The sequence below is a fragment of the Pseudorca crassidens genome, chromosome 1 (genome assembly GCF_039906515.1).
Source record: "Pseudorca crassidens isolate mPseCra1 chromosome 1, mPseCra1.hap1, whole genome shotgun sequence".
Classification (NCBI taxonomy): domain Eukaryota; kingdom Metazoa; phylum Chordata; class Mammalia; order Artiodactyla; family Delphinidae; genus Pseudorca; species Pseudorca crassidens.
In genome coordinates this window covers 8,714,061-8,858,239 of record NC_090296.1, presented here as the reverse complement: position 1 = coordinate 8,858,239, position 144,179 = coordinate 8,714,061, and the positions used below count along the sequence as shown (strand labels likewise).

At 40.8% G+C, this 144,179-nt stretch overlaps 1 protein-coding gene across 7 annotated transcripts; it reads left to right on the top strand.

The window, feature by feature from the left end:
• Window positions 1-30,693: 30,693 nt before the first annotated feature.
• On the top strand, window positions 30,694-108,858 carry VRK1 (VRK serine/threonine kinase 1). 7 transcript variants are annotated; one of them, XM_067726241.1, is made up of 15 exons: window positions 30,694-30,828; window positions 56,434-56,550; window positions 57,806-57,976; window positions 63,434-63,598; window positions 68,371-68,426; window positions 76,393-76,462; window positions 77,391-77,478; window positions 82,186-82,294; window positions 82,414-82,506; window positions 84,951-85,083; window positions 85,877-85,997; window positions 86,293-86,351; window positions 90,115-90,293; window positions 103,237-103,327; window positions 108,424-108,858. In XM_067726241.1, the coding sequence occupies exons 4-15, from the start codon at window positions 63,439-63,441 to the stop codon at window positions 108,453-108,455; spliced, it is 1,191 nt and encodes a 396-aa protein (XP_067582342.1). In that variant the 5' UTR covers window positions 30,694-30,828; window positions 56,434-56,550; window positions 57,806-57,976; window positions 63,434-63,438; the 3' UTR covers window positions 108,456-108,858. The 7 variants fall into 7 exon arrangements, with proteins under 7 accessions (XP_067582342.1, XP_067582331.1, XP_067582362.1 ...); XM_067726230.1 differs by lacking the exon at window positions 57,806-57,976; XM_067726261.1 differs by lacking the exons at window positions 56,434-56,550; window positions 57,806-57,976 and having other exon boundaries at window positions 30,705-30,828; window positions 103,240-103,327.
• Window positions 108,859-144,179: the final 35,321 nt, after the last annotated feature.

The following is a 144,179-nucleotide window of genomic DNA, read 5'->3' as shown; positions in this document are numbered from 1 at the left end:
TGCCTGAGGTTATATTTTAGTTGAGTATGCCCCCTTTGGGCAAGATTATTACGTTGAAACTCAGATGAAGCACTAGCCAACTTGGTCCTTCAAAACAGCACCACTCTTTAGAATGAAAATTTGATTTATATAAGCCATGGCTGTTCTTAACATGTGTAATAGTTCTGCCTACTAACACCAGCTTGAAAACAATGTCTGTGTGTTTATCATGAGTTCATTCATTCAATAGTAATTTATTGAGTCCTTCCTACGTGCCAGGTACCATGCTAAACATTGACAGCATTGGGTTCTAGGTTCCATGTTCTAGATCTGCGGTATCCAACATGGTAGCCACAAGCCACATGTGGCTGTTGAGTACTTGAATGGCGACTAATCTGAAGTGAGATGTGGGGCACACATTAAATTCACATCAAATTTCAAAGACAGTATGGAAAGGAAAGCAAAATATCTTTTAAATAATATATATTTATTATGCATTAGAAATATATAAAAGTAGAGTTAAAAGTTAATGTTGGTAACGTGTTGAAATAATCGTGTTTTGGATATATTATTTTAAATAAAATTTATGATTAGAGTGAATTCCACCTGCTTTTTTTCACGTTTTGTTTCAATGGGGCTATTGGAAACTTTTAGATTACATATGAGGCTCACATTCTATTTTTGTTGGGCAGCAGGGGTCTAGATGGTTCACAGGTATGTAATTGTTTAATTATGACACAACAGAAGGAGTGTTATAATTTTCCAGATCCCCCTACTCCTGGAGCCTGATTTGGAGAGGACTTCCCAAAGGCAGGATGGAAGGGTCAGCAAAGGCTCTGAAGCTGGGATCAGGAGTCTGGAGTTAGATCCAGGGAACTGAGAGTGAGCACAAACATACTGGGATCAAATGGTGGTTTCAGGGTGTATCTGTCAGCTCTTGCTGTGTAACAAACAATCACAAAACCACAGAGACTACAACAATATACATTTTTGACTCACACCTCTGCAGACTGGCTGGGGTGCAGCTGACCTAGGCTGGGCTTGGCTTCTCCCTGAGGATTGGGCTCAGGTCTGCTCCAAGGGCATTCATGCCAGAGCCCAGGCTGAAGGGGCAGCAGCTACCTGGGAAAAACTCTCATGTGACAGTATAGGTGCAAGAGGCAAACCCCACTTGTGCAAATGATTTATAACCCTCAACTCAGTCACGTCGAATAACATCCCCTGAGGCAAAACACGTCACATGGCTAGGACCAAAATTCAGCAGCAGGGAAGTACAGCCTACCCGTTTGTACCATGAGGTTAAGGAGAGTCATAACGACCAAGCCCTACACCTACTGGACAGAGAAAAATACTCCCATGGAGGTGGGGGTGAGGAGGCAGTGAATTTTGTTGAACAGTAATCTAAACTATCAATGGGGTGGGAGACATGATTAGAAGTAGAGTAAGGTTCTGAATGGTTATTATGAAGGGAACAGAAAACTCATGGTCCATGGGCAGGGTGACCATATAATTTGCCATCCACACTGAATACTTCTGAGAGTGAAGGGATCCTGTTCATCATTACACTGGGACAATAGGGATAAACTAGGATTGTCTCAGGGAAACCAGGACATATGGTCACCCTAGCTACAAACCAAATCCCTAATGCTGATGTGTTTTGTTTTACTGTCATAGCGTTTCATTTCAGCTTTCTTTTCTTTTTAAAATTAATTGGAATGTTCTTCGGAGAGGCGTATGTTCTCATGCACAACACAAGCCCAGGCACTGTCTTTGGTCTCACATGTAATCAGGCTCCTGGAAATACACGTGCAGCTTGCTTTTAGCCGTCAGATCCTTCACGGGTGGGACATTAGATTCCTAGGGCTGCTGTAGCAATTGTAGCCCATTTGGTAGCTTAAAACAACAGAAATTCACTGTCTCCCAGTTCTGGAGGCCAGAAGTTCGAAATCAAGGTGTCAGCATGTTTGGTTGTCATTGAAGGCCCTGAGTGAGAATCTGTCCCAGGCCTGTCTCCTGGCTTCCAGCGGCTGCCCCCAGTCCTCAGTGTTCCTTGACCTGCAGCTGCATCACTGCAGTCTCTGCCTCCACCTTCACGTGGATTTCTCCCTGCGTCTTCCTGTGTCTGGTTGTCAAATCTCCCTCTCCTTTCTCTTGTAAGGACATGAGTCCTAAATCCAGGATGATCTCATCTCGAGATCGACTTATGACCTCTGCAAAGACCCTGTTTCTAAATACAGTCACATTTGCAGGTCCTGGGGTTAGGACTTGGGCATATCTTTTCTGGGGGCACAGTTCAACCCAGTACAAGTGATTTCCAGGTGGGCAATGGAGAGCAGAGTGAGTGTGGGTGGGTGCAAGGCGTGTGATGGCAGAGATAGTGGGTTGGTTTCTCTCCTGGGAGTGGGGGCTGGTGAGAGCTCTGCTGGGGAGGAGCCTCTGAGGTGACTCTAAAGGCTGAATGGAGTTTGGGGGAGGGGAGAGAAGGCAGGACAGCAGGTGCGGGCCTGGCCAGGCAGGGGCTCAAGTGGTCCAGAGGAGGTGGTCTTCAGCACCCCTAATCCTGCCTCTCTGGGGTCAGGTGAGCTGGCCTGATAAGGTTGAGTCCCCAGCGACTGGCCAGGGCAGGCACCCTTCCTAAGGAGGTATAAAGTAGAAAGAGGAGGGTGGGAATCCCAGCCAGAAGCCCTTAGATGGTGTCCAGTGTCCTCGGGGGTGAGAGCAAAGATTAGGAGCTTAGCGTGGGTCGGGGGCAGGATGGGGTCATGAGAAGGTCGAGCCAGGGCTGAGTATGGAAAGCAGGGCCACGGGAGGTCTCTACTTACTGTCCCCGAGGGTGGGTGTGAGGCAAGAGGATGTGAGGTGTCCTAACAGCACAGGATTGAAAGCATGTGAAGCACTTTGGGGGCAACAGGTGTCATTCATTCATTCGCCCATTCATTTATTCATCCTGCACGCCTTTCCTCGACACCCTGTGTGCCTGACCCCGACCCAGGGAGAGAGCCTGACACACACGGGCTCTGCCTTTGAGATGCTCCCAACCCAGCCTGGAGGCTCCCAGGCCGGTGTATCTATGTCAAAGCAGAGTGTGCCCACTGCTCCGACAGGGAGGAGATGGGGTAGAGGAGGGTCCCGATGGCATCTTTCCAGAAACCCGAGGCAGGGTGGTTCTGATCAGACCCTGCCGCACCCCAGGATGACTCCCAGGGTGCTCACCAGCCGTAGGACTCTGCTTTTCTCATTTACCAGTGAAAGCCTCCTTTGTCCCCCCTCCTTGGGGAAGGACCATGCCCTGGTCTGGTCCTTTGTGTTCAGGGACCAGCAGGCTCTTGGCAGATGTTAAATGAAATAATACCCACTTACTTTAGCAACCTCTGCTTTGGTGCCCACTGGTAACTCAAGGAGACACGTGTGAGCACACACACACACACACACACACACACACACACACACACACAGCCCATGGGGTCTGGCAGATGCAATTAGCCTCTGGGTCCCTCAGAATGAGATGCAGGTGGCTAATTGTCCATGCCAGGAGGCAACTGTGGGCACAATTAGTCATGTCTCCTTCCCCACTCGGGGCTAATAATGGGTGGGGGGTCTCGGGGAGGGGAGGAAACCGGATGAGGCTTGGCCTCTCCCTGCGCCCTGGGCTGTGACTGGCAGCTTTGGGGGCAGTGCTCATCCTTTGGGCCTGGGGAGGGGTGCAGGGTAGGCGAGGGGGAGGCTGGTATCTCTTGCGAGGATCAGGGCCCTCTTGGGTTCTTGCCCTCCTCTCCCTGCCCCACCAGCTCACTAGAGTCTGCGCATCCCAGTCTATTAACGGTGCCAGCCCCTTGCTTTTGTGTAGCTTGTTAGGGTTTTCAAAGTCCTTTTGTACACACGATTGCATCCAACAGCCACACGATTGGGAGTGTATCTCCCATAGAGATAAGGAAATGGAGGTTTGCCGGGCAATTGGCAGAACCTCTGTTAGAAGCCAGCCCTGGGATGCCAAGCCCAGGGGCTGCCTTTTACGTCCTCAAGCTGCCTTTTGTCCCTCCTTGCCTTCCTTCCTTGGAGGGCGGCAGGAGCAGAGGGGTGGCTCCTCAGGGACCAGACGGCAGATTAAAGCAGAGTCGGCCAGGGACATTCCTGGTGTAAGAGTTGCCTCAGTAAATTTTCAACAATGCTTGTTTAAGCATTGAAGGTCTTCCCTGTCCAAGACCTGTTCAAGGAGCCATGGGACGATGGAGATGGAAGGTGTGGTCTCTGCTTCTAAGGTGTTTGCCATCCAGGAGAGCGAATAAGATGCCTACACAGTATCCATTCTACCAGCACGGGCTCTAAACATTTCCCTAATCAGCCCCCTAACTTGCGGTGTGACTTTGGTAGCTACTCATGACCTCTCTGGGCCTGTTTCCAGAGCTGCTGAAGCAGGGAGCTGAGACTCAGTGGTGTCTCAGGCTCTGTCCAGTTCCTCCAACTGATTTCCAACCATGCAGTATAGCCAAGAGAAGGCAATTACTTCTGATTGGGGAGGAGAAATTGGAGGGGGGCGGGGGGGTAGAAGTTGGGGGAGGGGCACACCAAGAAGCGTGTTGGGTTTGGGCTTATCTGGTAGGATCGCAACAGGCAGAGGAGAGCAGGCCTACATCCTAATCCAGGCTCTGCTTAAACTTGCTTTTGGGGTTGTGGGTGAAGGAAACATCATCTCAGTGCATCTAACTCTAACCTGTCCTGGAGCTCGTCTCTAAGACGGCCTCCTGGTGAATCCTGCCTCCTGGTATCCATGCCTTATTGAGGTGCGTCGCCTTGAGTCTGGGTTGACCCTGAAACTCATCTGTAACCAACAGAAGTGGCAGAAACGATGCTGCCCGACTTCGGAGGCTGAAGCGTTGCAGCTCCACCTTCTCTTGGGACATTCACCGTAAAGAAAAGCCATACATTATGTAAGAAGTCTAGCTGTCATGAGACCAAGCGAGTCATATGGAGAAGTTGCATGGAAAGAGATGCCCAGCCAGCTCCCAGGTGGTCCAGCTACGCTAACCCAGTCAACGGACACATTATTGAAGATGCCACCTTACACATCCAGCTTGGTTGACATCTGAATAAAAGTGAGGCCCACCCAACTGAGCCCATCAACCCAGAGGACCAAGAAGATCATAAGAAATGACTGCTTTAGGCCACTGAATTTTGAGATGGTTTTTTGTGCAGCAATAGATAACCAGAACACATACATAATGCAAAAGTCCAGGGAGGTCTAGTTTCAGGCATGGCTGGATCCAGGGGCTCAAATAATTCTCTGGGTCCAGTTTTTCTCCCTTTCTCATGTTTTGCTCTCTTCTGTGCTGCTTCTTTTCTAAACCACCTCTTTCCAGTGATATTCCTCAGAACTTCCAGACTTGTATCACCCCTGCTTCCAGCAATACCAGTGGACAGACCCGCTTTTTCTCAGCCCTTACAAAATTCCTGGAAATACATCCCATTGGCCAAGTAACATGATCTTCCTTAAACCTTTCCTGATGTGGCTGGAGGGAAGTGATGCAGAAGGGACATTCTTTACCTCTAGAAGCAGGACTAGGCATCAGCCCTGCCCAAACCATGGCTTGAGCATGGGGAATGTCACTTCCCAAGAGGATATTTAAGGGACTATTGCCAAAGAAGGGAAAATGGACCCCTAATAGACACAAATAGATGTTCATTCCTGTGACCTTGTGGAAGACACTTAACTTCCCTAAAGCTTTGTTTCCTCTTATTTTAGAAAAACTCAAGATACAACTCTTGTCCTGTCTAATCTACTGTGAGGCTTAGGAGGAGGAACGCTGTGGCAGGAAGCCTGGGAGAGCTGTCCCCAGGGTCCGTTTTGAAGAGCTGGCCATCAGCACTGGTAGCAACCTACAGGCAGCTTCAAAGCTGAGCAAAGCAGGACAAGCTGTGGCTCCCCAAACCCAAATCCTGTCCACGGCGAGGAAAGGAACCGAACACAAGTCTTCCAGATCCGGAAGCAGGAGGTTAGGTCCCCAGACACTCCGCCCACAGAGACCTTTGCCCTGCGTTTCCCAGGTCATGTATTTCTGTGCCTTTGCAGAGTTTGGGTCAGCTAAGGAGTCCCTGAAATCGAGGTCTCTGCTTGAAGTAAGTGGGAAGAGACTTTCTCAAAGACAGAAACGCACCCTGCTGCTGCAAGGCTGAGGTGCCTTTGCTGGAAGGAGGGTTTTTTCCCCCGAACCCTCTGAGAGATCAGAGACACCGCACAGGGGACCCTAATCCAGGATGATCCCTTTTACTTGGGGGCAGATAGATTGTTTTTTCTCTAGCCATTGCTCTCAAAAGGCCCTGAACACACCTAAAGAAAAGGTATTTTATGTTTTAATTATATTGTATTTTACAATATATATTTTTTAAAAGGCAAAATCCTGGAGGTGAGAATGCCAGCACTCTTACCATGATGGAAGCAGCTCGGCTCTGGAGCTTCTACTTCTTAGAAGTCTGGTGTGCAGTCAGAATGGCCATCATTAAAAAGTCTACAAATAGCAAACGCTGGAGAGTGTGTGGAGAAAGGGGAGCCCTCCTACACTGTTGGTGGGAACGTAAGTTGGTGCAGCCGCTATGGAAAACAGTATAGAGGTTCCTCAAAACACTAAAAATAGAGCTGCCATATGATTCAGCAATCCCACTCCTGGGCATATATCCAGACAAAACTATAATTCGAAATGATACATGGACCCCTATGCTCATAGTAGCACTATCCACAGTAGCCAAGACATGGAAATAACCTAAATGTCCATCGACAGATGAATGGATAAAGAAGATGTGGTACATATATACACAGTGGAATACTACTCAGCCATAAAAAAGAATGAAATAAGCCATTTACAGCAACACGGATGGACGTAGAGATGATCACGCTAAGTGAAGTAAGTCAGACAGAGCAAGACAAATACCATATGATATCACTTATTTGTGGAATGTAAAATATGACACAAATGAACTTATCTACGAAAAAGAAACAGATTCACAGACATAGAGAACAGACTTGTGGTTGTCAAGGGGGAGGAGGGTTGGGGGAGGGATGGAATGGGAATTTGGGATTAGCAGATGCACACTATTACATATAGAATGGATAAACAACAGGGTCTTACTGTAGAGCACAGGGAACTAGATTCAATATCCTGTGAGTAGTCATAATGGAAAAGAATATGAAAAAGAATGTAAATATGTGTGTAACTGAATCACTTTGCTGTACAGCAGAAATTAACACAACATTTCATACTTCAATAATATATATATAATATTTTTAAAAGACTGGTGTGCATTAAAGAGGTATGCATTCATTGATCCACACGATGATGCGTTCTTTGATTCATTCATTCATTCACCTACCTATCTACACATTGCTCTGTTTACTCAGTCAACTATCCATCTGGTTATACCCATATCAGCCTCAGTCAGAGAAAAGCTCCAATGCGTGGCAGAGGCCTAGAGAGAAATCCTCAGATCAGGGAAATGGTTAAAATAAGTCAAAAGAAAATCGGAGCTGGCTGTGGTGCTTATTCTCAATGACTCACAGGAAACTATAAACCAGCCATGCTACCTAATTGACCACTGAGGATTTTTCGCTCTCAGTCAGTTTGAGATGTACCGAATCCAATATGGTATCAGTGATTTGATTTGTTAATAATCAAATTGCAAATACCTTTTCATTTGGCTTCAAAAAGCAAACAGCCATTCGGAATAATTTTTATGGGTCTTGGAATGCAATATAAACTTAAAATATTGTGTTTGCGAGTCCTATTGGCATGACCATATTATAATTTATATTGGTCTATTTTGATGTACAGTAGCATAATGAAACTTTAAAAAATATATTCTGCAGAGCTGCATCTAAAGCCAAGCCGGCAGCACAGATTAATGTAAGAACGTCATGGGGATTCTCTGCATATTTTCTTAAGGAGAATTCTAGAGAGTAACTATCCTACTCATCAGAACTTTAACTTCAGCGGGGATTGCAGAGCTTTGCAGAGTTTCGCCTCCTGTCCCCTTTCTGGGCCCACTGTCTGACGCTCTTCCCCCGGCCCACTCTCCTCCCTACCATGCACCCTTCCCACGCCCCACTATTTGCAATCTTCTGAGCATACCGTGTATGTACCTTTCTGTAATCAGTTTTCTGTTCCCTCTGTCTGTAATGTCTTTTCTCTCTTCTTTGCTTAGGAAATATCTCTTAGACATTCTTCAGCTTCTGAATAAAATGCCATCCCTGCTGGGAACTTTCTCTGATACCCCCAGAAGTTATTATTTCCATTCTCCCACAGCAATTTAAAGAGGAGTCTAGGGACTTCCCTGGTGGCACAGCGGTTAAAAATCCGTCTGCCAATGCAGGGGACACAGGTTCGAGCCCTGTTCCGGGAAGATTCCACATGCCGCGGAGCAACTAAGCCCATGTGCTACAACTACTGAGCCTGCGCTCTACAGCCCGCGAGCCACAACTACTGAGCCCACGTGCTGCAACTACCAAAGCCCGTGCACCTAGAGCCTGTGCTCCACAACAAGAGAAGCCACCACAGTGAGAAGCCCGTGCACCGCAATGAAGAGTAGCCCCCCGCTTGCTGCAACTAGAGAAAGCCCGTGCACAGCATTGAAGACCCAACGCAGCCAAAAATAAATAAATAAATAAAATTGATTCTTTAAAAAAATAATAATAAATAAATAAAGAGGAGTCTATGATAGCACTTGTCACAGTGTGTTAATTGTCATCTGTTTACACACACTAGACTCTTGAGTTCCTTGACAGCCCAACTGTGGTATGTTCAGTTCAAAAGCTCCAGTGTCTACCACCATGCCTGGTCCATAATACTTGCTCAGTAAGTGTTTGTGGAATGTACTGTGGATGGATGGACGGATGGATGGATGGGTTGGTGGATGGAAGAGCAGATCCTCCTAGAGGATGATGCTTTCTCTGGCATTCGAAGCATTCAAGAGAGACTTCAGGACCTAGATAGGTTGTTGAACAAACTAATCTGTTAGGTTTCTTCCAATCAGAAGGCCCCTATTCCATTATTTTCCTGTAAAGCTTTGCCTCAGCACAGAAATGCAATGTGCCTTATGAAAGAAATCTTTCCTTCTCTTGTAATAGATAGATGCATGAAACTCCCAATTATAGCTGAATGAAGCAGAAGGGAAGAAATGTATTTACTGAATGACAACTATATGCCACGCACGGTGCTATGCATTTTCCAATTATTTTCTTGTTTTATCTTCATGATAATCCTATGATTATCTTCATGATAATCCCCATTTTGTAAACAAGGAGTTGAAGCTCAGAAAGCCTTAATAAATGGTGGAACAGACACTTAAACTGATGTCTTTGTGGCTCAGATGTCCAAATCCTGTCCACTGAAACATGGTCTCCAGTGAAAGAAGTAACTGCCGATAAAGGGGCCTGTGTTTCAAATGTCAGGTTCAGGAATGTTGCATGGACAGCCTTGAAGATACCCAATAGTTATTTCAAAGAATTCATTTGGTGTACAGAAAATATAACTGGTTGTATTTAGCATCTGATGCTTCTTACCTATCCTATTACAGGTTTTGCAGGAAGGGTGTGGCATCTCAGCTTTTTCATTAACACTGCTGTTCAAGTTGATATTCTGGGGAGGCATTGTGGAACAGGGAAAACTCCTTGGACTAAGAATCCAGGGACCTGGAGTTTTGTCCCAGATCCCACGTGGATTAGCTGTGAAATCACGTGCAAGTGAAGTATTTGTCCAGGGGTGCTAAACTAGCAAGTACAATTTTTAAATCTCCATCCGTGCCCTCTCACTACCACTACCCTCCCCAGATAACCATCTGTTCAATTTCCCACTTACCTCTCTGGCCCTTTTTACAATTATTTATAAACGTATACAATACACGTAAAAATATTTAAAATTTCTAAAAACATAAATGGGACCATATTCGTGTATGATTCTGTGACCCCGTTTTTGCATCTTTCTTGAAAATCTGCTCTGTGAGCAACTCCAGTTTATCTTATTCTTTTCACCCTCTACATACTATTCCAATAGTACAGAGCTACAGTCATTTACCCTCCTGTGTTGACAGACAGGCAGGCTGTTTCCAGTGCTACTGTGGACATGCTTATGAAGTATGTTTCTGTGCACATGCGCACCTATTTCTCTAGGATGGAGTGCTAGAAGTGGAACTGCTTAGTTAAAGGCTATGTACGTGAGAGTTTTGGTAGATACGTCCACAGGGGTCCTCTATTAGTCTTACCACTGATGCTCCAGCTAACAGGAGACAAGAATGCCTCTTCTTGTTCCCTCATCGACACAAAATACACACAAAAAGTTTAATCTTAAAAAAAAGTGTTTAAGCTTTTAGGTGAAAAATGATGTTCCATTGTTGTTTTACTTTTTATTAGTTATATAATAGTAATGTGTATCTTTCATATATTTATTGATCATTTCTATTTCTTTGGTGACTTGCCTTTGACAATTCACACACTTTGTCTATTTTCTGTCAGGGTTTCTTCTTTCTTTTATAGTAAGTATTTTATATATTCATTTGTTTGCCAAATATTACTTGAGTAGCTACTACGGGTCCACGACTGCTAGACTCGTAAACAGAAGACGCAAAGTCCTTGCCCTCAAGATTACATTTTATGGGAGGAGGGGCTAGACAGGCAAGGAGCAGATAAATAAGCAAATGATACAGTGTGTCAGCATGGTGAACGTTATCCTAGAGAAAAATAAAGCAGGAAGCAGAATAAAGCAGAAGGGAAGAGAAGGGGGGGCAGTGTGGGGGGCAGGTGTTGCTATATTTTAAAAAGCGTAGTCAGGAAAGCCCTCATCACTAAGATAACACTTAAACTGAGACCTGAAGGAAGAACATCCCAGACAGAAGGAACAGCCAGTGCTAAGCCCCTGAGGTGGACGCAGCTGGGAGAACCAAGTGGCTGGAGCCCAGGCAGGAGAGGGAGAGGTCACGTCGCATAAAGATTGTACTGGTTCCCTAGGACTGCTGTGGTAACACAGCACTACAGATGGAGAGACTTAAATGACATGCATTCTTCCACAGTTCTAGAGGCTAGAAGTCTGAGGTCAGGGTGTGGGCCCGAGGGGAGGTTTGCCGGTGCCCTGCCCTTGCTGAAAAGGGTTCAAGTCCCAGGGTGGGTGGTCAGTGCTGTGTGAAAATATTTGAGATCTTCTTGCTTGGGAGCCATACTGCTGACCCCCTGAACCTCTGTCCTAGACCCCCAGGATTTGCTTTTAAGCTATTTCACACCCCCTTTGGTTGGTCAAACACACCCAATGTATGTTCTTAAGGAAGGATGCTTCTAATAAAGAGGTCTGAGTGAGAACGCGCTCTCCTAAGACCTGAATGTCCTTCTTTTCTCCCATCTTCAGTGCTTTAGCCAAGTGCATCAGGTTCCCTCTCCTGAAGGAACAGAACTCTGTATGCAAAAAAAAAGTCCTTCTTTTAACAATTTGTCTGCCAATTTGTCCAGAGCTTCTAACACTCATTGTTGGGAATAAAGGCAAGGCTCTACCTTGAAAAGACAAGACCCAAAAGGTGGGCAAGGGGGAAGGGGGTCATATGAGCGAATTACCTGGAAAAGTCGCAGGTTCAAAGTTTACAGTTTCTAGTGCTCGTGTTTTATCTGTTGAGAGTAGTGGATGCGGATAAACTGATCTACAGCAAGGAACTAATAAGTAAAATGAGGCAAATTAACATAAAACAGAGAGTCATAATAGGCCTCCATTTCACAATACCAGACTGTACTGATGCAAAAAGGCCCCTGGTTTGAGCACTCGTTTGAATTTGTTACTCAATGAGAATCACACGTGTGAGGCTTGAATAACTGAAAATTCCCAATTACAGTTCCGACGAGTGAGGTTTTCTAGCCTCTTGTGAGTGACGAGCTAGACAGGTACACTCAACCCAGTCCTGGCGGCAGAGGGAGATGCTAGCCAGCCTACCTTTCTTCCTTGAAGAAAAGCAGTGATGGCTTTGTCAGGCCCCATTTGGAAACACAATATCAATCTTGCCTTATCCATGTTATTGATGGGTTGTGGGTATTCTACTGTAATTATGTTAAAAATGAAAGATTTCAAAATGTGATTGGCAGGCTGATTAAAATAATGCATGTGATTAAACTCAGGGCCTGCTTGGGAAACTAAAGGGAGAATGTCAGTGGCAATTAACTGTATTTTCTTTAAAGTTTGCCAAGATTTCTCTTGGTTTTCGTTGTGTTATTATCAAATAACCCACCAAGGCACCTGGTGGTAGGCATTCTTCATAGTCTTCCTTAGAGGAGCCAATGGGATTGGAGGTAGAGATAAAAGGAATCCCCATCTCCTGTCTCTTACAGGTGAACTTTGCCAGCCTCAGGGGCTAGTACCAAGGACAGAGACCATTTAAATTCTCTCTCCATCTCTCTTTCTCTTTCTGTCTCACTCTCTGTCTCAGGCTCTCTTGGTGTCCACCTGTCTCTCTTTCATCATCTCTTTTCCCCATCTTTCAATTCAAAACCCTTGGAGGGAAGAATTTATTAGCTCACCTTGGGTCAGACATCCAATCAGATGCCCAATTGGCTGCCGTTTTGTATGATGCGACTTCCTTCCTTTCACCTCCTACCCATGGCATTGGCCACAGAGGTGTGGACTTGATGAGTAGGTCCACTGCCAGATGTGAAGGAGCAGGTGGTCACAGCTGTCAGTGTGACCCCAGGCATGGGCTGGGCTGGGGTATAGTCCCGTCTCCTTTCCATTCAATGAGCACTTTCAGGGAACCTACCAGGTGCCAGGCTCTTATCTGGACCCTGCTGGGTTTGGAGTCCATGAAATTACAAACCTTCCCTGCCCCATGGAATTCATACAGAATTGTGAAGACACAGGAAGCCCTCACTGACTTTCTCCAATGGTTTTAGCTGTTCTTATGCTAACAAGAACCCCCATGTGGAAAAAGGATTCTTATCTTGGCCACATCCAGCCGTTTGGGGTTTTATCTTAAGTGGAGAGAAGGAGTCAAGTGCCCAAATCCTCCGGGTGAGACACAACCGTGGCCCTTATCAAATGGGAACCTGGTCCCTCACAGCCCCGGGGATCACCCAAATCTTAGATGTCACTTCTTCTCAGAAGCCTTCCCTGATTCCCTGGACTGGGTTAGGAGCCTCTTCTCTGCACTGTTGCACTGCCATTGTTTTGAACTTAGCACATTGCTTTGTAATGAGTTTTTCTCTCAAGAAGGCTCTTGAGTGCAAGGAAAGACTGTGTCTTACTCACCTCTGTGCATAAGGCCCAGGATATAGAAGGATCTTGATGGATGCATGTTTGTTAAACAAATGACCTCTTGTCTTACCTTCCTACAGCTGCCGTAGCAAAGTACCACAAACTGGGTGGTTTACAACAGAAAGTTGTTGTCACGGTTCTGGAGGCCAGAAGTCTGGAGTCAAGGTGTCAGAAGGGCCGTGCTCTCTCTGAAGCCTCTAGGGAAGTATAGGTTCCAAGCTTCTCTCCCGGCTGCTGGTTGTTCCTTGGCTGTGGTCACAGAACTCCACTCTTCACATGATGTTCTCCCTATGTGCATGTTTGTGTCCAAATTTCCCCATTTTTTTTTTTTTTTTTTTTTTTTTTAGCGGTACACGGGCCTCTCACTGTTGTGGCCTCTCCCATTGTGGAGCACAGGCTCCGGACACGCAGGCTCAGCGGCCATGGCTCACGGGCCCAGCCGCTCCTTGGCATGTGGGATCTTCCCGGACCGGGGCACGAACCTATGTCCCCTGCATCGGCAGGCGGACTCTCAACCACTGCACCACCAGGGAAGCCCCAAATTTCCCCTTTTTATAAGGACACCAGTCACACTGGAGCAGAGGCCCACCCTGCTCCAGTAGGACCTCATCTTAACTTAAATTCCGTCTACAATGAGCCCATTTCCAAATACGGCCATCTTTCCAGGTACGGGGAGTTAGGACTTAAACATGAATTTTGGGGAGACCCAATTCAACCCATAGCAACTGTTTAGAAAGCTGGTCTCAAGGTTCCTTCTCCCAGACCTAACAGACTAGTTTGCAAGGTCACTATGACCCCACACCCACCCTGAGACAGATAGCCACACGTTGCAGAGACTCTTAGATTCAGAACCAGGATCTGAGTGCCAGTCTCCCCTCCCCGAGCAGGGCCCGGGCCTCTCCAGGAGTGGCCTGGTGAGGATGTTCACACTAGGCCTCCAGGACTCTCTTTCTCCGTCTGGGGAATGGGCTCCCCTCCCCAAGGCCTCTCAGCCCTGGCACATCCAGTCAGAAAGTGAAGGGGAGGCCAAGCTTCACCTTTAGCTGTACCAGGCAGACTCTGAGCCCTGGGAGATGAATGGCTTGAAATTCCCCGAATGCCTTCCTCAAAGGGAGGTTTTTGCTGGCTTTGCCGTGAGGTCTTGGATTTAACTCAGGAACATAAAGACTTGCCACAGAGATGATCTTGCCATGGGAACGAAAGACCAACTGACATGGCGTTATTGCTTGGCTCCTGGAGTTGCATGAAGTTTCATTAATTAACGAAACCCACCTGTTCTTCATATTTATGCTGTGTTCTTCCTCAAATGGGCCACTGTTCCTGTGACTTCAGAATTGTGGCTAAATGAAGTGACACCTGCTGGGGCAGGAGACAGGGTGAGAATGAACTGTGAACCAGGAGACGAGCCTGAAAAGTGTGTGTGTGTGTGTGTACGTGTGTGTACACGTGTGTGCGCACACACTGCTTCCTATCTTTTCACAGGTTATTTTTTTACTCCATCTGACGCTCTGAGCTTGTCCAGTGTTCTGTGTATCGCTTGCTGGGCACTAAACCACCCCAAAATTTAGTGGCATAAGACAACAGCCGTTTCATTATATGCACAATTTTGTGAGTTTAGGAAGGGGGGCAGGAATGTGAGACACCTCTGCTGCACGATGCGTTGGCCTCAGCTCAGATGACTTGAACAATCAGAGGTCACTGAGCCGCTCCACCAAGTCTGCATCTCTGGGGGCTTGGTCCCGGCTGCTGGCTGTGTTCCCTGATGCTTCTCCACCTTGTGTTTGCTAGGACTGTATTATCCAAGAGGGCATTTGCACTCACGTGTCTGATGACTAGGCTGGGATGACTAGAACAGCTGGGGCTGCCTGGCTAGGCATCTTGCTCTCAGTACATACCTCCAAGTGGCTAGCTTGGGCTTCCTTACGGCATGGTGGTCCTAGGTGAATTGAACAGCTGGCCCCCTTCCAGAGTGAATATTCCAGGGCTAGGCGGAAACTCCAAGGGTTCTTATTACCTAGACTTGGAATTCACAGTATCCCTTCTCCCACACTGTATTGGCCGAGCAAGTCTCTAAGGCCAGTCCTGATTGAAGAGGAAGGGAAACAAACTCCACCTCTCTGTCGGAAGATTGACAGAATTTGCAGCCACATTTAAGCTTTAAAACTCATCCTGCCTGTCAGCCGTTGACCAAAGCTCCAGGTGGTCTCTGCAAGCCCTTCTCCTCGGGGTCTCAGAACTACCTTTCTTAACCACAGATCTAACCACGTCATTCTCCTGCCCCTTGCACACACCCACGCACACATGCACACACACGCACACACACACTCACAAATACGGAGCTCCTCAATCGCCTCTGAAGGATACCTAAGCTCTTGGCACTCATGGCTCTGTAAGTTCTGCATGACCTGGTTTCTACTTACCTTTCTACTCCTCTCCCTCAACCCCTGTTCTCCATCCTGATTTAATTACACTGGTCCTTCCATATCCACAGGGGGAATTGGTCCTAGGCCCCCACGCTCACTGTGAATACCAAATCCTCATGTGCTCAAGGCCCTTTTATATAATGGCCTAGTGCAGTCGGCCCTCCATATCCATGGGTTCTAGATCCACGAATTCAATCATCTTGGAACCTGCAGATACAAAGGGCCAAGTGTACTTGTAATTCCAGAAATCCCCTTGTCTTCCTTCAGGGCCTTTGCATGTGCTGCCTCCGTACCATGCCTGCTCCTCGGTCGATTTCCTCTGGCAGCAGCTCATCTTTCAGACGAAGCTTCTCTGACATCCGCCCCACCCCATCCCACCCTACAAGGTGCACCTTTTTCTTATGCACCTTGTCACTCTGCATGGTAACCATCTGTTCAGGCGTCCTTCCTCCCTTTTAGACGATGAGCTCCTTGCAATCAGGAGCCGTATTTCTGAGGGGGTTGTCTTTGCCTGGGAGAGGACCTGGAAGCAGTGTGCATTCTGTGAATGTGGAATGGGTGTAGGAATTAATGCTTTGAGAACAGGTGGATGGTGTGGCCTGAGGAATGGCTTCATGTTAGAAGTTCAGAGTGATAGCATATGAAGCATCAGAGCTAAGAAATAGCTGAAAAGTCTGTTTCAGCCTCTGGAATCTTGGAGCTCTGCTTTCCAGGTGTGTTCTGCCTCCCACTAGTGGCGTGGAATGAGGATAGATGCTGCTTGTGGGAAAGATGTTCAGTGGTGGAATAAGTTTGGGAAGCCCAAGATTGAATAAAATGCACTGATGGGCATTGAAAACCTCCTAACAGAAAGTACAGGATGCCATGTTTCCCAAACTTACTTTACTCTGGAACCGTACTAGGACCACTGGTCCATGGTACACACTCTGGGAAGTTTGTTTTATTATCCCAGCTTCCCATTGATGCTCTGCCACAGCCCTTTTCAGGGGATACTCCTGCATTTAGCTCCTGACCACCCGGCAGGGGACCAAATGTCCCAGGACCCAGCTATTGGCAATTGTCAGTTACCAAGAGGTGCCCATGATATGCTCTTTTCCACGGCAGGTGACTGAGCTGCGAGGTCACATGGAATTGGGGATGGAGACAATCATATGGGTTCAAGCACAACATAAGTGACCATGACAGTTCTTTTTTTCCCCTGTTTTAAAAAATTGAGGTATAGTGATGAACTATATTACATAAGTTAGAGGTGTACAATATAGTGGTTCATAATTTTTAAAGGTTATACTTCATTTATGGTTATTATAAAATATTGGCTATAGTCCCCATGCTGTTCAATATATCCTTGTAGCTTATTTTATACACAATAGTTTGTACTTCTTAATCCCCTACCTCTGTACTCTTCCTCCCCCCTCCCCACTGGTAACCACTGGTTTGTTCTCTATGTCTGTAAGTCGTCTTCTTTTTTTGTTATGTTCACTAGTTTGTTGTATTTTCTAGATTCCACATATAAGTGATATACAGTATTTGTCTTTCTCTTGTCTGACTTATGTCTCTTAGCATAATACTCTCTAAGTCCATTCATGTTGCTGTAAATGGCAACATTTTCTTCTTTTTATGGCTGAGTAGTATTCCATTATGTATATAGACCACTTCTTCTTTATCCATTCATCTGTTGATGGACACTTAGGTTGCTTACATATCTTGGCAATTGTAAATAATGTTGCTATGAATATTGGGGTGCAGGTATCTCTTCAAATTCGTTTTTTCAGATATATACCCAGGAGTGGGATTGCTGGATCATTTGGTAATTCTATTTTTAGTTTTTTGAGCAACCTCCATACTGTTCTCCATAGTGGCTGCACCAACTTACATTCCCACCAATGGTGTAGGAGGGTTCCTCTTTCTCCACAACCTCACCAATATTCGTTATTTGTGTTCTTTTTGAGGATAGCCATTCTGACAAGTGTGAGGTAATATCTCATTGTGGTTTTGATCTGCATTTCCCCGATGCGTAGCGATGTTGAGCATCTTACCATGACAGTTCTGTGACGTATTCAAATGTCCCTTTACAATGAGGAAGTGGAGAGTTCAAGAAGTGAATGGCTTGCCCAGGGTAAAGCCGAGAGATCAGTGGTCTCTGTGCTCTAAGTGTGGGCTTCTTCCACTGCTCCACTGCTCTCAGTGGGACCCAAATCCCTCAGTTATTGAAGAATCTGGTCAACCAGGGACAGGGAACCTGTGTTCACCGAGCACCTCCATGTATCAGGCTTCTTGGCAACTGTAATAAGTCAGCCGCTCTCAAGAACACTGGGAACTAATATTATGGAACTTATGTCACAGATGAAGTACAACCAAGGTTGTACTTTGTTGAAGTACAACAAGGACACACACTGGGAGTAACAAAGGGAGTTAGAATTAAGCTCCTTGGGCTTAATTCTAAATCTGGATGGCTTGGATGTCTTTGCTTGAGTCACATGCCTGAAGAGGCTTGTTGTAGTCCAACCAGAAGTGGTTTCAATATCTGCAAATGGGTGTATGGAAAGTGCAGCCCTCTGAAACATGTCTTACTCACTAGCTGGAGGTCCAGCCCCACCGTGGGATTAGCTGTTGCCTGGGCTGCTTCCAGAGAAGCCTTCTGGGGAAAAGGATCAATGGCAAAATCGGTAGATCCAGCAAGGCTTTTGCAATAAAAGCTTTTTATGCCTCTTGTTCAAAGCATTTAAGTGCCTTTTAGATCACAGATTGAACCATCGACATTATAAAGTGGAACCTTTTAATACCAAAATACACTTCCAGAGTAAAATTCCATTATGGGAAAAAGCATTTCACGGCACCAGGCTAGATAATTATTCTCTCACGTGTAATAGGATGTGTGAAATGTTTGATGATAAACAGAGTTTCTCAGCACTGCAGTAAGACAACTCACACTGCTCTGTGTGTGTATGTGTTGTATACACATAAGAAGTTCCATCTCATTTTGGACACCAGTTTCCTTACCCGTAAATAGTAAGAATTGGACTTGATGGGCTCCAAGGTGCTTCCTGCTGTCAGATTACATGGAAAAGCCATTTTCCCACCCTTGGTTTCCATTCCCTCATCCTTAAAATGAGGGCTTTTGAATCAATCAGGAAACTTTTAGTTGCAAGTGATAACTCAAAGTGGCTTAAGCAAAAAAAAAAAAAAAAAAAGTGACTGTTTTGGTTCACGTCACTACGAATCTCAGGAGTGTTCTAGGTTCAGGCATGGGTGTATCCAGCAATGTTACCAGGACTTGGCTCCCCTCTGTCTCTTGACATTGGGGTCAGTCATACTCCCTCCCTTTGCCCCAGGTTCACATTCTGGCGGCTTGGCCAAGTCAGTAGGAGGAGAACTTCTTTCTCCCAGAATTTCCAACCAAAGCCCCTGGATTGAATCTCATTAGGCTAGGATTGGATCACGTGTCTATTCCTGAGCCAATCACAGTTTTCAGGTACAGCTACACTAATTGACCAGGCCTGGGTTACATGACAACCTAGAGCAGAAGCAGGGAGTGGTGTCAGCGCCTTCCAACTGTGAAGTAAAAGTTATAGAGGATGGTTCCCTTTGGAATTGTGGGAAGCTGCTGATAGAGGAAGGGGGAGAGGATGTGGGGCAGAGGAAACAACAGATATCCGTTTGGGGTTAGAACTAGTTCTAGCTGGCCCTGAGGCTTGCTCAAACTCTAGAAGCTTATGAATAATAAATGCTTCGTGCCAGAGGTACTTTTGTGATGATTAAATCCAATGTTTTTCCTTCAAGTTAAAGTGACGGAGGCTCAGAGGGGAGAAGTGACTTACTCAAGGTCTCTCGAGTCTTCAGTAGCAGGCCTACCACAAAAATTCAGGTCTCTTACCCTCAGCTCCATGCTCTTGAACTCTCCTCTTTGAACTATGCAGCTAGGGAGGCCTCCTGGGAAGGGTTGACCCAAGGGAGCCTCTTCTCAATGTCTGGTTAGGGCTTTGCTGTTTATACTTGCTTCCGCTGACAGCAACCCTTTGGCCCAGCCAATTTAGGATATTTCAGGGTGACTGATACCTTCCAAGTTTCCTTATGCAGAGTCAGGAACCTCAGGTGTGATTTCTGATTATGCTACTGATTTGCTGTGTACTCTTGGTCAGATCACTTAACCTCTCTGGGCACTGATTTCTCAATGTGTGAATTTACCCTGATATCAAGTTCCTCCTTATTGCTTCTCTCCCCATAGATACCCCTGGGATCTCTTGTGTTCTAGAAGGTCATCTAATACATTCCTCCAAAATCAGGGTTTCCGTGAAGGCTTGGCTAACCCCCCTCAGGAAGAGTTTGTATTTTAACAAAGGAGTTGAAAGAGTACAGTGGCTCTCTAATAATGGGAGTGTTTCAGGCAGTGTGGGATGGCCACATGTCTGGCTCTGGAGAAGACACACCTGGGTTCAGATCTTGACTCCTCCGTGTGTGTGACCTTGAGCAGCTGGTCTAATGTTTTCAGCCTCTGTTTCCATCTCTGGAGAGTGGGGATCGTTCAGAGTGGCTGTGCTTGGGCCAGAGCAGGCTCCAATTTGGGAGGGCACGTGACAGCAGGGGACATGCCCAGCAACACCTGGGGTCAGTGGGAAATTGTCGGCACAGCCCCCTCTCTGTATCATATCAGAGGAAATTACAACAGTGACGTTGCTATCTCTGGTGTTGTGGGCTGAATCCTGTCCCCAACAAGATATGTCCAAGTCCTAACCCCCATACCTGCGAATGTAACATTATTTGGAAATAGGGTCTTTGCAGCTGTAATCCAGTTGAAGATTTTGAGATGAGATCATTTAGGGTGGGGCCTAAATCCAATGACTGGTGTCCTTAAAAGAGAAAGGAGAGGGAAACTTGATGCACACAAAGAAGGCCATGTGAAGACAGAGGCAGAGATTAGAGTGATGCTGCCACAAGCCAAGGAGCACCAAGAAGTGCCTGGAGGGCTTCCCTGGTGGCGTAGTGGTTGAGAGTCCGCCTGCCGATGCAGGGGACGCGGGTTCATGCCCCAGTCCGGGAAGATCCCACATGCCGCAGAGCGGCTGGGGCCGTGAGCCATGGCCGCTGAGCCTGTGCGTCCGGAGCCTGTGCTCTGCAACGGGAGAGGCCACAACAGTGAGAGGTCCACGTACCGCAAAACAAAACAAAACAAACAAAAAAAAGAAATGCCTGGAGCCACCAGAAGCTGGAAGAGGCAAGGAAAGATTCTCCCCTAGTTTCTGACCCTGCTGACACTTCGATTTTGGACTTCTGGTCTTCAGACCTATGAGCGAATACATTTCTGTTCTTTTAAGTCACAATTTGTGGCAATTTGTTGTGGCAGCCACAGGAAACTAATACAGCTACCAACCAAAGTTTATGAGAAAACAGAAACTTTGTAAGTCCTGTGGTGTTGACTCAAACTGCCTTTCTTTTTTTTTTTCTTTTTGCGGTACACGGGCCTCTCACTGTTGCGGCCTCTCCCGTTGCGGAGCACAGGCTCCGGACACGCAGGCTCAGCGGCCATGACTCACGGGCCCAGCCGCTCCGCGGCATGTGGGATCTTCCCGGACCGGGGCACGAACCCGCGTCCCCTGCATCGGCAGGCAGACTCTCAACCACCGCACCACCAGGGAAGCCCAAAACTGCCTTTCTGACTATAAGAAAATTCTCATCTCTGTCTTTCTCTCTCTCTGTCTTTCCCCTCCCCTCTATTCATTCTCAGCATGTGCCCTATCTTTATGTTCAGTCTGATTAACCATGGAAATTTCCCCTACTGAGCTGATTAATCAAAATACTGAGTCATTCATATTACACTTAGAAATTCCTAATCGTGCTTAAAAACAGTCAGTAACAGATATGTACAAATAAACCCAACTACAAACTGGAGTGATTATTGGTGATTTAATTCCATCCAGGATAACAGGGGGTGAAGTTATATGGCAGGAACGCATATTTAATGATATACGTTTACTAATAGAAAATATATTAATAAATTATACACGCACAGGCTTTGGTGAGTCAGCCATCCCAAATGATTCATTTGTTCATTCAACAAATTTTTATTGGACTGTGTACCAGGCACTGTGCAAGCCCTCTGCTCTTAGGAATCTTTCTAGTGCGGGAGACAAACAGCTGAATGTGCAATGACGTTGGTTGTTGACTTTGGTGGTGAGTGCTTTAAACGAAGGATGCAGGGTGCTGAGAGAGGTGAATTTGAATGCAGTGGTTGAGGGCATGGGCTCTGGAGGCAGAGCCCTTGGATTTGAATCCCAGCACTGCCACTCATTACCTGTATGCCTAAAATAAGCTACTGACATTGTTGGGTCTCCCTTTCTTAGTTCCCTAATCCTTAGACATAGCCCTCTTCTTCAGGCCTGGTACATTTTGGGTTTCATTGGACAGCCTGAAATTAACTAGAAATTAACCAACCTCCTCTGACTTGGTAGGGCTCAGACTCCAAACTCCCTTGCAGTGGTTAGCAGCTGAAATCTCCGCCTGCTCTTCTAACCTTCCAATTATTGTTTCCCTTTTGGGCAGCCTTGGAGTTTTGCTCGTGCAGGTGCGATCCATTGATCAGCCAAAGATTTTAGGGGTGTTTATATAGAAGCTTTAGGGCTGCCCTGTGGCTCTCTCCATTCTGAGATCCTCGGCCCCTCCCCAATTTCCAGTTTGTTCAGACTCCACCCTCTGACTCTTCAGGCTAAAAGGACTGTGGCTTTCTTTTTGAGTTCTAGCCACCCTGTGGCCTGTGGACTGGGGAGTGTCCTCAGTGGAAAAGTCAGATAAACATGGATCTCCTGCAGGGTGGCTTCTTGTTTTCAAGGGTCAAATCCCCTTCAGTTTCTGCCTGCTGTTGGCTACTGTCCTGTGGGAGGTGAGTATGAATAAGCAATTCCACCATCACCACCAGAATGCTCTGATTTCTTTTTTTAGTCCACACTTGGTCCTTGGGTTAGTTCATCTGTCTCTTGGATAATCCATTCTCATTTCTAACAACAAGCTGACTATATGCTGATGATTCCCGAGCTTTTCTCTCCACCCTCTGAAATCTGTGTAGATGTGAACATAAAGGTAGAGAAAAGGGCCTTGAAGACCTAGAAGTTGGAGCCAAAGAAGAAGTGCTGGCAGGAAGCACCGCAAAGGAGCATTCAGAAAAGGAAAGACAACCTTGGGCAGAATAGTGTTATAGAGGCCAGGAGGAGAAAGTGCTTTAAGGAGAGAGAATGGGCAACGGTGGAACAGAAATCTTGTCTTGTTTATTCCTATCCTGAGAACCTAGCGCAGCGCCCGGGCCTTAGTAGGTGTTCAGTAAACCTTTGTTAAACAGTAAATGAATAAACTTCAGTTTAAACTAGCGGATGCCTCGAAGGGCTCTGCACTAGGTCCTGAATCCTCTCAAAGCTGCTCAACAGATTTTTTAAACACCTGAGGCCTTATCTCTATGCTAAGCTAAGACCAATGACAGTCAGGGGAAAGAATGATCAAGTTCACAAATTGTCCTGTGGCTTACATTTTAATTCTCAAAGATAAATGTTACCTCAGGTCATGCTTTCTGCCTCTGCTGCAGGTGTTAGCTTATGAAAATATTGGCTGAGCTCAGCTCCCTGGTGTGAAATGCAAATCCTGGGAAATTACAACCTGGGTTTCTTTTATTAATGGTCACTAATGGTTTGCAATCAAGACACACCTGTTAGAGGCAAAACAATTGACTTATTTGCTTGACGTGCGTATAATTTATCAACAGCCTGATTATTCATTCTCTCTCAAGGTATTCACCAGAGACAAATAGGCAGAAAAGAGGGTAAAAAACGTCCACTGATCTAGTTTTAGGAGGCAGTGTGGAGTTTTCATGGCTTTGGAGTCAGACAGTCCTGGGTATAAAACCGCATTCTGTCACTAACGAGTCACCACCACAGTTAAAGCTCCTGTTCTCACCTGTTAGGTAATGATAATCAGACCTGCCTTTCCGGGTTGATAATGAGGATTAAATAAGTCACTGTCCTCTCAAGCCTTCCCATAATAGATTTGCTTTTTCATTCCAGTCCCCTTTTGCTATTTTCTAGGAATTCTGTTAATCTACACTTGAGCTCGACACTTATCTCATGATCAGATCCCAGATTTCTGAAGATCTGGGGCCATGTGCATTCTTCATTGTGTAACATCCCACATTCCTTTTGACATCAAGGAAGCCCATAATCATTGACATCATAGAGCTGAGTTCAAATCCTGCCTCCACCACTTACTGGCTGTATGATTTTGGGCAAGTTGCCTAAGTTCCCTAAGACTTAATTTCCTCACCTGTAAAATGAGCTAATGATGGTACCTACCTCATAGAGCGGCCGGGAAAACCAAAGGAGATTCTAGATGTAAAGTACTTGGGACCATGTCTGGCCCATGGTAACTGCCAAAATATGTTGGTTGCTATTATTTTAAAATATTTGCCTATAGACTAATTGATAGGCTATGGGTTTAGTTAAAGCAAGGAGTTAGTGATGGTGAGGATGTGTGGAATAAAGGAAAAATGCATCTTCCACACAGTGACTATATTTGGCAACAATTCTCTCCAATTCTCTTGTGATAAAAGGATTCTGTTTTGCTCAGAGCCCCTTTGAGTCTCATAATAATGCTTATATATAGTGCCTTTTGTCCCAGAATCTTGGAGCAGCCCTGAAATCAAAACATAACACGAGTTGGATGGTTGCAAAGATAAAAGCAACAATTTGCTTTTGTTTTTGGAAAAGCTCTCCTTCTTTTCGTAGTTTACAACCTGGCAGCTGGTTGTGAACACGTATGTGTTTATATTTGACCTGGGTCTATGGCAAACCACTGACAATACATGATGACAGCTGCTTGTAGCTTGGCTCCTGGAGACGGAGTGACATGAGAAGTGGACCTCATGGTGTTTGGAAGGAGGAAAATAAGAGAGGTATGAACGGAAGGGGGAGGCAAAAACTTTACTGAGTGCCTACCAGGGGCCAGGAATTTCACACATGCTATCTCATTCAATCCCAACAACTGCTAGCCTTTACTGATGAGGGCAGAAGCTCAGTGAGGTTAATAATTTAACCAAGGTCACACAGCAATTAAATGGCAGAGGGAGGTTCCAGACTCAGGTCTGTCTCCTATCACATTACCACACTGCTTCCCTCTTTCTCTAAGGACGTTTGTCTTCACTTTCAAAAAGTGTGGAGTGGGAAAAAGGAGGAAGGCTCCACATCCTTGGGTGTTTGAGAGGGTCAGATCCAGTGTGCAATGTGGGGAGCGGAATGAAGGGGAGAGATGATCCAGAGAGAAGTTCTGAGGAAGCAAGCACCAGGTATCCTAGAATTTAATAAATTCTAAGACTCCATCAGTTGTAAGATGCCCCATTATTTTATGTGCTACTAATAAAGAAAAAATAAAATCACCAATTACAACTGGCATTGGTTGTAAGACATACTCTGATTTCAGAGACACTAAAATGTGAAAAAGCTTGCATGTTCGAATTGCTATGTCATTTAGCAAGGCCAGGTCCTCTCCTGTATTAGCTGAAGTTTAATGCAGGACACAATGACCGTTCTAGCTATTTTAAGTACAAAGGGATTTAATATAGGGAGTTAGGTACTTGTAAAGTCACTGAAGGGCTAGACTAGCAGGGACTAGTGAGAGCAACACAGAACTGCCTTACCTAGGAAGCCACTAGCTCTGCCACCATCAAAAGGGGGAAGAAATGAGGAGACTGCCGTTGGGACTAGAGAGGTTAGGAATTCTCGTCACTTGCACAGTCAGAGGGAACACAGACCACCACTCTCACTTCTGACACCAATTGCAGATTTAGTAGAGGGTTCCCCAAACCACCCTCAGTTTTGACAACTTGCTAGAAGAACTCACAGAACTCACTGAAAGCTGTTATACCCACGGATATATTTTATTATGGGGAAAGGATGCAGATTAAAATTGCAAGGGCAGAAGCAGAGGCCAGGAGGGTTTAGGATGTGGAGCTCCGCTGCCCATGGAGTTAGGACAGTGCTACCTTCCCAGCATCAGTCTGTGATAATACATGTGGAGTAATTGCCAACCAGTCACTTAAGCCTCAGTGTCTAGCGTTTTTACTGGGACTCCACTGCAAAAGTATGATTCATCGCCCACATGCTGATCTCAGTCTCCAGTCCCTGTGGAGTTTGACTTATACTGTGTGACCCAAAGCACCGATCATAAATTGCATTGTTGGTCCTTCCAGCACGGCCAGCGTCTACCCTGTGTCATATTGTTGGAAACAAAGACACTCCTATCTGACATTCCAAGGTCTTGGAGATCACCTTGCTGAGAACGAAGACCAGAGCCCTTCTTGGGCAAGGTTAAATTCTTTACTACACAAACTCACAACTGTACGTGCCACCCAGGGATCAGGAAGCTCCTGCTGCCACCAACACAACTGCTTTCTGACACTGATGGCATTAGACAAATGGCACTGGAACACTGCTGCAGAAAAATCCCAAGCCTTCATTACTGTGTTGACACCTCACTTTGCCTCCAAATCTTCCTTGAGGAATCTCACTGGTGGAACCTAATTTGCATCCAGAGTCCTAAGCATTAGGGTGCCTGGCAAATGCAGGTTTTAGCTTTGTAGCCTCTGCAGCAGGAAATGACAATAGAAGGCAGTAGAAATGTGTGTGAGTGTCAGTAGACCGTATCTGCCACTCCTCTCGACAAGTGGGCAGAAAGCAACCCATCCGCTGGCAGCTCACATCCTCCTCAGCTCAGGGAGTTTCACCAGTACACTGTGAAACATTTCAGTCATTCTTGGAGGCTCGCACATTAAATTTTTCTGTACCATTAATCTCTCAAATCTTGGGGAAGACAAATAACGATGGCATCCTGAAAACATGCTCAGGAGATATAAACACATGAAATGAATGGTTGGTGCACTGCATGGAGAGTGGTTAAGTGTTTGGTCTTCTGAATTAGCCTAAACCTTGACTTAAAGCCCAAATGTATCACTTAGTAGCTATGTGACTTGGATCAGTTACTTACCTTCTCTGAGCTTCAATTTCCTTATCTCTGTAGTCAGGAGAGGGATAATATCAAATGCCAAGGGTTATTGTGAAGATTTCTTGAAATGTTGTTTGCAAATTATTAGTAAATTCCTGAAAAGTGCTTAAAACTTAATAAATGAAAGCTGTCATCATCACCATCATCATCATCATCATCAGGACAAAGAAAAGGACAAGCAGGAAACATTTGCCTAGGACTTTAAAACCTCTTTCATCCACTTCTGACCTCAGAACAATCTATAATCATTAATTATTGTATCATTAAATCCAAAAGAACCTATCTCTACTATTGTGGAAGTCACTAGATAAGTTCAGCAGAGTAACTAGGTCAGTGTTACCTTGTCTATGAGGCCTGGCAGAACAATTTGTTCTGCTTCCTGCATTCTCACTGCACGGAGTCTAAGTGCTACCATATTATCTCATTACATTTTCCAAGAGTCAGCAGCTGTGATTGATATCAGGATGGGTTTGGAGTCAGCCAGCTCCATCGGCCACCACTAGCAGTACGACCTTGAGCAAATCATTTCACTTCTCTGGGATTTTATATCCTCATCTGGACACTGGGGATTATATTACCCACCTCTCAGGGTTACATGAAATGGTTTTCCCAACACATAATAAATAAATGCTCATAAAAATCATAGTTACTAGAATTTGTGAACACGTCTGGCTCTCCCACTGGATTATGAATCCGTTAAGGACACTGTGACTGGCACATAATAAGTGCTCAAAAGCCCTTGCTAAAATGGAAATAGGGGCTCTGGGCCCCTGGAATGAGATGAGACATCAAAAGGGAATGGATGAGTAGGAACCAGGATCAGTGTACTCGGAAGACTTCTGAACATATTCTGTTCCTCATTCCTCTCTCTCTCCCCTCCTCCCAAGAGGTAATAATTCCTTGGGTTGTTGTTACGATGCGTACACTGAGCAACGACACCCTAGCAGCTTTGTTCCAGGAGGATCAAAGCCCTTCTCGGACACGACCTCATCTACCTCCCCCATCAGCCTTGGGAGGCGCAGAACTTGTTGGTCCAGGATGACTGCGCCCATTCTACAGATGAAAAGGACAAGGACTCATGAACTGACTCACTGGTAGATCCAGCGTCTGCTGAAGACTGCCTGGGCAGTGTCGCTTCCTAGTGACTATCGTGCTTGTTTGAATTTCCCAGACTGAGTTTCTGCCATGGTCTAGCTACTACCAACCTCCTCTCCCTTTTCCAAAGTGCCCTGCATTACGGTTCCCATTCTGTGCCTTTATACTCGGGTTGGAGAGTTCCTGGAAGTAAAAGAGGACACTCCGGGGCCTATGTGGCAGATCAATACAGATCCCACGCATAGATCCTCAGCTGGTCTGCCCTTGATGGGCAGCAGGAACAATATTTATTAATTGGGCTGAACCCAGTCATGGTCCACACTGCTTTATCCATGATAGTCCTTTGTCACAGAATCCCTTTACCTGACTATGCCAGAATCTTGCACAAATCTCTATCACAGTATTGACATTATTACGCTCTAAGTATCCTCACGTACTGAGGCTGTGCATAGCGAGCCAGTAAAAACAACATTTGGAAGTAGATTTGAGGGCCTGGAATCATTTAAACTTTTTGAATTTTTTTCCTGTTTAAGAACTGAGATATCGTATGTGAAAAAGCACAGTGTGTAATACATAGCAAGGCCTCTTTAAACATTCGTTAAACCAGAACCCCCAGATTTCCCAGAGGTTAGCCCAATCCCTGGCTCACAGTAAGTGCTCAGTAAACATTTGTTTGGACTGTATAGATATTTTTGAATATATGGCAGGACTATACTCGTGAATATTTCCTCCCAAGTTCAATTCTTAAATTCTAAAGCCCAGCCCCAGCAAGTCCTCACGGGTCAATCTTCTGCAGAATCCTGATGTTGATACCAAGCTATCAACTCATAAACATTCATCGAGGGCCTCCTGTGTCCCAGCGCTGTATCCCCACCTACAGCACCTCAGATACACAGTCTCTGTGACAGCAGCTTGGAATAACGTCCTGCCATGCTCTGCACTGGTAGGACATCTCAGCACGTGTGCATGGTGCCAGAGAAGTTGGCAATTGCCTTGGGACATGGTTGCATTTAAGCATCGTTTAACAGTAAGTCATCTGAGTTAGGATGAGGGAGCCATGAGTTCCAGAATCAATACATTCCATTCTCACCTTGGAAAACTCCAGACACTGTTGCTGATTTAAGTGTCTTTCAAAGCCAGCCAATTGTCAACCCAGTGTGGAGTCAGGGACATTTCTTCTGCACGTGTATGGTGAAGTTAGGGGAACATGGTCACTATGCGACAGATAAGTCTTGTTCCAAGTCTTCTTAGTGTGTGTGTGTGTGTGTGTGTGTGAAGAATATCTTTCTCTCAATGGATTCTGGCCACAGATTCTTGCTGGGGAATCCACACCTGTGAGATGTGTGAACCTTGAGACCTCTTTGCCGACAATTAATCATCAGGTGCTCACCTTGTGCATGTGTTTCCATCAGGGTCTCAACAAGAAGCAGACGACATGTTTGAAACAGGGTTTATTTGAAGAGAGTTTATTTGTAATGAGAGTATTGCCAAAGTGTGAGGGTGGGAACCACGGGAATGGGGCAGTAACCTTATCTCAGCAGCAGCTATGGTGTTATCAGTTGCAGGTCTGAGGCACGAAGGGAGGGAGCTGTCATTGCAAGCTGGAGGGGAGGGCCAGGCAGCAGTGGCCTTCAGCCGAGGGCCCCAGCCAACGGGAGGTGACCTTGCCAACAAGGATCCAGGAAAATCCTTACCTTCAGCAACTACTCTCTTCCCTTCCGCTTCTCTGTGGGGTTCTCTACTGGCCAAATCCACCAGAAGCCAGGGGCACAGGAACCTGGAAGTGGTTTGTACAGCTCAGCCTCCTGGGGTTGAGGGCAGGCTGGAGGAGCATCTGGAGCACGTGGGGGTATCTGGAGGTGCAAATGTGGGTTATCAGGCACAATACTGCACTGTCCAATGGACAGAGTTCACACAATTTTGGGGTCCACTCAAAGAAAATCATACAAAAATATCTTACCTTGGCAAATAAAAAAACCCCAAAGCTATTAACAGAAGGCTTTGGAAGAGACCTGTGCTTAAACTTCATTACTGTAGTTTCATTGTAAATCTCCCTCTGCCTATGGCTTTGGTGATTCTGACCTAGAACAGCATCCCAGCCCTCAATAAGCTTACAGTCTCGTGGGTAATGGAGGCGTGGACAACTGATTAGAATTACAAAGCAAACTGTGACATAAGAGAATTACAGATGGAATACTACAGAAGGTTAGGTAGGCATTGACATAGGCTTTGACAGACAGGTAGGATTTAGACTCATGGCTGTGAATGGACAGAATAATATTAATACTCTACGATTTATTTAGCATCTACTACATACAAAGCACTGTCTCTACGTACAAGGCACTCATTTAATCACGACAGAAACAGGAAAATGAGACTCACAGAGGTTAAGTCATTTAGGTCACAAAGCTACAGAGTGGAAGAGCTAGTATCTGATCGCGAGCTGTTTGCTTCCAGAGCCAGGCCACAGCATACTGAACCAAGCTGCTGTGGGATGAGCTTCAGGGTGTGGACCAGAAGGTGGGAAAACGCAAGCGCCTGTAGGCAGAGGGGACACTCGGCCAAAGGAGAACGTAGGACTTCTTTTACATCCAACTCTTTGTCAACACACTTATTATTATAATTTAATAAATAAAGCTACTGCGAACACTGGCAACAATTATTTCAATTCCTACAGCTTTGCCGGGTACAGCATCTGACCAGAAGGACGGACTCCGAGGCTGTAGACCACATTTCCCAGAAGCCCACGGGGGCAGAGGGACCGGGATCTCGCTTTGCCAGTAAAAGACTCCATTTCCCAGCATGCAGTGGTAGCGCCGGCCCGCGGCTCCAGGCGTTTCTGGGGAGGGGGCGGGGCCATCTCGGGCTCCGCCCCACTCCGCGCGTTCCCGCTCGCCCCGCCTCTCACGCTCGTCTGAGCCAATGGGAAGGCCGCATACTGCGGGGTGTGAAGGGGCCGGAGCAGCTGAAGAGTTGCGAGTCGGCGAAACCGGCGGGAAGTTCGTATTGAGCGGAAGGCGACGGGTCTGCAGCTCGGGGTAGGGCGGCCATGCGCCGAGCGGTCCGAGAGCGCCAGCGCCGAGAGGGCGCCGTGGAGGGGGAGGCCGGGGACTGGGCCGGCGCGGGGCGGCCGTGACCTTGGGCGGCGCAGTGGGCTGCGGACGGCGCGCCGCTGGCGTCCTCTCCCGCCGGGGCTCCCTCAGGCCCCGCTGCGGCCCTGGGCTGCCTGCACCGGCCAGGCTGGTCCCCCAGGTTCAGTTCCCGGTTCTGGACGGCATGTAGGCTGGTCATACTTGCACCGCCTCCTGGTTGCTCGGGCTGGGTCTGGGAGATGACCTCTGTAGGCCAGCCTAGACCGCCGGGCTCCCTACGCCGTCTTGGAGCTCACCCTTTTCAGAGGAAACTGAATGGAAGCAAATATGACATTTTGCAGATGCTGAAAAGCTCCCTTAAAATGAGGACAGGCGACTGTGGGCCACAGTGGTGGGATTGAGGGAGGGCATCTCAGGAGAGGTGACGTTGGTCTTGAGATCCGAGTTGGGGGAAGGAGCCCGCTCCCCGGAGGATAGCGTTCCAGGCCTTTCTAACCTGGCAGAATCCGACTGAGGCCGGGTGAGAGCTTGCACTTAACCGCAGGGTTCAAGGCGGTGGAGCTCCGTGGGGAGTTATACGAGGGATTTTCGCATCCTTCTGACGGTTGTCCTTTGTTGTCTCTCCGTAGCTGCAGGCTGGCTCCCTTTGCTGATGCAGCTGTATTCAAGGGCAGCAAATAGTTTTTCCTTCTGTCGAAATAATTTTTGGCTCCGGTCTTAAAACTCATAGGTGATTTATTTAAATTCGACGAACAGCACCAGCGTCGCTGGGTTGAGAGAGAGAGGAAGGGGAAGCAGCCACTGGGTTCCTACTGAGGCCACCCATTTTTCTAACTTGTTTTCTATCAAGTCACCCATTTTTCCCCCCGATGCTTTGTATTGACTCTTCCTTTCCCTCCCCCGTCTCGCCTTCTTGGAACAACTTGGAAATACCAGTTTTGCTCTTGGGAGGGTGGCGGTTTCAGGGAACTGTCAAAGAGTCTCATTAATTATTATTTTTTCTTTTCTTTTTTTTAAACTGCAGTTGCCCATCTGTGGAGTCTGAAATTTGCAAGAGTTTTAAAAAAATGTAGGGCAGCATTTGTTTTTAAGAGTTAAGAATAAAGGCCCCTTATTTTCCATGACATGCTGAGTGTGTTACTTCTGGGGAGAATTTAATCTACAATTTTAAAGTAGTTTCAGAGGGGGGGCAGGGGTTCTTTATATAATCATCTTATTCAAATTATGTTTGTGCTGTTCAAAATGGCCTGTAGCAATTGGAATTAAATTTCTGGGTGGGTAAGGTGATGTTGATCAGCTACCTGTGGAAGGGAATGCAACTTAAGTTGTCACTTAACGCTAGCTTCTGCCGAAGCTGCCACAGGTGCTATTCTCTGTGCATCTCATCATTGCTGATCAGATTCTGAGTTAATATGGTAACACAACTTGAATCCAATGACAGTAAACTTGTGTTAAGCATTACTGTCCGTTTAGTACTAGTATCTAGTGCAAATATCAGGTTTAGAGTGTAATGGCTTCTTAATGTTCAGCGCTGCAAAAAACGCGAGAGGATATTTGTTAAACAAATGAGAAAATGGAGGAATGTGTCAAGCACAGAACCTGGCATATAGTAAGTTAGTTAGTGCCCAGGAAATGGTTATATGGAAAGCTTATGCTAAGTTTTATTCCAGGATGCAAGTGTATATTTTAAAAATAACAGTAGTGCATTCAAAATGTTGACAGATCCTAAAATTAAATTTCTTAAATAAGCCAGCTTTTTTTTTTAAATTTGAGAACTAATGTGAAATAATAATAAATACATAAGTGAATGTCCCAGATGTCTAGGAAAGAAAAACAAGATTTTTATTTTGACAGCTATGTTTTTTTCCCCTTAAAACCATCCCTAAGAAGATATAATGTGCTATGAATAGAATTTTGATTTAAAAAATGAAACTTTGAAAGTATTTTTGATTTGATAAATAAAACTTACTGGAAATGAGGCAAAGCTTAAAAATTTACCTTATATCAAATGAAGAAGAAGGATGACTCCTGAATTTATGCAAGTGTGCAAATGTTGATATCTCCATGTATCAGGCACTGAACCTAATGGAAAGTAAATGCTGCCTCTGTGTGTGAGTGAGGCTTTCATGGAAATTGGTCTTGATGGGTTTTAAGAATGATGGGTAACTGAATAGGCCTGGAGAATATTTTTCAGACTGGTAGGACGTTTTACATGTTTGCCAAGGTTATTTTTCAGAGTAAGCAGAGGTGGACTCATTTATTCACCAGATGTCATGTGGCTACTGTATGTCAGGAATTGTGCTGGGTGCAGAGTCTCTTCTTGCTATCGTGTTTTGTCGAAGCAAGTGTTCTTTTAGATTAATAGAGGTCATTCTTTTTGACTTCGGTTGTCTAGCCACCACCACACAAGGAGTCAAATGTGTATGGCACGTTTGGAAAACTATACTCTTAGTGATAAAATGTAGAAAATATGGAATAAGGGTGTAGTATTAATTTAGAAAGGTGATAGAATCCTGACAAAGCATTTAGCTAGGTGGTGTAACCAAGATGTCTTTATACTCTAGGGCATGTTTGGCCCTTTTGATCCGAATTCCTGTGAATATGTTCGTACGTGCCATTATAAAGCTATAAAGAGGGCTGTGCCCTTTAATATCTTGTCCCCTTAGCTTCTGAATGATATTTAAGTACCTAACATTTTGAGGTGGTTGTTTGGAAATAATTTCATGCACTTGCCCAATTATTCCTGCTCCATCTCTCCCAATGTCATCTTAAATCTTTGCACTCAAACTCAAGCACATTCTGCTCTTCTTTTCTGGATGACATATGGACACTTGATGAAAGAAAAGCTCTCTAGAGAGTCTGGAGAGGTATTAAGTCTGCCCTTCCCCCCATAATTAGAATTTGATTTTTAATATTCACCAGTATATACTAATGACAAGAAACTACTTCTAGTAATATCGGTGAGTAAATTTATTAAGAATTTTAGGGACTTCCCTGGTGGCCCAGGGGTTAAGACTCCATGTTTCCAATGCAGGGGGCACAGGTTCGATCCCTGGTCAGGGAAGTTCTGCATGCTGTGCGGTGAGGCCAAAAAAAAAAAAGGGAATTTTATTAGCCACAACATTTTTGTCAGCTTGGTTTGAATTGTATTATTTATTTAGTCTTAGTGTAGGTACATGGATTTTGATGATTCTTTGCAATAACTCCTCTCTCTCCAAGGGATAGAAGCCAGTACTCTCAGATTTGAAAATTATATAGATGCTGTCCACACTGGCCAACATTTAGGATGAATATTAAATATATATACATACTAAAATGTTTATCAATAAGCCACATATATTAAGTGGGAAGATACACTAGATGGAAGTCATGTAATTAAGTTGCAAGGTTATTAATTTGAGATTTGACAACGTTCTGTCATATTGTAAGGACACATTTGTCTTGGAGCTCAATATCCAGAATTACATAGTTGGTCGTGAAAGGGACTGATGAGAACTGGAAAGTCAGTGGGCACAAGGGCAGCACCATCCCACTCTTTTCACGGCTTTGTAGTTTCTTTCTGTGCATTTATTTTGTTTTCTCTGCAGACTGGCAGACTTATTGCTGTTTACATTTGGGATAGATATGTCTGCTTCAGATCTAGCTCCTTGTTTCAGGAATCCCAGAGAGACTCCATTATCTATCTAATTGTCAATTATATCCAAAATTTTTTAAAAAGTCATGAAGTTAGGAATCTTATAGCTAAGATAACTACAGCCTTATTTCAGATTAGTTGCTTTCCTCAAATTGTCTTACCAAGTAACAGCTGAACAAACTGCCGTTGTTGATACTGTGTATAAATGGACTGTGATCATATTGTGTGTTAGAAAGTGCTGTTAGGCCTTTAGTCTTCATAGACTGCGTCAGGAACACAGAGAAACAAACTTGCTGTTTCTGTTGGCAATGTTGCTGTTGTTCCACTTCTTATTGCAGCTTATATAATACAGCAACAGAGCTGTCAACATACAGATTATATCTGATTATACATTCTTCATTAGCGGTAATAAAGAAGAAGTCTTTTTGTGGGAATCAGGAAAAAAGTTTTAAAAATCCATTTAAAAAATACTAAGGTCAGATTATAACATTTAAGAGACTTAATCTTACTTGTTTTACAGGCTTTTAGAAAGCATTGTAGAAATTGTGACTTTCAAATTTTCATTACCTCATATGTTGCTGCCCATGTGAAATGGTACAGCCACTCTGGGAATTCGTTTGGCAGTGTCTTAAAAAGTTAAATATACTTCAAACACATGACCCAGCAGTTGCACCCCTGGGCCTTTATCCTCGGAAAATAGAAACTTATGTTCATACAAAGACCTGTATGTGAATGTTCCTAGCGGCTTTGTTTATAATAGCCAAAACTCAGAGACAACCCAACGCGTCCTTCCGTCCTTCGGTGGGTAAATGGTCAAATAAAATGTGGTATAGCCATATAATGGAGCACTACTCATAACAAAAAGGAGCAAACTATTGACACAAGCAACAATTTGGATAGAGCTTAAGGGCCTAGTACTGAGTGAAAAAAGCCAACCTCAAAAGGTTGTGTGATTAGAATTCCATTATATAGTATTCTCAAAATGATAAAATTATAGAAATGGAGAAGAGATCAGTTTTGCTAAGGTGAGGGCTTGGGGTATGGTGTGACTATAGAGGGGGAGCATGAGGCAGTTTCTTTGGGGTGATTGAACAGTTGTATGTCCTGTTTATTGTGACGGTTATAAGAATCTCTATAGGTGATGAAATGTCACAGGACCATACACGTGTGTGTATGTGCACTCACACACACACACACACACACACACACAGTGTAAAAACTAAAATTTGAGTAAGTACTTTTATTACTAACACTATCAATGTCAGTTTCCTAGTTTTGATCATTGTATTATGCTCATCCTTTGTATGGCTTTGCCACATAATATTCATCCATTGAAGGTTGTGGTTTGTCTAGTTTTTGGCTATTACAAATAAAGCTGCTATGAGCACTCATGTACTGGTTTTAGTATGAATATAAGTTTTCACTTTTCTAGGATAAATACTCCAGTGCAACTGTTGGGTTGTAGGGGTAAGTGTGTATTTAAACTGCAAACTTTCCCAGAGGTGTACCATTTTACAGTCTTATCATCACTACAAGAGAGATCAATTTCTCCACATCTTTACCAGCATTTGGTGTTAGCAGTATTTTTTATGTTAGCCATTTTAATAGGTGTGTATTGGTATTCCATAATGGCTTTAATTTGCATTTTCCTAATGGCTAATGATGTTGAACATCTTTACATGTGCTTATTTGCCATTTGAAGGGTTTCAGAAAAAGCCTCCCCCAAATGTGCCGTTATGGCATGCAGATTACCTTAAGCCAAAGACAGTGGAGACCCAAGACTCAAGAGCTTTTTACCTCCACTTCAACTGCCAAATGAATTTAGATAGGGAGCCTGGCTCAGAGAGAGCTATTACCAGAGCTAACTTTTATCTGAAAGCCCTCTCTGTTTGGCATCTAATAACAAAACATCTGATCTTATTGTCTGAGTTACCTTCCTCCCCTTTGAAGTCCCAGGCCCCTGTCCCCTTCCTTAGCTCAGGATGGTATATTAGCCTCAACTGCCCAACTTACCCTTGGGTCCCATATTTTTATGGAGGTAATTAAATTTGTTTTTCTCCTGCTAATCTGTCATATGTCAATTTAATTAATATACCAGCCAAAAGAACCTAGAAGAGTAGTGGAAAAATTTTTTTTCACTCCCACACATTCATATCTTATTTGGTGATTTGTCTGTTGAAATCTTTTGCCCATTTTCTAATTTGTTTTCTTATTGTTGAGGTTAGAGTATCCTTTATATATTCTGAATACAAGTCCTTTGCCAGATATGTGATTTGCATATATATTCTCTCAGTCTGTGGCTTGTTTTTTCATTCTCTTACAGTGTCTCCTGCAGCACAAAAGTTTTTAATTTTGATGAAGTTCAACTTACCAATGTATGGATCGTTTTTGGTGTCGTGCATGTCTCAGAACGCTTTACCAAACCCTAGGTCAAGTAGATGTTCCAAGTTTTCTTCTGTTTTACAATTTTATGTCTTACATTTTGATCAATGAATTCGTTTTGGGTTAATTTTTGCAGAGGGTTTGACGTTTAGGTCTTGGTTCTTTTTTTTTTTTTTTCTTTTGTCTATGGATGTCCAACTGTGACAAACCATTTGTTGAAAAGACTACCCTTTCTCCATTGAATCATTTTTTTTAACCTTTATCAAAAATCAGCTGGCTGTACACTGTAAACTGCATACAAAATGAAGATAGGAGGAAATGAGTAAGCAAGAAGGTTGAAAATTAATACAGATTTATGAAGGTGTATGAAGGTATGGAGACTCATGCCTTAAGTCTTGAAAAAAATTTATGTATAGATTTGAGAGGAAGTGGGAACACATTTTAGAGAATAGCATGAGCAAAGTTAGGTCCTAGAGAAAATAGGTAAGAACTGGCTGTTCTGGGGAGTCATGGGAGTGAAGGGGAGGATAGTTGGTTCATGAGTCTAGAAAACTGCTGGCCAGCTTATAATCAGTTTCATTGGCCACTAGAATGTACTGTGGGTTCTTGAGCAGGAAAAATGATATGGGAGAGATGGTCTTCAAGAGAAGTTGTTTTAGGGGCACGTATAGCAGTACAGTAATAGGTTGGTAGGAAGAACAGGTTATAGCCAGGACCCTGAACTTGACTTAGTACTTTGTGTTACAGACGTCTACCACAAAGCCAAAACAGTGGTGTCACTTTATAACAATGTCCTTTGTATTTCCTAGAAGAATAATAGTAGATTTCAGACTTTTGCCACTGTCCTCAGTGATGGATACTGGGAACTCTGCTGGACTTTCAAACTCCTTCATTTTAATGCTTCTTTTAGTAAATTGTACATGTTGGCTCATTGTTGATGTGGGTGACATTTCTTATCAGACCTAAAAAGGGTCCAAGGGGTGAGCAACTGAAATGATAAAAACGTAAAGAGTTGATAAATTGGTCCAGTGAGGAAAAGTTAATGGAATCACTTTTATTTATCATGGCTAAGAGGAGACTTAGGGGTTATTTAATCAGTATGTCCTGATACTTGTATATGAAGAACCACATGGAGAATGATGATGACCAGCTGTTCTTCAAAATCACCGAGGACTGAACAAGGACACACAGCTCAAACTGCAGCATTAGAGTTTTAGTCTGAGGGAAGAATTTCCAAGCAATAAGAATGTTAGATACTTCATGCCAGTGATCCAAAGGATCTTTAGAGATAGAATAGGAACCTCTTCTATCTCTAAACCTATTCCATCCCCCTTATAGTTAGGGGGATGTGATACGTGACAGCCCCCGAGTCCTAATTTATTAATTTGTGACCCAAAATACTCAGTTTCTGTTTTAACATCCACTTCCTGTTCTTGATTCTTTCCCCGAAGAAATTATATTTCTTTTTCTGTTCACCTTTGGGAAACTCATTTGGTTTCTGCCTTCTTTTGTGCATTTAAAAGATTATCTTGGATGTGGATTAAACTTCTGTCATTTAAAAAATAGCCACTTAACAAATAGAACTTATTTAACGTCAAACTGCTAAATATCCATATGCATTTCTACTTTTTAATTAGAACATGGGAAGCCATATCATTCCATTTTTATAAAACATCGATGATGACTTGTTGAGCAAAGGATTTTACTGCATAAGAGATTACCGTGACGTGTATTAATGAAAGGTTGGCAATGTGAAAAGCTTTAGTGCAATCACTTATTTGCCTTCAAAGCACTTTTTCTGTTTGATTTAATTTCCTTAGTCTGACTCTTTTCCACAAGTCTGGATCTTTTTTCCACTGAAATGTTCAGATTGACCAAGACTGTTTTACTTGTGATTGCAACCCTTCAGTATTAAAGCGGAGTTTTTTGTTTTTTGTTTTTTTTTCCCCTGCAGAAGAGCAAGCTCTTACAGTGCTATGCAAGCTGCCCATTTAAAACTATCATTGCTTGGCACCTATGCCCTAGTGACAGTTTGACCAACATGTGAGCAGGCACACTGCCATCCTGACAGATGGGCTTGCGTAGAGGCAGCCAAGAAACCATGTATCTGCATCTAGTGTATTTGTTAAGGGCAGGATTCCCAGTCGGGGATGTTCAAACGTCTGTCCATCCTGAGCTTTCACGCCTATGGATAAAGGGATGTCATCATTAATCTCAGCTTCTGACTGAGATTCCATGGGTATATAAGAGCTTCTTGGCTCTTACAAAAGTAGGCAGTTGGGGACAGTCAGTATAATTGATCTCTCCTTCATCACTGGACTACTTCAAATAATCCTTTACTCTTTCTCCCAGCCAACTAGGTTTGCAGTGAGTACAAACCTGTTCAGACATTGTCCCAATACTTCTAGAATACGTGCTGTTTCATTTGTTTTCTAGAGTACGAAAGCTTTGAAGTCATTAGTATTTATGGTTGGGACAGTGATGTACATAGTTGGAGTCAGGTAGATCTGAATTCCAAGATTGACAGCTGTATGATATCAGGGCAACCTAATTTTACCATCACATCAAGGTGAAATAGTAGCTATTTCATAGGTGGTTTTGAGAATGACCTGTGAAATATGTACAATGAATCACTTGGTATCATGTCTGGTTCACTGTATGTGTTCAGTAAGTGTTTATCATCATCACCATATCATCATCACTGTAACATGCCTGAGGGTATTTTTCTCTGGAGAGTTATCGAAACAGAAAATCTTTATTCCACTCATTTCCCACCATTCTTGAAAGTCATGTATTGGATATCATCACATTGTCTGGTCTATAATGGAACGCCTCCGATGGCAGGGAGCTCACTACTTCTAGAACAGGGTTTTTCAACCATGTGACTGGTGACATTTAGATGGGTCGCTCTTTGTTGTAGGGGATTGTTCTCTGAATTGTTGGGTGTTTAGCATCCCTGGCCAGGGAGGCAAAATTGTCCCTGTTTTTCATAAAGTTTTGGCTGTTAGTAAATTCTTTCTTAGATTGAGTGGAAGTCTACTTTCTTATTTCTCCCACCCAGTTCTGTCTTTTGGAGACATGTAGGACAAGCTGAATTCCTGTTCCACGTAATGGTTTTTCAAATACTCAAAGACCGTCATCTAGTCTCCTCAGTCTTTTTGAGTTGAAACACCTCCATCTAGTTCATTAACTGTTCCTTACAAGGCATGATTTCATGTCACTTCACCACATTGGTGACTTTCCTTTGATTTAATCCCCTGTTTAAACTGTACTGCTTAAAATTGAATACAGTACTCCAGGCAGGGCTTGATTAGTAAAAAATTGAGTTGCATCTCTGGTTTTAGACACAACACTTTTCTTCTATTAGGCTAGGAAAAAATACTGCCTTTCTTCTACATACTACATTTTTATTATCAGCTATATCTTTTTGATAACCACATCATGGTTGAACCTAGAGTTGAATTAAACCCCTAGATCTGTTTAAGCCATATCTTCTTCATTCTGTTTTTATGCATTGGTTTTGGTGCTCAAGCATGAGAACTTACGTTTATCCTGTTAAATTTTTCTTTTTTAATTTAGCTAACTGCAATCCCAATTCTTGGTCAACTCTGAAGTTTCTAGTTCAAAAGAACAAGTAGGTGATGATGATGCTGTCAACTGAAATTGAAAATACAGGAGAAAGGTGTGTGCGTTTGTGCGTGTGCACGTCTGTGAAAGGGGAATTGGGGACGGAAGGCTGAGGAATCCCAATATTAAGAGGCAGCTGGACACAAAGGAGGCAACAAAGGAGACCAAGAAGGGGTGGGCAGAAAGGTAGGATAGAAATGAGAAGAGTATCTTGGAAGCCAGAGTGACTGTGTATTGAGTACTGGGGTAGGTACTTGAATACAAAATGAATAGGACATTGTCTCTGCTTTCTGCTTCTGCTTTTATTTGCCCCATGGTTTAACTGTTCAGTTAATGGCATTACCTAGTCAATTATGCCTGAAAACTTAGAGTCATTCTTTATTTTGCCTTCATACCCTTAACTGTTAGGTTACCAAGTTCTACTGATTCAAAACAATACATAGTGGGAAGAGTGCATAAATCTTAGCTAGCTCAATGATTTTTTTTCTTTTTTTTTTAACATAGTGAACACACTATAATTACCACCAAGATCAAGACATTTGCTATTCTAGCACTCCAGAAGTCTCTGTTGTGTCCCTTTCTAGTAATTATTCCCACCCTGGTAACCACTCTTCTGACTTCTATAACTATAGCTTAGTTTTGCCTGGTTTTGAACTTATATGTACATGGAATTATATTACGTACTCCTTTTAACCAGGCTTCTTTTATTCAACATTGTATCTGAGATTCATCCATGTTGTTGCATATATAGTATGTTGTGTTTTTTTTTTAATAGCTCGGTAGTTCTGGTTATCTGTTATTGCATAATACATTAGTTTTGGTTATCGATTACTACATAACACAGCACTCCAAACTTAGTTGGGGTTAAACAACAACCATATTAATTTTTTATTTTTTATAAATTTATTTATTTATTTTTGACTGCGTTGGCTCTTCGTTGCTGCACGGGCTTCTCATTGCGGTGGCTTCTCTTGTGGAGCACGGGCTCTAGGCGAGCAGGCTTCAGTAGTTGCGGCACGTGGGCTCAGTAGTTGTGGCTTGCGGGCTCTAGAGCACAGGCTCAGTAGTTGTGACGCATGGGCTTAGTTACTCCACAGCATGTGGGATCTTCCCGGACCAGGGCTTGAACCTGTGTCACCTGCATTGGCAGGCGGACTCTTAACCACTGCGCCACCGGAGAAATCCTCATCTGGGATTGTTGATCAGAGCACCTAATTTGTTGTTTTTTTTTTTTGGAAAGTGGCTATTTTTCCAGCGGTATATCTAAAACAGTTTGAATGGAGTCAGAAACTTCTACTTGAAACTTGCTTTGCTTCTTTGCAACTTTTGAGTCCGTGGTGTACTCTTTGGATAGTGTTCAGATTTTGCTGCTGAAAAGGCTGTAGTGGGGTTGATGATCATATATAACAAGAGGAAGGTCAATGTTTGTTTCCAGAAGCAGAGATTCCTTTGAGAAGGAGAGGAGATTTAGGAAATATCCAGTGAGCACAGTCTCTCTGGTATTGGATAAAATCACAGCAATTTGGAGATGAGCTCCTGCATCCTCATTCTGGGCCCTTGTAATAAGAAACCAAGCTTAAATTGGACATTGCATGTGTAGGGGCTTAGGTTGGTGTTATATTTATTTTCTTCAGTGCATATTCTTCCTCTTCTGTTTTGGGACTAAGTTTTATCACCTTATCACTAGTATGGTGGTTGCTATAAAGGTGGGTGTGCCCTGGTTGCAGATTCTCCACGAGGCTTTGGCTCTTCAAACACGTTGGCTGGGTTCCCAGAGGAAGCTTCCTGAGAGTGACTTATCCTTGGAAGTCACATAACATCACTTCCACTATACTCTGTTGGTTGAAATAGACACAACCCTGCCTGGATTCAAGGGGAGGGAACTTAGACCTCACATCTTTATGGAAGGTGTGTCAGAAAATTTGTGACCATTTTTTAAAACTACCTCAAATTATAGACCACAATTGATCCATTCTGTTGTAGATGGATATTTGAATAGTTTCTACTTTGGAGCAATTGATGAATAATGCTGTTGTAAACATTCTTGTTCATATTTCTTGCTTCATATGTATATTCATTTTAGTTGAGTGTAGATCTAAGAGTAGAGTTGCTAGTCATAGGGCATATGTATCTTTAGCTTTAATAGGTAGTTACTCCCAAACAGTTGTCCAAAATGATTGTACCAATTCATACTCCTACCAGCAAACTGAGAGTTCCCATTGCTCTGCAACTTCACTTCCACTTGGTACTGTCATTTAAACATTAAAAAAATTTTTTTAACCATTCTGTGGTTGTGTTGATTTCATTGTGGTTTAATTGGCATTTCCCTGATAACTAGTGACTTGAGCACCTTTTCATATGCTATTAGCCTTTTAGGTATCCTGTGTTGTAAAGTGCCTGTTCCAAGGCTTTTACCAATTATTAACAAACTGGGTTGTCTTTTTTCTTATTGAAATGTTGGAGTTTTGTATATTCTGGATATGAATCCTTTGTTGAAAATATGAATTGTAAAAATCCCTTTCCATCTATGACTTGCCATTTCACTCTTGTGTCTTGTTGATGAGCTGAAATTCTAAATTTTAATCAATTTCAGTTTACCCATCTTTTCCTTTATGGCTAGTGTTTTCTGTGTCTTGTTTAAAAAGTTTTTGCTACTCTGTGGTCATGAAGATATTTTCCTATGTTATCTTCAAGACGTTTTATCATCTTACCTTTCACATTTAGGTCTCAGTTTTCAGGAGTTGATTTTTGTGTGTTGTGAGGTAAGGGTCAAGGTTCTCTTTTTCCCTATATGCTAATCTATATGAGTAGTAGCAGGTAGCATTGGGTCAGGTGAACACCAGTCTGGGAGTTAGGGTTCCTGTATTCTCAGCCTTAATCTACCTTTAATGCACCGTCTGAATTTGGGCATGTTATTAAACCCTTGTGGCCTCAGCTTCACCTGCAAAATGAAGGATTTGAATGAAATGTTTTCTGATTTTCATCCTGGCTGTAGTTTGCTAGATTATTCTCCCTAGTTTACAGTTTTATTTAGGCCTATCAGAATATTCTTGGAACTCGTTTCTGTTATCTGATGTGTTCTTGATATCTCCCAGCTTTATGTTATCACCAGTTATGATGAGTATGCCATCTAGATTGTCATCTAAGCTACTGAGGAAAGAGCTTTCTTGATCACGGTGGTTAAGTCCTCGCCCCCGCACCTGTTCTTCTGATCTTGTTGTTATTCTCTGTCCCTTGCCAGGAGCTCATCATTCTGTTTTAGTAAGCCATGGCTCAGGACGCCAATTCCATTTTTGAATGTCATCTACATATACTATTCATTTCGCTTGTCCTTTCCTTCAGTTTCCTACTTGAACTTCTGAGAATCACAGATAACAATGCAGAGTTTCAGGAATCAGCAGAAGTCATTCATGATCAAATGAGTTCTGGTCTCAGTGAATTCTCTCTCTCATGTTGCATGTGTGCTCTGGAAGGTGGCATATCCTCCGAATAGCTGCATACTATACTTGTGCTCTTCAATGGAGTAGTCAGTGAACCACACTGGTGACATAACAAAGTGTACCCTTTGCTGGCTCCTCTGTGTTCTTAGTAGCCTGCGTTGGGGTGATATCTACCCTTCTTTCAGAAGGTATAGTTTTTTTACACAGAATGTCATAACTTCAGGATAGCTATTGTTCCTTCCTTTGTCATTGGTATCACATTTTCCCTCTCATTAATCTTTTTTTAAAAAGTAAGCTTCATTGAGATACAGTTCAGTTATCATACAATTCACTCATTTAAAAGGTATTGTTCAGTGTTTGTATTTTCACAGGACTGTAACCATAATCTAATTTTAGAATATTTTCATCAACCCTAAGAGAACTCCCCTACCAAGTAGCAGTCACTCTCCATTTTCTGCCATCACCCACTGCCGCCCGGCCCCCAGAGCCCTAAGAAACCACTTATCTGCTTTTGTCTCTATAAATTTACCTATTCTCGAAATTTTACATAATTGGAGTCATACAATATGTGGTCTTTTGTGACTAGCTTCTTTCACTTAGTATGTTTTTAAGGTTCATCCATGTTGTACCATGAATCAGTGCTTCATTTCTTTTTATTGCTGACTAAAATCCCAGCGTATGGGTATGTCACATTTTATTTATCCATTCATCCTTTGAAGGACATTTGAGTTGTTTCCACTTTTGGACTATTATGAGTAATGCTGCTGTCTGTGAACATTTATGCACAAGTTTTTGTGTGGACATATGTTTTCATTTCTCTTGAGTATATACGTACCAGTGGAATTGCTGGGTCATGTGGTAACTCTGTGTTTAACTTTTCTTTAGGAACTGCCAAACTGTTTTCCAAAGTGGCTGCACCATTTTGCATTTTCAGTAGCAATGAAGATCTCTCCAAATCTTCACCAGTACTTGTGATTTTCTGTCTTTTTGTTTATACCCATGGTAGTGTGTGTGAAGTGGTATCTCTTTGCGGTTTTGATCTCTATTTCTCTTAATGACCAGTGAGGTCGAGCATATTTTTGTGTGCTTATCGGCCAGTTGTTTATCTGTTTTGAGAAGTGTCTGTTCAGATCCTTTGTCCGTTTTTAAATTGGGTTGCCTTTTTATTATTGAGTTCATTAACCTTTTAATGTTCACTTTGATTTATTTTCAACTAGAAACATGTTTTTCCTTGGTTTTCCTTCCTTTTTTTTTTTTCCGTTTTGTTCAGGGACCATTCATTCTTTCTATAATGAGCAGGAGGGTTGAGAGTGCTCTCAAGCCCTTTTGCATTCTCTTGGCAACAGCCTCCATTGGCAAAATATGTAACTGTGGAATACCTTAGACGGGAAAATGTACATCTGCTCGTTATTGGAATAGATCCTTTTGTAGTCTCATAATGGTACTATTTTTATACATTATTTTCTAACTATTTTTTCATATATTCTGCAGTAGTTTATCACATCAAGGTTTTTCAACTGAATTTTTGTCAACGTTTTGTATTAGTAAAACAAGAACTAAAAACTTTTTTCTGAAGAGCTTTACATCAGTTATTTATTTCATTATTTTGTCCTCTTGATCACTGGAAGTCATCCTTCTTTTTATTTAATAGTTAGGCTGTGTATTTATAGTAACATTGAATATGTTTCTGTTTTGTCTTTTATACTCTTTTTATGACATTTACATTATTAGTCATTAAAGCAAATATTTTACCACTTTAAGACGTTTCATTTTGCAAATGATTCTGCAGTATGCACACTCTCAGTACTTCGAAGTTAATTAGCAAAAAAGGCATTTTTGCAAAAATTACACTTGCCATACATATTTTTTGAATCTTGGCCCTGTTAACTTACCTGTCAATGGTTGTGAGGCAAGGAAAATACCCAGCACTATTGGGGTCGAGTAAGAGGGACACGGTGGTCAACTTGAAGGGCTTCATTGTCTAGTGCAAAAGAAAAAGGAGAAGAGCGGCCCTGGCACTCAGAAGCTGGCCTGGTGTCACCGCTAGACCACGCTGTTCTCCATTTAAACATAAACAATCTCACAGAATGCCTCAAAGTTTCTCTGAGAGCACGGAAAAATGAGACAGAGCACAAACAAGAGCAAGGTTGCTGCCACCCACAAAATACTTGGCCAGAATGAGTGACCGCAGCTTCTTTACCAATTACTGCTTTATCTTAGTTCTAGTCTCCCCTCAGATAAGATTTATTGAGATACCCGGCATAGAATTACCCCACTTTCTAACCACATCCAAAAGAAACTAGAGAAATTCCTGCTTCCCTAGCCCTCCCCCAAATTACCCAACCAAAGCCCAAATCCTATCATAGATTCTTTACAACATTCTCTTATGAGATGCCCCACTGTTCCTGTGGTGTGTGTTCTCCCAATTTATTTAACTACAGGTTTGTTCCTGGTGGTCTATTGCTGAAAGGCAGACACCAGAGATAGGACACTTTGAGCAACTGCAATAACAAAAAATATAGGAGAAAAGGTTACGTGACAATTTTAAGATAATCAGCAAAATTCAAAGTGTGGGAAATTTTACAGGACAAATGACAAGGGGAAGGAAAAAAAATTGAAGAGAGAGGTGGCACTTGTCTGTTAAAGAGATTCAAAGACACATCAGCCAGTTACAGTGACTAAAAAATCAACTCTAAGACTTTTTAAAAAAAAAAAAGTTGGGGCGATTTGAACACTTATTAGGTGATATTAAGGAATTGTTAATTTTATTAGGTGTGACAATGATATATGGTGAGTGTATTTTTAAAAAGTCCCTGTTAGAAAAATTTACATATGAAATTATATGATGTTTGAGGTGAGCTTTAAACTAGTCTTGGGAGGGGCTAGTGGATTGTTTATACAGAGGAAACAAACTGGCGATGTGTGGATAATTGTTGAAGCTGGGTGATGTGTACATGGGAGTTCATTATATCACATCTCTACTTTGTATGCATTTGAAAATTCCTCTAATAAGGTTTTTTTTTAGGTCATTTTTATTTCTTTTTCCATGAATTTGCCTCTCTATGTCACTTTCCCATTTTTCTGTTGGGCTTCTGTCTTTTGTTTCTTATAATTTAAAGGATTCTTGAATATGTACTGAGAAAATTAGCCTTTTTTCATAGGTCTTGTAGGTATTTTTTATTTGTCTTTTGAATTTGTTTATGGTATTTTTTAACCTGTGGAGAATTTTTGTCAAATTTATCAGTTTTCTTTAGGCCTTATGTGTTTTATTTTATGTGTTGCTTAGAAAACCCTTCTTGTTTCTGAGATTCTGCAGAGTTCTTTTGTTTTCATGCAGAATTTTTTACGTCTGTAGTACTCTTCTGATTTACTTCGATTATCTGGTCATCCTAATTTCCTTTAGAGTATTTAGAAATAGTCTTCCTTTGAGCCCTGCTGCAAGAATATATGAGGAGAGATGTTGTTCAGCAGCTATCTTGCAGAGATTTAATACAGAACACCCGGAGAATTAACCACGAGCAACGTTTGGTAGTTAATTTTGCAACCCGCCCCCCCGCCCCCCAAATAGGAGAACTAATGGGAAAGCTGTCATTTACAGGATTGGCAAAGTGTGCTAAATGTTATAAAAAATATTAGCAATATAGTTCAAAATTTCTAATTTTAGAAAAGTTCCTGTGATTGCTTTACATAAAGAAGTGTTCTGGGACTTCCCTGGTGGTGCAGTGGTTAAGAATCCGCCTGCCAGTGCAGGGGACACGGGTTCGAGCCCTGGTCCAGGAAGATCCCACATGCTGCGGAGCAACTAAGCCTGTGCGCCACAACTAGTGAGCCTGCGCTCTAGAGCCTGCAGGCCACAACTACGGAGCCCGCGTGCCTAGAGCCCATGCTCCGCAACAAGAGAAGCCACTGCAATGAGAAGCCTGTGCACCGCAATGAAGAGTAGCCTCCGCTCATCGCAACTAGAGAAAGCCTGCACGGCAGCAACAAAGACCCAGCGCAGCCAAAAATAAATAAATTTAATTAAAAAAAAAAAAGCGTTCCTTTCAGCTCTTTTTGTAGGGCTTATGGGTCAAGGAGCTAGGCACCCACCTCCCTTTGAGGTTGGCATCTTCAAGCTTGTTCTTCTCTTAGATTTGATGCCTTTGCCTGGGCAGAGCAGGAAGTTTTCTAAATATTACTGTAGTGTCTTATTCATGGTTGGTTCGTGGAGACCTGTTAGGACTCCATGGATGGATGTTTTAATCACTGCATTAAAAGTCAGAAGAAGTGCACAGCAAAAACTTCATGACATCGTTCCTTTTTGGGGACAAGTGGTGGCAGTGAGGTATCTCGGGATTGTGTTTGAAATTGTACCATACTATGTGTTCTCAGTTAAAAATTAATTCTGCAGTTAGTCTTCCTCTTTTAGAACTTCTGGAAATCATTTAAAGGAAATAAAAGTTGAAGAAGTACATTTGATACTGTATTTTAAACATTTTATTCACTATACCAAAACTTTTTATAATCTAATGTTAATCATTTTTTTAATACAAGTTTAAAAAATCTGACTAGGAAGAAATTTTTCTCCTGTGAAGATATCCACTTTATTTTTCCAAGTTAGAAGTTCGAGTCTTCACCTAGTTCTTTCCAGCTTAAGTGTGAAAACATGACTAGTGTGACAATTGCTTCTAAAGATTGTATCACAGTTTGAGTTTAGCTTAATGTTTTTCAGAAATAAATCTATGAATTGATGGGATCATTATCTCTGGAGGTTCACTTCTAAATTCTCATTGTGTTACATTTGACTCTTATTTTGTTAGTGTTACTAAGGGTACCATACAGCTGTGAATGTTTTTCATACTTTTATTGATATGCCTGGTTCTCTGAGTGAAACCAGGGGACTGATTGGGTGTCCCTAACAGAACTGAGTTAACCTTCCTGTGTCTCAGTTGTTTGTGTTAAATGGTATTGGTAGTAACTCTACTTTTATTCCTGTGGTCATCCTTATAGTTCTGTCTCAACTGTAGGATTTGTGGGGACAAAAGTAAATATATGAAGAAGACCCTGTGTATTGTTGTGAAGTGGCTATAAAAACTCAAGATTCTGTATTTTATTTTGCATATGATTTCTTAGCACTAAACCAATGCATTAATCAACTTCTGATTAACTGGCTCATTTGTAAGAGGACTGTCCTTAGATGTATTGCTTTCAAATTGTTCACAATGTAATTTAGCAAAAGAGGTGATGAAGTTCTTTATTGACTGATTATCTCCTATTTGATTTTATTCTTTGACTTACTGTAGATTGGCAGGAAGCCATTTACACCAAAATATGTAATTCTTTTTTTAAAATTTATTTATTTAATTTATTTAATTTTGGCTGCGTTGGGTCTTCGTTGCTGCATGCAGGCTTTTCTCTAGTTGTGACGAGCGGGGGCTACTGTTTGTTGCGGTGTGTGGGCTTCTCATTGCAGTGGCTTCTCTTGTTGCAGAGCACGAGCTCTAGGCACGCGGGCTTCAGTAGTTGTGGCACGTGGGCTCAGTAGTTGTGGCTCGCGGGCTCTAGAGCACAGGCTCAGTGGTTGTGGCGCACAGACTTAGTTGCTCCGCGGCAAGTGGGATCTTCCCGGACCAGGGCTCGAACCCATGTCCCCTGCATTGGCAGGTGGATTCTTAACCACTCTGCCACCAGGGAAGCCCTGTAATTACTTCTTAATTTCAAATAAGTTTGAAATATGGATAAATGTTTTTGGCCTGGGATATGATGGGATGGGAAAAGGGTGTTTTTTGGGGAGGCTCCTTCTGAATCGTTCATTCACTATTTTATATTTTTTACCCAACTTCTAAAATCCTCTAATACAATAGAGTTGTATGTAATAGAGCCCTTACATTGAAAATGAATGACTTAATGAAGAAAGGAAGATGTACCAGAATACAGTTGGCCTCTATATCTGTGGGTTCTGCATCCACAGGTTCAATCAACTGTGAATTCAGCTGACTGCAGATCAGAAATACTTGAGGGCTTCCCTGGTGGCGCAGTGGTTGAGAGTCCGCCTGCCGTTGCAGGGGACACGGGTTCGTGCCCCGGTACGGGAAGATCCCACGTGCCGCGGAGCGGCTGGGCCCGTGAGCCACGGCCACTGAGCCTGCGCGTCTGGAGCCTGTGCTACGCAACGGGAGAGGCCACAACAGTGAGAGGCCTGCGTACGGCAAAAAAAAAAAAAAAAAATACTTGAGAAAAAATTTCCAGAAAATTCCCCAAAGCAAAACTTGTATTTGCCACATGGACAATTATTTACATAGCATTTACATTGTGTTAGGTATTATAAGTAATCTAGATAGTATTTAAAGTATATGGAAGGATGTGCGTAGAATATATGCAAATACTATGCCATTTTATATAAGGGACTTGAGTGGATTTTGGTATCCAAGGGGGTCTAGGAACCAGTCCCCTGAGGATAATGAGGGATGACTATATCTAGACCAGTGGTCCAGTCTGTGCATCACAACCCCCTGTGCAGGATTAAAATAGAAGATGCTGGGGCTCTTGTGGAGTAGGGCCTTTACTGTTTCAGAGTTCCACTGGTAACCATGATGTATAGCCAGGATTGAGAATTACTGCCTCTGACAATGGATAGTTATGTAATCGAGTTTATACTTTTGCTCTGAACTTCCAGGCACCCACTGAAAAAGGGGAAACAGGAGTTTCATAGCTCTTAATATCTTAAAAAGTTGCATCACTGGAAGAGGCACTTTTTTCCCACCCTGAAACTAATAGAGTTGATGTGTACAACTGCTCACTGTCTTTAATAAATAGTTTTATCAAAGGATTCAGAAACATTCTTTACCTGGAGGGCTTTTTATTGATCCTTGTTTGAAGCTGATGGTGTAATATTAAATCATAACTGTGTGATGGTGTTTTTGCATGAAGCTAAGTGCAGCTTCTTGAAGCCAAAGGTTGCATTTTATTTGGTTTTATATTTCCAGTCCCTAGCACAGTTTCCAGCACATATTCTGGAGGTGTTTTGTAAATGCCTTTGGAATAAATGAGTTCAAATGTTTAATTTCCTGGTGAACTAAATTGCCATAAAGGTAGAACTTAGAAAATATAGAATATGAGATGATTAGCATGTTTCCTAGACCATCTGTCACTAATATTGATTGTTTCTACTTGGTACTGTAGACTTGTTTTTCTGGGGGTGGGTAGCTTGTGTAAAGTTAAAAAACCTCTTACATTCTTCTGTACCCCTCTCTTCAGCTGCTTAAAATCAGGTCAGTTTGTAAAAAGTTGACATCCTTACTATTCAGTAAGGATGAATGCAGTCAGCGGTTATTCCAGTAGCAACGCCATTGTAATAACTGGTAGGTGTTCTGCCTTGCCCCCTTCCAGTCTGTTTGACGCATCAACCAGAGTGATCTTTTGAAAACCTAAGTCAGAGCATGCCACTTCTCTGCTCCAGACCTTCCCGTGATTTCCCATCTGACTTAGATTCAAAGTCAGTGTCCTTACAGGGGCCTCCATGTTGGACGTGATGGCCACACCTTGCCCTTTTATGTCTCTGACACCAGCTAGTGTTCTCCCTGAGCTCATTCTCTGCCAGATGCACCAGCCACCTTGCTGCTGCTAGGACAGGCTGGGCATGTCCTGGCCTTCGGCCTTTGCACTCGCTGCTCCCTCAGTGTGGGGTGCTCTTCCTCTAGATCACTGCATGGCTGACTTCACTCACTTTATTTACAGGTCTTTGCTTAAATGTCACTTTCTTGTGATGCTTTACCAGATCATCTTTTCGGTTTCATCTCTGCCCCCCCACCCCCCGCCATGTCCCTGCTTTATTTTTTTCCTTTAGCACTTATTACCATTGGATGTAGCTCATGTTTTAATTTTGAAAAGAATTATCTGTCTCTCCTAAACAAAATATTAGCTCAACGAGGGCAGAGATTTTTGTCTGATTTGTTCACTGCTTTATTCCCATCTTCTAGACAGTTCCTGGCACAGAGTATGTGCTCAATAAATATTTGTTGAGTAAATGAGTTAATGAAGCAGACACTATGACTTGTAATAATATAGAATTCTGTGGATTTGAGTATTACTATTATTTATTATTTTTTTTTTGCGGTACGCGGGCCTCTCACTGTTGTGGCCTCTCCCGTTGCGGAGCACAGGCTCCAGACGCGCAGGCCCAGCGGCCATGGCTCACGGGCCCAGCCGCTCCGCGGCATGTGGGATCTTCCCGGACCGGGGCACGAACCCATGCCCCCAGCATCGGCAGGCGGACTCTCAACCACTGCGCCACCAGGGAAGCCCTTGAGTGTTATTTTTATTTTAAATTTTAAAGGAGGCATAGAATGGTAAAAGTTTTATATTTCTTGTCAAAAAGTTGCAACCATCTACTCAAGTAGCACTACCAAATAACTTAGTTTAAGTTAAAGGGAGAATAGGGCCTAGTCCTGTCCCATACTTTTGAGAAATGGAAGTTGATCCATTATAAAACCATTCCTACCTTGAGGTGACTTTAGTGACAATGGCACTTAAGATTTTGGTAATCATGATATCAAGTTTAGCCTACAGATGAAATGGATTTTGAGGATGGAATAATACATGTTAACCAGAAATATAAAAAAAAAGTAAAAATTTTGGTGAGAAATTGGTCAGTGGGAGAATTCTTCTTGAGTGTTCAGAGTATGATTTTCATTTTGGTTCATTTTGACTTCATTTTGATTCATTTGAAGGACTGTGAATTAAAATGCAAGTATAAACCCGTTCCAAATATTATGTTTACCCTTTTGCTAAAGTCAGAGTCCTTATGGTGGCTCCCGGGGCTCCATTTGATCTGTTGCTCCCGTGTTCCCTCTCTGACTTCTCCTCCTTCTTTCCCCTTGCTCAGTCCACACCAGTCACACTGGCATCCTTACTCTTCTCTGGTTGCGGGACAGGCTCCTAACTTAGGGTCTTTGCACCACTCATCCCTCTGCCTAGGATATCTGCCCCAGATACTCACGTGGCCTCCTTCCCATCTTTGCTCAGATCTCACCTCCTCAGTGGGGCTGACCATGACCTCTCCGTTAATACTGCATGCTGCCCCCGGTCACCTTGCACTCCCCGTCCTCTATCCCCTCCCCCCAACCTGCTCTACTTTATTCTTTTTTGAAACATAGCATCTACATTCTCTAAAATATTACCCATTCTCTAAAACTTACCCATTATGTTAGCTTTTATTATCTGTCTTTTCTAGAATATAAGTGTTAAATGGTAGGACCTTTGTTTTGTTCCTTGAAGTATAGCAAGTGCCTAGAACAAGTGCTTGGCCTGTGGCAGATTATCAATAAATGTTTGTTGAGTGAATGTATGAACAAATCATTACTCTTCTTCATAAGTTCACATAATTCACAGTTAACCTTTATTTACTGCTGTGAAAACAAGTAGATTTATGTAATTAGCATGTATAAGAACAGTCTTTGAAATAATACCACTTGTATTTGTACCTCCATGTTATGAGTCAGAATTTCCTTCCTTTTTTAAGGCTGCATAATACTGTGTTGTACATCTGTACCGCATTTTGTTTATCCATTTGCCTGTGGGCGGACACCTAGGTTGCTTCCACATTTTGGTGGTTGTGAATAGTGCTGCTCTGAACATGGGTGTGCAGATATCTCTTCGACACTATCAACTCTTTTCAGATCTGTTAGCTTAAAGAATATTCATATCAATCAATTATATTTTTTGTATATGCCTCCATCTTAATTTTAAAGCTATTAATTTTATTTCCAGAGGTCTTAATTTTATTTAATGGCATATTTTTATTTTATGTAATTTATTCTTATAGGATTTGTATTTTGATGTATTTGGTGTAAGACCATGTACAGTGGTCTGCTTTTTTAGCATGATACAATCCTGGAAAACTATACATCAAAAAGTGGAACAAAATCCTTGAAAGAATGAGGTGTTACTCACTGTTGTGTCTCCCAAAATACCTAGACTGTGAGTGGCCAGAAACAGTAGAGTGAAAACCAGTAGAGTGTTGTGTTGTGAAAGCAAAAGGAAAGAACGTTTCAAGAAAGAAAGAATTAACAACAGTGTTGAGCACTGCTGGGTAATGAGCGGAACAAATGAGATGCTTCCTCGAGTCATGGGGTTCAGTGCCCTGAGCAAGAGTAGTTTGAGTGGGCTTGTGAAGGGAGAGTCCGGATGGAGTGAGTTGTGGGGAGGGTGAGGAGAAAGGACGTGTTCATAAGTACAGGTTTTGTGCTGAAAGGGAGGAGAGAGTTAGGATGATAGTGCAGGGGGGTTAAAAAACATTTTTTTTTCCCCCAATGGGCAAGCCATGAGCATATTTAAAAGCTGATGGGAAGGATCTAGTTGAGGGAGATGTTGAACATTTGACAGAGGGGTTAATTAATAGTTTATGTCAGGACGTCGGAGGGGATGGGATGCAGGTGAAGAAGGAGCTGATGTTTGATGGAGGAGGAGGGCTTCCCTAAATTGTGATCACAGAAGGAGGATAGGATGGATGTAAAGTTAGGCCTGAAGTGGGTGCAGGTGGTTTGTAGGTTTGAGTCTTGGAAAGATAAAAGGAATTTCCACTTGAAGTTTGTGGCTTTTTTCTCTAAAGCAGCAGATGAGGTCATCTGTTGAGAGTTATGAGGGGGAATTACAGTTTTGAGGAGAATAAATAGGGTTCAACATGGATTTCAATTGCTGGGCTTTTAAAAGGAATGGCATTATATATTAAGGATAAAGTTAGATGTCAGGTACTTGAGGAAAAGAAACTTAACCTTTCTGCTGTATAATTTTACGCTTTTATTGAAATCCTACCAAGTGCAGTGTATTGTAAGACAGCTCTCTTACCTAGTGAGTTCATAAACTTAAGGGAACATTTATCAAATGCAGTAAGAGGTAAGAACAGTGCTGAAGCTTCAGAGGTCATATCTGACTGTAGAAGAGCTAGATCTTACGTTTGGTAGTGTATATATGTCCGTGCCACTCTCTCACTTTGTCCCAGCTTACCCTTCCCTCTCCCCGTATCCTCAAGTCCATTCTCTAGTAGGTCTGCATCTTTATTCCCATCTTGCCCCTAGGTTCTTCATGACTATTTTTTTTGGGAAGCAGCCACATAGCACAGGGAGATCAGCTCGGTGCTTTGTGACAACCTAGAGGGGTGGGATAGGGAGGGTGGGAGGGAGAGAGATGCAAGAGGGAAGAGATAGGAGGACATATGTGTATGTATAACTGATTCACTTCGTTATAAAGCAGAAACTAATACACCATTGTAAAGCAATTATACTCCAATAAAGATGTTAAAAAAAAAAAGAGCTAGATCTTTGCATATGGAAAAGATTTCACCAAGTGTAGGTAGGGGAGGGTGAGAAAGTGCTTTCTACTACAAAGAGTGGAGCTGAGAATATGCTGGTACCATGTTAATGGCATGGTGAAAATTATCCTTGAATCACTGTGTCTCTATACAGTTTTAAAACATCAGAGAAGCTTATGACTTTAAAGAAAATTTCATAAAAATATATGACCCCCTCAAAGGAACTTACGTGCGTACCTGTTTTAGGGAAAATTTATGACTAGTCATCCAGTATGTGACAGGATTTATACAGCATTGTAATTTCCCAGTTTGGGTATGATGAATTCATAGAGCTCATTAAGTGTAAGTGGAATTATTTGATTCATTCAAGCTTTTTTCTCTCCTCAGCAGAAGATTAAAAAAAATATTCCAAACTTGAATCCAGGACTTGGAAAATGCCAGTTGTCTAAATACAGTACCATATTGTGATAAATATAGCTATTGGAATTTTAAGACTCTTTTCACAAAACTTTTAATATTCACAGCAGAACTTTTTTTGGAATGTTATCTGAAAAACAGAGGACCATTTTATTACCAGAGCTGACTATTAATTAGGGTATTGTTTCAGATATAAAAGTTGATCTGCCACTGAAATTCTATTTGAATATGTATAGTTCCAAGCTTGCTTTGTGTATTTAATAACTTCAGTACCATAATTACTCTGTTTACAATTAAATTTTGGTGAATATGCTAATATGGGATATACCAGCAAGTGATTTCAGTAAAGGGCAGTGTTGATTTGCATTTTCATGTGCTTTTCACTTGCATCTGAATTTCATTTAATATCAGTGAGAAAAGAAGTGGTCAGTTTATGTAATGGTCAGTGACGGTAAACTTTCTTTTCTTTGAAATCTCTCTGTTGGATTGGCCGTCATAACCTGCTTTGCTCCAGGTGGGCAGAAATTATGCAGAAAGATTTAATTTGGTAGAGGTTTGTGCCCTCCGTTTTATTCTTTAATAGAAACCTTAATGTAGGTATTGGTTTCATTATTAGGAGAAACCTATAATGTACTAAAGCAATTGTTTAATTCCAATGAGTATTTTAAGTTCTTTACTGAGGTAAATGTTTATGGTCATGTTATTTATTATAGTTTTTGAGCAAGGACTTCTGGTTTTAAATAATTCTCCTTTCTTCTTTTCAGAAATCCTCTGAAAAGGAACAAGGAGATTTGAGACACATCGATTTCATATTCTCTGAAACTCGGAGACTTCTTTTACTCTGAACCAGAAAATAAGAGGGGCTGCCAAGTGCAGTGAAGGTCAGATGGGGTTGTGGGAGGATGTTGAAAGGTGGCCTTCTCAGGTCTGAGACCCATCTCAGACAAAACTGGCAGAGCAGGGTTCTCCAAAGGAAGTGGCCCACCCCGAGGGGCACAACCACTGGCCTTTGTTGGGAAGAACAGGAATGGGTGTTGGCAGAAAAGGGCCCTAGGACACTTGATGGCATGATGAAATGTTCTGTATCTTGATCAGTGTGGTTGGTTCTCAAGTGTGTATGCATGTGCAAACGTTTGTCAACCTGTGTATACATTTGTGCAGGTTATCAATTTATTGCTTCTCAACTCCAAATACACTTGTTTTTGCTCTGTTGGTGATACTTGAACTAGACCCTGTAAACATGTTTTCTTCTCCAGCACAAGGTTAGGTTAGTCAGTAGAGGGTGAGGGACAGACACTGCCAGGCAGAGTGGGGAAGGGGCTTCTCTTGCTGTTGTAGTGTGCTTTTTTTTTTTTTTCCTCTCTTAAGGTATGGATGCCAGCATGCTTACTCTGTGACTTTTCTTTAGGACCCTGGTAGGCAGTATCTTGCTTCCACCAGGACCCCAGCGGGTGGATTCCTATGGACCAGCTGGCACCCTAGAGAACTCTGCCACCCGGTGGGCTGTAGCTACAGCCTTTCCAGTGAAGAGTTCATTTCTGTGTTCTCTCCCTTGTAGAGATAACCTTGTAGATAGTATCTGCTCCCTCCCTTTTCTATTCCTTAGAGTTCTCCTTTTAGTAGTCAACCACCTTTTAGAAATTAATAGTTTTTTATATTAAGCGTTCTTGTTTAAGTTACTTGTGCATTTTCTTTTTCTCCTGATTGGACCCTGTTACAACACTTAATGTTTGTGTAATTTACCGTGTTAATTTTACATAACTGAAAAAATAGAATGAAATAAATCATAAGTGTATAACTTGATTAATTTTAATGACGTGAACATACAGTTCAGATATCACCCAGACTGGGGTATGGAACAGGACCAGATCCCCAGAAACCTTCTTCTTCCAACTCATAGTCATTTCCTCCTCCCAGTGGTTTCTGCTGTTTGACTTCTTTCGTCACAGATTAGTGCAATGGAATCATGAGTGTCTCGTCTCGTGTCTGGCTTCTTTTTTTGAACTTAGCATTGGGAGGTTCATCTATTTTATTATGTCCATTTTCCTGTTGATGGACATGTGGGTTTCCAGTGTTTCGCTATTTTGAGTAAAGGTGCTGTTATCCTTTTGGTGGACATGCTTTCATTTCTCTCAGGTATATACATAGAAGAGGAATTGTTGGGTCAGGTAGCAGCTGCTGCAGAACAGATTTCAGAATGGCTGAAGCACTGGCCCATGTGTGAGAACTCCACTTGCTCCACCCCCTTACCAGCGCTCAGTGCGTCAGCCTCTCGGGCTTGAGATCTTCACAACTTCTAGGGGATAGGTAATTCCAATGCTGTGTAAACTCTTTATATTGTGGTAAGAGAAGAAAAACTTCAAAAGTGTTTTTATGAAGTGAGCATAATATTGATATCAAAACAAATAAATATGTTAGAAAAAAGCAAACTACAGACCAGTCTTACTTATGAATATCAATTTTGTTCCTAAATAAAATATTAGTAAATAGAATCCAGCAGCACACTCTAAGAATCATAACCTTAATTAGGTAGTATGTTTTTTTAAAGGGTGGTTATCATGTTAAGTTGCCCTGCATAACTGTGTGGTGTTCCAGCTGCATTTGTTTAAGTCTTTTGTGTCTCTCTACATTTTAAAAGATGAGTTATTGACCAAATGCTTATTTATTAATCCACTGCCATTGCCACCCCCTTGCATCCAGCAGAAGCCAGCCTCTGAGCCGTCGGTTGTCTGTGGCCAGCCTAAAATTGTAGGGCTGGCGGAAGGGAGGCCTCCGCATCTTTTTTCCACAAGAAGCCACTTGTGCAAAGGGAGGAAGGGAGTTTCATTTAGGGGCATTTTAAAGAAAATTTTGTGTTGTAGCGGCCCCTTTCTACCAGAGCAGCAGAGTATATTTCAATGACTTCTTCACGTTCATGTGGAGTAGATAGAAGTGTGAGGGAAGTTTTAACCCAAGCATAAAGTTAGTTTCAAGTAGTAATTAGTAAACCAACAGTCCATTCCATTCCATTCCAAAGAAACGTAATCTAGGACTTACATTGTACAAGTTTATATGAACTTTTTCTGTACTTAGTTTACTTGGGTTGGTTTGATATATTTAAGTTCCTCAAACACTTGTGGATCTCCCTAATGTGTATGGAAGGCTGACTAAAAGGAAAAAAAGCTGGATTCCGACCTCGTGTCTTATACCAGTATAAGTGTAGACAGATAAAAAATTTACCAAGAAATTTTATGAAACCGTAAAATAACTAAAGGAAAACATGGAGATGTTTGAAAGAAGAAATTTGACTGGGAGAGGTCTTTTAAGGATGACATAAAACCCAAAATCTAAAAATAAACAGTATTAAAAGATAAATAAATTGGAAGAAGTATTTGCAATGTAAAGAGCTAATTTCTTTAATATATATAGAATATATAAGAAGTGCCTATAAATAAAAAAGCAAAAGGCTCTTAATAGTCCACAGGAAATGAAGTACAGATTTTACTTTGGAGACTTTTCTTTCTTTCTTTTTTTTTGGATGTGTGTGATTGGACAAGCTCACGGAGTATGAAAAGATTTCCAGTTTTGATCCTTTGGAGATTGTTAATTATAGGAGCAGTAATTTTTTAATGTTTAAAAACCATAAAATATTTCACAATACAGAAAATCTTATAAAACAAATATAGACCAAATGAATTAGAAGGTACTTTTATAACCACCACCTGTGTCAAGGGATATTACTGAGCCCACCATGTGCCCCATCTTAATCACAACTTTCTTATGCTCCCCCAAAGTAAGTTCTAGCTTTTATGGTAATCGTTTTCTTTATAGTTTTAGCACTCAGATATGCATCCCTAAACACTGTGGTTTAGATTTGCCAGATTTTGTTAGATATGTTGTTTTTAAGTCTTTTTTTTTTTTTGCGGTACGCAGGCCTCTCACTGTCGTGGCCTCTCCCGTTGCGGAGCACAGGCTCCGGACGTGCAGGCTCAGCAGCCATGGCTCACGGGCCCAGCCGCTCCGTGGCATGTGGGATCCTCCCGGACCGGGGCACGAACCCGTGTCCCCTGCATCGGCAGGCGGACTCTCAACCACTGCGCCACCAGGGAAGCCCTGTTTGAAGTCTTTTTAAATCTAGTTTTCTTCTCCCTCATCTCTTCTTTTCCCCCCTTTATTTGTTGAAGAAATGGTGTTATATGCACTGTAGGGCTTCCCACAGTTAGGATTTTGCCGATTGCATTCCTGTGTTAGTTTATCATATTCTTCTGTTCCCTTCATATCCAGTGACTTGATAGGCTAAATCATATTCAGGGTCCGTTTATTTTTTATTTCTTATTTCGCAGGATTACTTTATGGGTAGTGGCGTGTTTTTTTATCAGGAGGCATATAATGTCTGGATATCTCATATTTTGATGTTAGTAGCTATCATTGCGCAATGTCTGGATCCATTAATGCATTAGGAGGTGGAATTAGTGTTAAGCTAAAACCATTCTTATTCACTTATTAGCTGAAATTTTTCTGTAAGGAGAAATTTCTCTTCATCTTCTATTTGGTTACCCAGTGGTACAATTCATGTAAGAAAGAAAGGATAGATGCTGGATTCTTTCCCTTTATTTACTGGTTTTCAAAATTGAGTGGTTTCCTGTTATCCTCTAGAGATGACCACTTAAGTTTTCTTACTATTATGAACTCTTGGTTTTACCCATTTTGTGTGTTTCAGTCCATTATGGTTATATTTATTGACTCAAATTGGCTCATCTTTGGTAGTGGGAACATCTTTCAAGTTGACTCCTTAGACATATTTGACATAACTCTAGTAGTTTTTGATAGCTTCCTTGACATCTAGAAATGACGAGGTGTTCCAGGTTTATCTTGTACATTTCCAGCTCCAGACCTGGAATCAGTCATTTCTTCAAGGAACCTGGTTTCTTTTAACAGGAAATGGTATTTCAGGAATACCGTTTATGTACTAGGGATGCTCATTGCTATTGGGTTGTTTATTGTTTCTAAGCTTTTTTTTGTGAATGGGGCTAGGAAATACAAAGGTGTGTGTGTATATAGTTTCTGTAAAAGATAACGTACCTTCTGAATTAAAAAAATACTTCAAATATAATCCTACCTCTTCTTTCAGCTGCATCCTTTTTCTTCCATATTTGAATCCTGATTTTTAAGGACAGTGATGATAGAATTAAAACATCACATAATTATTCATTTGCGTTATTCCACATCTGTGACCACAATAGCTGTAGTTAACAAAACTAAGTATCACCACAATATGATTACTGAAAAGTTGATTTTTTTTGCATGTTTTCCCATTTTTTGCGATTGTACTATGTCCACATTGTCAGAACATATACCCATTATCTATTCTAGCCTCTCCTTTATAACCCTTGTTGAAACTCAGTTCTACAAATAAGTATTTACTGCTCACTGTCAGCTCTTATAGTGGCTTTTTTTTAGTGATTTTAGATATCTGAGGCTTGTTCTCTAGTAGATTCTTATTCCCTTTTCCCATTTCCGTGTTGATAACACTTTGAAGTCTTTAGATTTGAAATTTAACTGAGTATAGACTCTTTGGTTCAGGTTTTCTTTCCTTGAGTCTTAAGTATGTTACTTCCTTTTTTTTTTTCTGGCATAAAATGTCGCTGTCAAAGTGATGACAATATGATTTTACTTTCCTTATAAACTATCGTTTTTTGGCCTGCATGCACAAAGAATATTTTCTTTTACTATTAAGTTCAGTAATTTTACTAGACTAGGCTGCGTCTTAGTGTTGGTCATTCTGGGTTGATTAGTATGTGGTGTGATCTTTCACTTTGGGGTTTCACTTTTTTTTTTTGTAAGTTCAGGAAAGTCTTTTTGAATTAAAGCATTTAAACTGTCTTCATAAGGAAGACAGTTCCTTCTTACAATAAGGAACTCATCAAATAGGACATTACTCTCATGATTTGATAAAGCTGGATAAAATTTAGAAGGCATTCATTTTAGTATTTGGAAGTACTGTGTGGCTTAGTTATTTCTTTTACGCAATCTACTGTAGCGCTAAAAGTCACCGTTTTTGGTGTTTTGAGTCTGGGCTGTCATGGTTACACCTGAAATTCCATTCAGGAAAGTTTTATAATGATTACAAACATATTAAGAGAATTAGTTGATATGAAGAAATAACGGACACACTCATTTTGAAGATTCTTTTGTTAACTTAGAGAAGATGTAGACAATGAAGATGCATCAGTATTCTGTAGGAAAAAGTTAAATTTAAAAATCCCCAATAAATTAATAGAGAGCATTTGCATAAACGGAGTTTGTGTATGTGGAGTGATATGGGTGGATATTTGCTAAAACAATTTCCAATCTAATGTAGTACGTATGTATTTAGAATATCTAGGCTCAAAACCAAACTACTTATGCAAATTGTCGGATCTTAACAGACATCTTTCAGCTGAATAGCCATTTCAGATGTTGCAGACTGCCTTACAGCTCTTATCACCCTCTTTACTGTATCTCTAATACAGTTTTAGGGAACTACAGGATCCTAAAAACTATTTGTTTTAAATCTTTTTCAATTAATAGATTAAAATAGATTAATCTGAGAGTTTGAAATCACACACACCACACATACACACAGTCTGGTTCATGCTTTCTTTTCTTCAGTCTTAAGTGTGTTACTTCCTTTTTTTCTGGGCCACTGGGTTCATACCCTTGCCCAAGAACTTGGCCCTTACTCTACAGCTTGCTAGCCTTGCTGGTCACCATTCCTGACCCACCCTTCCTTCACTCAGTGAAGTAAGTTATGTCTAAGGGCACTTAAAGCCCAGAGAGAAGTGACTTGTTCAAGATCACCCAAAACTGGCCTCATACCTACACTCGAATCTAGGTCTTTTCGTTATAGACCTGTGCTCTTTTCGCAGTGAAACACTGCTCTCCATGAATGCTATGCTAAGCTTCTCTGTTAGTAAGTAAAGTAAATAGGAATTCATCTCCAAAAGGATAGTTGGTGAGAAGGGAAACATACAAATGCTGGATATCACCAGCTTTGCCTTTTCTGTGAACCCAAATGACTAAACAGCCGTAATTTCTCCTGGTCACTCCTTCATTATGGTGACTTTTGTAATTGTGGGTCATGTTGGTGAGGCTTTGGAGCCAGGGAATCCTCAGTGCAGATTTCTATTGTTCAGCCACTTAGTAGGTATGTGACCTTGGACAGGTTGCTTAACTTGGCTGAGCCTTAATTTTGTCATCTGTAAAATGGGGATGATAATGTAATCTTCATGGAGTCGTGAGGATGGATGGAAGCCTATGTGTAAAGCATCTACTGTCTTGCCATAAATACTCTTTTCCTTTCCTCTCATGTTAACTGTCTTGTGTTTTCAGTGTCTATTGTGTTCTTATCCCATCAACATTGACCTTTGTAAACTCCTCATTGCATTTGTATAGAGTATGCATTCTAATTGGATGTACCTTTCCCCCTCAGCTTCATAGAGCAATTCTTTTGTTGTTGCTAAATAGCATTTTCAGTCATAGATGATGTTATACCACTGGAACTTTAAATATTTTCTTGAAAGTAATTGCATGGATCATTTTATTTATTGCTTCCTCTCCTAAGTTAAGAGATAATCAAAAGGATTGAGCACGTATAAATTATAATTAACAGATGTCCTTTATTTAAGTTTTGGAGTAAGTAGGAATTTGAATAGCATCTTTGTTGCACAGAAGCTTTCCTTAGTGAAAAGGTTTTTAGCACTTCTAGGATTATAGTATTGAATGTTGCTTTGTTTTGTATTATAGTGAAAATGCCTCGTGTAAAAGCAGCTCAAGCTGGAAGACAGGGCCCTGCAAAGAGACGTCTTGCAGAACATTTTGCAGCCGGGGAGATAATCACTGACATGAACAAAAAGGAATGGAAACTAGGATCATCCATTGGCCAAGGTGGCTTTGGTTGTATATATCTTGGTAAGTGTATGACTACTTCTAATTGTCAGTCCGAAGATGTATATGCTTTGTTATCAAAATATTGATAGTTTCTTAGTTGCAAACTTTTACAGGATGTTTCTAATAATCTACAGTCAACAAAATATTGTATAATTAGGCAAAAATGCATCTGTGACCTGGGAGTGGAGAAGACAGTTGATTTAATCACAGTAGAAACAGGATGAAATATCTGTAATATTGTCATTAGTGAGCATATGGCTTTAGATTTTTAAGATATTCTATATAATATTAATCTCCTTTGAGACCCAAAGAAAGCCATAGCTTTCTTTCCCCACCTCCACCCAATTAGGATGTATTCCCTTTGTTTTGGTTTAATTTGGAGATTTTCAGATCTTTAATAGGTGTGGATTTACCTTCTCTTTTGATGCAACCCTAATAGTCATCATAGTGGAATTTAGGAGAATGACCTAGAAGTTGCATATTAGGCCTGAAATGTGCTATTTAATTAGCATACTTACCCTGAAATCTGGGGGGACCCATTGTGGAACCCTGGGATTCTGTAAGTTAACTAATTGGTTGATTTAAAAAATACTTTACATGATGACTTCTAAAGCTGTCTGCTCCACCAGGAACGTTCGTAGTGACACAGTGCATTTCATGATTGCTTTTGATATTTCCTTCTAACTTTTCCGTTATATATTCTTACTCCACCTCTAATCTTGATTTAATTGTTTGATTTCTGCCATGCGGTTTATAAAATTTTATTTTTAGCAGTGAACGCTTTTTTATTTTCAAGCAACATCTTAACTCAGAATACTAATATTAATACTAGATTAGCGTCATGTGAAAACTTAGTAGAGCTGTAATTTTTCGGGTCCCACCCCAGACCTACAAATCCCCACCTGTAGGAAATGTGATTGAACAAGCCCTCCAGGGGATTCAAATGCCTGGGAAAGTTTGAGAACCACTGACATAGATGAAAGAGCAGCAGCTCTTACTCAAGAGGTGTCTGACTCAACCGGGACCAATGGGCTGTAGTTGGTTAGCTGCAGTCTCTAGAGGTATGTTCATGAAACATAGTTTAAAAACCAGCACTTTACTGTATTTTATAATCTCTCTAGGTTAGTGGCACCTGTCTTTGGGGAAATAGTTGTTGATTCTTTAGTTTTGTTTGGAACCAAACCCATTCCAGTGAACAAGGCTATCTGACTTAAACTGAAAGCCCTCATAAATCATGAAAGGTTAGGGCTATATTAGCCAGGTATATATTTTGACCTTGTGATTTAGAGATGGCAGATAATATAAGCTCTCCCTACCACAGAATGTGTGGACTTAGGACATCCTGTATTAGGGATGGGAACTTGTCTTAAAGCAAGCAAATTCTTCATTTTGTATTATTAGTTAGTTTGCTTTTGTAACCTTTGGCAGAGTTGCAGCTTGCTTTGCATGTGTGCTAGCTGTTTTATTTGTGTTTGTATTTATCATCAGAAAGTGCCACCTAATAATATTTTTTAAATCTAATGGTTTGACACATTTCTGTGGCAAAACTTTACTTTTTAAAACCTGGATCGATCAACCTGGAGAAGGGATTTGCTTTAATACTGCTGCCTCCACTTTATCTCTCTGCCCACTGACACCAAAACAGCCGTATTCAAGATCATCAGCAATTTCTAATGATAATTTTCTGCTGAAAGGTTGCTTCTGAATTTTGTTTAGATACTTTTTGCAGCATTTGATACTGTTCATCTTTCTTTCACATAAAAGTTGCTTCCATTGCCTTTCATGATAACAATACTTTCACCTCTGTTTTTCTCCTACCTCTCTGGCTATGCTAAGTCATCTTGGTAAGTACTTCTGTGTTCTCCAGCTTTCCTTCCTTGGCTCACTTTTCCTTCTGTCTAGTCTCTCCGAGTGATCTCATCGAGTCTCTTGGCTTATGTTACTGTCTCTTTACTGCTGATTTCCAGATCTTTTATCTGTGGCTAAGGACGTGATCCCCTGAGTCCAAGCCCATAGCCAGTGAGTGGCCTATAAGGAATCTCTATTTGGATGACCCACAGGCATGTCTAAAATTTATATCATCCTCTTTCATCTCGTGATTCTCTTATGATCAGGAGAGGAGTATCTGAATGAATGACACCTCTCAAGCCAGACTGGGAAGGCATTCTCAAGTATTGCTTCACTCGTGTTCCCAGTACTTCATCTGGTCCTGTTGCTTTAACTGTCTGACTTCTCAGATCCATTGATTTCTCTCTATCTCTGCTGATACTGCCTTAGTGCAGGTCATTTTCATGTCTTGTCTGGATTCTCACTATGGCTGTGAATTTTCTCTGCTCAGCCTTGCCCCCTTGCATCCTATTATTCACGCTGTGGCTTGAGTGATCTAGTCTATTTTAAACTTCTTTAATGGCTCCCCAGTGCCCTTAGGATAAAGTATCAAACTTTGAGAATGGCATACCAGACCCTTCACGTAGTTTGGTCCCTATGTAACTTTTCTCTTCATCCCTTTTATTTCCTCAAAAATCTGTTCTTTGACTATCATGCTGCCCTTTGCCTCTTGATCTTTGTGTGTGATTCTTCTTTTGCTTCATTTTTCCAAAGCTGAGCTTAGGGCAGGTGCTATCTGTGTATAATACCCCTCTGTTAACCCTTTCATAGTACTTTCCATGCTGCCCTGAATTACTTTTCTTTCTTCCAGGATAAACATGTCCTCCTTGGCAGTGAGACAGTTCTTCTTTTTATTGTTTTCCTAGTGCCTGGCATATTTTGCAGTATGTGTTGTTTGAATGAACTATTGAACTTCCCTTTTGCCCCTTTTCTCATTCGAATTGTGCAGTATTATTGGGATGCTATACTTATTTTAATATTTTGTGCACTAAATGCTGATTTTAAAAAATTTAACCTTGCTTTATTATTAATTCAGTATCTAAGTGATGTGTTCCTTGGGGCTGTTCCTTAAGGAGCTCAGGCTTATTCATTTGCCCATTTAGCCATTTTTATGACTTGGTGTTCCCTCTGTAGTCTGAAGTATTTTAGCTTCAGCCTTTTCACAATACTGCTGCTTCCCAGCTGATTGGTGGTTTCTTGGTTTCCTTTGCCTGTCCCTCTTCATCTCTTCAGCTTCTAATGTGAGAATGCCTTAGGGCTCAGTCCTAGGATTTCTTCTTTTCTCTGTCTGCACTCATTCCCTAGGGGTTCTTCCATTTTCATGGCTTTAAATGAATAGCATTTCTATCTTGATGACTCTCAAATTTCTTTCTCCAACTTGGACCACTTTTCTGAACTCAAGACTTGTATGTCAGCTGCCTATTTAACACCTGAACTTGGATGTTTAATAAGCATCTCAAACTTAAGGCACCCCAAAGCACCAGCTCCTCCTGCAATTTTCTCTGTCTTAGTAAGTAGCAACTTTTTCTTTCCAGTTGCTCAGGCCAAAAACTTGGAGTCATCCTTATCTCTTTTTTCCCCTCTTATCCTCTATAACTAATTCATGAGCAATTCTTGTTGGCTCTCCTTTAAAAATACATCCACAATCTGACCACTTATCACCGCCTTGTCTGCTACCACTCTGGTTCAAGCCACCACCATTTCTCACCCAGAGTGTTGTAGTAGCCTAACTGATCTCCCTGCTTCTGCCCTTGCCCTCCACCCTCCATTCTCCACAAAGCCGCCTGGAGAATTCTTTAGAAAATCAAAGTCTGAGCTTACCATTCCTCTCTTAAAACCTTCCAGTGACTCGCCATCTCAATCATAGCAGCAGCTTTAGGTCACCTATCCATTTCATTGTATTTGTTCTCTGCTGCTTTTCTGATCTCTGACCCCTGTTACTTTCCACCTCACTTACTCTTCTCCAGCTACATCAGGGCCTTTGTGCTGGTCGGCCTGGAATGTTCTCGCAGATATTTACGTGGCTTATTCCCTCACAGTCTTCAGACCAGTGCTTCAATGACACCCTGTCAGTGAGGTTTCTCTTACTAACTTGCAACACTCTCTACCTTCCCTTCCTGCTTAATTTTTCCTCTCTAGCACTTACTCCCATCAAACATACTTTATATTTTAATTGTTGTCTGTATCCTACCACTGAAATGTTAGTTTCATAAGGGTAGAGATTGTTTTTTCCTGTTTACTGCTAAATCCATTTCCTGGAAACGGGCATGTAGTAGGTATCTGGTAAAAAATATGTGTTTAATGAATATGGGCAACCTTATATTCCTAACTCAGCATTTCAGGGCAACTGTGCTCCTTTATTTGCATGAAGTAAAATGATACCACATTAAAATTATTCTGGATGGCAGTTCAAAGTTCTCGTGCCAGTATCCTGAACTGTTGATCTTGATGAATTTTTTTCTCCCAAACGAATGTTTTTTAGAGCTTTAGCTCCCTCTTTTCTTACCTTCCTAATGCTCCTTAAAAGGATTCCCTAGTTTGTTAAATTTAAGAAATTGTATCAGTCATCATCCTTTTGGGAATTCACAGCATACATTAGCATATCAAAGGCCATGAGTACTTTTGAATTAAAGAAGTCTTTAACTCAGTTTTTCATACTTAATTGATCATGTTGAAGATAGCAATTGTAAGATGCCTTCCAATTTCAGACATATTAAATCGTGAAAAATTTTAAAATTGATGAAATATACAGTAATGATATCCTGAGACACACATTTGGGAACTGAAATTTATTCTATTAAGAGGTTATAGATACACAGATCTAAATACTAATAAAGGGTTAGTAACAGGCTATTTATAATAATGCGACTTCTTGTTCTGATATTACATGTCACTTTTTCAAACAGCTGATGTGAATTCTTCAAAATCGGTGGGCAGCGATGCACCCTGTGTTGTAAAAGTGGTAAGGAAATATTTCAGCTGATTGTTTTCTTTGCTGTTGATTTAGTTGTAGTATTTATTTTGTAAAACATTCTTTTTGATAACTAGAATTAATTAAACCATAAGTTACTACATTTTTAGTAATGTTTCATAAATACTAAATGAGACACAAAAGTAGCTTTATAGTTTTAAATAATTTGAGTTCAAAAATTCTCTCCCCTCTCTTTTGAGTTAGAGTGGCACTAGTATCTGTGGAAAAAAATGAATGAAAGCCTGGAGTTTTGCAGATGTGGAATAAAAATATTCAGCTCATTCTTTTTATTTCAGCTATATTTACAACAGATGAGATGCTTTTTATATTTATATCCTGCAAGACTGTACTACTTTAATGAAATTTTATTGTATTTTATCTTGCATTTGCTTCTGAACTTACATTTGGTCAATTTTTTCTTTTTATTTCCAATTATCTTTCCTCTCCTTTCATTTTAGTAAATGAAATTATTTATTTGTGGCCACTTTGAAACTTCTTTTTGCTATACTGACGTTGAAATTAGTTTGTAATGAGTGAAGGTAGACAGTATCCTGTCTAACGTAGGCATACTCTGAATAGCCAGGTCAATTTATATATTGGTGCACTAAATATTTTAACTACTATTTAAACATTTTAATGTTTTTTAACTACTATTTTTAGTAGTTAATTTAACTACTATTTTTTTGTTAGGATGCAAGGTAGTATGCATCTTCTTGCTTGCCAACATTTGTAAGTCCCCTCTTTCACAGTTCTTTAATACATGTGAAGAACATGTTTTTGTTAAATAGAAGAGGTAACAGGGTCTGTTATTTGGGCAAATTACCACATAAGTCCCCTCACCCTGCTTTATTTTCCTAAAGGCTACAGATTTTCGAATTAGAATCACCCCAAGGTCTTTTGGTTTGATTTGTTTTATTTTACTCTCTTTTTAAAAAAGAATATATTTGATCTCTTATGAGTTAATAACTCTTTTGGGCCTGAATTGTTTTAGTGATTGTTTTCACCAACTTTTTATTCAGGCATAGTTTTTCCAAGGAAATAAATAAACACAATTTGAATACTTTTGACAAATGCATATACCTGTATACCCCAACCCCTATTAAAATATAGAGCATTTCCATCATCCCCAAAATACTACTTTTGTCTTTTTCTGGTCAAACCCCTAATTTCCCACACCCTTGGAGGAAACGGTTTGTCTGAGGTTTTTTATGTTTTTTTTTGTTTTTGTTTTGCTGTGGATTAGTTACTCCTGTTCTAGAATGTCATATAAATGGTATTTATACAGTACATTACTGTTTTGTCTCTGATTACTTACATTCAACATAGTGTTTTGAAGGCTCATTTATATTGTTGGCATTTCAATTGCTTGGTCAGTTCTACTGCTCAGTAATATTATATCATAGCCATACTAGAGTTTGTTTTCCATCTCCTGTTGATAGACATATGGATTGTTTCCAGTTTTTGGCTGTTATGAATAGAGCTTCTATAAACATTCTTGTACAAGTATTTTTGTTTTTCTTGGATCAATACCTTATAAATTTATAAGAAGTACCAGACAGATTTCCAAAGTGGTTTTTACCATTTTACATAACGTATGAGAGTTCTGGGTGCTCCGTGTTCCCCTCAACACTTGGAGCTGTCGGGTGTGTTTGTTTTAGCCATGATATCAGAAGTACAGTAGTGTCTCATAGTTTTAGTTTATATTTCCTTAATGACTGATTTTGAGCACTTTTTCATCATGCTTATTGGCCATTCATATATTTTCCTTTGTGGAGTGCCTCTTCAGTCTTTTGTGGCCAACCCCCCCCCCCTTTTTTTTTTTAATAACTAGGTTGTTTTGCTTTTTATAATTTGGTAGTAAGAGAGTTGTTCTGGATACAAGTTCTTTCTTAGATATATATGTTGTAAATCGTTTCTCCCAGTTTGTAGTTTGCCTGTTTACTTTCTGAATACTTTTTCTGCATCTACTGAGGTGGATCATAGGATGTTCTTCCTTTATTCTGTTAATGTGGCAGTTATATTGATTGATACCTGAGCGGTGAACTAACTTTGTATTCTTAACATACACTCCACTTAGTTATGATGTATTATGCTTTTTACATAATGCTGGAATTGATTTGCTAATATTTTGTTAAGGAGTGTTATTTTTTGTTCATGAGGGATATTGGTCTTTAGTTTTTTTCTAATATTCTGAAGATTAAAACATTTCCCATCTCATTGTTTGGTGTTGGTGTCAGGGTTTTTGGTGCACTGGGTTTGGTCTCCCCTTCTGGCCACACAGCATCGTAAGTGTCCTGTCATGGGGCTCACTTTGCTTGTTTCCTGTCTTTAGAAGTCACAGTCCTATACTGCCTATTTTGTCTAATGTATGAGAATAGTGATTTCCTATATTTTGTCCAATTTTTGTATTTGTTTACAGTAGGAGGGCTAATTGGATGCCGGCTATTCCACATGCCTGTAGGTAGAAGTAACGCTGGTAACTTTAGGGGGGCGGGTTATTGGTTTGTTTCTCCTGCTATTTCACTTTTCTTCATGCCTTTTCATGAAGTAGTGAATAACATTCCTTTTGAAATATTTAGTTTGCTGCTATATCAGAGGAACAAAAGTTCTTACTATTAAATTGGGTCATTTGCATGGAATTTGCATGGAATATTATCTGCATTTGTCTTTGATATGACAATATTAAAATCTATGGGTAAGATTAGTTTCTTTTTAGGATCTTTAAATAGTGTCCATTGTGAGGAGAAAGCAAGTCCCCTTATGACTTCTCACCTTCATGAGGTTCAGAAAACACAGCTCCCTCTGACCACACGGCAGCTTCTTCCCCTGCACTGGTCATTTCTATGTCGTGGAAGGAAAGTGTGCCTGAGCCGTGCCTCATAGGTGGGGCTGCTGTGTCACCATGTCTTTTTTCTTCTGTATAACCTGAGCTTCTTTAAATTGTGTTCTATTTAGAATGACAATATTCTTCTTCATTATGAGTAATCCTAAGTGTTTTATTTGTTATTCAATGTATGTAGCTTTACTTCTACAATCTTTTTCACTTACAGAGTTATGAAAGAGAATGGGTAGAAAGAAGTATTTCCTAACTGCTTAAGGTAGCAAATTACTTTACATTTCTAAGTTTAAAACCAGTTGTTACCAACCCTAGTTCAGTACTCTGTGTCTCCCATCTCCTAATTTAGTTCTGTTTCCATTAGCCTATATTACTCCTTCTCTTTGTAATTAGGACAATGATAAATATTCAGTTGATTTCTCTTTTGCATTTAGTATTTCAGTAACATTTTCAAGGTTGTGGTTTGTCTGTGATCCTGGAAGAATGCCATAAACAAAACAATGTTGACTTTTTCTTTCCTCTCTAAGGGACCGTTTAGTGACTGCTGTTTGCTTGTTTCTTCCCTAATACCTGTCTTTTCTGAATTCCTTTAAACCTCTGTAGCACTCATTCTATTTCCATTTATTTTACAATTTCACTTGCTAATATCCTTTCAGGCCACTACTTGTTTTAGTTTATGTGTTTATTTTATCTCCCTAACTGGATTTTAAGGTTTTTGTTTTGTTTTGTTTTGTTTTGTTTTTTTTGCAGTATGCGGGCCTCTCACTGTTGTGGCCTCTCCCGTTGCGGAGCACAGGCCCCGGACGCGCAGGCTCAGCGGCCATGGCTCACAGGCCCAGCCGCTCCGCGGCATGTGGGGTCGTCCCGGACCGGGGCATGAACCCGTGTCCCCTGCATCGGCAGGCGGACTCTCAACCACTGCGCCACCAGGGAAGCCCTGGATTTTAAGTTTTTGATGATAAGGACCTTGTTTTAAATTTTGTTTTCTTTATGCCACCCTTAATGCCTATGTTATCCTTTTGAAAACTTTTTAAGCATAATTGCTTACCACCTTGCAACTTCCTGATGCCACCTACTTCTGCCTCTTGTCTATGCCTTTTAGTGCAGGCCTGTATGCATGATTTACCTTCGCTTCTGATAGGCATTGCCATAGCTCTGTCCATTACTATTCTGCAGTTCTTATATTCTCAGAGCTTTGTAGTATTAAAAGTCAAAATGGTTCACCAAATATATAAAATGATTATCACTTCTATTTAAAATCAGAACTATTTACAAACACTTGCCATTTTAACCTCAGAAGCTATTAAATATCATGTTTTCAAAGAACATGTACTACTCTTTGGGGAAATTTCATAATTAATTACCAAAAAAAAGCAAGATACAAAATTATTTATGGTATAGAGGTAATTTTCTAAAATAGCTATATATGGAGAAAATATATCAAAATATTTTCATATTTTCTAAAGTGAGCACGTATTTTATCTTTAGAGAAAGAAAAAAACTCAGCAAATGTTATTTAAGAAATAATCAAAGGCAAATTGATTTTTTTTTTTTGCGGTACGCGGGCCTCTCACTGTTGTGGCCTCTCCCATTGCAGAGCACAGGCTCCGGATGCGCAGGCTCAGCGGCCGTAGCTCACGGGCCCAGCCGCTCCGCGGCATGTGTGATCCTCCCGGACCGGGGCACGAACCCGCGTCCCCTGCATCGGCAGGCGGACTCTCAACCACTGCGCCACCAGGGAAGCCCCGGCAAATTGATTTTTAATGTGAAATTATGTGTAATAGCATATCAAATCAAACAGTGGTTCTCAGCTCTGGTTCTACAGGATAATTAGAATCTCTTGGTACAGGGCCTGGTTATTGGTATTTTTAGTAAAGTCTCATTAAAGGGATTCTTTTGTGCATCAAGGTTGAGAACCACTGGTAGAGTCTGTTGCACAGAGCACCTTAATTATTTTCAGTGGACTCCTGTGCGCATGCTTATGTTTACCTTTGTGTGGGGATCCTTTTATTCAGTAGCGGCACCAAGTACCCTGTGCTTCTGGTAGGGCTTCCATGTTAATGTGGAAGACTTGTTAGAACATTTGGTTGCTTCTAATACGGATATCTGCTCTGTTAAAGAGCTCCAAATATTAACCCACACATTTCTTACATTTGGTCTAGAAATGAAGTTAAGACTAACATATTTAAGATAGGTGTTTCGGTACATACTAAGTACATTTTCTCTCCTCCCGAATGACTGTGTCTGGTTTTGTTTAGGGCCTTAATCCTTACTGCTTTACGGGAGCAGCCTTGGAGTCGTGGTGCTGGGTCACAAGAGATGGCAAACTTGTATTCTCTGCCTCTGGATAACTGGGAGACACTATCTGTATTTTAGTTCAGGAAAGTAAATGTGCAGAGAGAAATGGTAAATTGATCATTATAATATTGGATAATGCAAGGAGAAAAATTTCCTCTTGTGATTTCTGGTTAATGGATTGTATAATAAATTAGTTCTTTCAATCACCCTTTGCAGTCATGCCAGTGAGCTACTAGCAGAATTGGAGGCCAGGCTTTTGGATCTTATATTCTAACAGTTCTTTATATCATAGTCCTTTTCCAACATGTACTGATAGAAATCTGTGTTCCGAAGTTCTCTGGAAAAAAAGTTTGCAGACTGATGTTTAATTTCCCTCATTGATGTTATGAGAAGTGACCTGAATTTTTAATTCATGTCTCATAATTCTTTGGTAGGAAGGAGAAACTTTATACAGCTTCATTTTTAAATGGCAGCCAGTTGCTTTTAGATGGTGCCATTGAAATATATCACGTTTTAATCTTTTTTCTGTTGTCATCTTCATTTTGACACTTAGAAGTCTTAAAGAAACGTTTAGTGATATTCCAGTTAAAATGTCAGTCCCAATTTCTTTTCTAAATCTTGGCTATTACAGAGTTGGCAAAGTATTTTAGATTTGAAATATGTTAATAAAATTTTAGTTATGAGTTAAGGTATTTTCTTTAACAGAAATAGCTAGCTTTGGCTCGAGTGCAATGCCAAGGAAGTAGCTCCTTTATTTTGTTATAATGGAATATTATTGGATTAGAAAAAGTATGAAATGAGCTCAAAGAGCCTTCATTGTAATGGGGCTTTCAATATAATAGCCCGATTTATATAGGTTGATTCTCATTACTATAAGTTTAATAAATTATTGCCTGAAGGAAAGCTTGAGAATTAAAGTTGATATGACATAGATTGAAACTGAATAAATCAGACTTTTATACTGATGGTAATAAGCCAGGATTAGTCTTAAGAAAACCCCTTTCAGACCTGAATTGTGTTAATGAGCTACTCTAAAAGTTAGCCTTTGGAGAGTAACTTTACCAAAATTCCTTTCCTGAATTTCCATTTCTTTTTTCATTCTTACACTGAGTTTGTTACTCCTGCTGAAGGCCTGTTCTCAGCCATGGGCTCTAAACATTCACAAGTGTCTGTCTAGCTCCCACTGCTGCAAGGAAAGGAACCACAGGTTATGGTGAAACTCCAGGTAATGAGTCCACAAATTAGAGATTTGGCATACCTTAGTAGATTGGTTAGTTTTTACTTCTTAAGGGGTAATGACATGCCAAACCCTTGTATACCATTCTCTTCCAAGGCTGGGCTGTAAAGTATACTTACTTGTAACAGACAAGGCTAGCTTATTTTCAGGTTCTGATCCCAGGGCTATATACGTTGCTCTTTTGCTGTCCAGTATTCTTAACTGGCTGCGGCCTGACTCTTTGCATATTGCCTAATCAATTTTCCTATAAGTACTTTAACTAGGGATTCCTATTTTTCTGAACTGTAAGAAATCTGAGGTATTAGAACTGTGCGTTTAGAGTAGTTCTGTTTACACCTTAAGGAGCAAAATTCACTTCTATGAGAGTGAGAGTATCTTGAATAAAAAAAGGTGAACATATTTTATGTATTTGCAAAAGGCATCTCCAGTAGCAGAAGCCTACATATTTTCACAAATTTTCTCTCAGTTAAGGTAGTAGACCTCATTTATCACTTCTAATGCATCACTGACCCTGGAACTCCAGTTACACCGATATTCTGTCCAGAATAACTTTCTTCCCGTACTTCCTAAAAGGAAAGCCGCCCCCAAATTAGTTTAGAAATGTTAGCTTCCTTATTTGGAGTTTTTGCTACTTTTCAAAATTTTTCTCAGATTCTCAGTAAACAAGATAATATCAGCATAAAATATCAAACAAGTATTAATCAGTTTTAGACAAAGTTTGCTGTATAAAAAGTCCACAAAATTATAAGATCTTTCTCACCACTCCAGATTTATTTAACAAGGCAGAACTCCCAACAGGCTGATATTTCTCACTTGTCAAATAGCTTTTTGTGAATATAAGAGTCTTTGCAAATAATTTTAACTGTTAATATCCCTTAAGAATATGAAACAAGTGTAGTTTAGTAAAGTTGATGGAAAACAATTCTTATTGAGCCTTATTTTCCTCTTGACTTTAAATTATCATGTGGGAAGTAAATTGTAGGGCTCCTTAGTTTGAAAATCATGAGAATCCGTGTCAGGAAAGGATACAGTTACATGGACAGTGCTTGTTTGCTCTGGGAGTTCCAGAACACTCTTCTTTGTGATAAGGTTGGTTTTCTGCCAGTTTTGATAATAGATAAAATTGTAACGAGAAACAGGAAAGGAATGGGATTTTGCCACTAATTGATTAAATCAGGTATTGAAATTTTATTATTCAGTAAATCTCAGAAATATCTTGTAGCCCTTTGGTGAAACAGTTAACATGGTTGCTGATCTTTACTTAAGAGAAAGCTTAATAATGATGAAAATAAGGTTAACAGTTTTTCTTAAACTTCTGCAAAGACTGAGCTGTATATCTGATTTTGTATAGTTTATCACATGTAGAAATGGAACTTGAGAGAAATATAAGACTTACGGACTCTTCTGAGACTATCTGAAATATTTTTGAAGAGTTTTACTTAATCTTAAACGTATTTTATAAACTGAAGTATCAAAATCGTATTGTTTGGAAAGAAAATTGATTTATTAATCTTTTTTGAAGGTTCATTGAAAATTACTCAGTAATTTTAACTACTGCTTGTGCTAATGAACTCTTTTGTTTTAAGGAACCCAGTGACAATGGACCTCTTTTTACTGAATTAAAGTTCTACCAGCGAGCTGCCAAACCAGAACAAAGTAAGAAATACAATACACATACGTTTGCGCTTTTAAAATGACCACTGGTTTTGTTTTGTTTAAGCCAAGACTAGAACATTGGATCTTATATTATGATGTTTTGTTACTTTTTACTTCACAGATAAATTCTATTTAAATGAGATTTGTATGAAAGAATTTTGATCTCTTAACAGGTGTATTATGATAAGATTTCACTTATATTGATAATATAGAGTTTATAAATAATATATGATTTAGGAAATATTGTTAAAAGTTGAGAATTAACCCTAATCCATGAGTATGCCTCAAGGGTCTCCAAATCTTTTTTTGAGTGTTTTTCTAAATTCTGGAGACCATAACCTGCAGGGATTCCATCACTTATGAACTAGAAGACTATCAAGGGAGAGAGCAGGACCTCTTCTAGCTATCCTTGTCCTCCTGTCCTCCAGTCCCCTTCTCACCTTCCGTCCCCTCTAAAAATCCACGGAATCTCCTGGTAGGATGGTATCAGGCTTGGGAATCTCTCGAGGGGCTTCTCTCTCTCCTCGAACTTGGTTTCCTGGTTGAGGATTTTAGAATGAGGTAAAAAAACATTTAGATAGGTGTAAAAAGTAAGTCTTTCTGTGGAAACAAGTAAACATTTACATAATTGGAGATATTAATTGTAATTGCATGTGGTTTGACTTTTTAAAAAATGTTTTCTGCAGGTTTTTCATTTTAAAGACAATGTTTAGGACAGGATAACACAATTTTGTGGGTTAATAAAAATGATTTGATTGTAAAGTACTGTTCATTTGTTGGGTACAATGTATTGTTCACTTTCTTTTTTTATGAATAAAGGTGAAATCTTATTGCATGTATATCTTAGGCGTTCTGTTCTTGATTTTTCTGAGAAAAATTGCTGATGTATAACAAAATTGAAATCACAAGCATGTGTTTTAATTTGTAGTTCAGAAATGGATTCGTACCCATAAACTGAAGTACCTGGGTGTCCCTAAGTATTGGGGGTCTGGTCTACATGAAAAAAATGGAAAAAGGTAAAAATATGCATGTTTTGTGTTTCTCCTCCCTTTTTGAGCATTCGCAGTTCAGTTGTTTAGTCAACAATTATGTACTGAGCACCTACCTACAGTACTGCTTGGCCTTCACCTGGGTTGTGTGGAATGTATTCAACAGAGACGAACAAGGTGTTCTCTCTCGTCTGGGGGACTTGTACCGAGTGGAAGCAGCTGCCTGGAACCCAGCTGACAAGTAGGAACAAAGCCAACTTGCCTGCATTATTTTTTTCCCTTAAAAATGAATAAGCAAACAAACAGAAAATTCCTTGTTATTTATGTAAAAGGGAGCCCACAGGCTTCAATTTGGCATTTTCTGTTAGATACATAATCTGCCCACCTTTGTGAGGTTTCAGTCTAGCTGAAGAGAAAAAACAAAGCTGTATGAGACAACCAGACGCCAGTTCAGTGCCAACTTGTGTGATTCTGACTCTTAACATGTCTTAGGAGTTCAGAATGGAGAGAATATTGCTGGCAGAGTTGAGTTGGAGAAAACCTCCAATGCTTTTGATGCATAATTGACACTTTAAAAATATTTAAATGAATGAATGGAGCATCATTCAGCAATGCTGGTAGCTGAGATTTGAAGAGTAGATTTAGTTGGAACTGGGGTATATTGGTTAGGATGCTTTCAGCTGCAGGTAAAGATAAAACTGACTCAGCTCTCTTAAGTAATTGTCAAGTGCCCAGCTTCCTTTATCTTGCCCTTTTGCCCTCTTGGCTTTGTTGTCTATTAATTCTCCATTGTATGGTCTCAAGGTGGCTGCCCATTTCTAGGCTTCACCTGCAGACATAGTACCCAACAGCAGAAAATGGGATTGCTTCTTGTGAGTTTCACTTTCCTGGCAGGGAAACCTTTCCCAGGGGTCTCGCGGCAGACTTCCCCCCATGTTTTCTTGGTCAGAGTTTTATCGCTGCTCATTCTTAAACCAGCCACTGGCAAGGGCAGAGTGATCACAGTGATGAGTGGGGGGAAAGCCTGAACCAGAGTGGTGCTCTGTCAGAGAAGAGGGAGAGCAGAGGAGCTGCTGGGGGGGCAGCCAGCGTTGTTCACCAGGAAGTTCTTATCCTGGAACCCAGGCACCTCTGAGGGAGTGTGGGAACTCGCTGGAATGACGAGAGAACATTTTGTTATATGTGGTTTTGCTGGGACAAGTTTCTACAGTTTTTAGAAATTTTCTGGAGAAATAGTATAGAGCAAGGATTAAGTTAAGAGTAAGGATTCTAGAGGCAGACACTTGGTTTCAAATCTGTGTTTTGCCCCTTAAAATGTGTGTGACTGGGTAAGTTACTTCTTTTTGCCTCAGTTTCGTCATCTGTGAAATAGAGTAACACCTATCCACATAATAAGGGGTATTAAATGCAAAGCTCTTAGAATATGTGTGTTAGCTTTTACTCTCAAAGGGGTCTTTAATCCCTTAAATATTAAGAACTGCTGGTTTAAAAAATCACTGTAGAGAAGGAATAGCATCTCAAGTCGGGAGTAACATGAACATAGGGTCATAATAGGCTTCTGGCCTGCTGGCTGGCCTCTTGGCCATCTTTCTTTTTTTTTTAATGAATTTTTTTTTCAGACATGACATTATTTTATGCATAATTGGCCATCTTTCTTTAACAAAGAAAGGGGGGACTTGCACACACATGAGAAAGAAGGAAATAACTTGGAGAAAGAGGCTGAGGTAGGTAATGAAGATGGGGAGGAAAGGGCTCTTTGGGGCCTGTGTGCAGTAGGTAGTTGGAAGCTACTGCACGTGGCACGTGTTTGAACAAAGGGACAGACACCCTCGAGGTACAGCTGACTCACCATTGACTTGTGGTGACCTTACAACTCAGCCTGTGTCTTCTGTAACACAGAGTGCCTAGAAGTATTTCCTAAACGGGAACATTGATCACCTATAAGATATTGATTTACTTCTTATGGTTGAAGCTCTTAAAAATAATCATTTCAGTTCTCTTAGTTCTTTTTTTTTTTGGCTGTGCTGCACATCTTGTGGGATCTTAGTTCCCCGACCAGGGATTGAACCTGGGGCCCCATGAGTGAAAGTGCCAAGACCTGACCACTGGACTGCCAGGGAATTCCCTCATTTAAGTTCTTACAAAAGTAAAAAAATAGAAAGTAAGATTGTCCTTCCAGCCCCCCTCCCCTGCCAGAAATCCTTACTTTCCCCTCTAACTCATCTGAAGTGATATGAATATAAGCGCTTAGAACAGTGTTAGGCTCATAAAAATGTTAGCTGCTATCATTATTAAATCATTTATACTGATTTATATATTCCCATTATTTGCATTGTTTTATCCAAGTCCCCAGGAAAGTATACATCGAAGGTTTTACTTCAGAAAAGTTACTTAAAAGTAGCTTTCCTTTTAGTACTCAGTGGTAGACATATCCTTGCAGAAGAATGTGGTGAAAATTTATATGCAGTATTCAGAATCATGCTTCACTTGATGTGTATAATTTAGACGTGGTGAGGCGATTAAGGGATTGTTGAGAGCAGTGGTGGAGTGATCTGTGAATAAAAACAAAGGTCTACTTCATGTAATATATTAATAGATCTCTGGTTGAATTAACCAAGTGTGCTTTAGCTCCCTTTCAGAGTAACAGCAGAGATTGTATTCTTGTTACCTACATATTATTTCATAATAATTACACAACCACATCACTTATTTGTAAAAACAAATGTGTACATTTGTCCTTGGTCTCATCCCTCAACCTCTCAAAACCTGTTGTACAGAGGAAATCAGGAAGTCAAAATTACTGTTCCCTCTAATATTTTAGAGGTCAGGGTACTGAAAATCGTACAAGAATGAAGACATTTTGCCACTGACTAATTCTGTGACTTTGGACAAATCAATTTACTGCTATAGACATTAAGTATTTTATTAAAAGATGTTTAGACAGATCTCTAATTCTCTTCTACTTCAAAAATAGGTAGAATCTTGAATTTTTTATTTTGCGTGTTGTCTTTTAAATGTTAGCTCTTCCTTCCTTACTGAACTTTTCATATTGTATTTTTATCTTAGAAACCTAAAATATATAAATGGGGTTTTTGGGTCCTACTTATGTTCATTTATTTCGATGTGTTTGGTGTGGTGGTCAGAAGCATGGATCCACCACTTCCTAGAAGACAAACTACTAATGATCAGTTTTCTTCTGCTGTAAAATGGGGCTCATGGGACCTCCTACCTCATAAGGGTGATGTGAGGTTTAAATGCACTGATACATCTAAAGTGCTTAGAATAGTGCTGTTCTCATACCAAGGCTTCAGCAAATGCCAGCTGTTGTTGTTATGATGGTTATTAATCTTATCCCCATTAGAAGATATTTTGATACATTTTGAGTGTGTTCTTGGTTTTTATTGATTTATTGAATGGTTTAACTAGACAATTCAGAATCTGGAAAACTCTATAAAGATAAAAGTGGTCCACAGAGCAAAAGGTGAACCATGTTACTGCAACTAGGTGATGTTTTTCAGTACACACTGACATATAACACATGGTTATTGAATCTTAGAATTTGGGTGCTGGAAAAGACCTTAGAAAGCAGGAGGCCCTACCTCTCATTTGACACCTATGGAAATTGGGGCCCAAAGAAGAAACGTGACTTGGCCAAGGTGACAGAGTTGGTTTGTGGCAAAACCAAAAATCTTCATGTTGTTCCAGGATATTTACTGTTCCCCAAATCTTATTTGTTGGGTACTTAGTACACAATTCTTTTATACCATTTAAGCAGTTTCATTGCATTTAGCTACTGTTACAGCATCTCTTGACAGTCCTGATTTTAACAGAATGTTAGTACTGCTAAAATGTGCCTTAAAAATAGAGAACAGGGCTTCCCTGGTGGCGCAGTGGTTGAGAGTCCGCCTGCCGGTGCAGGGGACACGGGTTCATGCCCCGGTCCGGGAAGATCCCACATGCCGCAGAGCGGCTGGGCCCGTGAGCCATGGCCGCTGAGCCTGCGCGTCCGGAGCCTGTGCTCCGCAGCGGGAGAGGCCACAACAGTGAGAGGCCCGCGAACCCAAAAAAAAACCCAAAAAGATGGCTTAAAAACTGTTGCTCTTGGGCTTCCCTGGTGGCGCAGTGGTTGAGAGTCCGCCTGCCGATGCAGGGGACACGGGTTCGTGCCCCGGTCTGGGAAGATCCCACATGCCGCGGAGCGGCTGGGCCTGTGAGCCATGGCCACTGAGCCTGCGTGTCCAGAGCCTGTGCTCCGCAACGGGAGAGGCCACAACAGTGAGAGGCCCGCGTACCGTAAAAAAAAAAAAAAAAAAAAAAAAAATAGAGAACAGTCACAGGCGGGAAGCTAATATACAGAAACATAAATTAACATTAACTATGACAAAAATTAGTGACATCAATCTTACTCAGATTATTTTATCTTTACCTTGAAGTGTCTGTCGTCTCTTCTCTGTGGGTGTTTTCTTACATTGAATATTGTCTCATGTAGCTTGCTGAGACCAGGAGGCCCATAAAGTAAAAGTCAAGACAGGAAAGCTCTCACAGCTCTTGAGATTTCTAGTTGGAAGAACTTGTTTCAAATGTTTGTCTTTCCTTCCTTCTTTCTTTCCTTGTCTTTCTACTTTCTTAGTAAACATTGCCTTGAAAAAAATTACTTTGAAAGGAGAGTACTCAGTGCCAAATAGGTTTTCCTGAGTTACATTTTGTTCATTGACTTTTCTTGTTTGTCTTTAGTTACAGGTTTATGATAATGGATCGCTTTGGGAGTGACCTTCAGAAAATATATGAAGCAAATGCCAAAAGGTTTTCTCGGAAAACTGTCTTGCAGCTAAGCTTAAGAATTGTATGTGAGCTACATTCTTTTCGTTTTTAATCCAGTAAAGGCTAGTTGTGTTGAAGCTCGGTCCTCTGCTGGTTGGTGTTAGGTACTGCATTAATTTATTCTATATGATGCTTTTATAGCTGGATATTCTGGAATATATTCACGAGCATGAGTACGTACACGGAGATATCAAGGCCTCAAATCTTCTTCTCAGCTACAAGAATCCTGACCAGGTAGTTTTGTAACTTTAATTTTTACTGTTTAAAACCTGTTGTTTGAAAACAAATATGGTTGCTATGAACTTTTTTTTTTTTTTTTTTGCGGTGCGCGGGCCTCTCACTGTTGTGGCCTCTTCCGTTGCGGAGCACAGTCTCCAGACACGCAGGCCCAGCGGCCATGGCTCATGGGCCCAGCCGCTCCGCGGCATGTGGGATCTTCCCGGACCGGGGCACGAACCCGTGTCCTCTGCATCGGCAGGCGGACTCTCAACCACTGCGCCACCAGGGAAGCCCGCTATGAACTTTTGAACCCATGCAGAAGTTTTACTTTTTCAAGTAGATATGGTAATAATAATATTTCTTCTTGACACTTTTATCTAGTTAACATTCTACATTTTTGATGCGATTTGTTGGCACTTTATCAAGTTGGCTATTTTGCCCTAAATAATATTCAGAAGAAGTACTTGTGATACAAAATGAATTTCAAATAGCTATCTGAGGGTGGAAGCTTAAAATTATATAGTGCACCAATGAATTATGTTTGCCTTTCTGCTTTGTCATTTTAAAAATTTCCTTTGTTCAGGAAATCCATCAAATGTAAGTGTTCTGTTACTTGGAGAATTTGGTCTTTAACATGTTGATTATTGAAATCAGTTGATTTACGGAAATGTCCTAGCTGTCTAAATTTTGTAGGGTTTGGAATTCAAATGTGCATTTTTTTTTTTTTCGGTACGTGGGCCCCTCACCGTTGTGGCCTCTCCCGTTGCGAAGCACAGGCTCTGGACGTGCAGGCCCAGCGGCTACGGCTCACGGGCCCAGCTGCTCCGTGGCTTGTGGGATCTTCCCGGACCGGGGCACAAACCCGTGTCCCCTGCATCGGCAGGCGGACTCTCAACCACTGTGCCACCAGGGAAGCCCTCAAATGTGCATTTTTAAAGCCTATTATCTTCACTTTGTAATTTTCACTTTTTAAGGAAAGGAGAAAAGCTAATGTTATTATACCTTTATTTGGGTCAGTTTAGTTGGAGTAGAGGGATTTGTAATTTTCTGAAGCTGATTCCATGATTTTGGTAAAAGTAAGGTTTCGTTGACATAGTTGGGCCACTGTATTTAATCCATTTCATGTGTGTTCTCACTTCTTACTTGATCTTGTATAAGAAAGGAATATTGAAGCATTTTAACTGTGTATGTCGATATGCCATACTTTATTCTTCTTTGTCTCAGACCTAACTTTGACTTCCTCTTGCTTAGTTTTCCCTTTTTCCTTTGGCTCCCCTTTGTTTTCCTGTCATCTCATATATTTGCCTCCTCTTCCCCATCTCTGTTACAGTAGCTCTAAGGAATCTGTATACGCAGAACAGAAGAAAGTTTCTGGTCTAGAGCAGGCTAATGGAGAAATCCTAAAGGCAATCACAGAATTTCCAGGCAACTTGTTGTAGATGTGTTTAGGTTAAAAATAAGCAAGCAAGCAAGCAGACAAACAAAGCATAGCTTAGAGACCTGAATGGGAAGGATGCTGTTAGTTGAAGTAGACGGCACTTGTGTAATAAATACAGATATAATTTATTTCCATTTGCAGTTGACTGAAACATGCTGCCTTTTGTTTAGATGGAAGTATTTTTGCAGCTTGGTTATCCTTTGGGCATATGTTTTGGATGGGATAATTTTTCTAGTATTAGATGTATGTGTTAGATCCAGCCCCAAATTTTTACTTCAGTTCCCTCCTGTGACCAGATACATACATCTGTGAGACAGTCACCCAGAATTAGAGATGTAATATGTGGCTCTGGAATAGAGGAAAGCCAAATTTATTAGCTTTGTATGCTAATCAGATATACACATACATGCCCATAGATATGTGTATATATAATACTAAAATTTAGTTCTAATTATGAAGACTTTAATATATAATATTTAAATGTAGCTAAGAGCCTCATCTAAAAGGTCTTCAGGTCATTATTATAATCTGTGAAATATCTTTATGAAGTGAATTGATATTTGGTTATTTTATAAGTGAAGACAGAGGGGAATAACTAACATGTGTCAACTAAGTTAGGAGTCTTACAGTCAGCGTGTAGCAGTTGTGTTGCAACAAGTATTGATGGTTTACTCTGTGCTCAGTTTTGTTTTAGATGCTGGAAGGAAAAGTATAAGATTTATAATCCTTGCTCAAATTGAGGAGACAAGATTATTTACAGGTGTAACACATACTTGTCTAAAGAAGTCGGGTGATATCTGCACTATAGCTACATGGTCATTTAACGTTTTTCTTTAAAAAGTCTTTCAGAATTAAGTGCTTGCTGTTGTTTGCGTGTTGGATCTAACTTGTTTGGGGTGCTATAGTATGGCCTTGTGGATGAATCTACCCTCAAGTGACAGTATTCTGTTTCTGGGCTTTAAAGGGGGTATATGTGTAGTCATTTTGCCTTTAATTTGTCTTGGTGTTTGGACGTTTACAGGTGTACTTGGTAGATTATGGCCTTGCTTATCGGTACTGCCCAGAAGGAATTCATAAAGAATACAAAGAAGACCCCAAAAGATGTCACGATGGCACGATTGAATTCACCAGCATCGATGCGCACAATGGTGTGGGTACGTCAGTGGCACCTGAACAAGAGATACATTGCCAGTGCTTTCAACTGAATTCCTACACAGTTCTTCTGCAGTAAACACTTAGACAAGTAAATCAGAATTGAAGAGGCAGGATAGGATGGGGGAAGAAGGGAGAGCTTAGGCTCCTACATTTGTGCAATGTGAGGGCACCTGTGTCTCCTCCCTGTCTTCCTCCCACCCTTCAAAGATCACCAGGGTTTCAGTAGAGGAGGTAGTTCAGTCAGCTGCAATAAGGCTTTCTTTTGCTTTTATTTAGCTTAATTGGAATGTTGGGGGTTTTTCCCCCTAAAAGTCTGTAAGGTTCTTATGCAGCTACAACTTTGTAACAGGTAGACTTTTACTTTGTCACCTATTAAGTTGGCCTGTTTCTGCAGCGCTCCGTTTCTTTTTCTTCTGTACCCAACACTGTGGGGGAGCTAAAATCCCCAGTTCTCTGGGCTTCTCGATAGCTTATAGCGTTTTTAATGTCTTCACATTTTCCAAGGGCACTGTTTAACGTGTCATTGTTTTATAATTTATTTCCTAGGCTAATAGTCTCAGTGTGAAACTGTAGAGTTTGCCAGTTTGGGTTTTAAAGTAAATTATTAGTTGGAGGTAAATTATTTCTTTTACACTGCCCAGTATTTGGTGCTTTTTTCAAAATGGAGTCAAGATTTGATGATGAAAAACAAGACTGTAGAGTTGACCCTTTTACCTTATTCCTTTAGATATACCTGAAATTCTACCTTAAACATTGTTTCAGTGTGCTGAGTCTGCTTCTTTTGTTTCACAGCCCCATCAAGACGTGGTGACCTGGAAATCCTTGGTTATTGCATGATCCAGTGGCTTAGTGGCCATCTTCCTTGGGAGGATAATTTGAAAGATCCCAACTATGTTAGAGATTCCAAAATTAGGTAAAGGAAAACTGATAATAAATTATTTGGGGCAAAATCATGATAAGGCAGATGTTTAGTCAGAACTTCTTGATGGGGACTATAGTTTTAACTGATACTGGTGTAGAAATAAGAAAGTACTTGTTAAACAGTGAGATTCCTTGGTCTTTTGTTGAATTTACTTTAGAAGAATGTCCGTAAGCATATTTAGGATGTAGCACAATGCTGCTTAATGTGCTTTTTACTGTTATTAAATATTTATAATTTTCCATGGCATCAAGTTTCAAACAGTGACTCAGCCTTTAATCTTTAACAGATACAGAGAAAATATTGCAGGTTTGATGGACAAATGTTTTCCTGAGAAGAACAAGCCAGGTAAGAAAAGACTTCTTGAATGTTCCTAGGAATCTTGTTTTCTGCAAGAAAAAAAGTCTTGAGGTCTGTGGAATATCCCTTAATGTAGGAGCTTAGGCATTGTTAAGTGTAATCATTCCACTGCAGCCTGCTCTCCTGAAACAGGTACTTACCTTTCCACAGGTGGGCCTTCTTCAGTTATCATTCAGTGCTTTCAGTAATGGAACTGAATTTCATTCAGTAATTCAACTATTTTTTTAATTGAGGCTTTATTGTGTGAGAAGGACCATTCTAGGCACTAGGGATACACCAGTAAACAAATTAAATAAAACTTCCTATCCTCATGAAGCTCTAGTTGGGAAAGGTAGACAGTAAACAAACGAGTGAATTTCACAGTATATTGCATGGTTAGTACTGTGGCAGAAAGAAGAAAGCAGCGAGTAGAGTTAGGGGGTGTGGGGATGGGTTGGGGAGTGAAGCGAGGAGGTGGATTGGAATTGTAAATAGGGTGGCCAGGGATGGCCTCACTGAGGAGGTGACAATTGAATAGTTGTAGGAAGGAGATAGGGAGCGAGCTCTGGGGAAGTCTGGAGAAGAGCGTTTCCAGGCAGAAGGAACGTGAGTGCCTGGTGTACTTGAGGGATGCCTGCTTTTAAGCCATCATAGGGCTTTGGCTTTTACTTTGAGCAGGAGCATGTGAGGTTTGGAGGAGAGGGATGTGAATTGTCTGTCTTTAAGGGAACTCTCTCCACCTCCTGTTGTGAAGATCGACTGCTAGGGAAGCAAGGCCGGGTATAAACAGGAGCTGGTAGGAGGCTACTGCAATAATCCAAGCAAGGGAAGTAGCAGTGCAGGTAGTGAGGAGTGGTCCGTGTGGATATATTTAGAAGTCTTTTCAAGCCTTTGCTCAGTTATCTCCTTTTCAGGAGGTCCACCCTGACCTTATGCCTTTTAAACTTGCAACCTACCAACCACATCTAGAAACAGAATGTTATAGGCTTTTTCAGAAACACGCCCTGGTGCCTCCTGCCAATCACGAGCCTCTCCCACTGGCCTAATGAATCACTAGCCTAACTTCCAACACTAAGGATTTGTTTTTGAACTATATAGAAATGGAATCATAGCGTGAACAAAATAGATACTTTCACGAGGGCAGGGATTTTTAACGTTCTGGTTTCTATTGGAGTTCTTTGTCTTTCACTCAGTATTGCATTTGTGAAATTAATTCCCACTGTTGCATTTTTTGGATGTTTTTATTTACTTTTTAACTTTATTGAGGAATAACTGAAAATATAATTGTATAACATGATGATTTGATATACAGGCATACCTCGTTTTATAGCTGTTCACTTTATTGCACTTGGTCGATACTGTGTTTTTTACACGTTGAAGGTTTGTGACAGCCCTGGGTCGAGCGTCTGTTGGTGCCATTTTTCCAGCAGCATTTGCTCACTTCCTATCTGTGTCACATTTGGGTAATTCTCACAATATTTCGAACTGTTTCATTATTATTCTATTTATTATGGTGATTTGTGATCAGTGATCTTTGATGTTACCATTGCAAAAAAATTATGACTCGCTGAAACTCAGACGATTGTTGGCATTTTTTTAGCAATAAAGTGTTTTTTTAATTAAGGTACCTACATTTTCTTAGACACCATGTTATTTCACACTTAATAGGCTACAGTATAGTGTAAACATAACTTTTATGTGCACTGGGGAACAAAAAAAATTAAAGTGACTTGCTTTATTGTGATACCTTATTGCGGTGGTCTGGAACTGAACCTGCAATGTCTCTGAGGTGTGCCTGTCTGTACATACACATTGGAGAATGATTACCAAGATTGACATAATTTAACACATCTATCACCTTGCATAGTTAACAGAGTTAACAGCAACCTTTCTTGAAAAGACCAGCCTTTCCCTGTGATGCCGCCTTTGTGTTAAATCAGGTGTGGATTTGTGAGTCTGTTTCTGGGCTCTTTCATTGTTCTTTTTTTCTCTTCTTGGGCCCCACTGTCTTAATTACTGTAGCTTTAAGTCTTGATACATGGTAGTTTAAGTCCTCTAGCACTGTTTCTTCTTTATACTTGACTTTCTGTTTTGCTTGATCATTTGTATATCTGTGTACATTTTAGAATCACCTTGTCAGTTCTGCACACATCCTGTCCCTCTGCAATTTGCTGGAATTCTGAGTGGGATTGCATGGACTCTGGACTAACTGGGGAGCATTGGCATCTTTATACTATTGATACTTTATGTCTTCTGTTTAAGTTGGTCTCAGTTTCTGTGTTACCTGTGTTTTATAGTTTTAATCTGGAAAAAATCTTGCCCGTCTTTCATTATAATTGTTACTAGGTATTTGATGCTATTGTTAAGTGATATATTTTTATTAAAATTTATTTTTCTAATTGCTTGTTGGTAGTATATAGAAGTAAAATAGATTTCTAAATATTTACCTTATATCCTGTGACCTTGTTAAATTTACATATTGGTTCTAGAAGTTTTCTTATAGATTCCTTAGGATTTTCTGCATCCACTGTCATGTTCATGAATAAACTGTTTTACATCTTCCATTCCACTCGTGATGCCTTCTGTTTCTTTTCTTGCCTTACTGTACTGGCTAAAAACTACAGGACTTTCAGGCAGAATGGGAACTGGGCAAGTGGACTTCCTTGCCGTTTCCTTCTCTCATCAGGGAAGCGCTCAGTATTTTACCATACTTGGTAATGTTTGCTTTAGGTTTTCTATAGATCCCCTTTTTCAGATTAAGAAAGTTGAAGGGAGGGATTTTTTCTTCTTTTTTCTCGTGTACCCAGGCATTTAGAAACATGCCTGGCATGTGGTGGGTGCTTAATGAATACCTGAATGAATGAATGTGTACATACGTGTGCGTGTGTAGCACTGACATGATCTCTTAATTTATTGGATGTGGGGTGTGGGAAGAGGATTCTTGGCTTGAGGTGCTGGAAGGATGGAATTTTCAGTAACCAAGACAGGGAAAACCACAGGGAGAACAGGTTTTAGGGGTTGGTCGGGAGTTTGGATTTGCATTTGTTGGGATTTGATATGAGTCAGTGGAAATCAGTGGATATACAAGTCTGGAGAGCAGTGGAAAGGCTGGGCTGGGGATATAACATGTATGAGTCATTAGCCTAAAGATGGATTTTTAGATGGATGTTGCAAAGTGTTGATCTTGACTAGTAAGATTTCTTCTTACGGGTTTGGTTCTGCCTCAGTGTACAGTAAACCTTTCATCATTCAGAAGTCGATTTTTCTCTTATGGGAAAACCAGGCCTTGCTTCTTTTTCTTTTTTTCAACCTGTTTTTCATATGTTTTATTTCTTATTTACGCAAAGAATACAGCTGTCTTCTGTAGAACTAATGGCTTCTGTGGCAAAAAAAATACTGGCTAGGATATTTATTGTATACTTAAGCACATTTTACTTTATAATCTTTACTCTAGGTCCTTTTAAAAAAATAGCTTTAAAACTACAGCAATTATTTTTTGTATATATTTAAATGTTAAGCATGTCTTCTGTCTTACTATCTCACAATTAAAAAACGTTTTTTACGTTGTTTCTCAAAATACGTTTTTTATTTGACTTATCTGACAATTCTTGAATTCAAAAGCATACTTTCCTTTGAAGAAGTGATTGAAAAAAACATGTTTAACAAGCTATACATTTGCATTCTAATTTTAGTATAACCATGTATCATTTTCTTAGAAAAGTATGTTGTATTTATGACAAAAAATTACAAAATAATTGTGTTATTCTTTTAGATGAAATTGCTAAGTACATGGAAACAGTGAAATTACTGGATTATGCTGAAAAACCTCTTTATCAAAAGTTACGAGATATTCTTTTGCAAGGACTGAAAGCTATAGGAAGTAAGGATGACAGCAAGCTGGACCTCAGTGTTGTGGAGAATGGAAGTTTGAAAGCAAAAACAATAACAAAGGTGAGTTTTGTTACTGAATTTTCCTTTGGGCGTCCTGTGACTATAATTGCAACAAGTATTAATTTTAGGTAAGAGAACCAGTAGCTCAGTAAAGAAAATAATAACAGATTGCTATGCAATTAAATATTTTTCATCATTATGTAAAAGCAAACTCTTTATGATATGGAAAAATACGTAGAGGGTGGTAGAAAAATGAATATTTATGTGTTTCTTATGTCCAGTAGCAAGTTAGGAAATTCCTAAAGAGATTCTAACTCAGGATACTAATGTCTGGCAGAGGGATTTGGGCGGGGCACTCAATTCATAGTCTGTGTGTTCTTTTCTCCCACGTCACCCCTTAGGGTTGATCTTGTCTTTCACTTTTCCCTTGTTCATTGGTGTGGTCCAAGTATTTACTATTTGAAAATTGGTTTTGAAAAATTACCATTTGAAAGTTTCCTTGTTTGTTGTCGTGTTGTGTTTCCCATTTGAACATTATTTTGCTCTTTACAGAAATGTCATTATGTAAAGCTGTGTATCTGTATATAAGGGAATTAATTTTTTGGAAAGAAATGTTAAATAATAAACTTTATGGTAGAAATATTGCACAGGCATGTAAATAACTCCTGGTATCACTTTAAAATTTAGATTTTGCAGGTATACATCAGCTTATTGGTTATTTTTAATAATTATTGACCAACTTAATTTCCTTTTTTTTTTTTTTTTTTGCGGTACACGGGCCTCTCACTGTTGTGGCCTCTCCCGTTGCGGAGCACAGGCTCCGGACACGCAGGCTCAGCGGCCATGGCTCACGGGCCCAGCCGCTCCGCAACATGTGAGATCTTCCTGGACCGGGGCATGAACCCGTGTCCCCTGCATTGGCAGGCGGACTCTCAACCACTGCGCCACCAGGGAAGCCCTTAATTTCCTTTTCAATCTGAAATTGTTTACTAAAATGTGCTAGTTGCTTTTACATGGGAAAGGAAAACTGCTTTTAGAAGAAAAATATTTTTTTACATTATTGACTGTTTTAATTGTTGTTAACTCTGTAAATTCCAGTAGATTCCTTTGGAAATCTTATATTCCAAACTATGAGATAAAGAGTTAAAAACAGATTTTCTCCCTTTAAAATAAGAAGCAGCATATTAAAAGAACTTACAAAGGAGATAGGAATTTTGACATTGGATCATGAATTTGACTTTTTTGGCTAATAGTAGATGTCTTTGTAATTTCATCACAGAATCTGAAATTATACATATGCATCTATATTTACATCTTTTTGCTTTCATAAGTTTTGTCTTAATTTCATCTGCTCCATTTTTGTGTTTTTGTGGTCAACAACCATGTGGAAAGCCATATCCAGCTTTAAGTGAAGAGGATAAATGGAAGGCTGAGTGGAATTTTTGAGTAAGGTGGTAAACTTACAGTTTGCATACACGTATAAACATACAGCATGCATCTCCTTGCTCAGGACAGATTTTTGTACGTTAATATTTATAGCTGGCTTCTGTAGTGTTTTTCTCTAAAATTTTGCTGATTGAAAAGTAAAGATCTCTGTTGAGGTAAGAACTTGTCCTGTACCATTCCCCTTTCCTTTGCAAATCACTGTTGTTTGTACCTACATGCTAGAGAAAATTTGGTGTCTGCGGGTTGGCTGACTTTACAGCTGAGTAGGTCAGTCTGCTGCAGAGCTAACATCTGTGACCTTATAATTCTCTTGTGTCCTTGGGTAGTTCAGAAAGCTGGAAATTTCTTGTTAGATCATCCCCTACATGTATAAAGCTTCATTTAGGGGGAGGAAATGAATAAAAAGCTGAACTGTTAGATTTCCGTCATTAGTTTGCTGCTTTTTTTCCCCTCAGAGCTAATATAGGATTGTTTTTGTATTAAAAAGAAACTAATAAAAGTTAAGATTAGGTAAGATCATGAAGCTCCTTGATAACCATGTAACTGTAGGTGAGTTGTTAATTTTGTTGGCCTTTTGTTTTTTGTTTGTAAAGTGAAAGAGTTGGACCAGAGCAGGTTTTTTTTTTTTAAGCTTTCTTTCTTTTTCTTTTTAAAGCATCAGAACCTTTTCTTCAAATAAATTGTAAATACGCCACAGCTAAAACAGATAAGAGCAGAGCTCCATCCAGCTTTTCAGTCTGGGGGCTCCCACGAGAGAAAGCTCTCTTCTTTGAGAAATTAGTATTCCTTCTCTTTTTTAGGAAGGAGTATGTAGTTGAGATTCTTTTTTGCTCTGGTTACTAGGAAGTTCAGAGCTGAATATAATGCTTCATCATAGAAACTGTATTAATCCTTATAATTGCATACTTGCTCCTTCTTTTCCTCTGTCTTAATTTTTTAAAACTTTAAAATAAAAGTATATGTTCTTTGTATTTAGGACACTCATATCTCTGAAAGGGATAAGTTTAATCAATTCAATATATATTTCTCTTTATATTCCTAAGAGATACGGTAAAAAACCTATAAGAATTGATCGACAGTGGAATGAAGCAAGCCTTCTATCCATTTTTTTACAGCCGTGCTTGATTATGGTATAGTAAATTGGGAAACTATCCTGAAATACGAATGTATCCACTTTGAACTGGTTTTAGTCTCAATAACCTAAGAGGAGTATTTAAAGCACAGAATTTGGGGATGACATAAATCTGAAGTAGAAAGACACTAAGTATCACCATGGCCTTAAAAATCATTATTAAGTAAATAATAAATAAATTCCTGCTGGCACTCAGCCTGGAACATGGTACAAAGAGTTGAACAAGAGCAGAGAAAGGTCTTCCAATGCACATCAGTGGCCTGCAGCTCCTCTGGTGGACAACTTTCTATCTCTTTGAGATGATCACACCTAATGTAGTATTAAATTTATACCATGTAGCCTATAGTTAAGGTCAGATTGCCCCCAAATATACCATCTACATTTGGTGAAGATCTATCTAGCTGTTTTTGTGTTATAGAATGATAGAAACTGTATTTTAATTATGTAAATTTAAATTGTTGCAGTTGATACATTTCTTTCTGTTTTTCAATGGTAGTTTAGCCTTAGTTCTGTATCTAAGTGGACTCAGTGTTTACTAAGAATTTCTTTCCTTAGATACCCCATTATTGAGTTTTTTATTTTGAATCTTGTCTTATTTGGTTGGATTTTGTCAAGTAATTTTTTCCCTAAATTTTTGAGTGAGATTATGACATATGTACAGAAAAGTGCACAAATAATTGTGGAATTTGAACTTTACAAAGTGAACGTATGCATTTAGACGTCACCCAAATCAAAATACGGATCATTGCAGAAACCCCAGAAACCTTTCTCATGCCCTACTCCCAGCTATTACCCCTTCAATAAGAGTAATCAATTTTATGACTTCTAACACCATAAATTAGTTTTGCTATTAAAGAAAAACATAGTAGTAGCACCATACGTTTTGTACACTTTTGTGTCTGTCTTTCATTCATTTGTATTTCTTTTTTTCTTTTTGAATTTTATTTTTTTAAACAGGAGGTTCTTATTAGTTATCTATTTTATAAATATTGATGTATACATGTCAATCCCAGTCTCCCAATTCATCACTCCACCACCCCCTCCCCCGCCACTTTCCCCCCTTGGTGTCCATACATTTGTTCTCTACATCTGTGTCTCTATTTCTGCCTTGCATTTCTGAATTTCCTTGCTGTCACAAGTAACAAAAGTCTTTTGTTTTTTTATTCTTGTGTAGTACTCCATTATATGACTATATCATGATTCATTTATCCCTTCTGCTCTTGGTGGATGGATGTTTGCATTGTTTCCAGTTTTTGGTGATTGCAATAATGCTGTTAAGAACACTCTTATAAATTCTTTTGGGAAACATATATAATTATTTCAAGTTTGGTGTATACATAGTAGAATTCCTGGGGCGTAGGGTTTACGTATGCTTAGTAGCTTTAGTAGATACCGCCAAGCAATTTGCCCAGTTTACTCTCCCACAGCAGCTTATGAGAGTTCCAGTTGCTCACTGACACTAGCTATTGCATTATGTTTAACTTTATCTATTTTGGTAGATGTTTACTAGTATTTCTTTATGGTTTTAATTTGATCTCCTTGAGAATATTGATTTTGAACACCTTTTCATAGCCTGTCAGTCTTTTTTTTTTTTTTTTTTTTTCTGCGGTACGCGGGCCTCTCACTGTTGTGGCCTCTCCCATTACGGAGCACAGGCTCCAGACGCGCAGGCTCAGCGGCCATGGCTCACGGGCCCAGCCGCTCCGCGGCATGTGGGATCTTCCCGGACCGGGGCACGAACCCATGTCCCCTGCATCTGCAGGCGGACTCTCAACCACTGTGCCACCAGGGAAGCCCGCCTGTCAGTCTTGATTATCCTTTTTTTTGTGAGGTGCATTTCAAGTCTTTTGTCCATTAAAAAAAATTGGGGTTGTCTGCTTTCCTTTGATTTGCAGAGTTAAGCACTTTGTATATATATGCAATATATGTATTGCACATATTTTTTTTACAGCTTGTGGTTTATCTTTTCACTCTCTTAGTATGGTATCTTTTGATGAACAGAAGTTCTTCACTTTAATTAATCATAATTTATTAGGTTTTTGTTTGTTTATGGCTAGTGCTTTGTTTATTCTATTTTAGGAACATTTTGTCTACCTCAAGATCATGAAGACAATCTTTTGTCAAGAAATTTTATCTTTTTCATTTAGGTCTACAGTTTAACAGAAATTGATTTTGTGCATGGTGTGAGTCGGTGTTTATTTACCCCCTGTGGATATCTAGTTGATCTGAACTATTTATTGAAAAGATTATAATGTCCCCACAGCATGTAACTGGTTTTCAGGTAACCATATGTGTTCGGGTCTGTTTCTGGACACTCTGTTCTGTGCCATTGGCCTGCTCATCTGTATTTGGGTCAGTGCCACACTGTTTGAACTACTGGCTTCATAATGATATTTGATAGTATAAGTTCTCCAACTTTATTCTTCTTTAAGATTGTCTTTGCTGTTTTTGGCTCTTTGACTTGACATATAAATTTTAGAATCAGCTTATTAATTTCCACAAAAATTCTTCTGGGATTTTGATTGAGATTGTACTGACTGTCGTTTTGGGAAAAACTGACATCTTCACAGTATTCTTTTCTGTTCCATGAATATGGTATACCCCTATATTTATATAGGTTCTTTCATTTATCTCAGTGATGTTTGTAGTTGTCTCTGACTATATAGAGATCATATACATCTTCCATGTCTAACTGCTTAATTCTTAGTCAATTTCTTTTTATCATCTGTAATCATCCCACACGTTTCCTTCATGTCATTTAGTTGTCAGCTCAGTCTGCTGTTTTTCAGTGTTTCTAGTATACTTGTAAGTTCTATAATGATTATTTTTCTATTTATTAGCTCTGCATTTCCTTGTTTATTCTGGGTTTTTAAAAATTATCATTTCTCATTTCCTCAATTTTTTAAATCTTTTTTTTAAGCCTCCAATGCATTTTATAAAATTTTCTTTTTGAGGGGAGGACTGTGTTTTCTTTCAGAGTGGAGTCTTCAGCTGTTTTTTGCATGTTATGATCTGGGAGGGCACCATACCACAAGTGCCTCAGGTGATTCTAATGTAGATGAAAGGCAGGGGCGGCATCCTTGGCTGCACATTAAAATCACCTGGGAGCTTTTATAAATCCCATTGTCTGGATTGCACCCCAGACCAATTAAATCAAAAACTTTGGGGGTGGACCTGAGCCTCAGGATTTTTAGGTGATTACCTTGTACAGACATGGTTGAGAACCACTGCAAACCAAAATTTGAGTTACCTTGGAATTCTAGCTTCTATGTAGAAAACAACCCTTTTGCAAATAGGCAAAGCAGATATTGGGCATTTAAGTCTAAAAGACTTTAAATAATAGTACTTATCAGCCACATGACCAATGTATGTATGTAGGCAATTATTCACACACGCCATGTTGCGATCTTTATTGTAAGAGATGTAGAAGGAAATTTGGCGTCATATAAATGCCTTGAATGGTACCCAGGGGAATTTATTTTTGACATAACAAAAAGATATGCTTATAAGATATGTTCAAAACTTAGATCACAAAGGACAGTATTAGAGCAGGATTCCCTTTTTCTTTGATATCATGACTAGTTTTTAGGAATTATGTTAAACATTTGTGTGAGTTTCTGTTTAATAAGGGATACATTTTTTTAAAGCTGTCTTTCTGTGGAAATAATGTTATCTGTCTTGCTCATAAGATTGTTGTGTGGGTTAAATGAGATTTAGAAAGTGCTTAGAACAGTGCTGAACACATAATAAGTAATCAGTAAATGTTAACTGCAATATTATTGTTAATGCTGTTGTTTCACTGACTTTACATTTTCTCAAGTCTTTCTGGTTTCTTGATGTCAAGAAAATAGCAGAACATTTTCATTTGAATCTTTTGAACTAAGATCATACATCCTTAAAAATTCAGTTTATGAAATAGAGTATATTGGGCAGATGTGAATGAAGACTGGCTTACATTCACTTGGTGAGTATGTGTGTTCAAATTGATTGTTTTGAATAGTAAATGATGGGGAATTGGTAAAAGTTGATTTTGCAACAAAGACAAGATGGTAATTACTGTGAAATAAAGGTTCCAAAATGCAGCTCCATAACTTACTCATATTAAAAATGGATAAATCACATTAATGAGTTTGAAGTTAACTTTTTTCATTGAAGCTGTTGATTGATACTAAAGGACCATAGGTAGTTGACATTAAGCAGAGGACTTCTGAGTGCCAGAGAATTCTGTGTTCGCTGTTTTCTCCCTGTGAGTTTAGGAAGTATGTATTTTGTGGACATAGCCTTATTGGGGGGAGGTCAGGCAGTCTGTTTTTAATAGGAACTCTAATGTAGCTTGGTTTATTTTGTAAGAAACTTGCTCAAGTGTGGCTTGAGAGCATTTAATTCCCCACTAGTACATACATAGGGTTTCGTTTTCATTGAAATATGTAGTTTTATAAATATTGGCCTCTTCATTTTGCAGTGTTATAGCTTCAGAGTCTTGTGCTTTTAATTCTTAAGTTTGAAAATTCTCCAGGGGACTTGATGGTGCTCAGTGCTGGTAATAGAATATCAACCCTTTAAACTTTAGGTTATCATTGAACATTTATGTACTGATAGTATTTTGTAATCTGTCAATATTAAATTATTTTACATATACTTTACAGCACTGAATGAGATACATCTGCTTACAAATGATGAAAGTGAAATTCAGAAGAGGTTAGATGACTTGTCCAGGGCCATGCAACCATTAATTATTATTACGCATTTACATAGCTTTTTTCCTCAGAGGAGCTCAAGGCACTTAAAAATCTCCTAGTGATTTTAGGTGTAAAATATTAAAGACAAATAAACCATAACTAGCTACCCATTTGCCTCTCCCCATAAGTTGCCCTTGAAATACCTTAACTTTGCTAAAAAGTTTGATATTAATGGTGCAGGTCATGGAACCTTCAGAGGAAAATAAGCATGAAGAAGTGTCATATTAATTCCAACATAGAAGAGAATGCAGTGACCCATTAGTCTTTAGACCTTTGTTTATTGAATCTCTGGAAACATCTCTCAGTTGTTAAGTGACTATAGGTTTGATCGTATTGGAAGTTTCGTGGTCCTTGTGATATGAATGATACTAGAGTCACGAAAGGCCATTGTTGCCAACTTTGGAAGGTGGATTTACTGTTTTCAGAAGTGCTGTTGGGAGACGGTTCCAGTTTGTGATTGCCATTATTACATGAAAATTCGATGAGAGTCAGTTCTCAGTCATGTAGTGCTCCTGAAGATCATGTGACCAGGTTCAACTTTTCTTTCAGCTCATTATCTCCTCAGTGGCTGTGTTTTTTCTAGGAGGATGGGTGACGGTAGGGCTGTGAAGCAGCTTGTTTCTAGATCCTCAGTAGGCCCAACTTCAGAAGGGACACACATTCGCTCCAGATAAGCAAGTAGACAAATACGCGTACTTTGTGAAAGCAGTGCTTTTGCTAAAAGTGTGCTGCCCATGGAGCAAGCAGTCGATTCTGCTTGCCACCTAGGTGCAGTGTTTTCATTTGTTTATTTATTCTGACAGAGTATACAAACGCATCGGTATCATTTGCTAACTCATGAGTTAGCAATAATCTTTGGTGCACCATTTTCAGATAATTACAGCAAATTCTTCATTCTTCATGGCATAAGAGTGGGAAAGCTTGAACTAGTGAAGGACACAGGTATTCCACATTTTGTTAGTCATGCTTTTTTTTTTGCTAAACCCCCAGACCTGCTAATAAATGATAAAATTGCTCGAGTAATATGTTAATTATTAACTACCTTCAGAATAGATAATTAAATATGTGGACAGGAGAGATATCTAAATTTAAACAAAAAACAAAATCAGGGTTTGGCCATGCACTCATGCCTGTGTTACATTTACAGATGGATTGATATTTCACAGAGTGAAATCCCATGTGTGTGGGATTACATTGGTCACTTACTCAAAAAGACTTATTTACGGAACTCTGAAATGACTTCTTATAGGGCTTACATAAATGCAAATAGTTTTAGAAATGTAACTTGTGTGTGCTTAATGTTTTTATAAAAGCTAAAATTACTCTTTTGCTTTAACGATTTGTTAGTGTCTGTTTTTCTCCATGAGAATGAAGCCTGAATCAGTGCCCAGCACACAGTAGGTGCTTAGAAAATACATGATGGGATTCCTACCTCTGTTCCGATAGAATCAGGGTTACTGTGGAAGGAAATTGTAGTGTGCGTTATTCTTATCGCAGCCCTTACCATGGAAACTTGTTTAAAATAATAAATCACTTCAGTGTATCATAACAGTTTTTTAGACCATTCTTCAAATTCATCTCTCATTTAAGTCACTTACTCACTTTCTGACCCACTTCCCATCTTTCCATCTGTTCTCTTTTCAGTTGTGTCTGACCTTTTCCTGCTTTTTCTCAAAACATTTCTGTAATTACTTAATGTCCATTTAAACATTACACAGTTTTTGAGGGGCTTTTGGTAAAACACGTAGTCAGCTCTTTATTACTACAATAGTAGTGGACTAGTTGCTCAGCAGGTGCAGACCCCTAGATATTTGTGTATGTGTAAGGTACATAATAGCGTGTGGGGAAAACCCCAGTCCTTGCCGTCCAGGAGTGTCCAGGGTGGGAGAGACGAAAAGTAGAGTGTGACCCTGGGCTTGCCAAGTACACACGTATGTATGTTTGCGCTAGCTCTCTAGGAAGGGATCTGTTACAACGAAAGCACCACGGCTGGAAACTGCCACTTCACACCGAAAAGTCCCGTGGGGGGCAGCGTGGTTCTGTGGAAAGAAGTTCTAATAAGAACCAAGAACCCTTAGCTCTTGTCTTCTCACTACCACCAGCTAGAAACACTGAGCAGCTTCTCCCAGCTTTCTTTTGTCCCCAGCCTCAGTTTTTTCTGTCTACGTAGGGCAGTTTAACTAAAATCCATTGGTTTTGTAAATATTGTGGTGTAGCACATACGTTTCTTTACCTTCATAGAAGATATGTCCTTTTTCTTTTTAGTTAACACTGAGTAACATATTCTATTTTTGCTTACTATTAAGGAATGTAATAGTAATTTTTAAAGGGTATACATTTGCATGATGATTTCAGTGGCCTTAATCAAATGAGTCCAATAAGATTAACTGTGTATTGCAGTCTCATGTTTGTGTTTAGAGTTCTTTGTTCTTTGACACACACACGTGCAGTACCATTTAAACATTTTAGGCTGTACCTTCTAAGTTTCTATAATGAACATTCATGACTTTTGTAATAAGGGGGAAAAAACCAACAACAGTTCTTCAGTACCCATCTCCTTTGATGCAAGCATGAATCTGATTGGCTTCTCTTAGATGCTGTTGAAAGCATTTAGAGGGTATCTTTGGATGTTTGAGTTGGGATGTGAAGAATTGTGTTTGGTTTTTGTCTCTGAAGACTTTTATTCTCTTTTCCATTAAAACAGCTTTAAGTCTATAACTAATCTCCAGTCAGTGTTTAGATGGTTAGTAAATTATCAGTCCGATGCATCTCGCTGATTTGTCTTCCTGTTTCTAAATTGGAAGTGAGAAGCTGCTAATTTAACTAAGTTTTAGCCTAGCAGTCTGAGCACTGCAAAAATACAATGTGTAATATATACACTAATGCCCTTTAAAATAAACCTAGTTTTTAAAGATATTTTAGCCATGCTGAATTAAAAGAAAACTCTGTCCTAACTTTATGAATTATTCTTGTGTGTCATGCAATATTTTGATTTCATTTATAAATGTAAATAAAGGCACCTGTGAGACCTGGTATGGCATATGACAAAATCAGAGATTAATGCACTTTGTGAAGCCATTTTCTGTTTAAAGAGAACCAAACTATGTACTATTTGAAGCCTAAAAAGTTGTCAAATAACAAAATGAAGCATTTGGTGATATCAGTAGAAAGAAGCTGGCAGCAAATTGTTTGGAATTTTACTCATCGCCTTATGCAATGAATAACAGACTTAGATATTTAACTTGAAGGTTGTTGTTAATTGATCTTAGTCTGTAGACTGTTGGTCCTTTCTATCCACACTATTGATATATACATTGTCAGAAAAGTTGGGCAAGAGATACCCAGTTGAAGTGTGGATTAATGAAATTCAGTGCTTTCCCCAGTACATACTGCTGAAATACAGGTGTTTCTTTTGTTGGTTGAATACTGTCTGATTTTCATTCCTATGTAATTTACCTGCACGGAGATTAAGAAAGCTCCTTTTTATTAAATAAGCTTGAAAACAAGATGAATGCACTAGGCTCTTAGGTAGAACATATTGGATCACTCCCTTTATAATGAGCATTTAAAAATCTGCCCTCCTAAAGCTGGAAAATGCATTCTCTCCTGTATGGAAAGCAATATAGTACTGAAATATTCCTCCTTAATTTTGGTCCGAACGAACAAAAGTGTCTGTGTTTATTCCTGCCTAATGCATCACAAATCTGCTGACATGCTAACCTTGGAGTCTTGGCTGGCGTTAATCAGGCCTGTGCACCGGCAGGAAAGATGTACCTAATGCACTCCATCAGTGCAGTTTGCATATGGAAGTTCTCACAGGGGAGCTGCCCTGTGCCAGCTGAGGGTTACCTGCCCACTGCAGTTATTGTATGTAATTATCGAACCAATCTGTTCAGCCCAGCAGGGTTTAGATAGTAATCATGAAGCAACACTTTGGAAAAGAAAGATGTAAGGCACTCTCCCCTTCTCTCATCAGTTATATGAAGTTACAGCCACTCTTCCAGCTATTTTTGAGAAGTAATACCTCCATGTACAAATCTGCTAAATGAATGCCTTTGAAAGTTTTTTAAGGTTTAGTCAAGATGTTATGTTTATATATGTGAAGCATTTTCTTCAGGACCATGATGGGAATCTCTGAGGTTTAATCTTTCCACAGCCACCGTTAAGAATATTTTGAAACAGTGGGATTAACTGTAATACATAGATAATAACAGTTCTGACCATTCGGAGGTTTTAACATAACGCGGCTTGAGTAGAGTTGTGCTTTCCCATGTAGTTCTCTTTGGAACAGAACCCATGGTTGCCATTAGGCAAAAGAACAATGTCCTGTCAGCAGACATTATACCCTTTTATAGCTGTACACAAAATGGCCTGAAGTGAGGAAAATTCTTAGGCAAAGTTTAACTTAATATTGTTAGGAAAATATATAAGAGGACATTCTGATGTGTCGTGAATCTGTGAAATTTGGGAAGTATCAGATGATTTCCTGAATGCTACAGACTTATTTTAGGCAACCTAGAGAAGTAATGAATTCTGATGTAGATTTTAACACATTTAAATTTGAGATTACATGGGATAAAGTTGCATGAAAAGTGCAAAGTTTTCAATTCCTTACTAATGTCCTTCTATAGTTATACCTACGTATAGAGATGTTAAGTATTTTAAAACTTCACACAGGACTGAGCTAGTTAGGAAATGTAGTGATAGAAAGTAAGAAAAAGAAATTGTATGAACATTTGGGAAGAATGAATGGTGACAGAACGTAGGCATTAACTCCTAAGTAACACTCAACTAGAAAAATATGTGGAAAATAGGAAAGGCCTGAGAGAGTGGTGGAAAAGCCAGCCTGTTTTTGAGATTTTAGGAGCGCTTTGTACTTTTAAGGCTCTTCTTTTACGGTAAGGCTTATGGCCCTCTTAAACTTTAAATTATAGAACATTTATTGGAAGTTTGCCATCATTGATCCACAGAATTTCCCCGTCAGTTTAGAGGGCATAACCACTGATGCGCTGCATGGGCCCGGCACATATTTTCCTATTTATCAAGTACATTTACCCCACCCCACACATGCAGCGTAAAATGGGGAAAATAAGTATCATTGGCCTGAGCAAGTATCAGCTTTCAAAGAGAGTTTCTGTATGATCAGTCCTGATGGTTAAAACATGGCTTTCAATAATAAATTATATGAGGCATAAAAAGTTAGAGGTGGATATAAGAAGTATACCCACTTCCAGACTAACTGTATAGTTGAAGGTTCCCTTAATCCCCTTTTCTTTCACCCCCCGCCCCTTTCCTTAGGTGACCCCCACCAGGAAGTTGTGTGTATTCTTCCTGTATGTTTTGACATACCCACACCTGTATAGATTCATATATATATGCTAATATCTGATAAGTTTGTATATTTTTTTTTTTTTTTTTGCGGTACGGGGGCCTCTCACTGTTGTGGCCTCTCCCGTTGCGGAGCACAGACTCCGGATGTGCAGGCTCAGTGGCCATGGCTCACGGGCCCAGCCGCTCCGCGGCACGTGGGATCTTCCCGGACCAGGACACGAACCCATGTCCCCTACATCGGCAGGCAGACTCTCAACCACTGCACCACCTGGGAAGCCCTGTATATTTTCTTAATTGACCATCATGCCACATCTTTTTCTTTTTTTTTTTTTTTTGTTTAATTTTTATACGTAAGAAGAGAAAGAAAGAAATAGAGCAGAGCACACAACCTGGTGTCGAAGATATGGAATGCTCAGATACACAGACAGAAGAGGCCACACAAACCCGTAAGTTGAACAGTCTTGCCTCTTAGCTCTTTTCTTATATATAATAAACACAAATTTCATTTCCTCCCACTGAATAAGGGGTTAACTATTTGGGTCATAACGTTCTCATTTTATAATTTAAAAAATGTAGGAGAAGATCTAATATTTATACAGTATGTATCACAATGTCCTTTGTTCACATTGTGTTATTTACTATAATCATGTCTATAATCATGAAGTTGAGACCAGGAGTTACTCTCATTTTGCAGATATGGAGCCCAAGACACAGAGCATTTAAATGACAGAACTGTTGTGAAAGGGTTAGACGTAGAGACCAGAACTCTTACCTCTCAGGCTACTGTCTCTCTGGTTCTCCACACTTACCGCCTAACTCTGGGCGTGAGAGGGAATGTCAGGAGTCAGGTGGTTAGTACGTGGCTTACTGCAGAGTCTGCCAACTCTTCTTTTCTCTCAGCAAGTTGGGATGCAAGGAATTAAAGCCTCGAATCATCACTTCCCAAAGGTCTTAAAGCAAAAAGCAAGGTATAAAGTCATTTCTTCAATGGCTTATGTACTGGTGCTGAAGGCACTTTTAGTATGGAGTAGTTCCAGAAGTGACATTAGCAAAGGCAGCATCTGCAAAGGGCAAGACTAGGTTGGACTTTGGTCTGGTTAATAAATGGCCAGTCTGTGGTGTGTAGGCACACCTGTGGGGCTCAGAAGATGGGAAAATGTGTTCCAGGTTTCATGAGAGATGGTTTACTTGCCTCAGTGAGGAGAGATTCAGAGCTGGCTACAGTACCACTTCCACCCCCTGCCAGATATCTCTTCTGTCTGCCTTTTATTTATTTATTAGTTTATTGGTCCTGAAATATTTCTGATTTCTAATAGAAGAGGCTTATTTTTGGTAAAAATTTCATCAAAGTGTAAGTGCCCAGTAGAGTTAGGCCAGTGATGTATTTTTACCTTCCCTTTGACAGTGATAGCCATGCATGTTTGCGGAAGGCAAAAATTGACTTTCAAAGAGAATCATCTTCACCCTGCTTTTATTAACATTTTCTTCATTATATATTATGGATAGTACGTCCTTAGGTTTATCTGAATTTACCCAAGAGAATCCTTGGGATAACTGAAGAGCGAGTGTATAACGTCACTCTGGAAGCTAAAGGTTTTGAAATAGTCCCTCTTACTTTTCTGCTGCCATCTTCCATTCCCTCCTGTTTTTGTTTTTTTTCCCCTTTCTCCCCTGTCTTGTTCATTCTGTTACTAGGAGGTGGGGAGTCCCAAGGAGCAGCACATCAAAGCATGTCTCAGCCAGAGGCAGCAGCAGCGGCTGTGGCAGTGAGTGGGAGCAAAGTTAAGGAGCGCTTATGAAGATAGAGTAATATTCTTACTCAAATCCCTTACATTTTAAAACGGGAGATTTTAGTTTAAGAAAGGGCTTACGTTGTTATAGTAAGGTTGATACCCATTTAGACCAAAGCCAGTTTTCAGCTGTGCATAGGGAAGACTCATGCGTCTCCTCATGCCTAGAGGTCATTTGTTATCCGAACTTTGCTTAGTGAGCATCAGAGGTATTTGTTTTGTTACATACGTGATTTTAAATTTGACTGTAATTACGAAAACTGTTTCTTATACCTAAAATTTTAATTTAAGGTCCTTATACTGATGGTTTTTACTGTGAGAAAATATATTAGTATTTTTGTTTTATTTATTAATGACAAAAGAAGAGAGTAGACCCCATCACTAATTTAAAGAGAATAATCCAGATTTCTTTTTGATATTAAAAAATGAAGATAAAAAATAATCAAATTCTCTTTTATTCATATAAACTCTAAATTGCTTTAATTAAATACTGTTCCAATTGTAATTCTTTTTCCCCCCCTAAAGTATAAGGCTAGTTAAGGTATTTTACTATCTAAATATTCATAAATGAGAGAAATATTACCTGAGATAGTAAAATGTTATTGCTTCTAGCAAAGAAAACTAAAGCGATCCAAGGGTTCATGAAAATGTATGTTTATGTATTCATCAGTTTAAAGTAACCTGAATGAGAAGGCACATTATTACATTTGAAGTTTTTTAAAGAAATATATAATTCAGTGAATTCTGTGTTTTAGAGCTTTAAGATTTTGCGTCAGAAACATGTTTCAAGAATGGTCACCTCTAACAGCTGCTTTAGAAATGTCAGTTTCTTCATTAACAATTTTATTTTCAAACACGATTTATGGTTTACATATGGTAAGAGATTTTTCTCACGGTGTCATCTCTCAGAATGCTGTGCCTAGCAAAATGGGGACAACTTTCCTTTAATATCTATTTAGACCATTTAAAAAACGTGTATAATTTTCTCGATACACCTAAACTCATTTTGAGTAGCTGGGCGTCTATTGTGTAAGAACACATTCTGAAAGCTTTCTAATGTGTCTTGTGTAGGTTTTCTCAAAGAAAGAGAGGGGTGAGGGGTCGTTTTCAAGAAGAACAGAGGCCTCTAATCCTTGTAGTTTTAAGCAAGGCATGATTTTTACCAATTGAGAAAATTTGGTAATTTGCTCCAAGTAATTTTTTCCCCACAAAATGATAAACCTTTAAAAACTACACATATTCTGGCATTTCAAAACCAGGCCAATATTTCAGAACGGTACTAAAAATTAGTTAATACAGCCATGATATTTATGGCCAGTATACTTTGTCCCTACCGTTCATACAACAGACAGAACTCAACAGCCTACTCTTGGTGGTGTTTTTGAAGTACCTTGGATTTTGGACCATTCTTGAGGATTCTTTGAGGAAAGCGTGACTTATGTTTACCCCTTGAATAGTTGCGGTCTAGTCAAGAAAGAGATATTTTTAAGGCACCCTACAAAGAAATTTCCCACTTGTTTTTTTCCTTCTGCATTATAAAATCATAGAAGAGTATCCCAACCTTGTATATTTTATTTTTCAAGTATTAAGTTTTACACATTAGTCTTATGATTGGGCCTTTTACCACTAGTAAAGTATTATGAAAATGAGTATATATTTACTAGTAAAGTATTATGAAAACGAGTATATATGGGACGGGAGGAGAAATAGATTTTTTTCTGCAACAGTCAGAATTGATTATTAGGAAAAATACTGAACTGATAAAGTCTCTAAGTTGCATAATATGATTATATAATAAGTTGCAGGTGGTGATGGCATTCTTAGTTGCAGTGAAAAACTTTAAATCTAGATTGAATGGGGATAAGCAGTAACGGAATTTAATCTAAGAGTAAAATGTCAAATTAGGACATTAATGAGAATATAGCGATAATCGTTGACTTTAGTGTCCTTTTTTTTTTCTTTTTTTTTTTTTTTTTGCGGTACGCGGGCCTCTCACTGTTGCGGCCTCTCCCGTTGCGGAGCACAGGCTCCGGACGCGCAGGCTCAGCGGCCATGGCTCACGGGCGCAGCCGCTCCGCGGCATGTGGGATCTTCCCGGACCGGGGCACGCACTCACGTCCCCTGCATCGGCAGAAGGACTCTCAACCACTGCGCCACCAGGGAAGCCCTAGTGTCCTTTTTAATGTGACTATAGATTCGAATTTTATTGAAAGGGAGATGTACTATAGTATTGATTATAGACCTTGATCTTGCGATATCCTGTTATTCCAATTTCAGACAATCACAGCGTTCTCAGTTTTCTATGGAAAATTAATTTCAAAATTGTTGAAGTAAAAACCTAAAAATCTACCATGGAATATTTTTAAAAGAAGGCTATATCACAAAAATTGAAGAAAAAACTCAAAAGTTTAAACCCACCATAGTGTAGGCCATGCACTATGAGTGGCAGAGAAAAGAAGATACTCATATAACTTTGAAGTTTGCATGAATTGAAATGTATGGCAATTGAATAAAAACTAGAACTTGGAAAAATAACAAACAAACTGATCTTCCAATTAAGTACCTAAATAAACCTGTAGTCAGAAAGCCTTTAGAAACTGTTTATGATTAGACATGTGTGGTAGATATTTTGTCCCAGATTCAAAGAATGTTTTGTATGTTTCAGAAGAGAAGTACTGATCTCTTTTCTGTTCAGTGTGTTTATTGATTGATCGTGGGCCCCACGCTGCCCTCACCGTGGTACCATTGCTCTCTCCTGGCAGAGGGAAGCCCGAGGCCATGGAAGACACACTCCTCTTGCCACCACAGGCAGTTGTGATCGGGCCTAAGCTTGTCCTTCTGACTCTGCTGTGCTCGCGGTGGAGGTGGCCTGGGGTGGGGTGGGAGACAAAGTCTCCTCGGGGAGGCGGATCCACATGCTCCCGGTAGAGAAGCACTGCATTCTTCCAGCGCAGGAATAGTTGGAGAGGAACTGTCATAAGGCACTTAGGCCAGTATCAGATGTGATACTTTTCTAGAAGGCGACTTAGCTGGGGTCTGTTTAATCCCTCGTGGACAAGACTTTGCATTTGGATTAGCCCAGTGCTCTTCTGCCTAAAGAGTAGAGGGAGCAGGCTTTAAAAAGCAACACAGAAAAATGCCTTGCTTTCCACAATATGCATATCCTCAGTGCTTCCCCCCAAGGAATACCTATCTTTTTTTGTTTTAACTTTTTATTTTATATTGGAGTGTAATTAACAACATTGTGTTAGTTTCAGGTGTACAGAAAAGTGATCTGTATATATACATATACAGATATCTATTCTTTTTCAAATATTTTTCCCATGATATTGAGCAGACTTCCCTGTGCTATACAGTAGATCCTTGTTGCTTATGGAGTACCTATCTTGTTGCTATTAGTTTACATTAGGAGATAATGTTTTTAATTGTACAATAAAAATTTGGGGGAGAAATAGTTCAGGACCAGTGTAAATGGGGTATGTTTTTACCAGTGGATGCATTCTGTATAACTTCAAACTAGAAGGTCGGCTTTGTTAGCATATTTTTTGACACACTAAAAAATTAACACAATTTCCTAAGATTTTTAGGGTATTAACAGTTATAACTTGTGTATCAGTTTCGTCTCCACAAATCATCATAGTCAATTAGATTTTTAAATATTAATAACCATGTATGGAAATACTTATATTTCTGTTCTTTTGCTTTTGTAAGTTAATGATTAGTGATTTAAATCTCTTTGTTTTCTCTTCAAGGTTCAAGAACCAGGAAGAGAGTCCAGAAGTAAATCAAATACTGTGAACCAGTTTTTCTTTTCTTCCTTTCATTTGACTCTTTCCTTCTTTCATTTGACTTTTCCTCTTTTTCTGTATTAAGTGTTTTATTTTCATGTGAGTCTTGTGGAGTGGGGGAAACAATGAAGTACCTATGTCTTTGAAAAGCAGACTTTTTTTTATTAAATACTTTGTAGAATTTACTAAAGCCTAATTTATAAAATTTCACAGTATTAAGGTTATACCCTTGAAGCTGTCCCATGCTGTGTGTTTGAGGTTCTGGGGTACATATAAGAAATATTACTATGACATGCACTTTTCTAATCGTTGTATATTTCCTACAGTGTATAAAATGTTTGGCAAAATCCTTACTTTTAAGGAAATACACAAAATAAAGGTCTCTTTGCTTGATACAAATTTGTTGTGGGCATAAGATTTGTTTTGTATTGATTTTGCTCAGTTCCACAAGCATTTGTTAAGCACCTGCTCTAGGAAATGAGAGGTACAAAGAAGAGAAAAGATTATGAAAGAAGAAATGGAGTAGTAAGTTTATCTGTGAGAGATGAAATACATGTATTTGAAAGATTACTTGAGAATTATGTAAGTATGCAAGCTGTATGGTAAGAAAACAGGCAATTATCAAGTGGTGGCCAGATCAAAGATTGTTTTAGACTGGCTTCCTTTAAGGAAATACTGTCAAATATATATATATATATATATATATATATATATATATATATTTGGCTTATTCATTCACAAGAGATTATTTTTCTTCCAAGTTTTTTTTTTGGTATGGTATAATATTTGTACAGTAAACCAAGCACTTTAGAGTTTTAGTGATTAGAAATTTTAAAATATAGACTATATAGTTGCCTTGGGAACAAAAGCTTGGAATTTCAACATGAACAATTTCAAGATTTACTTTGTTAGAGAAATTGGGATTGGACTGGATTTTCTAGGGGTGGTACACCTTACCACTTGTAGCCTGTACAATGTTTTTAGATGGTGTATAGGTACACTTTTATTTAAATATGTAAGTATTTATTTAATATGTATTTAGAATATAAATAGCACATTAAACTGGTGATTTCTCTATTGCTTAGGACAAGCCTAAAGTAGGTATTTCAGTTTTTAGAAAAGCAAGTTGATTTGAAGAAAATACTAAGTAAATAATAGTACAGGTGGATGTAGACATGTCAGAAACTGTCAGAGTTGTACCAATTTTGAGCAACTCTGAACCAACACACTTTACCTTTTGGCTCTCTGATGTGGTATTTAGTTGTCACACGAAGCATTTATCACTGCAGTGGTCGGATACTGAAAAACGCAAAGCACATCTGCCGACTTTCCTTTGAAGGTTAATCTTTTAAATGCCTCCTGAAGTTCTAGGGCACTGTGACTTTACAGAATAGAGAACTAGATTTTGGGCAGAGCCTCCTCCTGTTTTCTGTAGAATGTTGGATTTTAGTCCTCATCAGTGTTATGGTCCCAAGGTTATTTGTAACATCTAAATCAACTCTCAAGTTCTGTTTCAAACACATTGATGCTTAAAATAGGATAAAATGTGTGTGGTGTGTTTTTGTGTATGTGCCTTAGCCTTTTTTATTTTTCAAAACACAAAAACATAGCAAAACCTGTTGGTTAAATATTAAGAAAACAAACATTTCCTCACATATTGTTTTTAATAAGTGCTGGCATTTTCTCAAATGTTGCTCTATTGGCAGGGCTGCAGAAATGAAAAACTAATAGCCATAGTAGCCAGTGTGATTCATCGGCTGCATCCCCTTATCCCCTTGTTCTGCTGTTCTGTTCCCTACCTTACTCTGGTTTTTCTTACCCCCCCCTTATTTCAAAGAAGTGGTTTAATAACCTCCTTGTCCGCCAGAGTTATGCTTTTTCCCTTGCCTTTTTCAGTTCCATACTTACTGTTTTTTATCTTGTGTTGTTTTTGTTTTCTTTCCAATCCCTGCATCCAGTGGGTTTGCTTTTCTTTATTCTCCCTTCACAATCCAACATCCTTATGGACGTGTTCCTGGCCCCATGTGTCCTGCCTTCTCTGCCATTTTCTTATGTCCTTAGTGACAGAAACCTTAGTGAGGGTTTCTAGTCTGTCAAGGACCCACCCCTGTGCAGGCTCCTGTCCTTCAGACAATGGGAGCTACATGTGTGCTATATTTTCTAGACAGCAGCTGGTAAATCTTTGATAACCATCTAAGCCCTGATGTAAAATATCTTCTGGGTGTTCTTCAATAGTGATCTTTTAAGACAAATCAAATGCTAATAGGCCAGGGTAACAAAACCCCAATTATTTCTTTGAATTACTAACTTAAATGTGCATATCAAGAGCTAAGTTGCATAGCAATGAATTAGTGGTGGAAATATAAATACATTATATGTATTTGTGTGCATGTGTGCTTGTTTATCCTTTAAAACTATATTCATCTGGTCATCAAAGTGTATTAATAGTACTTGATCACTGTAGAAAATTTAGAATATACAGAAAAGTGTCAAAAGACACACTAGCCATATTACTACCACCCACAGACAACCACTGTTAACATTTTGACACGTTTTTTTCCAGCCTTCTCTATGCATTTTTATCTTTAAATATCATACTTTATAAAAGCTTTATATTCTCTTTAAAGTGAACATTAAATACTTTCCATGTTATTACAAATACTTCATAAATATAGTTTTTATGTTTCTATAATATTTTTTCCTATGGATTCGTGATACTTTCATGACCATTTACCTAATGTTGGAGGTTTAAGTTGTTTTCAGTATTGGGATATTATAAACAATATTCTTGAATAAAATTGGGCATAAGTCTTTGTCTACATGTACAAATATTTCCTTAGATTTTCAAAAGGGAACCATTGGGTGAAAGACTATGAAAATGGAAGGTTATTGGTGCACATTATCAACTTGCTGTGCAGAACTCCGTCAGTTAACACTTTACCCAGAAATCAGTGCTCAACTTACATTTTTGTCAACCTTGAGTGCTACTAATTTTTATAATTTGATAAGGTAAATTTTTTTTAATTGCTAGTAAACCTGAGCAATTTTTTATTTTTAAACAAATCATTCTATTTGCTTTTTGATGTGTGTGTTTGTACTGTTTGTATAGTAATGATCTTAACCTCTGTCATGTTTGCTGCTGACTTCTTCCAGTTTATTTTTTGTTGACGATTTAATTCTTATCGCTTTAATCTGTTGATCTCTTTCACTGTAATTTCTGCTACTGTTTTAAAATATTTCCCATCCTGATATCAGAAATATTTACCAGGGCTTTTTCTAGGATTTGTGTTTTAATGCTTCTGAATTTTTAATCCATATGAAATTTAATGTGGTGTATGTATGCCATGAAGTAAGGATCACAGTGGATTTTTTTCCAAATAGCTAACCAGTAGCTCCATTACCATTTGTTAAATAAATTCTCTTCCTCAGCCCCTTTCCATCCTGGTTTGTGTTGCCTGTTTTATTACAGATTAAGTTCTTATACCAGGGTCTGTTTCTGTCAGTTCAATTTCATTGATCTGTCTGTCTGTTCTTATGCCAGCACCACACTGATTTAATTAGTGCCATTTAACTTATTAATTCTTATTTACTGCCCAAACCACATTAACAGAAATCAAAATGAAAGAGAAAATTCATTTATGATCTCACCACCACCACAAAAATCAAACGCTTGTCCTTTGGCTGTGTTATTTTTCAGTCCTGTTTCATGCTTACATAATTTTTCCTAGTTGTAATAGTTGCATTGGTGAACTTTTGTGTGTGTGTGTCTTTGAAAGTTCCACAGTTTATTCTGTATATACCCCTGATTCATTAAGCTGTACTGGTATAAAGAATACAAGACGCACTGAAGAAGTGATTCTATGCAGTATACTGCTGACCAGATGGTTTAGGTAGCTCTCTTTATCACTTGGGTGTTACTTTACAAATAAAATGCTTACTATTTTCATTGTACTAAGAATGTGTTATTCATATATTGGTGAGTTTTATTATAGCAGTAGTATTTTGCAACTTATGAGTAGTGTTCCTGAATTTTTGTAATTTTGACTCGTCATGAAGTTACCTGTAAAATTTCTCCATTAAGCAAGTACAGTTTTATTTATGAACCACTGCAGAGGATCTTCAAAACACTCTTTCCTCTTTTTGTCTTGGTTAAGTCAACCGTTTTTTAAGGGTCTGAGTTATCAGTGGAGTTGGTCTATAAGATAATCTTTGTGCCTGGAGTACAGAGGCAGGAAGGAATATTAAAGGCATGGATCCCGCCTTGGGTGGGGGGCTGGGGAGGAAGTGGGACAGTAGTCTGAAATCTGTTTCCATTTTTCTGTAGGTTGTCTTTCTGCTTCTGGTATCTTTTAGAAGCAAGTGAAAAGTGATCACAGTGATGTAAATGAAGACCTTATAACACCTGGACTACAGGTTGTTTAATAACTAAAAAATTGCTGTATTTAATATTTTTTCTGACCTTGACATAAAAAGCGCAGTACAGAAGTTCATGGTGCGCCTTCTCGGTATAATTCTCAGATGTGAGAGATACCTCACACTTTCCTTATAAGGGTCGGATATGAACTTAAAAGAGTTCTGAACGACTGAAGGGTCTGCTAAGCCTGAACGCTGGAGAGTTCTAGGGCAGTATGTGTCCAGGGAAGGTTACAATTGGAAGTACATGTTGATTCTGTTAGATTGCCTGGCCAAGAGAGTCATGGTTTCCGTCTTGAACTTTTCTAGATAGAGGAATGTGCCTTTAAGATCCTTAAGAAAACTTTCATGTTCTAAACATTTTAGTTCTCCCCCCCAACCCCCCAAAAAAGAGCTTTTGTTTTTTTGTCTTCGTTTATTTCATTAACTCTTGTAGAACATTTTGGGGCTGATGCATGAGTCACTCCAGCCGGAGAAGTATTGTGCACATCCTAACCTGCTTAACACTGGTTGCAAAGGTGTGTGATGTGGTCCCTGTGTAACACCCCATCACCTCCTACCAGCCCCCTGAAGTTTTTTTTTTTTCCAGTTTTATTGAGAAATAATTGACAAACGTCACTGTATAGGTTTAATAAGGTGAATAGCACCCCTCAAATTTCTGTAAAAGTCCTTGGCAGATGTTTAAGAACTTAAGACAAATATGTAACTTACCCTATAATTTATAATTTAAAGAAGGATCATTTAGGGCTTCCCTGGTGGCGCAGTGGTTGAGAGTCCACCTGCCGATGCAGGGGACGCGGGTTCGTGCCCCGGTCCGGGCGGATCCCGCGTGCTGCGGAGCGGCTGGGCCCGTGAGCCATGGCCGCTGAGCCTGTGCTCGGCAACGGGAGAGGCCACAGCAGTGAGAGGCCCGCATACCGCAAAAAAAAGAAAAAAAAAAATAGGAAGGATCATTTAGACATTTCTTAAGATACACATGCAGTCACAGTGGGCTTCCCACCGACACACCTTTTGTTAAACTTCCTAACTATGCTTTTGAAAAAGAAGTCATCTGTATTCCAGGTGCTACAGGCCCAAAATAAGTCTTTGATTTGTCATGCAAAGTGTTCAGAAAGCAGAGGTGGCTGAAATTATATCAAAATGGTTCCCAAGGCCCTGTCTGTTCCTGTGGAGGTCAGAGGAGCCACAGCCTGCAGAATCACAATTTGAGGTCAGGAATCCGGAACCCCTGCTGTTCCCAATGAACTGTGTGATGTACACAGAAGAGCTAAATGAACAGTCATGATAATACCTGGTTGGTCTTTTAGCAGCAAAATTGGAGGTGGGGGGAGGAATATGAAACTTTTTAAAACCGCGGGTTTTTTTTTGTGTGGTATTATTGTTGATATCCCTATTTGAATGTATAGTCCCTAACAAAAGAAGCAAGATGCCTTTAGACCGCATTTACTGCTCTTGATGACTCCAGTTGTGTGTAAATATTAGAAAACAGCAGGGTCCTGCATTCCAAGAATCACTTGAGCAGTGCCACGAAGACAAGTGTCCTGACTGGTGTAGTCATACTCCCCAGCTCTCCTGCTGTTTCTAATCTGTGCGCACAGCCGTGAAAAAACTGGACTGACATTTACAGGCACAGCAGGGAGACACTTGACTAGGGAATGTTAAAGACTCCGGCATCTCCGATTCAAAGTGGCCACCACACATGATAAATCTTCACAGGAGAGCTAGCCTGCACTTCCACTGATGCCATAATGAGGGTATCTGTAATGAAGCAAAGAAGTGAAACATTTTCCCCCCACAAGCTCAACTTTTTAGCAGTCTGATATTTATTGTTGTCTTTTTCAGACCTAAATATCTAACAGGAGAATCTCATCCTGTGTCGGTGAAGGATCTTTTCCTTTTGAACTGCTTTTTGGAGTCTGTTTCCTGTCGTCCTCACTCCTCCCTAGGGTTTTACAGGGAGTTTCCTCAGGAAAGAACACTTCCCCATCAACTGTGAATAAAAATAAAATTTCCCGGAACCTGCTGTAACTGGTATGGAAAAGAGGGTCAGTTGCTTTCTGCCTCGAGCCTGACAGACTTCCCTCTCTGTTTTGTCCCAGCGAGCTGCCGGATTTGTATCCCATAATACCAGTAATGCAATTAGGTTGGCTGCACAGTGTCTGGTTGACTTCAGTTAAGAGTTTCTTTCCCTATGGGAATAAGACCAGACAGACTGTCATTTGCTATTACTAATTCTGCTTAGCATTATCACTGGAGCTTTTTTGTAATTAGCTATCTTAGTTGGCTCTTAAATTTTAATAGCCAGTTGAAGCTACGTTTTAGCCAAGTTCCATATCTAAATTGCACTCAGTCCATTAACAAAGTTGGTTAAAAGGCTATTAAAACAAAAGCCAATATATGGTGGTTCGCACTTGCATCTTTGCAGCAGGAGCAATGCCAGCCTCCCCCCTAGTTCTCTAAAGGAACTTTCTCTCCCCAAAGTTACACATAAGCTGAACTCAACTTCCTGAGGGGCAAGAAATTAACATCAACGAGATTTTTAGTACATGAACATATCCAAAACTCACTGCCAACTGCCTTTTCCTCTCCGTGAGGGTTCTTTGGGGTTTGGTTTTATTTGGTTGATGGCGGTACAGGGAGGAAGAGGGGCATTTAATATTCCAACTTAAAGTTGACGGGTTTGAAAAGTGAATAATTGAAATGATGTTTTTCTCCATTTCAGCTGATCAAAATTATTAGCAAAACCATCTGAGGCACCTTCTGGTGGAATTGTAGTCTTGCTGGGTTTAAGTCTGTAAAACATTCTGCCAGACGTTAAAAAAAAAAAAAATTTGTAGACGAGCCAGCACATAGGCTCAGACCTCGTGCCTAACTGATAGTCCCCATTGTTCGTGGTTTTTAATTCAGATCATTTCTAACTCTGACACGCACACCCACCCCAACCCTTTGCAAATTGGTTTGCCAAGACTTTACTTTCTTCGTTGAGTGCCCACTCCCTCCATATTGGGACAGTGGGTCTGTTTTCCATTTTCAAAGATCCTTGATTTCAAAATTTTTTAGAATTTGTGAAGCAGGCTGTCAAAAGAAATTAGACTGGTGCAGGCACGTTCAGTTGAGGTTTTTTCTCTGAATCATCAGGACCCTGGGAATGAAGATGTGGAGAGAAACTACTAGACAAATAGGTCCTGTCACCCTGACTCAGCTGAGTGCCTCTGAAGAACGTCTCCACCCCCAGTCTGTTGAATTTGCCGATGTCCTCTTTTAAAATGAAGAGTTTATCTGCCTCAAAAATATACAGGCTTTTTTTTTTTTTTCTTAAACTCCAAATGGTGGCTTTTTCTATTTCCCCATTCAGAAGATATTAGGAATTGTAGTTTAATCTTAATTTTTAAAGCAGTAAGCGGCAGGTTGGAATACTTTCCACGCCCCAGTGTCTGGCCATTCTTTTGGTTAGCTTTTCTCTTACTCAGAACTGCTGTCAAGCTGTAAGCTTTGGTGGTGCTATCCTCCCTACCGAAGGCCACCTGGCAGACAAATTCTAGTGAAACCCAAGGGTTCGTTATAATTATATTTCCATTTTAAATATGTTTAGTAGCTCACATTCACATATGATCTTTTGTCTGGATTTGCTTCTCTAGCCTTTGGCTAAATGGCTGGGTTGCCATCAGTGAGAGTGTGGCCTCCTTGACAGAGATGAAGAGCTTCACCTGTCTTAACAAAGGACCAGAAATGCTGGAGGGCCTCTCTGGTGGTTTTTGTCCTCTGTCAGAAGCTGATGGAAGAGGTCAAGATCATTTTATCCAGTGTTAGATGATATGCAGTGAAATTAATATACTATTAAAAATGTATAGGTAACGAGTTGGCCTTTGATAAAGATAGAACTGGCTGTGAAAATCGGGTCACAGACTCTCTTAAGAGGTCAGGGTTCGTGGTTTCTCCCATGAAGACTGAAGGCAGGAACAGCCCTACCGTGGTTTTTCAGGGGACCCTCTAGCTGTTGATGGATGGCCTTTGTGGGCTTTAAGTGATAATGTCTACAATATATGTTAGACCTCACCTACCCATACTTTATTTTAAACTAATTTTTAGGAGATACTCATAGGTAATACATGTATGGTACATGATACAAAAATCAGTAGGAACAAAGGTAAATAGTGATTATATTGTACACCTGTAACATAAGTATTTTACATCAACTGCAAAAAAAAAACTAGAGAGGATGATGGGAAAAAAGAAAGTAATTGGTAGAAATTTTAAAATAGCATACCATATCACATATGGGAACCTATTATGTATATTAAATATATATGCTAAAAATTAACTTCCAGCATCAAGAATATATAAAAGTACTTTCATTCAAAAAAGGTAAATGGTGAAGTCTTAAATTTAAGATTATGGACCACCAAGGAATCTGGATAGAAGATAATCCTGTTTTTGTTTCATGAAAAACTGAAAGAATCCATGACAAAAAAATTAAGAACCTTTCCTTTTCCGTAGCCCTAGGTTCCCGCCCCAGAAATAAAAACTGTTACAGGTTTGGATAGCCTTCCAAAGCCACAATCTGCATATCCATTAATGGAGGGGGGCGGGATGGGGAAGGGGAAAGAAAGAATGCAAACTCTTATTTTTTCTATATTGCAATTTATTGGGATAAAGGCTCTAGCCAAGCTATGAGGTCAAACACCTATTTTAATGTAACTGCTCACAATGGGCGTATATCATCTCATTATTCAGTCGGTTTTATATTATCCTTTTTGAAGATCTCTTAGTGATTCCATCAGTAGAAGAGACTGCAGCTTTGCCTGTCTATGCTGAAGGCAAGTGGCTGGCTCTAGAACCCAGTGCAGGCCTGGGGCCCAGGTTTTCAAAGCTTCACCCACCTGCGCAGCAGTCTTCCTGGGTCGCTTCTTCCCCGCTGACCCTGGGGTTTCCTCTTTGCATCTCTTTCGTGTTGGATCACCTGTTACCTGGCCCAGTGTGTTTCTCCTTGGTTTACCCCTCTTATCGGGAGGAGCACATCCTCCATTAGTTCCCTGAGAAAAAGGTGTGTGGGAGGTAAGTTTTTTGAATTCTTGCATGTCTGAGGATGTCTTTGTTCTACCTTTCCTCTTGGCTGATAGTTTGACTTGTACAGAATTATGGATTGGAAATAATTTTTCTTCAACGTTTCGAAGGCATTACTCTGATAACCTTCTAGTTCCAGAGTTGCTGTTGAGCGCACTTGAAGCTACTCTGTTCTCTCTTTCTGGAGCTTCTGTTCAGATATTGGGAATCATAGGCTGATCTTCTAAGCTTTCTTCCTTCTCCCCCCACTTACTTTCTGTCTCTTTTGTCTTTTTCCCTCTACTTCCTGGGAGGTTTCCTCAATATTTTCTTCTAACTCTTAGGATTTTTAAAAATTTCTGCTGTCATATTTTTAATTTCCAAGAGCTTTTTGTTCTCCAAGTGTCCTTTCTCATGCGTGCAGGATCTCCTTATATGGCTGAGGATTTTCATTAGAGTATTTGGAAGCTTTTTTGTTCCTACATAGTCTCTGTTTCTACAAATTGCATTCCCACTCCCCCATCTTGTTTGGATCTTTGTCCTTTATTTTATTTTATCTATTTAATTAATTCATGGCTACATTGGGTCTTTGTTGTTGGGTCTTTGTTGCTGCGCAAGGACTTTCTCTAGTTGCGGTGAGTGCAGCTTACTCTTCCTTGTGGTGTGTGGGTTTCTCATTGCGGTGGCTTCTCGTTGCAGAGCTCAGGCTCTAGGCATGCGGGCTTCAGTAGTTGTGGCCCTCAGGCTCAGTAGTTGTGACTCATGGGCTCTAGAGCACAGGCTCAGTAGTTGTGGCACATGGGCTTAGTTGCTCAACAGCAAGTAGGCTCTTCCTGGACCAGGGCTCGAACCCGTGTGCCCTGCATTTGCAGGCGGATTCTCAACCACTGCACCACCAGGGAAGTTCCTGTACTTTATTTTAGATGGTTTCTTCGAATGTCTGGCACTTCCTTGGCTGTCTATTTATGTATAAGTGCAAGCCATTAAAAGGTGAATGGGAGTTCCGAGTCTGTGTGTGTGAGGGGGAGGGGCTTAGAGCTGGCATTTTGGGGCTTCCATGGAGAGCGACTTGAATCGGCCATTTTTAGAAGAACCCCATCCTTACCCTGAGACCTTCAGAAAACTGCACCTGAGATGAAGGCTTATGTGAAGGTAATTTATTTGTGAATGTGGTCCCAGGGAGCAGAGGTGAGGGACAAGGGAATGGAAACAGGGAAGGAGGGAGCACAGTTACAGGGATGCATCATCAAGTTGTCTACGCCTGAGAGTGACTGACACTCACATCCTGCAGAACCTTCCAAAGAGCCCATTGCAATGCATCTCACAATCTCCAACCCATCTCTCTTCCTTTGGGTGTGAAGCTTCCCACACTTCTGAGTTGCACATGTGGAAGGTCCGCTCTTCCTGGCAGGCATCTCATACAAATCCCAAAGAAGGAAATATAAGAGAGGCCATCAGGTTACACTCACGAGCTGGTGGATGCCTGTGTGGAGTCTGTCACTGCAGCTTGGGCTGGAATGAGAGAGGATTTGAAGCAATGCACTACCATGTGATTATCCTAAGGTTTTTTCTGCTTGGACTAGTCCATTTCCATAGAGAAGTTTCTTTTGCCCAGAGAGTTGAATTATGAATGCTAAACTTAAGAGATCTCCATTGTCTTAGCTTGGGCTGCTTATAATAAAGATACCATAGACTGGGTGGCTTATTTCTCAGAGTTCTGGAGAAATAGATTAGAAGTCTGAGGTCAGAGTGCCAGCATGGTCTGGTTCTGATGAAGGCCCTCTTCTGGGTTGCAGACTACCAGCTGCTTCTATCCTCACATTGAGGAGAGCAGAGAGGGGAAGTGAGTTTCCTTGGACTCTTATAAGGGCACTAATCCTATTTATGAGGGCTCCATCCTCATGACTTCATCTAACCCTAACTACCTTCCCAAGGTCCCACCTCCTAATGCCATCATATTGAGGGTATGAATTGAACATAATGAATTTGGGGGAATGCAAACATTCTATAACACCCATCCACTGTGGATTTTGCCTTGTATGGATTGTGCTTTTGGTATCAAGTCTAAGAACTCAGCCTAGCCCTAGATTTTCTACTTTTCCCTAAAGTTTTATTTTTGTGTTTCACATTTGTCTGTCATCCATTCTGAGTTAATTTTTGTGTAAAGTCTGAGTTTTAAGTCAAGATTCAGTTTTTTTGCCTATAGATATCCAGTTGTTCCAGAACCATTTCTTGAAAAGACTGCCCCTCCTCTGTTGAATTGCTTTTGCACCTTTGTCAAAAATTAGTTGGACATATTTTAAGTGGGTGTATCTGTGGATTTTCTTTTCTGTTCCATTGATCTCTGTGTTCATCCTTCTGTCAATACAATGTGCTGTTTTGATTATTGTAAGATATAGTAAGCCTTAATGTTAGGTAGAATGATTCCTCCCACTTTGTGCATTTTTAAGATTTTTTTTTTTTTTTTTTTTTTTGTGGTACACGGGCCTCTCACTGTTGTGGCCTCTCCCGCCATGGAGCACAGGCTCTGGACGCGCAGGCCCAGCGGCCACGGCTCACAGGCCCAGCCGCTCCGCAGCATGTGGGATCCTCCTGGACCGGGGCACAAACCCGTGTCCCCTGCACCGGCAGGCGGACTCTCAACCACTGCGCCACCAGGGAAGCCCAAGGTTGTTTTAATTATTCTAGAACCTTTGCCTTTCTATAATAAATTTTAGAATAAACTCATGTCTATGAAAAAAATTTGCTGGAATTTTAATAGAAGTGACATTAAAACTTTGATTAATTTTGGGAGGATCAACATCTTTACTATGTTGAGTCGTCCTACCTGTGAACACAGTATGTCTCTCCATTTATTTAGGTCTTTGATTTCTTTCATCAGTATTTAAGTTTCAGTACGCAGATCCTCTACATATTTTGTTAAGTGTATACCTAAGTATTTTATTTCCTCTGGAGCAATTGTAAATGGTGTTGTGTTTTTAATTTTGGTTTCCACAGGTTCATTGTTAGTATAAAGAAATGTAATTAAGTTTTTTGTGTTGATCTTGAATCTTGTGACATCAATGAACTTACTAGTTATCAATTTTAAAACTCAAGTATTGTGTTCTTGTTATGGTTAAAAAAATGAGAGATCTTTGCTTTCTTCTACTCTTTCCTATCATCTCAATAAAATTATATGTTTTTAGATAAATTGGTAGTCAGTGTTTATATTATTTCAATTAGGTAGGTATTGTTTATTTCAATCATATCAAAAAAATCTATCAAATTCTTTCTTTTTCTAATTAGAGGCCTGCCTCCTGGAGCCTTCCTTCTCGCTCCGTTGCATACTAGTTAGTCCCCGAGTTCCTGCAGAGCTCTTCACCTAGGACTCCCCCTCATTGTAATACTGAACTTCTCTACCACTTTGTTGTATTGAATCTCTTGTTCCTGGTTTCTATAGCTTCTTTCTTGATTTTCTCTCTTTGCACTAGTACATCCTCCAGAAGCTTCTTTAAAAACATGTGATGGAGGTTATTATTAATTTTTTTAATCCTTGCATGTCTGAAAATAGATACCTTTAATGTCTCTTCACATCTGATAGTTTGGCTAGGTATAGAAGCCTAGGTTGAAAAGTCTTTTCCTTCCATATTTTAAAATGTTGCACTACTGTCTCCTGGCATTTAGTGTTGCTTAGGGGAATTCCAATGAATTCTGATTCCCTTTTCTCTTTCAGACTCTTAGGATCTTCTCTTTACCCCCCTTGCCGTTATAATATTTCATACCTTGGCGAGGCTTCTTGTCATTTGCTGTACTGGGAACTCAATTATTTGTCAAATATTGAACATTCAGTTTGTTCCAGGCACTGTTCAAAACTCTGAAGGTTCTGCGTGAATAAGACAGATGAGGTTTTCCAGAGTTTATAATCTTGTAGGGAAAAAAAAGATAAGAAATATACAAATAACTACAATAATTTCAGATTATGACAGTACAGTGAAGAATATACAAGAGAAAAATGAATTTGGAGAAAGTCTGTTGGACAGCGGGTGCTATGTTAGTCAGGGTGACCAGGGAAGATCCCTCTGACGAGATGATGTCAGAGCTGAGACATGGAGGGCAAGAAGGAGGGGGCCACCTGGAGAAGACGGTTCTAGATAGAGGCAAATGGAAGAGTAAAGGTCCTGAGCTCAGTGCGTCTGAGGTGCAGGGGGTAGAGTGTGGCTGGAGTGGTGGACAAAAGACGCAAAAATGAAGTTGGACAGTTCAGCAGAAGCCATACCACATCACACAGGGCTATGGAAAGGAGTCGGGATTTTATTCTACTTGAAATGAGAAGCGCTTGGAAAGTTACACACAGAGGAGTGATAGGCTCCACTTTCCCCTTTTAAAAGACCACCTGAGCTGTTCTGGGAGAACAGGCTGCAGAGGAACAAGAGTAGAAACCAGCGGTGACCACTGAGGAAGCTGTTTCAGATTTTCACATGATGTGGCTTGGGCTCTGTGCCCCTTTCCTACCAGAAGACTTTGTTTCTCAGTTCTGAGAAGTATTCTTTGATTATGTCCTTCCCTCCAATTTCTCTGTTTTATGTTTTTGGACCTCTTAGCAGTTACTTGTTGGACCTCTCCTGTTTTTTCTTTATGTATTTCATCCCAGTTTTGGGGATGTTTCCTTCATTTTATCCTTAAACATTTTTAGAGATGATTTTAAATGATTTAGGCCATGCTGAGTGGGGAAGGAAGGCTAGGGTCCAAGTGGGCTACCTTGTTTTCAGCCCCTGCAGCTCTCTCTCCAGTTCCCCGAGGAACCTGGAGCCCTGTGCTGCTCAGGGAAGCCCTTCAGGGGCTTCCTCTGCTCTGCTAGGTCAGTGGGTACCCACTGTCTGCCAGGTACTGTGTAAGTGTTGGCAGATGAAAGGACAAGCAGAACTATTAAAGGAAAAATACTTCTCTAAGGGATGCTCAAAGCTCAAGAGAAGTGTGGAGTTGGGAGGAATAGTTGTACACGGCATATGAATCCAGGTGTCCAAGCACTGACCTCCTGCACCCTAGGGGACACCAGAATGTGCTGGCATGGGTAGTGGAAACGATTTTTGAGTAATCATGAAAAAAGTAAAAAATGCCAGTGACCGGGAATGGGCAAATCTTCAAATGTCATATTTGTCACCATATTCTGGATTTAGTTATTTAAACAAATGATGCTAACCTAAACCTTCTTTTTTTAAATTTTTGAGTTTTCCTTCCTCCTCCTTCCTCCCTTCCCTCCCTCCCTTCCTTCCTTCTTTCCCCCTCCCTCCCTCCCTCCCTTGTATATTTACTTTGCCAATAGTTAGAAGGAATAAAAAGAGTGAAACTTTATTTTAAGGCAAAGGGTCCTGGAGAATGTGCAGAAATGTGGGCATTCAAGAAGCACATGAAAAGCTGCTCAACATCACTAATTATTAGAGAAATGCAAATCAAAACTACAATGAGGTATCACCTCACACAAGTTAGAATGGGAATCGTCAGAAAATCTACAAACAACAAATGCTGGAGAGGGTGTGGAGAAAAGGGAACCCTCTTGCACCGTTGGTGGGAATGTAAATTGATACAGCCACTATGGAGAACAGTATGGAGGTTCCTTAAAAAACTAAAAATAGAATTACCATACGACCCAGCAATCCCACTACTGGGCATATACCCTGAGAAAACCATAATTCAAAAAGACACATGCACCCTGATGTTCATTGTAGCACTATTTACAATAGCCAGGTCATGGAAGCAACCTAAATGTCCATTGACAGACGAATGGATAAAGAAGTTGTGGTACATATGTACAATGGAATATTACTCAGCCATAAAACGGAACAAAATTGGGTCATTTGTTGAGACGTGGATGGATCTAGAGACTCATACAGAGTGACGTAAGTCAGAAAGAGAAAAACAAATATTGTATATTAACGCATATATGTGGAACCTAGAAAAATGGTACAGATGAACCGGTTTGCAGGGTAGAAGTTGAGACACAGATGTAGAGAACAAACGTATGTATACCAAGGGGGGTAAGCCGTTAGGGGGTGGGGATGGTGGTGTGATGAATTGGGCAATTGGGATTGACATGTATACACTGATGTGTATAAAATGGATGACTAAGAAGAACCTGCTGTATAAAAAATAAATAAAATTAAAAAATATATATATACAATTTAGGTCTAAGATTATGAATATGTTTAGTTATTCATAAAAATATATACGTGCCATATATAAGAAAAAGAAATGTGTTACCTATTCACACTCCCAAAAGAAAAGGGTACATTTGAAGTAAATATTTGTATATATGGGTATCCTAAAAAGCTCTGTAGTATATATATGATTAAATGTTTATGTTCCTGTTAAAAAAAAAAAAAGGTGGGCATTGTATAATCAGGTGGAGTCATAGCTGGCTGGCAGAGGTCCCCCAGAGGAGTCCCTTCTGTCCTGCTCAGTCCTTCTGTCCACATTTCCATTGTCTTTTATATAAAGACATAGAAACCTGCTTATCATGTCTACAGATGAAATAATTTACTAGCCGTAGCAGCTTATACTTTGGATGATAGCAAGAGTCAGGAGAGTCTGGTCGTCTTTCTGATCATCAGTCTCCCTCAGCAGCCTGTGAACCTCTTGTCTGGGTCTTTGAGCCTCAGTAATAAGCGCAGCATCTGGCACGTGGTTGATGTGGGATAAATATTTGCTGAATGAATGAATGACTGGCTAGAGGATGAGGAAAACTGGGAAATGAAATTAATCCACCAAGTGTTAATATTCGGAAAAAAGAATCAGTTACCCAAGAACAGGATGAAGACATGGCCCAGCAGCAGGTCATGGGGAAAGGAAGGAGGCTTGTGCTGATGACCATCTTCTGGGCCAGGAAGGTGATGTCCACACCAAGGCTGCTCAGCTGATTCACTCTGCACACAACGGACCACATCTTGGTGCCCCATTTGCATGGACCTGGACAACGTGAGGTGCTTCCAAAGAGGGTGGGAAGGGTGGAGAATGCTTAAGAAACCATGTCACACCAGGAAACACTGAAAAAACTGGGATGATTTATTTTGGAGAAGAGTGTGGGGAGTGTGGTGGAGAAGGTTGGTGTCTAAAATATTTGAAAATCTGTCGTGTGGAAGAAGAATAAGAGTCACTGCAGTCCCTGGAGAAGGCAGAACCAGGCCGGATGAGGTGGAAGTTAAAGGGAGACGGCACCACACAGAGAAGCGACTGATAGCTCTCAGATCCAAAGGGAGCCAGCAGCCCCAATGAGGCAGTAAACGCCTCACCTCTGGAAGCTTCAAGCAGAGATTGCTAAATATGGGACTTCCCTGGTGGTCCAGTGGTTAGGACTTGGCCCTTTCACTTCAGGGGGCCTGGGTTAGATCCCTCTTCAGGGAACTAAGATCCCACAAGCTGTGTGTTACAGCCAAAAAGAGAGAGAGAGAGAGATTGGTAAATAATATCGTTGTGGGGTTCTTATCCTAGAGCCTCCATCTTGTAATAATAAATATAAAATTTTACTATTAATTTATTGAGTGCTTACTATGTTCTAGGCATGGTGCTCTTTTATATGTATTATCTCATTTCATCTTCACAGTGACCTTGTGACAAGTGAGCATAGTGAAAATCAGGCTGCTCTGATTTTCCAGGAATCTGATGCTTAGAGGTCAAATGACTTGCCTAAAGTCACACAGTTAATGAGTTATACAACGTGATATGAGCCCAAACTTGTCTGCCTCCCGAGCCACCCTTTTTGCCACTGTACCCTGTGGCCACAATCTCTGAGGGTAACTCGGTGCTGTGCTCAGCCATTGCAACCTGGCCCTCACACCTCCAAAACATTTTCAACCCTGATTGTATCAGTTAGTGTGGGCCAGGTAACAAACAACTCTAAACAATTCTAAAATCTCAGTGGCTTAAAAACCACAGTTTTGTTGTTGTTGTTCTTTTCCAGGTTCCATGACCCAGGTTGCAATGGGAAGAAGAACTGGGAATACTTGGTGAGGAACATGAATGGCTTTCATACCTAAGCAGGAGGAAGTTGAAAATAACAAATTATTGGTGTCAGATCATGGCCTAAATGGTAACAATGTTAAGTAATGAGACTTGAATTTCCTTGTAGCTTATGGAAAGTGATTTTGTTATTTTATAATTACCAATGGGCTGCAAGAACGGCCTCAGTCATTAACTCCCTTGGGTGCAGGGCTTGGTGGCAGAAGTGAGCCACGATAGCACTGCTTCTATAGTCAACAGAAGTATAGAAGCTTTTGGATGCCCCCCCGCCATCTCTTCTGGTAGTTGGTCCAGGAGTACAGGTGAGAATCCATCAAGCATCTTCTGTCCATAGCTGAGGGCAAGTCCTGTGCTACACACAGTTTCAGATCTCTCTCTGCACTCCCCCCTCTGTCTCTCTTTCCCTCTCCATCTCTCTAGCTCTGGCTCTCACTATCCTCTACCCCTTCCTCCCACCCCCTACCCCACTGCTGACTTCTCAGGTATAACGTGGTACACTGTCCTTGTTTGGAAATCAAGCACCAAATCCAGAAATAAACCAACTTAGAAAAGGGCAGAGGTTCTTAACTCATAGCTCCCCTCTGTTTCCAGAAGAACATGGCAATGATGGACAGAGTGGCGGGAATTGCTCACAGGGCAGTAATTAAAATCACTTAGAAGACATTCCAGATGGCCAAAGCCATGTTCAATGTGTGTGGAGTCTGGAGGACTCTTTCCTCTGCTTTCTCCCTACTACTCCAGCAATACCTCTAAAGTTCATGATGTTTCTAAGCTAGGAGGTTCTCATTTCAGGTCATGAGAACGTTGCCATGCTCCACCTTCTCTCATAGATGGCCCTCCTCTAGCTACTGCATACAAGGAGTTAGTGTTGACCAGGGGAGACAATGGACATGAAGCACATCTTCCATAACCTGGAATCAGAAAACTGGCTGCATCTGTGTCAAGTTGAACCTCACAGATTTCTCTTACTCTTTTTGATTTCTGAAAGTTCCCTAACATGAGGATTTCCAGATAAAATACAAGATGCCCAGTTATATTTGAATTTCAGATAACACATAACTTCTTAGTGTAAATATCTCCCCAATACTGCCTGGGACGTGCTTCTCCAAAAAACATGATTCATTATTTATCTGAAGTTCCAATGAAACTGGGTGTCTTGTGTTTCTGCTACACCCCACCTGAAATGCAACTGCTGCTAATTTTCAAATTATGTGAGACAGAGCTTGGGAAGGCACACTGCCAAACAGCCACATGGAAGCAACGTCTCAGACCATCTTCCCAAACACATCATTTGGGAATCAGGTGCACAATGGAATGCCAAAGACAAATGGCTTTCATCTGCTTCCAAGGAAGGCCTGATACTGCGTCTTGGGTTACTAGAAATCCTCTTGATTACCCTCCACAAGAAGAGAGCCACAGCAGCAAACACGCTGCAAGGTAACAATGAACCCTCAACTGTAGCTGGATGCGTATAAATGGGGTAAAACTAATCCCCTCTCTGAAGCACGAGTGTGATTGCCAAAGCCCAAGACAGGCCTTTCCACTGCACTAGCCAGTAGCCTGACAGTGAGAAGCAAACCAGAGTGGTTCTAAAGGGATGGTTTTATTGACCTCTTTGGCCATTAAAAGCCTCTCCTAGAATTCTGTCTTCTGTTTACAGCGGCAACAGAGAAGAAAAAGTTGGGAGTGAAAGTCTTGCATTTGGGTTGGTTGGTTACCGTTTCTCTCTATGCTGTGGGCTGCATTGCAGAGAAGGGGCCTCGGCTATTTCATCTCACTTGGCATGTTTTTGAGCCACGGGATTCTGGGAGAATAACGAATTCCATCCTCATGGGAGCACTGTCCGGGAGCCTTTCATTCCTGTGCAGAGAGACGCTCCTGGGCTGGGCGCTGGTCTTCTCCATTTGTTGTAACAACCCGAGGGCCTCGTCCCCATTTACTAGATGGGGACGCTGGGGCTTAGGGGTAGGCCTCGCTGGGATTAGGTGTCCTTTCCACCGCCTTGCAGACACACTGGGCATCCCGTGCTCCATGTAACACAGCCTAAAACGCACCCATCTAGGCCGAGCCTCTCATTGGAGAAGCAGAAAGAAGGCTCGGTGTGATTAGGTGAAATTCTTGAAGTCCCTGTGTTGAGTCAGGTTTGGGTTGCACAGCTGCCCCACCTAAGGTCACCTGGTGACTTAAGCCGGGTCTCTGGGGAAGGGATCCTGAGCTGAACTGGGGTCTTGCTGCAGGAAGTTCACTGAAGCCCTCATTTCTGGGGTTCCTTCCGCAAGCACACAATCACTTTTGCTGGTCTAATCAACCCTCTACCTGAACAAATGACGCAAGAGCCATCCCAGGTGACCCCTAGATGTGTGTGTGTGTGTGTGTTCACACATGTTGGGGAGATGGGATTGCAGAACCCAGCCCCTTTTCATGGTGGATTTTGCATCTGCCATTTTTCCTGTGATGGTCAGGGGGTCGCTTCCTGTGGCCTCTGGATTCTCATTTCACCAGCCCTTCTTCCAAGAGCTTCCCATTTCCCTTTGTCCTCTAAATCCCATCCATCTCCCTAGAAATCTCTGTTACCCTGGCTTATGTATTCTCTCTAATAGTGGCTATTTCCTAAAAAATGGTATAGACTTTTGACACTGATTCATCATCACACCCTGAGGGGAAGAAGAAAAAAGACTCAAGAAGGAGCTCTATTTATTGCATAGGAAAAACTAACCAGAAAGGGCTTCCCACTCATAGTTCATGGCGATGTCATGCATCTTAAATGGCTAGCAGTTCTTCAAATGAGCTGCTCCACCTAACCTCTGTGTCTTTTTAAAAATTTTTTTAATTTTATTTTTTTATACAACAGGTTCTTATTAGTCATCAGTTTTATACACATCGGTGTATACATGTCAATCCCAATCGCCCAATTCATCATACCACCATCCCCACGCCCCCGCGGTTTTCCCCCCTTGGTGTACATACGTTTGTTCTCTGTATCTGTGTCTCAACTTCTGCCCTGCAAACCGGTTCATCTGTACCATTTTTCTAGGTTCCACATACATGCGTTAATATACGATATTTGTTTTTCTCTTTCTGACTTACTTCACTTTGTATGACAGTCTCTAAATCCATCCACGTCTCAACAAATGACCCAATTTTGTTCCTTTTTATGGCTGAGTAATATTCCATTGTATATATGTACCACAACTTCTTTATCCATTCATCTCTCGATGGACATTTAGGTTGCTTCCATGACCTGGCTATTGTAAATAGTGCTGCAATGAACATTGGGGTGCATGTGTCCTTTTGAATTATGGTTTTCTCTGAGTATATGCCCAGTAGTGGGATTGCTGGATCATATAGTAATTCTATTTTTAGTTTTGTTTTTTTTGTTTTTGTTTTTTGTTTTTTTTTTGCAGTACGAGGGCCTCTCACTGTTGTGGCCTCTCCCGTTGCGGAGCACAGGCTCCAGACGTGCAGGCTCAGCGGCCATGGCTCACGGGCCTAGCCGCTCCGCGGCATGTGGGATCTTCCTGGACCGGGGCACGAACCCGTGTCCCCTGCATCGGCAGGCGGACTCTCAACCACTGCGCCACCAGGGAAGCCCATTCTATTTTTAGTTTTTTCAGGAACCTCCATACTGTTCTCCATAGTGGCTGTATCAATTTACATTCCCACCAACGGTGCAAGAGGGTTCCCTTTTCTCCACACCCTCTCCAGCATTTGTTGTTTGTAGATTTTCTGATGATTCCCATTCTAACTTGTGTGAGGTGATACCTCATTGTAGTTTTGATTTGCATTTCTCTAATAATTAGTGATGTTGAGCAGCTTTTCATGTGCTTCTTGGCCATCTGTATGTCTTCTTTGGGGGAATGTCTATTTAGGTCTTCTACCAATTTTTGGATTGGGTTGTTTGTTTCTTTAATATTGAGCTGCATGAGCTGTTTATATATTTTGGAGATTAATCCTTTGTCCGTTGACTCATTTGCAAATATTTTCTCCCATTCTGAGGGTTGTCTTTTCGTCTTGTTTATGGTTTCCTTTCCTTGCAAAAGCTTTTAAGTTTCATTAGGTCCCATTTGTTTATTTTTGTTTTTATTTCCATTACTCTAGGAGGTGGATCAAAAAAGATCTTGCTGTGATTTATGTCAAAGAGTGTTCTTCCTATGTTTTATTTTTGTGTATGGTGTTAGGGAGTGTTCTAATTTCATTCTTTTACATGTAGCTGTCCAGTTTCCCCAGCACCACTTATTGAAGAGACTATCTTTTCTACATTGTATATCCTTGCCTCCTTTGTCATAGATTAGTTCAGCATAGGTGCATGGGTTTATCTCTGGGCTTTCTATCTTGTTCCATTGATCTATGTTTCTATTTTTGTGCCAGTACCATATTGTCTTAATTACTGTAGCTTTGTAGTATAGTCTGAAGTCAGGGAGTCTGATTCCTCCCACTCCATTTTTTTCCCTCAAGACTGCTTTGGCTATTCAGGGTCTTTTGTGTCTCCATACAAATTTTAAGATTTTTTGTTCTAGTTCTGTAAAAAATGCCATTGGTAATTTGATAGGGATTGCATTGAATCTGTAGATTGCTTTGGGTAGTAGAGTCATTTTCACAATATTGATTCCTCCAATCCAAGAACATGGTATATCTCTCCATCTGTTGGTATCATCTTTAATTTCTTTCATCAGTGTCTTATAGTTTTCTGCATACAGGTCTTTTGTCTCCCTAGGTAGGTTTATTCCTAGGTATTTTATTCTTTTTGTTGCAATGGTAAATGGGAGTGTTTCCTTAATTTCTCTTTCAGATTTTTCATCCTTAGTGTATAGGAATGAAGAGATTTCTGTGCATTAATTTTGTATCCTGATACTTTACTATTCATTGATTAGCTCTAGTAGTTTTCTGGTGGCATCCTTAGGATTCTCTATGTATAGTATCATGTCATCTGCAAACAGTTACAGTTTTACTTCTTCTTTTCCAATTTGTATTCCTTTTATTTCTTTTTCTTCTCTGATTGCCGTGGCTAGGACTTCCAAAACTAGGTTGAATAATAGTGGTGAGAGTGGACATCCTTGTCTTATTCCTGATATTAGAGGAAATGCTTTCAGTTTTTCACCATTGAGAATGACGTTTGCTGTGGGTTTGTAGTATATGGCCTTTATTATGTTGAGGTAGGTTCCCTCTATGCCCACTTTCTGGAGAGTTTTTATCATAAATGGTGGTGAATTTTGTCAAAAGCTTTTCCTGCATCTATTGAGATGATCATATGGCTTTTATTCTAAATTATTTTATTTATTGATTTGCATATATTGAAGAATCCTTGCATCCCTGGGATAAATCCCACTTGATCATGGTGTATGATCCTTTTAATGTGTTGTTGGATTCTGTTTGCTAGTATTTTGTTCAGGATTTTTGCATTTATATTCATCAGTGATATTGGTCTGTAATTTTCCTTTTTTGTAGTATCTTTGTCTGGTTTTGGTATCAGGGTGATGGTGGCCTCATAGGATGAGTTTGGGAGTGTTCCTTCCTCTGAAATTTTTTGGAAGAGTTTGAGAATGATGGGTGTTAGCTCTTCTCTAAATGTTTGATAGAATTCACCTGCGAATTCTGGTCCTGGACTTTAGTTTGTTGGAAGAATTTTAATCACAGTTTCAATTTCATTACTTGTGATTGGTCTGTTCATATCTTCTATTTCTTCCTGGTTCAGTCTTGGAAGGTTATGCCTTTCTAAGAATTTGTCCATTTCTTCCAGGTTGTCCATTTTATTGGCATAGAGTTGCTTGTAGTAGTCTCTTAGGATGCTTTGTATTTCTGCAGTGTCTGTTGTAACTTCTCCTTTTTCATTTCTAATTTTATTGATTTGAGTCCTCTCCCTCTTTTTCTTGATGAGTCTGGCTAATGGTTTATCAATTTTGTTTATCTTCTCAAAGAAACAGCTTTTAGTTTTATTGATCTTTGCTATTGTTTTCTTTGTTTCTATTTCATTTATTTCTGCTCTGATCTTTATGATTTCTTTCCTTCTGCTAACGTTGGGTTTTGTTTGTTCTTCTTTCTCTAGTTCCTTTAGGTGTAAGGTTAGATTGTTTATTTGAGAGTTTTCTTGTTTCTTGAGGTAGGCTTGTATAGCTATAAACTTCCCTCTTAGAACTGCTTTTGCCGCTCCCATAGGTTTTGGACCATCGTGTTTTCTTTTTTTTTTTAACATCTTTATTGGGGTATAATTGCTTTACAATGGTGTGTTAGTTTCTGCTTTATAACAAAGTGAATCAGTCATACATAAACATATGTTCCATATGTCTTCCCTCTTGCGTCTCCCTCCCTCCCACCCTCCCTATCCCACCCCTCCAGGCTGTCACAGAGCACCGAGCCAATATCCCTGTTCCATGCGGCTGCTTCCCACTAGCTATCATCGTGTTTTCAGTGTCATTTGTCTGTAGGTATTTTTTGATTTCCTCTTTGATTTCTTCAGTGATCTCTTGGTTATTTAGTAACGTGTTGTTTAGCCTTCATGTGTTTGTGTTTTTTACGTTTTTTTCCCTGTAATTCATTTCTAATCTCATATCGTTGTGGTCAGAAAAGATGCTTGATATGATTTTAATTTTCTTAAATTTACTGAGGCTTGATTTGTGACCCAAGATGTGATCTATTCTGGAGAATGTTCCGTGCGCACTTGAGAAGAAAGTGTAATCTGCTGTTGTTGGATGGAATGTCCTATAAATATCAATTAAATCTATCTGGTCTATTTTGTCATTTAAAACTTGTGTTTTCTTATTTTTTTTTCATTTTGGATGATCTGTCCATTGGTGTAATTGAGGTGTTAAATTCCCCCACTATTATTATGTTACTATCGATTTCCTCTTTTATAGATGTTAGTAGTTGCCTTATGTATTGAGGTGCTCCTATGTTGGGTGCATATATATTTATAATTGTTATATCTTTTTCTTGGATTGATCCCTTGATCATTATGTAGTGTCCTTCTTTGTCTCTCGTAACATTCTTTATTTTAAAGTCTATTTTATCTGATGTGAATATTGCTACTCCAGCTTTCTTTTGATTTCCATTTGCATGGAATATCTTTTTCCATCCCCTCACTTTCAGTCTGTATGTGTCCCTAGGTCTGAAGTGGGTCTCTTGTAGACAGGCATATATATGGGTCTTGTTTTTGTATCCATTCAGCAAGCCTGTGTCTTTTGGTTGGAGCATTTAATCCATTCACGTTTAAGGTAATTATTGATATGTATGTTCCTATGACCATTTTCTGAATTGTTTTGTGTTTGTTTTTGTAGGTCCTTTTCTTCTCTTGTGTTTCCCACTTAGAGAAGTTCCTTTAGCATTTGTTGTAGAGCTGGTTTGGTGGTGCTGAATTCTCTTAGCTTTTGCTTGTCTGTAAAGCTTTTGATTTCTCCATCGAATCTGAATGAGATCCTTGCCGGGTAGAGTAATCTTGGTTGTAGGTTCTTCCCTTCCATCACTTTAAGTATATCATGCCACTCCCTTCTGGCTTGTAGAGTTTCTGCTGAGAAATCAGCTGTTAACCTTATGGGAGTTCCCTTGTATGTTATTTGTCGTTTTTCCCTTGCTGCTTTCAATAATTTTTCTTTGTCTTTAATTTTTGTCAGTTTGATTACTTTGTGTCTCAGCGTGTTTCTCCTTGGGTTTATCCTGTATGGGACTCACTGTGCTTCCTGGACTTGGGTGGCTATTTCCTTTCCCATGTTAGGGAAGTTTTCAACTATAATCTCTACAAATATTTTTTCGGGTCCTTTCTCTCTCTCTTCTCCTTCTGGGACCCCTATAGTGTGACTGTTGTTGCGTTTAATGTTGTCCCAGAGGTCTCTTAGGCTGTCCTCATTTCTTTTCATTCTTTTTTCTTTAGTCTGTTCCGCAGCAGTGAATTCCACCTTTCTGTCTTCCAGGTCACTTATGCATTCTTCTGCCTCAGTTATTCTGCTATTGATTCCTTCTAGTGTAGTTTTCATTTCAGTTATTGTATTGTTCATCTCTGTTTGTTCTTTAATTCTTCTAGGTGTTTGTTAAACATTACTTGCATCTTCTCGATCTTTGCCTCCATTCTTTTCCCAAGGTCCTGGATCATCTTTACTATCATTATTCTGAATTATTTTTCTGGAAGGTTGCCTATCTCCACTTCATTTAGTTGTTTTTCTGGGGTTTTATCTTGTTCCTTCATCTGGTACATAGCCCTCTGCCTTTTCATCTTGTCTGTCTTTCTGTGAATGTGGTTTTTGTTCCACAGGCTGCAGGAATGTAGTTCTTCTTGCTTCTGCTGTCTGCCCTCTGGTGGATGAGGGTATCTAAGAGGCTTGATGGGAGGTACTGGTGGTGGGTAGAGCTGACTGTTGCTCTGGTGGGCAGAGCTCAGTAAAACTTTAATCCGCTTGACTGCTGATGGGTGGGGCTGGGTACCCTCCCTGTTGGTTGTTTGGCCTGAGGTGACCTAACACTGGAGCCTACCTGGGCTCTTTGGTGGGACTAATGACAGACTCTGGGAGGGCTCATGCCAAGGAGCACTTCCCAGAACTTCTGCTGCCAGTGTCCTTGTTCCCACGGTGAGCCACAGCCACCTCTTGCCTCTGCAGGAGACCCTCCAACAGGTAGGTCTGGTTCAGTCTCCCCTGGGGTCACTGCTCCTTCCCCTGGGTCCCGATGCACACACTACTTCGTGTGTGCCCTCCAAGAGTGGAGTCTCTGTTTCCCCCAGTCCTGTCAAAGTCCTGCAATCAAATCCCACTAGGCTTCAAAGTTTGATTCTCTAGGAATTCCTCCTCCCATTGCCGGACCCCTAAGTTGGGAAGCCTGACGTGGGGCTGAGAACCTTCACTCCAGTGGGTGGACTTCTGTGGTATAATTGATCTCCAGTCTGTGAGTCACCCACCAAGCAGTTATGGGATTTGATTTTACTGTGATTGCGCCCCTCCTACCGTCTCATTGTGGCTTCCCCTTTGTCTTTGGATGTGGGGTGTCTTTTTTGGTGAGTTCCAGTGTCTTCCTGTTGATGATTGTCCAGCAGCTAGTTGTGATTCTGGTGTTCTCACGAGAGGCAGTGAGAGCACGTCCTTCTACTCCACCATTAACCTCCGTGTCTTTGCATGGGACACTCCTGCTGCCCCCAAAGCTCTTTCTCGTCTTTTGCAATTAACTGATTCCTATTAATTCTTTAAGAGTCTGGCTTCACTTCCTCCAGGGAGCCTTCCCTGATCCCATCAACCTGGCTTAGATGTCCCTACTATTTGCTCCCTGCTTTACATTTATAAACGACTATTTTTATAATTACATATCTATATGTTGTCTTTTTATAAAAAGCTCACAGAAATACTGGAACGATGCCCAATGTCTAGAACATAAGAGACACTTAATAAATGATTTTTTGGTGGGATAAATGAATTATGAAGTTATTTTTAAAAGAAGAATTGTATTGCTTCAGAAGGGATTTGATCATTGAATGGTAAAGAACCCATATTTGCTGAGTTGGGTCACAGAGAGATTGGGTACCCAGCAAAATAAAAGGAGATGGGGAACACTGTGTTCACCCATTTTATTTCAAAATCTGATTGAAATAGACAGAAGTCAACAAAATGTAATTCATCCAAGTATCATGCTATACATGCTTCCAAACCTAATATATGAAATTTATACCTTTTGAATCTTCATAATGAAAATCCAGGAGCAAAGAGTAAGAAGCAATGATTAGTCACATCACTTAAGTATGAAATGAATACAAAAGATTCAAATATACATGACGTTTCCCTGCTATTTGTACAGAGGTTGCTTTATATGTAATAATGTGGGAGTGGGGTGGGGGCATAAAGAATTTTGGCATCTTCTCTGCGGCTGGAGGAAGTCTAAAGTTCTCAACATCCCAAGATGCTCTCCCCTCCTGCACAGCCCCGAAGCTTCGCTGTTCAGAGTAGTATGTGCTCTTCCGTATCTTCCCAGTAATTAGGCAATTTTTATGTACGAGATGGTTTATAACATGCACACCTACATCACTCTGACCTTTCTTCCGTTTACCTGCAGCGTGTGGTATTTTGGGAAGTGAACTTTTCCTGGTGAATGACGGCGTCATCCTGCTCGTCAGCACCCGTGGAAAGCAGGGCAGCCAGCCGCCCCGGTTGCCCTCGGGAGCGGGGACCACAGACCCCACCCAGGCGCCTCGATCTGGAATTCCCAGCCTGGAAATGCCAGTCCTTCTTTCCGATGCTCTGTGTGGTCCCAGGGTTTTATTTTCAATAGTTCACAGCATGTAATTCCGAGAGCCAAGGTGGGCGTCCTAGAACTGCAGTATGCTCCTGGGGTGGTGATTCTGGGCTGGGGGCTCACACACCAGCCTGGTGTGGGGAGGCGCCCCCATGCATGACAACAGGAGGGGAATCTTGCACCTCTCACGTTGGTCTGGAAACGGCTCTGGGTTCATGAATCTGGGTTCAGGACTGTGTGCCCTTGAAACAGATTTTGCTAGCGTTTTTAATGGAAAATGCTTTGCTACCCTCCCCAGCATTGTCTGCATACGAGGTGTAGATTTTAATTACTCATCAGACTTTTGGAAACAAACATTCTGTATTATTTGTATCTTAATAGGTATGTTCTCTCCTAAAGTAAGCATAACCTCTTATAGCTCTTTAACCCCCAATCCAAATCTTGGGGTCTTTTGTTCCTCTGGCTGACCTTGAGCTACAAGAATCGGAAGTGAAAGTGGGTGTGTTTAGATAAGGGTGAATAAGTTGGGAGTGGGGACAGGGCCAGCTTAATAATCCCACAGAATGATGTAGACACTTATGGACACCCATAATCATCAGCCTTTGGGCACCAGGTCCCCTGCCCATTTCTTTGAGCATGCACAGTTCAGAGGCCATGCTCAACTTTTGAGGCTGGATTTCATGTTTGGAGATAGTTCCGAATTCTTTGGAGCCAAATCTAGCAAAAAATGGATAGTTGAGCTGAGGAATATAGCACTTGGGATCAAAAACATTGTATTGCTGTATAAACAAAATCGTTATATGGCTTACAAATGGACTCCAGTGGCAATTCTAAAATAAGACTCCAAATGAGGTTGGAGTGATGACAGCCCCAATGAAATGAGTAGGTGGCTTCCCAAGAGGGTGTCATGAAAGGTTCCATGTAAACACGGAAGTGGGTGACATAGTTGCAAAACAGTTGGGTAGCAGACGCCCACAAAAACTGAGGATGTTGTCAAGGCCAGGGACTTGAGATCAGTCCACTCTGCCATGCTCGTGGCACATGCATCCTGGGGAATTTCTTCCCTTCCCTGAAATAGGCAGCACATTTGTTTGCTGCTCTAACTGGGGTGCCTTAACTCCCTCTCCACCAGCTTGATTCCTAGGTATCCTTCAAGACTTAACTTGACTTTTACCTCCCCAGTGCCCGTGGAGAGTTACTCTCCTCTCTGCCCCATCTTGCATTTCTATAAATCTCTGTCATGTAGACTTTCCCAATGCATGACTACAATTTGTTTGCTTGTTCTCTCTCCCCACCCCACCCCCATGCTGTGAACACCTTTCCTTATTCGTGGCTGTATTTCCTGCTTGACATTCAGTAGGTGTGCAAGAAAGTGCATTGGGAAGGACTGATCCAACTTTGAAACTGAGTCTCAGTTTCCTCACTTATCTCTTGTCCTTCTAAGCTCACCAGATCTTGTAAAGTGAGAGAAAAGACGTGGGGATTCTGTGATCACGTGCATGGTTGCTATACGCACAGGTGGATCATGCCATGGTTTCTGTCCACTGATAATTGTGTGAACGTATCTGGTGGCTCGTGTTGTTTGAGCACTGGCGTGTGGCGGGCACTGTTGGGGGTGGCCAGATCTGCAGAGCTGACTCACCTAATGAAATTCACTTCTAGATCCATCATGCAGCTCAGCCCTGCCAGAAACACTCCCATTTAAGTGCAATACATAACCAGTAGTATATGAAAGTCAATTACCAAAAGGATCCAACTGCAGAATGAAAAAGAACTAACTGTAGAAAATTAGAAAGCAACACAGAACAGTCTTTAGCCTCAATTACCAACATTTCCCCATCTCCCAGCAGCTGAGCTCAGGGTGTCATTTGAGCGGGAGCTTGGGCCTGGCAGCTTGCAGCCCTCTGTTGCCTTTGATGTCCCCAATTATGCAATAATGGTAATCACGGACCGAGGGCTCAGTGGAGAAATGTCTGTTTCCCCATGTCTAGAGCTCAGTAATCATGGGGGAGGAGTACGTTAGAGCAGAATTCATTGATTTCAAATTATTGTTTGAGAAGGCACTGAGATTGGGCTTTTACAGCCTGGATCGTGCAGACTGAGGATGAGAGTGCCGCCCTCAGAAGGATGGCTCAGGCAGAGGCGGACCACCCCTGAAAGAGGGTCTGCTCTGAGCCTGCACTCCATCCCCATCCCCATTCCCATCTCCATCCCCCAAAGTTTAAGGACCATTTGAGACAGAGCAGAAATCAATTTCTGGCATTAGCTCACTTACCACTAAAAATAACTGGTTTTTATGATGGAGGACTGGGAGGTAAGTTTAAGGAGTAGGACAGGCTGCTTTCCCATTTCTCACACCCCTGAGGGCTCCCAGTCTTCTATCAAATCTGGCCGTTGGCAGAGGTTTTCTGAGTTCCCTGTCCATGCCTTTGGCCTTTCTGAACAAGTAAGGGCAGCGGTGGATTTCAAGAACAGCCACAAATCCCTGCCCTCCCATCAAGAGGTACAGTCTCTTCCTCTACTTGAAATGGGGGTGACTATACTTTGGCCAATAAGATATTAGCAAAATGATGCAAACAGGAGCTTGGAAACACCACGGCCGCCACCACATGAAAAAGCTTGAGACACCACGCGAAAAAGCCTGCCAGAAGGTGAGACACACACCAAGGTCACCCTTTACACAACATGTGAGTGAGGTCGCTGATTGCCAGCACACACACCAGTGAGCCCAGTCAGACCAGCAGAAGGACCTTGCAGTTGAGGAACATCCAGATTGCCAAAGGACAGAATTGTGCGTTAAATAAATGATTGCTGTTTTAAGTCACTACTTTGGGTAGTTTGTTACACAGCAAACACTAACTGATACATAGCTAACACTTCTATAACATTTACTAAGTACATAGCTAACACTTCTATAACATTTACTAAGTACATAGCTAACACTTCTATAACATTTACTAAGTGCCAGGCACTGTTGTGAACATCACGTGTATTAACTCATTTCTTGCTCACAAAACACCCTGAAGGACATATTATTTTCATCCCCATTTTGCACATGAGGAAGCTAAGATTCAGTGACCTGCACAAAATTACAAGGCTGGCCTGTTGCAGGGGTAAGAGTCACACCCTGGCAGCCTGGCTGCTAACCATTGCCCACTCCTGCAGATCTGAGCATGCCCCAGCCCTGCTCAGACCCTCCACTGGCCACTCTGGGGCCTCGGGAAAGGAGCTACTACGTAATACCTTAGCATGTGTGTAAGACGGGCATGATTTCATTCATTCAATAAAGCTTTTACTGAGGCTGCCTATATGCAAACGTTGTTCTAGATCCAGGAGATGTGGCAAAGAAGAGAGCAGACCCAAATCCCTTCTCCTGCGAGAGAAACAGTACAAGTAAATAAGTAAACTAGCTAGTACGTTGGAAGGAAAGAAAGGCCAGGGGCCAGTGAAGCTGCCTGACTGGAATGTGATTGCATGGTGTGAGCTGGGATTTGTCTCCCTCCCTGGCTGGAAATGGAATGAGGATGCTAGGATGGGGATGGGGGCTGCATTTTATGTGCGGGGGTCGGGGAGGACTTGTCAGAGCTTTGAACAAAGCCTCCTGCCACCCCCCCAACCCATCTCATGACCACTGTCTCCATTGGAGCCTTCAGCTCCACTTACAGGCAGCTGTTTGAGGTCCCCCCAGCTTGCTTCCCTTTTGATGGGCACCTGTGCCCCAGTGGTTATTTTACCTCGACTATCTGCAGGGCGTTGGGATACAGCAGGAAGGGCGCAGGGTTTAGAGGTACACAGAGTGAGTCCTTGTGTGTCTCTGAGACTCAAATCTCTCACCAGTGCGATGCAGGCAGCACCTTCCCTGTGGCACAGGGCGGCTGTGCAAGGACAGTGCTGGCACAGCCCTTTGGGTTTGGTGTTCACTCTCCGTCAACATCCCTTGGCAAGCTGCTGTCACTCTTCTTTCCCACCATCTCAAAGATTGCTTCTTCCAAGAAGCCCCCCTGACTTTCAACTTGCACATAATTTAATACTAACCCCGTTGTATCGGAACTGTCCCTTGGGTGCCAGTCTCCCCACCTGCCTCCAAGACTGGGCGCAAAAGTGTGTGTAAGGCGGCTGGAAGCAAGGATGCACAGGGCTCAGATACTCTGAGACTTGCCTGGAGTTCCGGGCAGAGTGTGGATGTGGCAGAGACGCCCACGGTGGTCTGTCCACCAAGCCTGCTCTGTGGCTACAGCCACACATATGTGTCTGCAGGTTAACCCCCTGTGAGTGAAGCCATCTGACCTCGTAGTCTCACAGTGTGATGTGCGGTTGGTCTCCTCCGCTGGCTGGAGCTCCTCATCCCCGTCCTCTTCCAATGTGCAGAGCTCTTCTACTCTCTGCAGACGTGGCCTTGGGCTCCAATTCCTCAGAATTTTTTCTGCCTCCCTCTCCTGCCCTGAGCCTTTAATGGGCATGCAGTGAAATAGGCAACTTGAGGAGAGACATAAGTTTTGGAGTCTCATCTCCAGGCTCAAATCTCAGCCTGGTCCCTATGAGCTGTATGTCCCCAAGCAAGAAAGCTTCCCTCTCTGAACCTCGGTTTCTGCATCTATAGAGTGTGGACATTCATGCCTACCTGGGCAGATGGTTAGGAGACTAAATGAGCACCTGGCATACAATAAGTGCCCAATAAATGGGAGTTTTCCCTCTTCCTGGACCTGTTTCTCCATCCCACTCTCTGAGAACCTCAGTTTCACCAACTGGAGGTGGTCAGAGTTGTGAGGATTAAATGAACAGAACATGTGATATTTGATATTTTCTTTGATATTTTCAAGACCCCTCTCTTGTTTTTGTCACTGTTGTTCCTGTTGTTAATTACTTAGTTACTTCCTCCACTTTCTCCCCATGCCCCTCTTTCTTTATCTTTCCCTCCAGTAGACAACCATCCCAATAGGTTTAGTGAGAATTATTGTTTTGATTTACACAAACAGTCATGTGTGTGCATCCTGCCTGGTGCTTCTAGCCACTGCCTAGTCTCCACCTCATCTCTCCCATCATTCCCAGATGACTGCCAAGTCCACAGATACCAAGTTTCAGGGATTCTCAGATGCACGTTTTTAGTTAAAGTCTCTGAAATCGGGTGGTCTCTTGCACTCGCTATTGGCCAGTGTGATGTAGTTGCCACTGCTCGCCTCTCACAAACATCCTCAAGACCAGAGCTGGAGCTCGTGCAAGGGTGACTGAAGCCTGAAGAGAGTCTGGAGAAAATAGCAGAGCACTCATTTAAGAAACGCTTGGTGATCAGTTCTCTGAAAGCAACGCAGTTTGGAAAGAGACAGGTACCGAGAACTCTGAGTCATAGGTGAGCTCTGGACACGAAGGAGGCTAGGAAGACTTCATTCAATTAGTTTCATGTATGTTTTCCTTTTTACGTGTGCCTAAGAGTGAAAAATAATTTTTAAGAAGAGTTATATCTAAACAAGTCTAAAAAGAGCCCTTTTCATGAGTATAAAAATTCTAAGTGCTAAGAAAGCATTTTGTCCTTGTTTAACTGGCAGATCTTTTTCCCTTTCTTGGATGTACATAAAACACTGGTCCTTCTCAAGGTTCATTGAGCCTTTGTTTCAGTGAAACATTGTAATAACATTGTAATGCTGCAGTGAACGCCCTTAAGGTCCCTTCTGGGTCAGGGTAAGAATTCCTTGGGGCTGTAAACCCAGAAGTGGGATTGTTTGAGTCTCAGAAATCTAAATTGAATAATTGTTGCCATTGCCCACATCATTGCCAACACTTGGCATAACTCGGCTTTCTGGCTGTTTCCAGTCTACTGTGTGTGCGGTGCGAGATTCGTTTTAAGCAGCATCTCCCTGAAACTCACGTGCCTGGGCACCTCTTCACCTACTTGTTGGTTCTTTCGTTTTCTTCCTCTGTATGTTGCAGTTTCGTTTCTTTTGTCCGTTTTTCTATTAGGTCTGCTCTCCTTTTCTTACTGATTTGCAGGAGTTTCGTGCCCATTCTAAATACTAACCCAATGCTAGCACAAGCATTTCAAATGTATTTTTCCTTCCTGTCCCCCAGAGCTCTTTGTAAATGGCAAGGTGCCTTCCAGGAGCTGGTTAATTACAGACTCTCCATGTGATGCGGAAATGATGGGATTCAGCTTTCCAAATGACCACTTGGCCATGACCTGGCCCTTGATGTGCCTTGCCTTCCTCTAAATCACTAAATCAGTTCTTCAAGGAGCTGTGTATTGAAGGAGCCCTCACCAGACCCACTTGCTGCTGCCAAGGCCAGCGCTGTTGAACTTTACGTTTACCTGTGTCTGCGTCCCTGGCTGTCTCAATCAAGTCAGCTAGTATTTTCTGAGCATTGGGTAGAAATTAGGCTCTGGGCTTTCACTGATGAATGAGAAAAGCTTGGGTGTGGCAGAGACGCACAGACCCCCAGTGCATAGTGTAAGAGGAGCAACAGGGATGGGGTGGAGGGATCAGGAAGGCTTCCTGGAGGAGGTGGCATTGGCCAGGCCTTGAGGTTAGGAGGCATTTCTTGCCTTTCTTCCTTCCCAAACTATCAGGTCCTGAGAGCAGCGTCCCCTGTTGGCAGGTTCTGCTTCTTCTGAAGACCAGCCAAGACTCCCAGGTAGAGAGCCCTGCCCTTCAGAGGTGGCCATGCACGGTGACCAGGGGAGACTGTGACCTTCCCACTGCCCTGGGGGATGAACCCACGTTGAGGAGACCAGCACTGAGGCTCATGGGGGCTCCCTGGGCTCAGTGGCTTTCCTGCTCTGCTCCCAGCCTGACTCTCCCACATGCCAAGGCAGCTTCCACTTGTCATCACTTGTAACTGCTCCCTTGGCCAGAGCAGGCTATCCCTCCCATGGGGGTGTGTCCAGGGTCACCAAACTCCTCTCTGTCTTAGACTTGTACTTGCATGGCCCACTGAGCCCCAAAGCTCGGGACGCTCAGGAAGACCAACCCTGCCCTGTGGCCCCTCGGAGCCCCGCACTCATTAGGCAGGTCAGGGGGTGAAGGAAGCGGGGTCTCGGCAGTCCTGAGGACGGGCCCGGGGAAAAGAGCCTCAATTCAATTACGTTTTGCTTTTTCTTTCCCAAGAAGTCAAAGACACTCTGGAGTTCAGCCCGTGTGTTCTCCTCACGTAATAGTGCGGTAGAGAAGAATTCAATCGTGTTAAAAGAAAAAGAGTCACAAAAGATATACATTAATAGAAAATATATTGCTGGAAGTAAGAAGAAGTAATGAATAACATTCCACATAATAGTGACTAAAAGTGAGATCGTCCTCAGCTGTGGTTACAAGTTGAATTCGAATTGAAGGTGCCTTTGTAATGCTGACAGAATAGCTGTCCTTTCCAGGAAGAAATATATTGTACTGTATATTATAGTGGCCCCAAGAGGGAGAAATTAAATAGGAGGAAAACAGCTTCAGGAGGACATAGGGATACCATGAGGTGTGTGAACAGTGATGTTTGGCGTTTCTGCCTTGGAGCCATTACAGTGTGCAGGGTTTGATCAAAAGCAGCAAAGTGTTTTATCTCCATTCTTGTGCTTCTTCTTATGGGAGGGGTGTACCTCTGAGCCTGCTCATGGGCTGTTCCCAGGACCTTCCTGCTCACTTCCCATGGAGTGAGTGGGGCTTACTGGAGCTAGGGGGAGGATGCTGGGCTGGGCGGTGGAGACTCGGGCACAGAACCCATCTCTTTCCCAGTTAATTAACTAGGAATATTGTGTGGCTTGTGCTGGTTCTGACCTTGCCTGACACCTGTCCCAGGATAGCCTGGATACCTCCTCCATGCAGCTTCTACAGGGCCACACTTTGAGCTGGTCTTGAGTTAAGGCTGTGTGGCAAACCCTACTGGATGTCTACCCCTCACCCTTGCCCACATTCCATGCTGGAGGCTCAAAAATCCTGATATTCCCTTTGCCCAGCTCCCTTGCAGCTAGGGAAGGTCACGTCTTCCTATTCTGGATTATGAGGTGCACAGGAAAGCTTCTGGGAAAGATTTTCTTCTCTGGCAAGAAGAGAGAGGTGTATATGGGGAGCTCCTTTTGCTAGAATCCTCCTTTTTAT

Coding starts and splice junctions, on each gene's coding strand:
- VRK1 (XM_067726278.1), top strand. CDS start 63,439: ATGCCTCGTGTAAAAGCAGCTCAAGCTGGAAGACAGGGCCCTGCAAAG. Junction 82,295..82,413: donor TGCAGCTAAGCTTAAGAATT/GTATGTGAGCTA, acceptor ATGCTTTTATAG/CTGGATATTCTGGAATATAT. Junction 85,998..86,292: donor GTTAGAGATTCCAAAATTAG/GTAAAGGAAAAC, acceptor AATCTTTAACAG/ATACAGAGAAAATATTGCAG.